The sequence below is a fragment of the Lucilia sericata genome, unplaced genomic scaffold (genome assembly GCF_015586225.1).
Source record: "Lucilia sericata isolate MDLA Ls3-8-SP2 unplaced genomic scaffold, ASM1558622v1 Contig001410F_arrow, whole genome shotgun sequence".
In the NCBI taxonomy this organism is placed as follows: domain Eukaryota; kingdom Metazoa; phylum Arthropoda; class Insecta; order Diptera; family Calliphoridae; genus Lucilia; species Lucilia sericata.
The window spans coordinates 1-123,577 of record NW_023995344.1 but is presented as its reverse complement, the minus strand read 5'-3'; the positions used below and the strand labels follow the sequence as shown (position 1 = coordinate 123,577).

Below are 123,577 nucleotides of genomic sequence, written 5' to 3'. Positions count from 1 at the left end.
TAGTCCACAGACTAGTCCATAGCCTAGTCCACATAGTCCATATACTAGTACACATAGTCCATATACTAGTCCACAGAATAGTCCATAGACCATAGACTAGTCCACAGACCTGTTCACAGACTAGTACATAGACTAGTCCTTAGACTAGTCCATAGATTAGTCCTTAGACTAGTCCATAGACTAGTCCTTAGACTAGTCCATAGACTAGTCCTTAGACTAGTCCATAGACTAGTCCTTAGACTAGTCCATAGACTAGTCCATAGACTAGTCCTTAGACTAGTCCATAGACTAGTCCTTAGACTAGTCCATAGACTAGTCCTTAGACTAGTCCACAGACTAGTCCTTAGACTAGTCTATAGACTAGTCCTTAGACTAGTCCATAGACTAGTCCTTAGACTAGTCCATAGACTAGTCCTTAGACTAGTCCACAGACTAGTCCTTAGACTAGTCCATAGACTAGTCCTTAGACTAGTCCACAGACTAGTCCTTAGACTAGTCCATAGACTAGTCCTTAGACTAGTCCATAGACTAGTCCTTAGACTAGTCCTTAGACTAGTCCACAGACTAGTCCTTAGACTAGTCCATAGACTAGTCCTTAGACTAGTCCATAGACTAGTCCATAGGCTAGTCCTTAGTTTAGCCCATAGACTAGTCAAATTGCTTGTATGTATATAGACTCTAATTTAAGTCTAAATTTCGTCTAGGGTTTTTTTCTGTTGCAATTGTTCTTTTTCAATTCATTATAATTACATTACAATGACGTAAATTCGAACTATAACATTTTCAATTTATTTTTTCTTTATTTCATTGGTCTAATGAAATAATTTCTAGTTTTTGTTGTTGTTGTTTCTTTTTTTAATGTATTTAATTTTTTTCGTGTTTCAATTATAATAGTTTTATTTTTGAAGCGTTTAAATATAGGTACTACTATTTTTTTACGATTTAAATTTTTTTTGTATTGCACGTGCGGTTAATTAATGAAAGTGTTGCTATTTTTAAGGAAATCTATGAATTAACAAGTCGTATTTTATAAAAAATATAACAACAATTATATGAGAAAAAAAAGTGGCAATAAATTGCATGAATTTTTTTTTTTGTGTGGCACGAATAGGTAGTTTACGTCGGCAGAAAGCTAAATACATACATATAAAGCAGAGGTCTCCCTCTTAGTCTGTAGCCATAGTTTAGGTAAATATTTTGTTGGGGTATTATTTTAGGAAAACAAGAGGAATGAAAATTAGTGATACCAAAATAATCACTAAGTTAAATCGTTCCTTCATAAGGCTTTTAGTAGCGATAGAAGTCACCTGTCAGAGTGGTAGGGGACATTTACTCTCATTCTTAGTAAAAGTTTTGTGAACCTATATCATAAGAATTTCTTAAGGCTTTTTGTCGTTTCGTTTAACGATCAATTTGGCAAATCTTGGTTGAAGAAATGTCTATTCTATTGAGATTGTGTTCCTTTATCGAAAGAACTAGATTAGGTTTGGTATGGTTTCGCTCTCGGATGAAGGAAGGTATCTTTTTTAGGGCGTACAATAGCAAGAAGGTTAACAATTGTCCCAACAGGAGGTTTAAAATATCTAAAGCTTCAATGGGGAGGGATTTGAGGATAATGATATCACCTAGACAGCCTTAAACAATATTTTATCTGATATTCTTTGGCTAGCAAATACATAGACAGTTTTGTAAGCTCTTGGCGAAATGCTGCCTCACTGCCGGGAGCGTTAGCAATGTCTGAAAGTTCGAATAAAGTTTAGATTTATCTAACATCTAAAGAAGCTGGCTAACAGCAGCATTATTTTCAAAACAGTCAGCTATGTCCATTGTGGTACAATATTATTTCCCGAACTTTTCAGATACAGATAAGAGCAATAGGTTATCTGATATCTTGACAGACTTTACCTAGCAAGGGCTTGAACATCTTAACGTATACTTGGTACATCACTGTTAGAAACACTGCCATTGCCTGAAAGTTTGATGGAGAGATGTAGTTCAAGATGTTTACGGAATAGCCAAGTGGGAAATCAGTAGATCATGAAGTTCATAAAAAACTTATGCCTCCATTGCAGAAAAAACGTCTCCAGAGGTTGCCATGACCCTAACCGCGCTAGAAACATGTTTTCTTTTCAGGTGTAACATACTGGTCTGTTTCCTCCAGTAATCTTTAGACAACCAAGGCTTCAGGCTTTTGCTTACTTTTAGATAACTAAGGCTTGGGCATTTTTGGAGTCACTAAACGCAGATGAACCTTACTACCTGAAAGCTTAGAGTGAAGATTTGGTGGTGAACCTTGATTTAAAGAAGTTATTAATCTAGATGCTTGCAGTTAAGCGAGCTTAAATAATGTAACAATTAGTAGGATATGGTATAAAATCATATTGTCTTCCATTCGGACAAGCAGCTCCAAGGGAATAGGAACTTTAGCGCTATAGACTCTATAGTATAGAGTCATATTTAAGGACTTTTATAGTTAAAATAATCCTTGAAACTGCTTAATCCTGATTTCAGCAACATGCTGCTTCATTTCCGATAGCCTATCAATCTTTCAAACTTTTCCGCTTATAGCGGTAATCATACTATCAGCCGTCTGGGCGAGCAGGCCGCCTTGGAACTGCGAGCAGAGATACAAGCCGAGACGGCTCACAACGGCGGCGGCTGGCAGCCGGCAATATTTTGCAAGCCGCGCCGCCGCCGACTTCTTTCGGCTCAAAAGCTAAGCCGAAAGATTGAAATCGCACATGTACTTCAGAAAATAATTTCACCAATTTGAACGGAGTTGCCACTTTTTTATTCTTCTTATGGCTAATTGAAAAGAGTTGCCACACAATATTGTGCTAATATTAATATAGTGATAACTACTATAATAATGTCAATTTTTTGCAGAAAAACTTATATAGAGTTAGGTTTCTATATAACAGATTAGTATGCAGAGATTTTTCAATATAATAAACGCTTAAAAGATCAATTTCTGAAGAAAAAGTTAAATTGAGCCGACAATTTAGCCGCCGCCGATATTTTCTTTATAAGCCGCTTCCCTAAAATGGTTGCTCCGCCGCCGCCAATCATTTTGCATCGGCCTTTATCTCTGACCGCGAGAACGATGCTATATGAATGATCTAGAAATGATCCATTAGATAGAAATGGAAACCTTTAATAATATTTCAATAATTGGATTTTCAGCTTTTAAGCTTAATATCTTTAATATACTTTTATTTAAGTTTTTATACACATTCTAATTATACGCCTCAAAAGACGCCTTAGTAAGCAATCGTCCATGAAGCATGACATGTCAATTGGACATGCTTTTGCAAAAGTATGAAACAAATAAGTATTTCTTCATATATACATATTAAAAATCCATCTGATATTAATAATTTATTTATTATAATTGGCTCATTGAATGGTATTTCCCTCAAAGAAATAATTCACTAAATCAGCCAGTTAATGTTGCGCCAAGTTTTCAACAGACATGTGTTAAATACTTATAAGCTAAAGTACAAACAATTTTAAAGTGTTTCGCAAAGAAGTAAAAAAAAAATAAACTCGTCGTGTGTTAAGTTTCAATAACCCTAAAGTTAAATAGCATTTGTTAAACAACATTTATAACATTTCATTCATATCTCTATAGACAACAACAAACATTTATTATATTGCAAGTATTCAGGCCTCTACTAAAGGAACATAAATTATCTATTGCCAGCTCTTTTCCCCAATTATTATCTACTCACTCTAAACGCCAGAGCATAATCGTTGACGTTGTCTCCTGGCTTAATCTGTATCAATTAAATGATGTCCAAGAAATCTAATGACTCATAGTTTAAATATTCAAAATTCCAAGGAACTTTTAACGATCAAGAAATAAAATTTCACAAGTTAAAGTTAGCGGCGGCAGTAGTGATATTATTGTGGTGAACATAAAAACGACAATTTTTTAAACAAAATACTTCTATAACATAACAAAAAAAAAAAAAAAAAAAAAACAAATCTTATATTTTCTATATGTGTTTTGTGTAAATGACGCGGTGCGAAAAGTTCAATAATAAAATATATGTAAAAAAAAAAAAACAAACCAAACACATTTATTATCCAGTCGAGGTGGTGTACTTCAACTCTCATACCCGTTCCATATGCATCTCAAACTAAAAATACCAAATAAAGCACACACTCGGTCTTTCGTTTGCTCATTCAGTCAGTCAGTCCGTCACTCACTCTCTATACACACTTCAGACACATTCAGTCGGAATGGCATGAAGCATGATACAACAATAACAACAGCAATAACATCAAGAAATAATAAATGAACTTAGTTATGTACGAAACACATTGGCTACACGGCTAGAAAGCAATGTTGGGGAAGTTTGAAACAGATAATTATGAATAGGCAAAGAGGAATTGATAGCAGATCTCATCATTTTGGTTGAATCTTAATCTTCAAACGATAAATCTAATGGACCTTGAGCAAGGAAAAATTACCTTGGCTTCAATCTAAAGAATGAAATGCTTTCATTTACCAAAAGTTTAAAAAGTTTTACTTGAAGATTCCCGAGAATTTTGATCACCCATTTCGATTGGATGGTGGGATCCTGTAATTTTTAAGGACATCCATTTTGGAGGAAGTTTAGGTACAAAACGTTTGTGAAACACAATCCTGGTAGTCGAATAAGTAAGAAACTAAACCTTTACATTGTATTCTGGATGTAGAAAAAGTTCATTAGACCTTTTCTGACCTATGTCTTGGTATTGCTGATTCCATGAGATCCATACATAAGGCATATGTGGAAATAAAGTTAATCATGCCAAGCTCTTCACCTTAATCGCCTTTTTTCAAATGAATCTACCTTGGGGAAGGTAGACTTGCCAACATTGGGGCATTTGATGGAATAGGCAATATCTATACCGAACTACGATAAAACTTTCCAGATCAGAATTTCCATAAGTTATAACTGGTCTGAAAACATTCGTCATTCGAGCAATGTGATCTAGGTTGGGATCATGGAATCATGAATTTTTACCCAAATAGATTTGGTCACTTGATCTGCAGGACAAATCTCGATGAGAATATGAGAGTTTATCTTGAGATATCGATCTTTACTATTAACATTTAAACTGACTTCTGAAATGAATTCACTCTCTCTCTCTCACTCTCTCTCTCTCTTAACAAAAACAAAGCATCGTGGGATATGGATTTCAAAACATAAAACTATATCGGGGAATGAACATTAAAGCGAGATGAAACCGTTAATTACCGATAGTTACTTTGGAATCTGTTAAAACACTCAATTCCAATCTTATAAGATCGAAACTTTAAAGCATTTTGAAAATGAAATTGTGAGCGAATATGTGAAATATGTGAAATGATCTTGTGAAAGTGATCTGGCTAATTCAAAGCTGGAAAAAGAAGTCGCCTGGTAAACTTCTGAAATCAGTTAGTTTAAAGGATTACGTAACTTTTATACGCCTCAAATTCCGACCATAAATCTCGAGCAGTGGAGAAGAGTCACTATTCTTAACTCCAAACAAATAAGATCGAAAAGTCTTCGCAATTACATTCAACTCTCGATTACAATGTAAAACTTTCGAAATAACTTCTCGATAACATCCTGCGTTAGATCGAATTACCAATTTCGGAATTTATATTGCTTCCAAAACATGAGGCTACCTGCAGAAATGAAATGGAACTATCCATCTAGCAGTGTTCTTTGATTCCTTTAGGGTCTACTAGATACTCCTGAAGGCTTTCTATATGCCTACTTACCAGACATTGGCAGAAAGTGACAAATGAGCTTTTTGACTAGTTTGGTTTGGCTTTTTATACATTTATGAACTTACGAAACCTCAGAGAACTTAATCTTTGCCTATTTCTGCCTCAATACTAAGTGAAAGTCTCGGAAAAACACTCTTAAAGTATTACACTATATACACCGATGCCATAACTCTCCAACGTGTGAGTGATTCTAACCTTATTGTGTAACTTCCCGACTAGATGTTAAAGATTCGTATGGAAGGAAGCCAAAGGTTCGTATCCAGTAGTCTCGATTAATAATATATAGTTTGCGAGTTTGCTTTAGACAAATGTCTACGTTTCTTTTGATAAGATTAGAAAACTTAGAACTCGTTCGAGTCTTTCAAATGGAATAAAGCATTGAGAGTGTTTCATTTCTTACGGTGTATCTACTTAATTTGAACGAAATGTCTACGATAACTTTGAACTGTGTCTGCTGTTTTATTATTGTTGTTGCAATTGCTGCTGCCGCTGCTGGCTTCATTGTTGGCAGGGTATGCCGAATGAAAACACATACTAATCAGGAATGGAACTGCAGTATTCTTTTCAATTTAACGATGTAACGATGCCAACGGTTTATTAATAGTTAGTATTGTAGTCTGTTATACCGGAGGTCGTGGTTTCGATTCCCATCAGAGGCACTGGTAAAGGAGCAAACAACAGGATCGTTAGAGGACTAGTCATCTTTAAGGCACGAGGATTATTTAAGGCACAAGGATTCTGGTTGATCTGTATTGCAAAAAAGAAAAATATTCAACGAAAAAGGTCTAGAGAGTTGAAGATCATTTGCATGAGAGGATAAAGGACCCAAATACCGTGACGGACCTGCCTTCAGTATAACCTTTGAAGCACCAGCTTTCCAAAAAAACTTTCACTTTGAAGTAGATGACCTCAATTGACTATAGCAAAGCTGCTCTCTCTTGTTCTCATGAAAAGTGATCGTTAAGATATTGACATTTCGAAATCTGATGTTTTAACAATATCTCAGAAGTTGTGACTTTGTCTTGACCATCACTAATCCAACTTATAGCATCTTACAAAGATCGGGCAGTGAATGTCACCGACACTTCACTTCAAACAAAATAATTTTCCAACCCTGAGCCATACCGACAAGAGAACACCGATATATACAGAGAGCAAACACTAACAAAAAATATTCAATAAAAACCTGTTTACAAAATCTAAAAACGTACCTCAACCACACATCACAATCACCTCACCAGCCAACACATAGCTCATACAAAATACACAAAACAAATCGAGTACAATACAACAACAACAACAAAAATATATATAATCAAAAATTATAATGCCCGTAATAATTACGTACGTACCAAAGAGCAACTAAAAAAAAAATCGGGAAAACAAATAAAACTTATAGAGCATTTAATGCCAAAAACAAATACAAGAACAACAACGTAATAATAAAATAAAAATAAATAACTTATATGACAACTATTAAATACTAAAAGTAAATAGTTTGATCATTGTAGATCAATTTCTTTTTATTGTTTCTTTAACGTTATTAAATGTGAAGAACAATTTTAAGAATTTCTTAAAATGACCATAAAGATTGTATAAAGAAAAAGTTGAATGACACCTGAACTTTTAATTTGGTAGTTTAAATTGTGGGAGGAATTTCTCTATTAATTGATCTGGAGTTTGATACATACACGTGAGAATGTGTTATCTTGAAAGTTACCCTAATTGGTGTTTAGAATTCTAGTTATTTATTATTGGTATTTTTAGTGTAACTTTCTTAGACTAGATGATATTTAAAGACTAGTTAGTTTATTAGTTTAAGTGTTAGTTTTACTATGTTGACAAAGTGGTGTCACCATAGACATAGACAGTCTATAGTCTTGACTATAGAACAGTCTATAGTATTGACTATAGAACAGTCTATAGTATTGACTATAGAACAGTCTATAGTCTTGACTATAGAACAGTCTATAGTCTTGACTATAGAACAGCCTATAGTCTTGACAATAGCACAGTCTATAGTCTTGACTATAGAACAGTCTATAGTCTTGACTATAGAAAAGTCTATAGTCTTGACTATAGAACAGTCTATAGTCTTGACTATAGAAAAGTCTATAGTCTTGACTATAGAACTGTCTATAGTCTTGACTATAGAACAGTCGATAGACTTGACTATAGAACAATCTATAGTCTTGACTATAGAACAGTCTATAGTCTTGACTATAGAACAGTCTATAGTCTTGACTATAGAACAGTCTATATTCTTGACTATAGAACAGTCTATATTCTTGACTATAGAACAGTCTATAGTCTTTACTATAGAACAGACTATAGTCTTGACTATAGAACAGTCTATAGTCTTGACTATAGAACAGTCTATAGTCTTGACTATAGAACAGTCTATAATCTTGACTATAAAACAGTCTATTGACTATAGAACTGTCTATAGTATTGACTATAGAACAGTCTATAGTCTTGACTATAGAACAGTCTATAATCTTGACTATAGAACAGTCTATAATCTTGACTATACAACAGTATATTGACTATAGAACAGTCTATATATAGTCTTGACTATAGAACAGTCTATAGTCTTGACTATAGAATAGTCTATTGTCTTGACTATAGAACAGTCTATAGTCTAGACTATAGAACAGTCTCTAGTCTTGACTATAGAACAGTCTATAGTCTGGAATATGAAACAGTCCATAGTCTTGACTATAGAACAGTCTATAGTCATGACTACAGAACAGTCTATAGTATAGACTATAGAAGAGTCCACAGTCTTGACTATAGAAGAGACTATAGTCTTGACTATAGAACTGTCTCTAGTCTTGACTATAGAACAGTCTATAGTCTGGAATATGAAACAGTCTTTAGTCTTGACTATAGAACAGTCTACAGTCTTGACTATAAAACAGTCTATAGTCATGACTATAGAACAGTCTATAGTATAGACTACCGAAGAGTCCATAGTCTTGACTATAGAACAGTCTATAGTCTTGACTATAGAACAGACTAAAGTCTTGACTATAGAAGAGTCTATAGTCTTTACTACAGAACAGTCTATAGGCTTGACTATAGAACCGTCTACAGTCTTGACTATAGAACAGTCTATAGTCTTGACTTTAAATCAGATTATAGTCTTGACTATAGATCTTCATTATAGATAAGTCTATAATCTTGACTATAGAACAGTCTATAGTCATGACTATAGAATAGTCTGTAGTCTTGACTATAGAACAGTCTATAGTTTGAACTATGGAACAGTCTATAGTCTTGACTATAGAACAGTCTATTGACTATAGAACAGTCTATAGTCTTGGCTATAGAACAGTCTTTAGTCTTGACTATAGAGTAGCCTATACACCAGTCTATAGTCTTGACTATAGACCACTCCATAGTCTTGACTATAGATCAGCCTATAGAAAGAATGCTCTAACGGCTAAAGGCTTTTTTCCATCTTACAACATATTTTTCAAATACCATCTCTATCAAATGCATTTCTACAGATTTCTTATTTTCTTCATTTGCATTCGAAAACGTTCTTAATGACACAAAGTATTTCCGGTCATTGAAATGCCTCAAGCAAGAACAACAATAATATATTACTCTTTTATATATATATAGTCTCTCTTCAAAATGATTAATAATTTAAGTATACATTAACCTGATCGATAATTATGTGGATGAACAGTTGAGCATGAACAACACTCTATCCATACAACAGGCATATAACATAACATTCCTTTAAAAGATCTATCTACACGGGTTAAATGTGCGAGTATTGTACACTACTTTTTACAGAATACCCAGATACAAGTATCACTAACTACAACAGCCACCACCATTAACCAATGTATGTATGATTTTGTTCAACAACAACAACAACAACAAAAAGTGGTTAAACTTCTTTTTTAGTTGTTGTTATATTTCAGTATTGTATGTATTTCAAATACAATTACTCACTGTTATTTCTTAACCATGACATGAATACTTCTTTCTACTATACTCTACTCTATACCATCTACATACCGAAATTTATTTTTATACAATTTTTACGTTTAACGTTTATACGTTAACAGCAGCCAACAACAACAAAGGCTATACACATACTCATGACAGTTGAACCAAAAACTACCTAAAAGAAGACAAAAATTTCTTGAACCAAAAACGTTAAAAATAAATAAAAATTTGTAAGAAAAAAAGTACACCAACAAATAATGTAAGACAAACAGTAAAACAAGAATTAAACAGAGATACAGAATAGATTTACTTATTTCAAGAAATGTCAACAAACTAATTTTTAAAAAATAAAACTAGGAATGAATAATAAAAGACTACAGCAGCAGCAGCAAAAGTAAACTAGTTAACTACAATAATAACAAAGAAATTCTTGAAATTTTTAAAGGTTTTATTGACAGCTAAAGGAAGTTGAGAGAAAAAGTGTAAGGAATGACTTAGGATCAAATAAAAACAAATACTAGGAAGAGAGTCTTAGAGAGGGAAGCAAAGGAGAGAAAATTGAAATATTGTTGTCAAAACAAGTGTAAACAAAACTGCACTTTGAACTTGAAAGTGAAGTAACATATCATACAAATTAACCTCAAATTACAAACTTACAGCCCTGGTTCTATGAAATGTGTATGTGGAACTAAAACTGTTATCCCATAAAGTCATAAAATGAAGGACTAAAGAAGAGATATACGTTTAATTCCTAAAAGGAGAGTAAGCTTCTCAAAGTCTATGTTAAAGCTGGAATTTCGCTAGTTCATATTGCATTCCAGGAAGTTACGTTTAAGGTTGGACGGTCAACGTTGACAATGTTGCTCTGGGATCTTTTGAAGAAAAGGATTTAACCAAAATGCTGATATTGAAACAATAGATGCTCGATCAATTTCTCTAAGATTGGGACCTAGGTTAGGTTCGTTATGCAGCTATAATGTACAGAGTGTCACAGCTACACTTAATCCCAGAGGATCCCCAAAAGAAAAAGGGGGAAGAAGTAATAAGGAATATATGAAGAAGTGATCCAACCAATTAGATGTATTTGATAATGCAATTAGACGCTACTATTGAACATTTGATAGATCAGAATAACAAGTTCCGCCCAACGTCCGTTTACGATCCCTTTGCAGAGCTAGATAATACGTCTCCTACTAACGTCCAAAGATGTTAGGTTTGGTTGATTGATCCTCGTTCTTATGAAAAAGAATTGTCCTTGAGATTGCCTGAAAAGTAACGAAGAAACGAATAATGAAACGGTAGAACTACAAAGATCCTATGGGGTGACCCTGATGAGAGCAATAAGAGAAATCTTCTCAAAATGAACAAGTCCGAGTTTAGTATGATGGTACGTATTCCGACTGGACATACAGGATTACGAGCACAGCTGTGCAAAATTGGACGTGTGGATTCAGACTAATGTAGAGCATGTGGAGAGGTTGGAGCATTCGTCGAAGTTAGATCAAAGTATCTTGGAAGTGATGTTATTCCGGAAATAACATTCCTGACTAACACTGACTGGAAGATTTCTCCTATCAACCTAACCTAGCCTAAAGCATAATTATATTATCATGACCTGTGTTCGTTCTCAATCCGTTCGAAGAGCTAGACAATTACATAGATGATGTGCTAAGGTCTCATTGTAACATCCAAAGAATTTCTTTAAGAATAGTAATTGTTCAAATGTCGGCAAAGGGTCGACATAAGTTAACCAAAGTTGTGGGCCACAAGTTCATTTGAGCTTGTCTATAATAGAATGGCAGAAGTATCGTAAACTAAAGAGGAAAGGATAGAGAAGTGAGACAACAGAAGTATTGAGGTAGAAGAGGACAGCTTGCGGAGAAAGGTACTATGTCCATGTTAAGTACTCAGTAATGTATTAGACGCTCCAATAAATATTTTAATATCTAACAGTGTCCATTTACGATACGTTCGCAGAGCAGGACAATTATATAGAAGATGTGCTAACGTCTTCTCCTATCATCCAAACAATTTCTATTTAGTGGGACGTATGGTCCTCGTTGATAGTGAAGAAGGTATTTGCCGAATTGCTGACATTCTTTAAAGTTGAGACCCAATCGTTTGGCTGAACAGAAATCGGGGCCATTGGCTATATACATAATTAAGTGAATGCTTCAACGTTCAACATCTGAGCTATAGATCAATTCTATGCAGATGTTTTTGACACGTCGAAATGTCCTCCACGTTATGGATTAGATTGGTATGAAGTTTAAGCAGTGCATTGCGGACGAGGCTGATTTGAATTTGTCACCCAAGTGGTGCAGTCTTTACCAGACCATTTCTTCATGATTTCCCTTAAGTCTATGTAAATAATTCAATTTATCGGAATGAATATAGCTGAAACATTGAAATGAAACCTCCTGAATGCTCTCAAAGCCGCGACTTTGGTATTGAGTCGGATCAATGCGGCAATGTGCGATAATTGTCTAGAAATCCGCTACGATATTGACAAGGAAGAATGCAGTTTCAGCAACGCATTACAGACGAGGCTAATGTGAATTTCTCACTAGGTTTGTCTTCGCTAGACTTTCTCTTAATGAGTTTCCTTGAGTTGCAAGTCTTTGATAATAATTTCCAGTCCCAGTGGACTTCTCTGTGAAAAAAAATGACTAAATAGATAATTAAAATAAACGTAAACATCTAAACTAATGTTCACAATCATTGAAATCTTGGATCCAAGAGAGCGTAAATTCTTAACTGCTTCAACTCTTATCGATATAACAGGTGGTTTCTCACTCTCTCTTTCCTTAAACAGGAGTCAACTGAAAATGAGAGGACTTAGAGAGAAATTGAGATTAAAAAAACAAATGTCATTAATTTAACCCTCTCTTTTACACATACACACTTATATAAAATACAACTGTAAATATCATCCTAATTAATTAAAAAAAAACACTAACGACAGACACGCCACACAAACTAAAAACAATAAGAAATTGAATTTGAAACGAAAAAAAAAAAAACAAAGCAAAACTCAAATAATATTTCACTACCCAAAGTGACGCACAATTTGGGTCATTTACCTGAACTGATGTCGCACATGTTGTTGTCGTTAAAACAATATAATAGTAGTTGTTTCCTATACATATGCATATAAAACAATACAAAAAAAGATTGAGGAAAATACAACAAAATTATTAAATTCACTTGACCGACGATTTACTCACTTACAGCACACTCTCCAAGTAGTTAGTTTTAAGTACTTGTGCCTTAATTTCAATTAACAAAAACAAATAGTTTAATTTGTAAATTTTGTAAAGAAAATTGTAATAATCTTAAGAAAGTTAATAAATTAAGCAATGTCTTATAATACTTTTAAGAATATTTAAGAAAACTTGTTAAATTTAAGTATCCAAACGGTTCTTTTTGTATACGTGTTGTTTGAAAGCGATTAACTTCCGGTGAGTTTTATGAACCAGCTATAAAACAGAGCAAAATGTTCAAGGTGTTAAAGATTTTACTATAATGAGATTTGTGAAACTATGTTTCCCTCTTGTTTGAAACCTCTAATGGGATTAAGGCTTTCCCCTGTTTCTAAGCAGGGAAAGTTTAAAGCAAACGATTATCTTAGTTTTGGGAAATCTTTATTGGAAATCACATCATACGATGTTGGAATAGATTGTGTGACAAGTAACTCTGATGAGTTGAAACATCGATCATTAATGACTGATCTGATTGAAGATAAATCAGTTGTATATCATAAGAAATGCAGAGCTTAACATTCACAGAGAAAAAATCCGTTTCTTCTTTCCTTGTTTCAGCAACAGTTGAAGTTCAAGAACAACTCCTTTACATGACATTTTGTTCAAGAAGTTAGATATTCACAGAGTTTCAAGATAAAATGGATAGATGTCACTTTTTTGGATATAACTCCGTGATTTGTTATATATCTCTTTTCGTCCTAGCGACACAACTATCATCGATAAAATCCATAAACGATTCTATATTTTAGAAACTGAAGGTACTTATAGTGACTGAGACTCTGACTGAGGTACCTCAACTGAGTGGGTTAAAGGCTTTATGCTTGAATGTTCTGAGATTAATGTGCTTCCACTCATGGATCCTGGGATGATCACAAAACAAAAACTTCGCATTGTTTCACAATCGTTGTACAACATGTTAGACAGCCTTGTTGACTTTTGAGATTTCTCTTATAATGTTGGTTTAATTTAGGATCGAAGAAGTCACAACGACCACTGTTGATATTTGGTTGATCTATTCAAGCAATCAACAAGTATCACAAAACTAAATCAGTCAATGTGATCGATAAAAATAGATCAAGACAAGGTAAAGAAATTCGCTATAATGAGCGTCTGCTCATGGTGGTCTTTTACAGCCATAGTGTGAGCCAGAGAGGACTCAAAACCTACTCTTTGCGACGTGCAAGTGGCACTCAGGTGGCAAGTTTGGTACATGACTGACTGCGGTCAATGTACAAGCAGTTTGCTCAAGCTATCTAATCTCTAAACATTGCAGTCCTGTTGTTTAGAGATGCTTCAAATGCATATTTGAAGCATTTCTCGACAAAAGAACCCAACCAATCTGCTGGGATGGCCACTGTTGTTTCGTTAACAGCATCTAGAGACGTAATTTGTATGACAATGTACGATCTCCATCGCAATGGTTGTACAACATGTTAGACAGCCTTGTTGACTTTTGAGATTTCTCTTATAATTTTGGTTTAATTTATGATCGAAGAAGTCACAACGACCACTCTTGATATTTGGTTGATCTACTCAAGCAATCAACAAGTATCACAGAACTAAATCAGTCAATGTGATCGATAAAAAAAGAAATTCGCGATAATGAGCGTCTGCTCATGGTGGGCTTTTACAGCCATAGTGTGAGCCAGAGAGGACTCAACACCTACGTGCAAGTGACACTCAGGTGGCAAGTTTGGTACATGACTGACTGCGGTCAATGTAGAAGCAGTTTGCTCAAGCTATCTAATCTCTAAACATTGCAGTCCTGTTGTGCAATGTCCGACCATATTTGGATCATATTTGAAGCATTCCTCGACAAAAAGAACTCAACCAATCTGCTGGGATGGCCTCTGTTGTTTCGTTAACAGCATCTAGAGACGTAATTTGTATGACAATGTACGATCAAAAATCAAGACTTGCTTGCTCCACACAAGTGATACAATTCAGCACAATGTAACTCTTTCATTCGACACAATGCGAGAACTTATTCAAAACGACTTTGTTGGGTATATCAGTGCTAATGTCAAGGACCTTGGAACATAAATTTAAAATAATCTTAATTATTCATAACCAAACAGATAAGAAAAAGTTGAAGTTTTACAATAAGTTAAACACCAACGATCCTCAAATGTTTGTAAAAAACCATCATCAGCTTGACTTAGCAGAGTTCACTTTTTCCTAATGCATATAAATTTTCCACTTATAACTCTCATATGACACGTGGTAAATCGTCCAAATATCTTTAAACAAAAATACTTTAATAGCTTCCCCTAATAACGAGATAAATGCCTTTAACACTTCTTAAATTTTATTATATTTTCTCTAAAAGAGAAAGAAATAACACCAGACATTATTGTCATTTGTAAATGTAAACAAACTAATGAAATCCCCTGAAAATGTCAAATCAACAATGGAAAAATTATAATTATCAAAGGAAAAGAAAAAAAGAAATGAAAAAAAAAGAGAAAAACAAAACACTAGCAACAACTATAAATAGAAAAAAATCAAACAATATATGGAATATTCCACATAAATCCACATGCATTTTCATATAGTACTAGCTACCACTTTAGCTTGAGAATTCAACATCATTTAGAAAAAAACAAACACTAACTGACGCCAATGATGCCAAATATACATTGAAATGTAATGACAATAGTATCCCTGCAAACATTTGAAAGACAAACAATTGTGGTTCGTATGCAGATACCTCCTAATTAACACTTCTGGCTGATAGTTATAAGAGACTGCATATTTTATAAAAGAAACCAAAAAAAAATACATTTCAATCTTCTAGATGTTTGCTTTTAAGTCACTTCTATGTGATAGTTGGAAGATAGTACACATTATATCGTATTATTGTTGTGTTCGATTCAGTCATTTCTGAAGGATGACATTTGAAAGATTGTACACATTTAAAAAACTTCTGGTTGTATCCTAGAAGTCACTTCCAGATGGAAATGTATTGGTAATTGGATCGCTTAATCGCGGGAAATTAACTTCCGTCGGCTTTCACTTTAGAAAAAGAAACACGAGATAATTTTGAACTTTCAGATGTATTCTCGTTGTTAACGTTTCAGTCATTTCTGGATGATAGTTGGAAGATTTAAATAAGTTCTTGATGTATTCTAGAAGTCACTTCCCCATGGAAATCTTCGTGCAATTTGATCGCCAATTCGCAAGAAAGATACTTCTGAGATATTTCTTCAATTGAAATGTTTGCAAACGAAATCATGTTAATACTCGAGATGCATTCGTTTAAGTCACTTCTAGAGAAAATTGTGTATACATTTTATAACACTTCTGGGACTCTACTAGATAGTAGCATTATCGCTTTATGGACGGGTGCATTTCTATGGCATTATCCTTGAGTTATGGCGCAATCCGAGTCATTTTGATTTGATGACAACCGCGTTGAAAGATTTGTCAAACGCTTGTTATAGCTTTAGACGCTCAGTTACGGGCCGTTCGGGCAGACCTTATAACTCCTCCTCAGAACGTTAGCGACCTTTAATGCAAGGAAATATCATAGTTTTGTGGACAGTTTATATGGATTTGGTCCAGTTTTTGGGTGATAGATCATCCGAAGATTGTGAATGCGTTGCTTTTCTTTGCCTAATCGGTCAATAAACTGTGATGAGCGGATCAAATTGAAGGTTTAGCTGGGGAACCGGAAATTTTGTTCCCGCGTCCTTCGCTGGCGCGTAGAGGTGAATTTGGATGCTCGAAATCTTACAACTCCCTTGCTTACAATATGGCAAACCAGAATTCGCTGTTGAAGCTCCTGGGTTCTAATCGTTTTGTTGTCAATACAAGTCTGATCAGCTTTTTAGGACCATGCTTGTGGATTTGGCCTTAGCAGAGTATTGAACGCCATTCGATCGCCAGTCTTACGTGAATTTGCAGTAGCGACTTCAAATCGTCTCACTTCTGACAATTCTAACAAAAATCGGTGTTTGCATTTTATAAATGATGACAAGTTTTGGTAATTGTCGGCCCTAGGCCTAGGAAGTTCCTCTCTTACCTAAGAGAAGGAGAACTTCCTTACAGCAACAACTAGTAGCCGCCCAATAGGAAAAAACTGACGCTACCTGATTACGGAGAATAAGTTCTTAGTTCGTCATAAGAGTCTGCGGTATAGGTGTCCCTATACCCTCCAAAAGGAAGTTGCATAGACGATAACTTGAAGTTTAGCATTTCACATACAAACTGATTCGCTTTATCGCATGTACGACACTTCTAGGAGAATTCTGTGATAAACAAATGTTTGTAGGGATGTAATACTGAATTAGGGAGATGCAAACACTTACAAAAACTAATGAGTTGTCCCTATACCCTCCAAAAGGAAGATGCGCAGACGATAACCTGAAGTTTAGCATTTCACATACAAACTGATTTGCTTTATCGCATGTACGACACTTCTAGGAGAATTCTGCGATAAAAATGTTTGTGGGGATGCAATACTGGATTAGGGAGATGCACAAACACTTACAAAAACTAAGGAGTGAAAAACAGGGAGAACAAAGAGTAATTCAAGATTATGAGAGTAAAGAGCGTAGCTAAAGATGAGGATAAAATTGAAGTTAATCATTTCATACTATGATTATAACTGTTTTGGGATAAGAAAACAACAGCAACAAAACAACAACGACAAACAGACAAAATGATTGTCTTCATGTACATGCAGCTGTTTGCAACATATGTTGCATGCAACTTGCAGTGTAAACAAATATATTAATGCCACATCTCCACAACACTACTTCAACCAGCCAGCAACGTCTTCTTTATTTTTCACATATTAAAACAAAGTCCCTATTTTGTATCTTCAACGGGATAACTAACGTTGCAGTTTTGTTTCTACATGCAGCATGTTGCATAAACAACTTCTGCAGACTATTCCTGTCCCATTCCAGGTGTTTTATGCCTCATGATTATTAGGCGTTCAGCATTTATAGCAAGTGGAAAAAATTGCAATGTTGCAACAGCATTTATAATGATGATGCTGCTTGGGCTCCTCTCTAGCCAAAGTGGTTGCTTGCTAGTGAGTGGAGTAGTACATGTGTTTATTTTTGTTGTTGTTGTTTTGTATCAGAAATTGTTGTCTTTTTGTTGATTTTTCTTTTTTCCTTACATTCGCTGAATCTTCGGTTGTCTGCATTATTACTGCTCCTTTATTTTTGTTGTTTTGTTTTGCTACTTTTCTTTTTATTGCTTTTTGCTACCAACGTTGTAGTAGAGTTGTTGTTTTCTTTAGTCTTGGATTTTTATTTAGTCTTCTTTTTCCTCCTGCACTATTCCCGAGTGCAGTTTCTTGTCTGCCTCTGGTTATACAAGTGAGTGAGTGCGTGTGTTTAGCTATTTCTGTTTAGTGTTTGTGGTTTTTGATATTGTTGTTGTAGTTGTGCTGCGTCTGTTCAGTTGCATCCATGTCTGACGCCGGTTTATATGACGCTACATATATTTTTCTAGTCAAATTTATTTTCTTTTCCTTGAACTCTTTTCATTTGATTTTTCAGTATTTAAAAGGATTTTGCTCAAAGGGTAACAAAGTACCCCCTCTTTTTCTCCCGTATAGACTAGATTATAGACTAGACTGTATACTAGACTATAAACTAAACTATAGACTAGACTATAGACTAGGCTGTAGACTAGACTATAGACTAGACTATAGACTAGACTATAGACTAGACTATAGACTAGACTATAGACTAGACTATAGACTAGACTATAGACTAGACTATAGACTAGACTATAGACTAGACTATAGACTAGACTATAGACTAGACTATAGACTAGACTATAGACTAGACTATAGACTAGACTATAGACTAGACTATAGACTAGACTATAGACTAGACTATAGACTAGACTATAGACTAGACTATAGACTAGACTATAGACTAGACTATAGACTAGACTATAGACTAACTAGACTAGACTATAGACTAGACTATAGACTAGACTATAGACTAGACTATAGACTAGACTATAGACTAGACTATAGACTAGACTATAGACTAGACTATAGACTAGACTATAGACTAGACTATAGACTAGACTATAGACTAGACTATAGACTAGACTATAGACTAGACTATAGACTAGACTATAGACTAGACTCTAGACTATAGACTAGACTATAGACTAGACTATAGACTAGACTATAGACTAGACTATAGACTAGACTATAGACTAGACTATAGACTAGACTATAGACTAGACTATAGACTAGACTATAGACTAGACTATAGACTAGACTATAGACTAGACTATAGACTAGACTATAGACTAGACTAGACTAGACTATAGACTAGACTATAGACTAGACTATAGACTAGACTATAGACTAGACTATAGACTAGACTATAGACTAGACTATAGACTAGACTATAGACTAGACTATAGACTAGACTATAGACTAGACTATAGACTAGACTATAGACTAGACTATAGACTAGACTATAGACTAGACTATAGACTAGACTATAGACTAGACTATAGACTAGACTATAGACTAGACTATAGACTAGACTATAGACTAGACTATAGACTACTATAGACTAGACTACAGACTAGACTATAGACTAGACTATAGACTAGACTATAGACTAGACTATAGACTAGACTATAGACTAGACTATAGACTAGACTATAGACTAGACTATAGACTAGACTAGACTAGACTAGACTATAGACTAGACTAGACTAGACTATAGACTAGACTATAGACTAGACTATAGACTAGACTATAGACTAGACTATAGACTAGACTATAGACTAGACTATAGACTAGACTATAGACTAGACTATAGACTAGACTATAGACTAGACTATAGACTAGACTATAGACTAGACTATAGACTAGACTATAGACTAGACTATAGACTAGACTATAGACTAGACTATAGACTAGACTATAGACTAGACTATAGACTAGACTATAGACTAGACTATAGACTAGACTATAGACTAGACTATAGACTAGACTATAGACTAGACTATAGACTAGACTATAGACTAGACTATAGACTAGACTATAGACTAGACTATAGACTAGACTATAGACTAGACTATAGACTAGACTATAGACTAGACTATAGACTAGACTATAGACTAGACTATAGACTAGACTAGACTAGACTATAGACTAGACTAGACTATAGACTAGACTATAGACTAGACTATAGACTAGACTATAGACTAGACTATAGACTAGACTATAGACTAGACTATAGACTAGACTATAGACTAGACTATAGACTAGACTATAGACTAGACTATAGACTAGACTATAGACTAGACTATAGACTAGGCTATAGACTAGGCTATAGACTAGACTATAGACTAGACTATAGACTAGACTATAGACTAGACTATAGACTAGACTATAGACTAGACTATAGACTAGACTATAGACTAGACTATAGACGACTATAGACTAGACTATAGACTAGACTATAGACTAGACTATAGACTAGACTATAGACTAGACTATAGACTAGACTATAGACTAGACTATAGACTAGACTATAGACTAGACTATAGACTAGACTATAGACTAGACTATAGACTAGACTATAGACTAGACTATAGACTAGACTATAGACTAGACTATAGACTAGACTATAGACTATAGACTAGACTATAGACTAGACTATAGACTAGACTATAGACTAGACTATAGACTACTATAGACTAGACTATAGACTAGACTATAGACTAGACTATAGACTAGACTATAGACTAGACTATAGACTAGACTATAGACTAGACTATAGACTAGACTAGACTATAGACTGGACTATAGATTGGACTATAGACTAGACTATAGACTAGACTATAGACTAGACCATAGACTAGACTATAGACTAGACTATAGACTAGACTATAGACTAGACTATAGACTAGACTATAGACTAGACTATAGACTAGACTATAGACTAGACTATAGACTAGACTATAGACTAGACTATAGACTAGACTATAGACTAGACTATAGACTAGACTATAGGCTAGACTATAGACTAGACTATAGACTAGACTATAGACTAGACTATAGACTAGACTATAGACTAGACTATAGACTATAGACTAGACTATAGACTAGACTATAGACTAGACTATAGACTAGACTATAGACTAGACTATAGACTAGACTATAGACTAGACTATAGACTAGACTATAGACTAGACTATAGACTAGACTATAGACTAGACTATAGACTAGACTATAGACTAGACTAGACTATAGACTAGACTATACTATAGACTAGATTATAGACTAGACTATAGACTAGACTATAGAGTAGACTATAGACTAGACTATAGACTAGACTATAGACTAGACTATAGACTAGACTATAGACTAGACTATAGACTAGACTATAGACTAGACTATAGACTAGACTATAGACTAGACTATAGACTAGACTATAGACTAGACTATAGACTAGACTAAAGACTAGACTAAAGACTAGACTATAGACTAGACTATAGACTAGACTAAAGACTAGACTATAGACTAGACTAAAGACTAGACTATAGACTGGACTATAGACTAGACTATAGACTAGACTATAGACTAGACTATAGACTAGACTATAGACTAGACTATAGACTAGACTATAGACTAGACTATAGACTAGACTACAGACTAGACTATAGACTAGACTATAGACTAGACTATAGACTAGACTATAGACTAGACTTTAGACTAGACTATAGACTAGACTATAGACTAGACTATAGACTAGACTATAGACTAGACTATAGACTAGACTATAGACTAGACTATAGACTAGACTATAGACTAGACTATAGACTAGACTATAGACTAGACTATAGACTAGACTATAGACTAGACTATAGACTAGACAATAGACTAGACAATAGACTAGACAATAGACTAGATTATAGACTAGACTATAAACTAGACTATGGACTAGACTATAAACTAGACTATAGACTAGACTATATCTAGACTATAGACTAGACTATAGACCAGACAACAGTTTCGAAACTGTGTGTATTTAATTAGGGTTTCGACCACTACCGTGTTACTGTTCTTCCAACGAATCTAATTATCGTATTCCAAACAAACCAATTTACAATTCTACAAACGGACCATAAATTAGCTAAGAAAAACATATTAAATAACTTCCTTCCGGGAATTATACACAAATTCGCATGCCATTATCTAACCCCTTTCTAAAACTCTAACAATATTTACATTGATATTATTTAGTACTTTTTTTTATTCGCCAGTCTCTCACAAAATAAATCACCAGCTCATTAGGTTCAACAATAACTATCAATATAATTTCTATAATAAAAACTCGTTTCTAATAACAACATCTATTGGCAAGATGTGGACCAATATCAAACACCTGGTAGTAGTAGAGTTCTCCTCTACTAACTGTCGACTCTTGTTATTATTATTATTCATATATATTTTTCTTGATACTATTGCTATCTGTCACATAAAAACCCTTTTGTTTTAAAGCTTAACAAATTGGATGAAAACAAACGTCACTATATTTTTATGTATATTTTTTTGGTTCTTTAATATTTATTGCTGAACAATAACCACAACACAATCTTGAAACTAGTTTGATTATAAATCACAGAAACGATAACAGAGGCAGAGTGAGACTGTCAGCCAACCAATCCAATATTTTTTAATCTAATTCCATTCAAAACCAAAAAAAAATATTTGCAAGAGTCTAAGACTACTTTACACACAATTTGTGTGCTTCACTATGAACATTATAAAGCAAAAATTCATAATACTGCTACAACTGCTGCTGTCTAGCAGTGGTGGGCAAATAAATATAGGGACACTAAAGCAAAAATGTTAAGATATTGCCAAAAAGCTTTTACAGCAACAGAAGAACAAACGTTGTCGTAAGTCCTTTAAAGCAGCTTGACTTATTTACATTTACACTTATAATTAGTTTTTTTTATGGTATGGCCGCAACTGCTTTGGCTATATACCTATTATTTCACAAAACATGCTAATTAATATTGTGTGCGGTTACGAGTATGTTTGTTAAAATGTGTTTAAAGTTTTTCTTATAATATTATAATAGTTTTCTTCATTAATGATGTTTAAGCTCCGTAAGAGATGTGATAAACTAATTAGGGATATTAAGAGGCAGTTTAATAGGGAATAACTGGCGGCATTTGGGTAAAATTGGAATGGATGCAGTCTGGTAGCACTGCTGCTAAGTAATGCAACTGAAGGAGAACTAGAATAGAACTAGAACAGAACTAGAACAGAACTAGAACAGAACTAGAACCGAACTAGAACAGAACTAGAACAGAACAGAACTAGAACAGAACTAGAACAGAACTAGAACAGAACTAGAACAGAACTAGAACAGAACTAAAACAGAACTAAAACAGAACTAGAACAGAACTAGAACAGAACTAGAACAGAACTAGAACAGAACTAGAACAGAACTAGAACTAGAACAGAAACTAGAACTAGAACAGAAGTAGAACAGAAGTAGAACAGAAGTAGAACAGAACTAGAACAGAACTAGAACAGAACTAGAACAGAACTAGAACAGAACTAGAACAGAAGTAGAACAGAACTAGAACAGAACTAGAACTAGAACAGAACAAGAACAGAACTAGAACAGAACTAGAACAGAACTAGAACAGAAATAGAACAGAACTAGAACAGAACTAGAACAGAACTAGAACAGAACTAGAACAGAACTAGAACAGAACTAGAACAGAACTAGAACAGAACTAGAATAGAAATAGAATAGAACTAGAACAGAACTAGAACAGAACTAGAACAGAACTAGAACAGAACTAGAACAGAACTAGAACAGAACTAGAACAGAACTAGAACAGAACTAGAACAGAACTAGAACAGAACTAGAACAGAACTAGGACAGAACTAGACCGAACTAGAACAGAACTAGAACAGAACTAGAACAGAACTAGAACAGAGCTAGAATAGAACTAGAACAGAACTAAAAAGAACTAAAAAAGAACTAGAACAGAACTAGAACAGAACTAGAACTAGGACTAGAACAGAACTAGAACAGGACTAGAACTAGAACTAGAACTAGGACTAGAACAGAACTAGAACTAGAACAGAACTAGAACAGAACTAGAACTAGAACAGAACTAGAACAGAACTAGAACAAAACTAGAACAAAACTAGAACAGAACTAGAACAGAACTAGAACAGAACTAGAACAGAACTAGACCAGAACTAGAACAGAACTAGAACAGAACTAGAACAGAACTAGAACAGAACTAGAACAGAACTAGAACAGAACTAGAACAGAACTAGAACTAGAACAGAACTAGAACAGAACTAGAACAGAACTAGAATAGAACTAGAACAGAACTAGAACAGAACTAGAACAGAACTAGAACAGAACTAGAACAGAACTAGAACAGAACTAGAACAGAGCTAGAACAGAACTAGAACAGAACTAGAACAGAACTAGAACAGAACTAGAACAGAACTATAACAGAACTAGAACAGAACTAGAACAGAACTAGAACAGAACTAGAACAGAACTAGAACAGAACTAGAACAGAACTAGAACAGAATTAGAACAGAACTAGAACAGAACTAGAACAGAACTAGAACAGAACTAGAACAGAACTAGACAGAACTAGAACAGAACATAGAACAGAACTAGAACAGAACTAGAACAGAAACTAGAACAGAACTAGAACAGAACTAGAACAGAACTAGAACAGAACTAGAATAACTAGAACAGAACTAGAATCAAACTAGAACAGAACTAGACAGAACTAGAACAGAACTAGACAGAACTAGAACAGAACTAGAACAGAACTAGAACAGAACTAGAACAGAACTAGAAACAGAACTAGAACAGAACTAGAACAGAACTAGAACAGAACTAGAACAGAACTAGAACAGAACTAGAACAGAACTAGAACAGAACTAGAACAGAACTAGAACAGAACTAGAACAGAACTAGAACAGAACTAGAACAGAACTAGAACAGAACTAGAAGCAACTAGAACTAGAACAGAACTAGAACAGAACTAGAAACTAGAACAGAACTAGAACAGAACTAGAACAGAACTAGAACAGAACTAGAACAGAACTAGAACAGAACTAGAACAGAACTAGATACTAGAACAGAACTAGAAACAGAACTAAAACAGAACTAAAACAGAACTAGAAACAGAACTAGAACAGAACTAAAACAGAACTAGAAATCTAACTAGAACAGAACTAGAACAGAACTAGAACAGAACTAGAACAGAACTAGAACAGAACTAGAACTAGAACAGAACTAGAACTAGGACTAGAACAGAACTAGAACAGAACTAGAACAGAACTAGAACAGAACTAGAACAGAACTAGAACAGAACTAGAACAGAACTAGAAACAGAACTAGAACAGAACTAGAACAGAACTAGAACAGATTTAAAACAGAACTAGAATCTAACTAGAACAGAACTAGAACAGAACTAGAACAGAACTAGAACTAGAACAGAACTAGAACTAGGACTAGAACAGAACTAGAACTAGAACAGAACTAGAACAGAACTCGAACAGAACTAGAACTAGAACAGAACTAGAACAGAACTAGAACAAAACTAGAACAGAACTAGAACAGAACTAGAACAGAACTAGAACAGAACTAGAACAGAACTAGAACAGAACTAGAACAGAACTAGGACAGAACTAGAACAGAACTAGAATAGAACTAGAACAGAACTAGAACAGAACTAGAACAGAACTAGAACAGAACTAGAACAGAACTAGAACAGAACTAGAACAGAACTAGAACAGAACTAGAACAGAACTAGAACAGAACTAGAACAGAACTAGAACAGAACTAGAACAGAACTAGAACAGAACTAGAACAGAACTAGAACAGAACTAGAACAGAACTAGAACAGAACTAGAACAGAACTAGAACAGAACTAGAACAGAACATAACTAGAACATAACTAGAACAGAACTAGAACAGAAATAGAACTAGAACAGAACTAGAACAGCTAGAACTTTGCTGAAAATACTTTTAATTAAATCTTTGAGGTAGTACTTATTCCAAGCAAATACTGAACTTAATGTTAATACAAACACCCAAACCTTAAGCTTATAGTATTTCTCTGTAGTAAAACGTCGTCTATTGCATTTTTAATTTTAAAATAGTAGCGCGTGGGAAAATATCTATATTTTTATATGTATTTTTTTTTCATACTTTTTTTTTGCTAATAACTAAAACACAAAGAAAAATAATTGCCAACTTTTATATACATAATTTTTTTTTTTGTGCAGTTAGATTTCATTAGAGGGTTTTGTGATATATTTCTTTTCACAATTATTTTTTTTTTTTGCATTTTGCTAAATAGACACCTTTTGTTTGCTTTAATCAATGAACGAACGAATTATTTTTTTTGAATTAGTTTCAGAAGAAGTACAAATGAAAACGGGTTTGGAATTTGAAATAAATTTTAAACATGCAAAAGATGATGAAGCACAATTTATATTGATAGATTCTTTTAAACTGAAGAAGTTAGGATATAGACAAACGAATTTGTTTAACTCTACACAACTTCATGTAGAACAAGTAGAGTTGTTAATACTAAACCAGTGTAGCCAACTACAAATGAAAAGTAGATGGCTACACTTTTAAAATTATAATTTCAACTTTAGCCCAGTCGGTCTGTCCTGTCCTATTACCTATTATAGGGTACCAACAATCTTCTCGTCTTTCAAACTTTAGCATGTGTTTTTTCTACTATTTTGTTGGAATTTATAATTTATGAATGAAATGAGTGTTAAAATCGCAAGTTTTATATATTTTTCATAATTGTTATACTTTCACTTTTTGTCTATTTTGTTTGTTAGTGTTTTCGTGATTTGTTTTATTTATTTTTTTTTTTTTAATTAATTATGTGTATAAATTTATTATTTTATAAGATTATTTGTAATATTTTTTTAAAGGGGCTGAAAAGAGATAGTATGAAATAGTAAATAACTGAACAGATAACACAATCTAATTAATGTGGTAAAACTGTCACTTAATATATTTAGATTATAAGAGAAAAATAATTAAATAATAATTTTGAGATTGCAATCGTAACAGTAAACGATCAACGGATAAACATTCTAATTTTTTTAATGAAAAATAATATACTAGAGATAATAGATCATAATAGCTTTTAAACAGAACGAATTCGAACAGAACTAGAAAAGAACTAGAACAGAACTAGAACAGAACTAGAACAGAACTGGAACAGAACTAGAACAGAATTAGAACAGAACTAGAACAGAACTAGAATAGAACTAGAACAGAATAGAATAGAATTGGAACAGAACTAGAACAGAACTAGAATAGAACTAGAACAGAATAGAATTAGAACTAGAAAAGAACTAGAACAGAACTAGAACAGAACTAGAACAGAACTAGAACAGAACTAGAACGGAACTAGAACAAAACTAGAACTGAACTAGAACAGAACTAGAACAGAACTAGAACAGAACTAGAACAGAACTAGAACGGAACTAGAACAGAACTAGAACAAAACTAGAACTGAACTAGAACAGAACTAGAACAGAACTAGAACAGAACTAGAACAGAACTAGAACAGAACTAGAACAGAACTAGAACAGAACTAGAACAGAACAGAACTAGAACAGAACTAGAACAGAACTAGAACAGAACTAGAACAGAACTAGAACAGAACTGGAACAGAACTAGAACAGAACTAGAACAGAACTAGAACAGAACTAGAACAGAACTAGAACAGAACTAGAACAGAACTAGAACAGAAACTAGAACAGAACTAGAACAGAACTAGAACAGAACTAGAACAGAACTAGAACAGAACTAGAACAGAACTAGAACAGAACTAGAACAGAACTAGAACAGAACTAGAACAGAACTAGAACAGAACTAGAACAGAACTAGAACAGAACTAGAACAGAACTAGAACAGAACTAGAACAGAACTAGAACAGAACTAGAACAGAAAACTAGAACAGAACTAGAACAGAACTAGAAACAGAACTAGAACAGAACTAGAACAGAACTAGAACAGAACTAGAACAGAACTAGAACAGAACTAGAACAGAACTAGAACAGAACTAGAACAGAACTAGAACAGAACTAGAACAGAACTAGAACAGAACTAGAACAGAACTAGAACAGAACTAGACAGAACTAGAACAGAACTAGAACAGAACTAGAACAGAACTAGAACAGAACTAGAACTAGAACAGAACTAGAACAGAACTAGAACAGAACTAGAACAGAACTAGAACATGAACTAGAACAGAACTAGAACAGAACTAGAACAGAACTAGAACAGAACTAGAACAGAACTAGAAAGAACTAGAACAGAACTAGAAAACTGAACTAGAACTGAACTAGAACTGAACTAGAACTGAACTAGAACAGAACTAGAACAGAACTCGAACAGAACTAGAACAGAACTAGAACAGAACTAGAACAGAACTAGAACATAACTTGAACATAACTTGAACAGAACTAGAACAGAACTAGAACAGAACTAGAGCAGAACTAGAACAGAACTGGAACAGAACTAGAACAGGACTAGAACAGGACTAGAACAGAACTAGAACAGAACTAGAACAGAACTAGAACTGAACTAGAACTGAAATAGAACTGAACTAGAACTGAACTAGAACAGAACTAGAACAGAACTAGAACAGAACTAGAACTGAACTAGAACTGAACTAGAACTGAACTAGAACTGAACTAGAACTGAACTAGAACTGAACTTGAACTGAAGTAGAACTGAACTAGAACTGAACTAGAACTGAACTTGAACTGAATTAGAACTGAACTAGAACTGGTCAATTGAGAGCATTTCATTCTACAAAGTCGTTTACTTAGGACGTCTTTAAGAAAAAAACTTTAAATCTTAATAAACATTTGCCTTTTAATGTTTAAATGTTTTCTACAACATTTTTCTATATCGTTTTCTATAAATTAAATTTATTTATTTTATTTTTCTGATGAATCACTGAGTTTATTCTCGTTTATTCTACCCAAAACTTAACCATAGATGTACAAATAACATAAACTCTCGTACAAACATCACAATTGTCTCTATATGAACAACTGTATCTATGTGAGAGCTGCTGGCAAAGTATTATTACGAAGGAAAAAAATTTATAAAAAAATCATGTCTCTAAAATGTTGAATTTACTGGATGTGGATCGATGGACGATGGTACGTTTGGATGGCTGGTTGGTTGGTTGGTTTTAGTATGGTTTGCTTTGGTTCGCTAGGTTTTACTGTTTTGGCTGCTGACTGTGTGTCAACATTGTTTAATCAATCATTCTTTGGTCACATGTACAAACGTAACTCGAATGCGTTCTTTACCACCACCACCAGCGGATGGATTATATGTATGTTCCCTCTATAGTCGAAAGTTAAAGAATATTGCTGCTGCTGATGCATGTACACCTTGGCAACATTAATCATTTTGCAATGTTGTTTTCTGGGGTCTCTATGCTTCCTCTCTCTTTCTCTCTCTCTCTATAGACTAGACTATAGACTAGACTATAGACTAGACTATAGACTAGACTATAGACTAGACTATAGACTAGACTATAGACTAGACTATAGACTAGACTATAGACTAGACTATAGACTAGACTATAGACTAGACTATAGACTAGACTATAGACTAGACTATAGACTAGACTATAGACTAGACTATAGACTAGACTATAGACTAGACTATAGACTAGACTATAGACTAGACTATAGACTAGACTATAGACTAGACTATAGACTAGACTATAGACTAGACTATAGACTAGACTATAGACTAGACTATAGACTAGACTATAGACTAGACTATAGACTAGACTATAGACTAGACTATAGACTAGACTATAGACTAGACTATAGACTAGACTATAGACTAGACTATAGACTAGACTATAGACTAGACTATAGACTAGACTATAGACTAGACTATAGACTAGACTATAGACTAGACTATAGACTAGACTATAGACTAGACTATAGACTAGACTATAGACTAGACTATAGACTAGACTATAGACTAGACTATAGACTAGACTATAGACTAGACTATAGACTAGACTATAGACTAGACTATAGACTAGACTATAGACTAGACTATAGACTAGACTATAGACTAGACTATAGACTAGACTATAGACTAGACTATAGACTAGACTATAGACTAGACTATAGACTAGACTATAGACTAGACTATAGACTAGACTATAGACTAGACTATAGACTAGACTATAGACTAGACTATAGACTAGACTATAGACTAGACTATAGACTAGACTATAGACTAGACTATAGACTAGACTATAGACTAGACTATAGACTAGACTATAGACTAGACTATAGACTAGACTATAGACTAGACTATAGACTAGACTATAGACTAGACTATAGACTAGACTATAGACTAGACTATAGACTAGACTATAGACTAGACTATAGACTAGACTATAGACTAGACTATAGACTAGACTATAGACTAGACTATAGACTAGACTATAGACTAGTCTATAGACTAGACTATAGGCTAATTGATTAAATTTTAAAATATGTCTATAGACTAGACTATAGACTAGATTATAGTCTAGACTATAGACTAGACTATAGACTAGACTATAGACTAGACTATAGACTAGACTATAGACTAGACTATAGACTAGTCTATAGACTAGACTATAGGCTATTTGATTAAATTTTAAAATATGTCTATAGACTAGACTATAGACTAGATTATAGTCTAGACTATAGACTAGACTATAGACTAGACTATAGACTAGACTATAGACTAGTCTATAGACTAGACTATAGGCCTATAGACTAGACTATAGGCCTATAGACTAGACTATAGGCCTATAGACTAGACTATAGGCTAATTGATTAAATTTTAAATCATGTCGAATTCAGGAATTTTTGTTATTAATTTCCTGAGAACCAAATATGTTTTTAATTTACTTTTTTTCTCATGTGTAGACAGACAGTCCATTCAAGTGTCTGTCAAGTCAAATCTTTTTCTTACACATTTGACGTTTGTAACTGAAAATTTATTAAATTTAAATCAATTAAGATACATTTTCTTTGAAATTAAATTATTTAATGCAATTTGTTATTGTGATTCAATATTTCTCATTTTTTTGCACACATTTTTTAAAATATTTTCACTCAAATAGAACTAAAAGAGTAAAATCTTTTTAAAAAAAAAACTTAATGTAAATATTTACAAGTCATTCAAAAGCAAAAATGTAGAATCAGTTTGAGAACTGTGCAAAAAAGTTGAAAAATGATCCTTCGAACTCAAGTAATTTGCTAGATTGACACACAATAAAAACTATTTAAAATGTCTCCATGAATTAATTCCTTTAAACAACTGTTGCAATTTTAGTTAGTTTATCATCTGTTTATATTTAATTTTTTATGCTCAACTTTATATCGCAAACATTGTTGGTTTTTTTTTTCTTTTAACGAAAATATTTTAAACACAAAAGGAACCTTGTAAAATTGATAATTTCAATGCCAAGACACAAATACTAACAAAACTAAACAAATTTATATAAAAAATTTGTTTATATGTTTAACTTATATAAGAAATAATTAAAAAAAAAAAAAAAAACAAAATACATACTTAACAATTAATTAGCTTATCAGAAATATATACAAATAATTATTTAATTCTTTTTTAAAATTTTTAAGGTTTATATGTGCAAAATAATAAAACCATAATGTTTTGGTAAAAGCAGAATCAGACCTATAGGTAGTAGGGTCCAGTCAAATGACTATGGGCTAGACTACTGGCTGGACGATGGACTAGGCTATGAACTAGGCAATATACTAAACTATAGACCAACGTGTAGACTAGACTAAAGACTTGACTGTAGACTAAACTATAGACTAGAATATAGAATAGACTACATACTAGACTATAGACTACACTATATACTCGACTATAGACTGAACTATAGACTAGACTATAGAATAGACTAGACTATAGACTAGACTATAGACTAAACTATAGACTAAACTATAGACTAAACTATAGACTAAACTATAGACTAGACAATAGACTAGACTATAGACTAGACTATAGACTAGACTATAGACTAGACTATAGACTAGACTATAGACTAGACTATAGACTAGACTATAGACTAGACTATAGACTAGACTATAGACTAGACTATAGACTAGACTATAGACTAGACTATAGACTAGACTATAGACTAGACTATAGACTAGACTATAGACTAGACTATAGACTAGACTATAGACTAGACTATAGACTAGACTAGACTATAGACTAGACTATAGACTAGACTATAGACTAGACTATAGACTAGACTATAGACTAGACTATAGACTAAACTATAGACTAGACTATAGACTAAACTATAGACTAGACTATAGACTAAACTATAGACTAGACTATAGACTAAACTATAGACTAGACTATAGACTAAACTATAGACTAGACTATAGACTATACTATAGACTAGACTATAGACTAGACTATAGACTAGACTATAGACTAGACTATAGACTAGACTATAGACTAGACTATAGACTAGACTATAGACTAGACTATAGACTAGACTATAGACTAGACTATAGACTAGACTATAGACTAGACTATAGACTAGACTATAGACTAGACTATAGACTAGACTATAGACTAGACTATAGACTAGACTATAGACTAGACTATAGACTAGACTATAGACTAGACTATAGACTAGACTATAGACTAGACTATAGACTAGACTATAGACTAGACTATAGACTAGACCATAGACTAGACTATAGACTAGACTATAGACTAGACTATAGACTAGACTATAGACTAGTGTTTACCGAAAATAGAAGTCCAACTGTTGGTAACTCTAAAATGTCTCAGAGATGGAAATGTTACATCTTTATAATGATACATGAATAAATTTAATCTATATTTTCATAATTTTGTAGTAAAACTAATGTTTATTTCTCTCTTTCCTTTCAGATTTTGTGCTCTTATCAAAAAGAAAAGTAAGTTATTAAATACGAATTCCAAAAAACTTTTGTAGAAATATAGAATATGGTCAAATCCTTTAAACGATTTCTGCGTTTTCCTTAGATAGTTTAAATGCAAGTTTTTATTACTCAAGTGCCATTGTCTAAAAATTAAATCACTTTTACTTTAAACTTTTTTTTATCAATTTATTTATAAAATTAACAAATTCTTTTGTTAATTTCTATTTCTCTAGAGGTGGAATTTGTACCCTTAGCTTTTTTTCATTATGTATTTATTTTAAGTGTTTTATAATTTCTTCTATTAGCTGAGCATTTAATTTATAATAGAAACGATGTTCAAACAATCTTATTCATATTATTATTTTATTTTTACTTTAATTATCACTACATATTATAAACGAAAAAAAAAAATATATATATAATTTTTATTTTAAAATTTAAACGCAATAAATCATAAATTGCGTGTTTTTTCAAACAATTCTTAGGGCTTATCTTTAGTAAATAATTTTATATATTTTACATACAATAACCTATTTAAATAATCATCTAATTAGCAATAAATGTTAAGTCATTTAAAGTTCTCTTGATCGGGGTTTTTTCCCTAAATCTAAGCTATTCACGTGAACTTATTTAATGATAGCAAAAAATCATTTGACGTGTGTTCAAATTTTACCAAAAAATTATGGCTTAAAAATAGTGGCTAGAGATAACCGTTCTAAAAGAAACGTGTGGATTTAATATTGACAAATTATACCAGAAGTTTTTTTTTTTAACTGATAAGGGGCGTCAATAAACGTACAACTTTTGGGAAATCATAAAAGTATAAAGTATAAAGACAGTGACTACAAAAGATTCTAAATACTATAGTTCAACTACAATAGAGACTATAGAAAAGTCAACAAAACAGTTTACAGTCGAGACTATAGAACAGTCTATAGTCGAGACCATAGAACAGTCTATAGTCGAGACTATAGAACAGTCTATAGTCGAGACTATAGAACAGTCTATAGTCGAGATTATGGAACAGTCTATAGTCGAGACTATAGAACAGTCTATAGTCGAGACTATAGAACAGTCTATAGTCCAGACTATAGAACAGTCTATAGTCTTGACTATAGAACAGTCTATAGTCTTGACTATAGAACAGTCTATGGTCGAGACTATAGAACAGTCTATAGTCTCAACATTCTATAGTCCAGAGTTTATATCAGCCTATAGCTGAGGCTACAGAACAGTCTATAGTCCAGACTTAAGAACAGTTTATAGTCCAGAACTTTAGAACAGTCTATAGTTTCGACTATAGAACAGTCTATAGTCGAAACAATATAACAGTCTATAGTCGAGACTATAGAACAGTCTATAGTCGAGACTATAGAACAGTCTGTAGCCGAGACTATAGAACAGTCTGTAGCCGAGACTATAGAACAGTCTATAGTCAAGACTATAGAACAGTCTATAGTCAAGACTATAGAACAGTCTATAGTTATGACTATAGAACAGTCTATAGTTAAGACTACAGAATAGTCTATAGTTAAGACTATAGAACAGTCTATAGTTAAGACTATAGAACAGTCTATAGTCAAGACTATAGAACTGTCTATAGTCAAGACTATAGAACTGTCTATAGTCAAGACTATAGAACAGTCTATAGTCAAGACTAAAGAACAGTCTATAGTCAAGAATATAGAACAGTCTATAGTCAAGACTATAGTCGAGACTATAGAGACTATAGTCTTGACTAAAGAACAGTCTATAGTCAAGACTATAGAACAGTCTATAGTCAAGACTATAGAACAGTCTATAGTCAAGACTATAGAACAATCTATAGTCAAGATTATAGAACAGTCTATAGTCAAGACTATAGAACAGTCTATAGTCAAGACTATAGAACAGTCTATAGTCAAGACTATAGAACAGTCTATAGTCAAGACTATAGAACAGTCTATAGTCAAGACTATAGAACAGTCTATAGTCAAGACTATAGAACAGTCTATAGTCAAGACTATAGATCAGTCTATAGTCAAGACTATAGAACAGTCTATAGTCAAGACTATAGAACAGTCTATAGTCAAGACTATAGAACAGTCTATAGTCAAGACTATAGAACAGTCTATAGTCAAGACTATAGAACAGTCTATAGTCAAGACTATAGAACAGTCTATAGTCAAGACTATAGAACAGTCTATAGTCAAGACTATAGAACAGTCTATAGTCAAGACTATAGAACAGTCTATAGTCAAGACTATAGAACAGTCTATAGTCAAGACTATAGACAGTCTATAGTCAAGACTATAGAACAGTCTATAGTCAAGACTATAGAACAGTCTATAGTCAAGACTATAGAACAGTCTATAGTCAAGACTATAGAACAGTCTATAGTCAAGACTATAGAACAGTCTATAGTCAAGACTATAGAACAGTCTATAGTCAAGACTATAGAACAGTCTATAGTCAAGACTATAGAACAGTCTATAGTCAAGACTATAGAACAGTCTATAGTCAAGACTATAGAACAGTCTATAGTCAAGACTATAGAACAGTCTATAGTCAAGACTATAGAACAGTCTATAGTCAAGACTATAGAACAGTCTATAGTCAAGACTATAGAACAGGCTATAGTCAAGACTATAGAACAGTCTATAGTCAAGACTATAGAACAGTCTATAGTCAAGACTATAGAACAGTCTATAGTCAAGACTATAGAACAGTCTATAGTCAAGACTATAGAACAGTCTATAGTCAAGACTATAGAACAGTCTATAGTCAAGACTATAGAACAGTCTATAGTCAAGACTATAGAACAGTCTATAGTCAAGACTATAGAACAGCTTATAGTCGACACTATAGAACAGTCTATAGTCGAGCCTACAAAACAGTCTATAGTCGAGACTATAAAACAGTCTATAGTCGAGACTATAGAACAGTCTATAGTCAAGACTATAGAACAGTCTATAGTCAAGACTATAGAACAGTCTATAGTCGAGCCTACAAAACAGTCTATAGTCGAGACTATAAAACAGTCTATAGTCAAGACTATAGAACAGTCTATAGTCAAGACTATAGAACAGTCTATAGTCAAGACTATAGAACAGTCTACAGTCAAGACTATAGAACAGTCTATAGTCAAGACTATAGAACAGTCTATAGTCAAGACTATAGAACAGTCTATAGTCAAGACTATAGAACAGTCTATAGTCAAGACTATAGAACAGTCTATAGTCAAGACTATAGAACAGTCTATAGTCAAGACTATAGAACAGTCTATAGTCAAGACTATAGAACAGTCTATAGTCAAGACTATAGAACAGTCTATAGTCAAGACTATAGAACAGTCTATAGTCAAGACTATAGAACAGTCTATAGTCAAGACTATAGAACAGTCTATAGTCAAGACTATAGAACAGTCTATAGTCAAGACTATAGAACAGTCTATAGTCAAGACTATAGAACAGTCTATAGTCAAGACTATAGAGCAGTCTATAGTCAAGACTATAGAACAGTCTATAGTCAAGACTATAGAACAGTCTATAGTCAAGACTATAGAACAGTCTATAGTCAAGACTATAGAACAGTCTATAGTCAAGACTATAGAACAGTCTATAGTCAAGACTATAGAACAGTCTATAGTCAAGACTATAGAACAGTCTATAGTCAAGACTATAGAACAGTCTATAGTCAAGACTATAGAACAGTCTATAGTCAAGACTATAGAACAGTCTATAGTCAAGACTATAGAACAGTCTATAGTCAAGACTATAGAACAGTCTATAATCGATACTATAACACAGTCTATAGTCGATATCATAACACAGTCTATAGTCGATATCATAACACAGTCTATAGTCGAGACTAGAACAGTATGTAGGTGAGACTATAGAACAGTCTGTAGGTGAGAGTATAGAAAATTCTATAGTCCAGAGTTTATATCAGCCTATAGTCGAGTCTACAAAACAGTCTATAGTCCAGACTTAAGAACAGTTTATAGTCGAAACTATAGAACACTCTGTAGGCCAGACTTTAGAACAGTTCATAGGCGAGGCTATAGAACAGTCTGTAGTTGAGACTTTAGTACAGGCTATAGACTATTGATAGAAATGGTCCTTCCGCATTCGTTTGCCAATTCTTATAAAAACCACAAATTGACATCACTGTTTCAAATTTCAACACCCACTGCTGTCAATAGTAGTGCTAATAAGAAATCATAAAATGAAAAAAAAAAATCTTACAAAATCAACCAACAAACAACCAAATAAAGTCATTGATTGGCTGTTACTTAGATTATAATTGGGTTAATTTTCGATAAGATATAATAAGTAAATAAATACAATTATTTGATTTTTTTTCCAACACAAACACAAAACAATCTAATAGAAAAAAAAAAAAATTACCCACCCTTAAAGATGTCTAAACATTTTCATTATTTGTTTATATTTAAAAATAAATTCTAAAAATAGAAAAGAAAATACAAACAAGTTTCTAATTTGTTTTTGATTTTTTTTATTTGGTTACAATTTATAGGCCAATTTTTGTTGATAACATGTTAAGAGAGTGAAAAAAAATAAACTCAGTTTTATTAAGAGTAATGTTAAATCTCTTACTTGTTGTAAAACAACTAAACCGGTTTCCAGGAAGTTTTCCTTGGCTGCCGTTTTTCTATTATTGTTGTTTTGTTTACTTTTACTTTCGCCTGTGTTTTCTTCCTTTTTATAGCAATAACAACAATTACAACAATCTGCTTCTGTTGTTGTTTGAGCAGGTGTTTGTTGATTTCTCATTTTCTTGTAGTTTTTGTATTCATTATAATTTTCTGCTAATTGTTTTTATTTTTATTGTAATTTTTATTCTGTTTACAAGGGATTACTGTACTTTATATAGTAAGCAGATTTAGGGTTCAAATTGCGTTTCAAATTTTTCACTAGTTCTCTATAAAGGGTCGACTACAGTTTCATAGTCTCGACTATGGACTCTTCTATGCTCTCGACTATAGACTATTCCATAGTTTCGACTATATACTGTTTTATAGTTTCGACTATATACTGTTTTATAGTCTCGACTATAGACTGTTCTATAGTCTCGACTATAGACTTTTCTATAGTCTCGACTATAGACTTTTCTATAGTCTCGACTATAGACTTTTCTATAGTCTAGACTATAGACTGTTCTATAGTCTCGACTATAGACTGTTCTATAGTCTCGACTATAGACTGTTCTATAGTCTCGACTATAGACTGTTCTATAGTTCTATAGTCTAGACTATAGACTGTTCTATAGTCTAGACTATAGACTGTTCTATAGTCTCGACTATAGACTGTTCTATAGTCTTGACTATAGACTTTTCTATGGTCTCGACTATAGACTGTTCTATTGTCGCAACTATGGACTGTTCTATAGTCGCAACTATAGACTGTTCTATAGTCGCAACTATAGACTGTTCTATAGTCGCAACTATAGACTGTCCTATAGGCGCAACTATAGACTGTCCTATAGTCGCAACTATAGACTGTCCTATAGTCGCAACTATAGACTGTTCTATAGTCGCAACTATAGACTGTTCTATAGTCGCAACTATGGACTGTTCTATAGTCTCGACTATAGACTGTTCTATAGTCTCGACTATAGACTGTTCTATAGTCTCGTCTATAGTCTCGACGATAGTCTCCTCTACAGTCTCAACTATAGACTCTTCTATAGTCTCGACTGTAGACTGTTCTATAGTCTCGACTGTAGACTGTTCTATAGTCTCGACTGTAGACTGTTCTATAGTCTCGACTATAGACTGTTCTATAGTCTCGACTATAGACTGTTCTATAGTCTCGACTATAGACTCTTCCATAGTCTCGACTATGGACTGTTCTATAGTCTCGACTATAGACTCCTCTATATATAGTCTATATATAGTCTCGACTATGGACTGTTCTATATTCTCGACTATAGACACTTCTATAGTCGAGACTATAGACTCTGCTATAGTCTCGACTATAGACTGTTCTATAGTCTCGGATATAGGCTGTTCTATAGTCTCGACAATAGACTGTTCTATGGTCTCGACTATAGACTGTGCTATGGTCTCGACTATAGACTGTGCTATAGTCTCGACTATAGACTGTGCTATAGTCTCGACTATAGACTGTTCTATAGTCTCGACCATAGACTGTTCTATAGTCTCGACTATAGACTGTTCGATAGTCTCGACTATAAACTGTTCAATAGTCTCGACTATAGACTGTTCTATTGTCTCGACTATAGACTCTTCTATAGTCTCGACTATAAACTGTTCAATAGTCTCGACTATAAACTGTGCTATAGTCTCGACTATAGACTGTTCTATAGTCTCGACTATAGACTGTTCTATAGTCTCGACTATAGACTGTTCGATAGTCTCGACTATAGACTGTTCTATTGTCTCGACTATAGACTCTTCTATAGTCTCGACTATAAACTGTTCAATAGTCTCGACTATAAACTGTTCAATAGTCTCGACTATAGACTGTTCTATAGTCTCGATCCTAGACTCTTCTATAGTCTCGACTATAGACTCTTCTATAGTCTCGACTATAGACTCGACTATAGACTCTTCTATAGTCTTGACTATAGACTCTTCTATAGTCTCGACTATAGAAGAGTCTGTAGTCGAGACTATAGAAGAGTCTATAGTCGAGACTATAGAAGAGTCTATGGTCGAGACTATAGAACAGTCTATAGTCGAGACTATAGCACAGTCTATAGTCGAGACTATAGCACAGTCTATAGTCGAGACCATAGCACAGTCTATAGTCGAGACCATAGAACAGTCTATTGTCGAGACTATAGAACAGCCTATATCCGAGACTCTTCTATAGTCTCGACTATAGACTCTTCTATAGTCTCGACTATAGACTCTTCTATAGTCTCGACTATAGACTCTTCTATAGTCTCGACTATAGACTCTTCTATAGTCTCGACTATAGACTCTTCTATAGTCTCGACTATAGACTCTTCTATAGTCTCGACTATGGACTCTTTTATAGTCTCGACTATAGACTGTTCTATAATCTGGACTATAGACCATTCTTTAGTCTCGACTTTTGACGATTCTATAGTCTCTACTATTGACTATTCTATAGTCTCGACTATAGACTATTCTAGTCTCGACTACAGACTTCAATCTAATCCTGCTGGGTGGCAAGCTTAAGAAATCATAAAAATCCACTTGGACACTTAAAACTTTTCCGGCGTTTTTTCGTTCCCTTTGTGTTGCCTTCATTAAAAATTATGATTTATAAATCAAACAATGAATTTTAATTAATTGAAATGCTTTTTTATTGTTGTTGTTATATGTATATTATCATTGTAGTTGTTGTTTTTGCTGAATTTATATACATTTCCCTTTAAGTAGTGAGACATATAATTTTTCACACAGTAGAAAGTACTTACGTGTTAAGTGCTTAAATACAATAGCGGCTACAACCACAAACGACAAAGAGTTTTCAAATATTTATAAAATCTGATATCATTTGAACAGCTGATTGATTGCCGATCTTAAGGCGTTTTCAAACTCCCAAAAGATATTATGACTTCTGCCTTAATTCGGAACTAACTCCAACCTATATAGAGTGTCCTTGAATAATGTAAAAAGTGGCTTCAGTTGTCTGTATCTTTATCGTCTGTGGTTGCGATTGTAATCAGTGTGCGTGTGTACTTTAGCAAATGAACCCTAATTCACATTTTTGAAACCCTATCACATGATTATTTATAGCTAACGGTTTCTGTTGGACTTTATTGTTGTATCAGTGTATGCAAAATAAACAGGAGACTACTATCATGCACTCCACTCATTTAAGAGTTTTAAAAGCATATCCTTTGACTCTTACACATACATATACGCAAATTTAAGTACACACATAGCAGTACTTAACTTCAGACAGGGGATGAAAAGTATGATTTTTTTTTATAAACTTTCAAGAAATACTGAGTCGAGCCTATAGAATAGTACGGACTATAAAACAGTCTATAGTCCAGACTATAGAACAGTCTACAGTCGAGAATATAGAACTGTCTGTTGTCGAGATTATATAACTGTCTATATTCAAGACTATAGAACTTCCATAGTCGAGACTACAGAACTGTCTATAGTCGAGACTACAGAACTGTCTATAGTCGAGACTACAGAACTGTCTATAGTCGAGACTACAGAACTGTCTATAGTCGAGACTATAGAACTGTCTATAGTCGAGACTATAATACTGTCTATAGTCGAGAGTATAGAACAGTCTATAGTTGGGACTATAGAACAGTCTATAGTCGAGACTATAGAACTGTCTATAGTCGAGATTATAGAACTGTCTATAGTCGAGACTATAGAACTGTCTGTAGTCGAGACTATAGAACTGTCTGTAGTCGTGACTATAGAACTGTCTATAGTCGAGACAATAGAACTGTCTATAGTCGAGACTATAGAACAGTCTATAGTCGAGACTATAGAACTGTCTATAGACGAGACTATAGAACTGTCTATAGACGAGACTATAGAACTGTCTATAGACGAGACTATAGAACTGTCTATAGACGATACTATAGAACTGTCTATAGTCGAGACTATAAAACTGTCTATAGTCGAGACTATAGAACAGATTGTAGCGAGACTATAGAACAGATTGTAGTCGAGACTATAGTGGAAACTATTACCATTACATTCCTTCAAATTACATCCTAAAGGACGCTTACAAACGGATTTTTTGTTAGTTCATTACGAAAATGGTGTCATAAACTAACGAATGATATTTGAATGGACATTAAAATTTAAAGCCATACATGTGTTTGCTTAATGGGGTTCTCATGTGTCCCTGAGTATGTATACTACGCACTTACACCTCAACCATACAATAATTTATCCTGGTCATATATTATGCGAGTACTTTTTTTTATTTTATTCCCATAAACAGGACTCATTTGTTACCAGATACCACGACAATGTATATAATTTTGTAATTAATGTTATTTGGTGAAATGTTAGGTTGTTAGTGGGAAAGAGAGAAAAATAACTAATATTAATTATTGTATTAACTTGAGAACACGGCAAACTAGTGGAAATCAAATTTATTGAAAATTTTGAAAATATTTTGAACATGTTAAACCGATTACCAAATTGCCACGGATTTATATCATTCCTTCATTTAATGTTTACCAAAATTTTGTAGTTTCCCTTCTTATAATATTACTTATTTTTTCTTTTTTTTTTTTAAAAATATCTAATTAAAAACCCCTACACCTTCTCTTAAACCACAATTTGTTCATTAATTTCTTATCTATGATTTATTATAAACTGTTCATAATGGTTTCCATTTTGTGTATAATAAAGACTGATTACGACTACTGGCCACTCTCACTGTTCGAGCTAATTGTGCAATAATTTTATATTAATTTTATAAATTAAAAATAAATAAAAAAATTAAATTGTTATCTAGCGATGAAGTAAGAGTTGAGAAAACTGCTATGATTTGCAGTTTTAGGATTTAAAAAAAGTGAAATTTTTAAGATACGAAAGTTCAGTTCTAGTTCATTTCTAAATCAAGTTCAGTTCTAGTTCAGTTCTAGTTCAGTTCTAGTTCTAGTTCAGTTCTAGTTCTAGTTCTAGTTCAGTTCTAGTTCAGTTCTAGTTCAGTTCTAGTTCAGTTCTAGTTCAGTTCTAGTTCAGTTCTAGTTCAGTCTAGTTCAGTTCTAGTTCAGTTCTAGTTCAGTTCTAGTTCAGTTCTAGTTCAGTTCTAGTTCAGTTCTAGTTCAGTTCTAGTTCAGTTCTAGTTCAGTTCTAGTTCAGTTCTAGTTCAGTTCTAGTTCAGTTCTAGTTCAGTTCTAGTTCAGTTCTAGTTCAGTTCTAGTTCAGTTCTAGTTCAGTTCTAGTTCAGTTCTAGTTCAGTTCTAGTTCAGTTCTAGTTCAGTTCTAGTTCAGTTCTAGTTCAGTTCTAGTTCAGTTCTAGTTCAGTTCTAGTTCAGTTCTAGTTCAGTTCTAGTTCAGTTCTAGTTCAGTTCTAGTTCAGTTCTAGTTCAGTTCAGTTCTAGTTCAGTTCTAGTTCTAGTTCAGTTCTAGTTCAGTTCTAGTTCAGTTCTAGTTCAGTTCTAGTTCAGTTCTAGTTCAGTTCTAGTTCAGTTCTAGTTCAGTTCTAGTTCAGTTCTAGTTCAGTTCTAGTTCAGTTCTAGTTCAGTTCTAGTTCAGTTCTAGTTCAGTTCTAGTTCAGTTCTAGTTCAGTTCTAGTTCAGTTCTAGTTCAGTTCTAGTTCAGTTCTAGTTCAGTTCTAGTTCAGTTCTAGTTCAGTTCTAGTTCAGTTCTAGTTCAGTTCTAGTTCAGTTCTAGTTCAGTTCTAGTTCAGTTCTAGTTCAGTTCTAGTTCAGTTCTAGTTCAGTTCTAGTTCAGTTCTAGTTCAGTTCTAGTTCAGTTCTAGTTCAGTTCTAGTTCATTCTAGTTCAGTTCTAGTTCAGTTCTAGTTCAGTTCTAGTTCAGTTCTAGTTCAGTTCTAGTTCTAGTTCAGTTCTAGTTCAGTTCTAGTTCAGTTCTAGTTCAGTTTCTAGTTCAGTTCTAGTTCAGTTCTAGTTCAGTTCTAGTTCAGTTCTAGTTCAGTTCTAGTTCAGTTCTAGTTCAGTTCTAGTTCAGTTCCAGTTCAGTTCTAGTTCAGTTCTAGTTCAGTTCTAGTTCAGTTCTATTTCAGTTCTATTTCAGTTCTAGTTCAGTTCTAGTTCAGTTCTAGTTCAGTTCTAGTTCAGTTCTAGTTCAGTTCTAGTTCAGTTCTAGTTCAGTTCTAGTTCTAGTTCAGTTCTAGTTCAGTTCTAGTTCAGTTCTAGTTCAGTTCTAGTTCAGTTCTAGTTCAGTTCTAGTTCAGTTCTAGTTCAGTTCTAGTTCAGTTCTAGTTCAGTTTTCTAGTTCAGTTTTAGTTCAGTTCTAGTTCAGTTCTAGTTCAGTTCTAGTTCAGTTCTAGTTCAGTTCTAGTTCAGTTCTAGTTCAGTTCTAGTTCAGTTCTAGTTCAGTTCTAGTTCAGTTCTAGTTCAGTTCTAGTTCAGTTCTAGTTCAGTTCTAGTTCAGTTCTAGTTCAGTTCTAGTTCAGTTCTAGTTCTGGTCTATTCTAGTTCAGTTTCTTGTTGTTTCGATTAATATTTTTATTAAATTAAAACAAATTAAAAATTTGATTAAAATTTCAAAAATTATTAAAAAAAATAATTCAAAATAAAAAAATTTGCTGTTGCCTCCTGTGAGGATTGAACTCACGACCCCTGGTTTACAAGACCAGTGCTCTGCCACTGAGCTAAAGAGGCTTATATCATTCAATGCTTTACAGTCAAACACAAACTACACTGTTGATAATATTTCTAAAGAATATTCTACTGTTAGTAACAGTTCAATAAACTCTCTAACAGAACATTTATAACAGTACTAGTGAAAAAAGAGTTTTATAAGTTTTAGGAGAGAGCAAAAGAGAGAAAAATCTTAAAAGAGTGTTGTTAAAAGAGTAAAATAGTTTTGCAAGTTTTGTAATTTTAAAGAGCATTTAGTAATTACTCTCTTTGTTATTACTTTTTGCATATTTTATTTCTAAATTTAGAATTTTTGCTTAACAACAACAAAAATCTTAACAGCTTTTAATTTACTTAATTTTTTTTCTTGTTTTGTTGTTATTCTGCTTTACTCAGCGTTTTTTGAACTTTTGTTTATTTACATTAATTTTGTTTTTTTATTGTTGTTGGTTGAGGTTTAAACTTAAGATTTAGAAGAAACAAATCGTAATACATATTGTGTAAAATATTAATTCATACAGTGGGGCAGATGTGGAATTTTGTAGAAATAATATTGAAATTTCTTAAGGTTTATCATTTGTCAAAGGTTAATAAAACAAATATTATTGTCTTATAAACCTTTGATAAATTTGAATGAGTTATTTTTAAAACATTTTTGTGAAAAACTTGTTATGATAGGCCGTTCAATGCTTTAAATTTTCTTTACCCACTGTTCGATTTTGTCTTTATTGTTGTTGTCATATTGCCAATTTGTTGTTGTTTGAAAACCAAATCCATTTTGTGGTGTAAAATGTATTGGTTCAGTTGTTTATTGTTTTATTCTTAATTTTTGTTTTCCACACAGATGTTTATGATGTTTTTATTACATTAGTACAGTGTTTCCCAAACATTTTATACTTTGGGTCACTTTTTCGAAACAACATTTTCTGGTACATATTTTCAAAGTGTGTCAGGCCTTCAGAGATTCTGTTTTGATATTAGAAATGTTTTAAATTGTTTATAGCATAATCGAGGGGCTTTACTTTGGGTTCTTCTGAAATCGTTTTTTGTAGGTCGGTCTGAACTTATTAAATTCTAAACTTAAACTCTTCAACATCGTTTCTCTTGTTGTGCAGAGTTTAATGAAAAAATAATGAACTTCCTTAAAATTTGCGATGATCATTCTTATCACTCACGATCGTGTAGTAGCGATCCTCTCCATTTTCATATATCAGTCGAGATGCCAATCATGTACTGTGTACTGCTATCTCATATGGAATCTTCACTTTTAAGGGGGACTAATTCGGTAATTTTTCCTTTATCATTTGATTCCATTTCTTTTTGGATTGGCGGTTAAAGTCTCCTGGTAGAATAGATATTTGTTACAGAAGCTATACCAATATTTCCTCTTTAAGATCTTCCCTCATCTACAGATCTGAGACTGGTTGTAAGCACTCAGTTTAGGATTCTGATAAGAATACTGATCTCAAGCTGTGATGATACAGCAGTGGACCACGCTATTAGACATTATGTTAGATTTTCTTCTTCATTTCTTTCAACTCCTTCCATATTCTCTAGTTCGACTGATCCTCCGGAGTTTGACCATGAGACGTTAAAAATGTTTCCCACTCGAGCTAAAGGGTAAAGACCTGCCCATTGGCGTACGATCATTCCAAGTTCCAAAGAGAAATCATGGGTAGCTTATTCTAATTCTGGATCTAAGGAACGTTTACCAACTTCCAGAAGAGTCAGAGTACTGCCCACTTAAGGTTAATCAGAGGAACTTCGGTAAAGAAGCTATGATTCCATTTCCAAAAGAGATGAGGATGTAATTACAGAATTGTTTGAGTTTCAAAGAGAAGGTTATATGATGAACAGTTTTACCAGACGAAAGCTGTAAAAAGTGGACGGATGTTCCATGGTATGGTTTAAACACTATTATGCGTCAAAAACTGTTTAAAAGTGGTTGGACATTCCACATCGTGTCCAGTAGGGAACGATTTACATCGGTTATCTTGTTTCACACATCAATAAAGTTTGCTTGATGAATTTTACGAGTCGAGGAACTTCAAAAAAGAGTACGGAATAGAGCATCTGAAATTCGTTCATAGGAGCAGGAGCTTAATCTCTGTATATTATTCTTAAGTTTATGCCGATCCTAATGGAATGTTGGTGACATGAAATAGATTTAAGTTGTCCACTCTTAGGGATTTAAAGCCTCTCATTCGGTAAATACCGACTTGACACAGTCGGCTAAGTAGTTGTTTAAAGTAGTTCCATGCGAATTCGATGTTGTGAACTTCCACGATTTGGAACATTGGGTTTTCCAAAGCCCAATGAGAAACACATTACTCACTTGATATAGTCGGCTAAGTAGTTGTTTAGAGTAATTCCATGCGAATTCGATGTTGTTAACTTCCACGATTTGGAACATTGGGTTTTCCAAAGCCCAATGAGAAACACATTACTCATGTACTATACATCAGGTCATAATCACTCTATTTATAGGTCTGCTGTCAACAAGGGTCTCGTGAGGGTAGAGATGCATTAACCATCTCCATATTAAGTGTTTCGAATCAAATCTTTCAATATGAATCGGGGAATGGTTTCTTTAGATCATTTGATATTTTGAACTTCTACGATTGAGACCATTTGCTTTCACGAAGCCCAACAAGGGATATATTTCTTAGTAGAGAGATTTCTCGGGAGCATGAAGTTGACTTGCGTGTTTGATTTCTCCATTCTTAGGATTCTAACGCCTCACTTTAGAAAGCTACCACGCCTCTTCAGTTATTCATAAGGGACTCTTGGGGATAGAGATGTTTTGAATCAAATTTTTCAATCTGAATCGAAGAATATCACTTCCAAATGTTCATTATTTTTGTCTCAATTTCCAAGATGTTTCTTTTAAAGAATGTCTGCTGGCCTTAACAACAACATCGTTAAGTATTGTTTTCTGTTTTTTGCGGCACCTGTTTAATTTCTGAAATTTTTTCTTCGCTACGCTGTATGTTTTCTTGTAACAACGAATCAAATGCGAGTGCAGTTTTTCTTAAATTAATGACATTATCAATTTATTAAAATTCCTAAATAAAAATTCAATAAAAATACTTCATTTCTGCTGATACCATGCAACAGACCTCGAGCGAGGCAAATGAACGTTGTCAGTTTTTACGAAAACTTAAATGAAGGAAAGAAAGACACACAAAAAACTGAATTTGCAATGATGATGAAGAAGATGAGTATGAGCAGGATGAAGATGATGTTGGTGGTGATGGTGATGATGTTGTCTGTAATGGTGGTGTTGAAAGCCTGAAATATATGCACTGTATGCCTTAATACAATTTGTAGAAGTTGAATACACTTTTGGATAAGGTGGCACAAACAGCTGCAGCTGTGGCACAAGCATACAAACACATTTAAATGATATGTGTTTATAGAGTCGAACAGATACAGTACTCTTGCACAACCTCCTCGTTACGGGTAGGACAAGAGTTGAAGGAAACAGAAAAAAACAACGGCAAACCAACAGATGTGTATTGTGTTGAACAGACTACACAGATGCATGCCACATTTAAAAAGACTGAGCGAGCTAGTGAGTGACTGCGGAAAACATGCCTCAACCAACCTTAACTTACCACCAGCAAAGGTGGCAACAACATTTTCTAAGTTGCAAAAACAACAAAAATATTCTCTCATTCTTTTCTCTAGTATAGTGGCAATGATGCATGCAACATTTTATTATCACATTCCCATAGCACAGACCAACACGAAAAAAGTAAAAGCAACATTTACTATTTCCCTTAACTAGAGGAACAGCAATTTCAGCAGGTATTTCTAATGACAAACAACAAACTTTCTAACAATTTTGCAGGGCGCAGCACACTGCTGGAATTACAACCAACAAACCAACTAACTGTCTAATGTTTGCTGCTGCTATATGACACAGCAACCAGCTATATGCAGACAATTTCTTGTGGCAGATAGCCATAGCCTTAAAGGAGTATGAAAGTGGTACTTAAGCAATGTTGCAAAGGGCGGAACTGTTGTTGTTTTGTGCCACCAACTACCAGGCTTTCAGCAATAACAATAATAAAACTTAACACAAATTTATTGTCATCATCAGTGGCAACTTCCAGTATATCCTTAAGAACACAATAAAAGTTTTTCTTTTAATACAAACTTCTCCCTTCATGCAGCCATCCAGGCCATACAACAGCCTGTAATTGTGCGTCAGCAACGTACATGGTGGAGTAAATTCTTTGTATTTTTACGACTGGTTTCTCTTTCTCTCTCTCTCTCTCTCTCTATCTCCCTCTCTTTTTCACTAAATGTCTAGTTGTCCATAGCTAAAGGAATCTTTACTATACTTACTACCAACACAAAATACTAAAGTAGTCTGACCAAGTACTTTTGAGCTGGCTACTTGTGTCTTGACTGTCCGCCTGTCTATTTTCGAAGGGTATAAGGAGTATGACAAGATGGAACAGTAATGCAAAGACAATCCAGTAAAACCGGTTAGTTGTTTAGTGAAGTTGAATGCGACCACCAGTAACAAACAACAACTGACAAGACAATTGTCTTTCTTATGGTAAAAGTAGAGCAAAATTAATACATACTATAATGCAGGAAGATGTGGAATGGGCAACCTTTGGGATATTAAAGGGCCGTATGATGAGAAGAAGTTATCAAGGAATGAAAGAGGGATCGCTCTAATAAGTATTGTAGTTTGATCTATAAACTGATCTATATTCTTGCTTATAAATAGATCTATATTTTTGAATATAACCCGATCTACAAACTTTGGACTATAGACTGAACTGAACTAAAGTCTGAGCTATAGTCTCTTGTCTATGGGTTGATCTATAGTCACTCCAGTCTCGACTATAGACTGTTCTATAGTCTCGACTATAGACTGTTCTATAGCCTCGACTATAGACTGTTTTATAGTCTCGACTATATACTGTTCTATAGTCTCGACTATAGACTATTCTATAGTCTCGACTATAGACTATTCTATAGTCTCGACTATAGACTATTCTATAGTCTCGACTATAGACTATTCTATAGTCTCGACTATAGACTGTTCTATAGCCTCGACTATAGACTGTTCTATAGCCTCGACTATAGACTGTTCTATAGCCTCGACTATAGACTGTTCTATAGTCTCGACTATAGAATGTTCTATAGTCTTGACTATAGCCTGTTCTATAGTCTCGACTATAGACTGTTCTATAGTCTCGACTATAGACTGTTCTATAGTCTCGACTATAGACTGTTCTATAGTCTCGAGTATAGATTGTTCTATAGTCTCGACTATAGAATGTTCTATAGTCTTGACTATAGACTGTTCTATAGTCTTGACTATAGACTGTTCTATAGTCTCGACTATGGACTGTTCTATAGTCTTGACTGTAGACTGTTCTATAGTCTCGACTATAGACTGTTCTATAGTCTCGACTATAGACTGTTCTATAGCCTCGACTATAGACAGTTCTATAGTCTCGACTATAGACTGTTCTATAGTCTCGACTATATACTGTTCTATAGTCTCGACTATATACTGTTCTATAGTCTCGACTATAGACTGTTCTATAGTCTCGACTATAGACTGTTCTATAGTCTCGACTATAGACTGTTCTATAGTCTCGACTATAGACTGTTCTATAGTCTCGACTATAGACTGTTCTATAGTCTCGACTATAGACTGTTCTATAGTCTCGACTATAGACTGTTCTATAGTCTCGACTATAGACTGTTCTATAGTCTCGACTATAGACTGTTCTATAGTCTCGACTATAGACTGTTCTATAGTCTCGACTATAGACTGTTCTATAGTCTCGACTATAAACTGTTCTATAGTCTCGACTATAAACTGTTATATAGTCTCGACAATAGACTGTTCTATAGTCTCGACTATAGACTGTTCTATAGTCTCGACTATAGACTGTTCTATAGTCTCGACTATAGACTATTCTATAGTCCCGACTACAGACTGTTCTATAGTCCCGACTATAGGCTGTTCTATAGTCCCGACTATAGGCTGTTCTATAGTCCCGATTATAGTCTATAGTCCCGATTATAGTCTATAGTCCCGACTATAGACCGTTCTATAGTCCCGACTATAGACCGTTCTATAGTCCCGACTATAGAACGTTCTATAGTCCTGACTATAGACCGTTCTATAGTACCGACTATAGACCGTTCTATAGTCCCGACTATAGACTGTTCTATAGTCCCGATTATAGACTGTTCTAAGTACCGACTATAGACTGTTCTATAGTCCAGACTATGGACGGTTTTATATTCCCGACTATAGACTGTTCTATAGTCCCGGCTATAGACTGTTCTATAGGCCCGACTATAGACTGTTCTGTAGTCCCGACTATAGACTGTTCTATATTCCAGACTGTAGACAATAGAACATTCTATAGTCTAGACTATAGAACTGTCTATAGGCTGGACTAGAGAACTGTCTATAGTCTGGACTATAGAACTGTCTATAGTCGGGACTATAGAACTGTCTATAGTCGGGACTTAATGACTTTCCTATAGTCTGGACTATAGAACTGTCCTATAGTTTGGACTATAGACTGTTATAAACTGTCCTATAGACTGTTATATAGTCTCTACTATTGTCTATTCTAAAGTCTGATCTTATCAGTACTTAAGTTGTACTTCTCAGTATCTCTGTCCGAGTTAAACCAATATGTTATAGAAAATATTACTAATAAAACATCAGAAATATGCATCAAGAAATTCCTTTTAGGTTTTCATTATTCCCACCAAATAAAAATGTATAACTGGAATAAAAATCTAATACGCTAACGGTATTAACACTTAAAAATCTTTCAACTTTTCTAACAGCAAAACTTTTTTTCATTATAATGAATACCCGACTCTTAGACATGCTCTCAATTTGTTCACTTAATTCCCTTTATATTTCCCTTTTTCTCTTTCCTTACGTTCCCGCTTCAATTTTGTATCAAACTGCCTGTAGTTTTACATAAACCAAATGTCATGGATGCCCTTTAAAAATCCTGAACTCCTGTTAAAAAATGTTGCTCAATTCTGTTGCTTTTCTTGTCATAACACTCTCCATTGGAGCAGCATTGTACTTTTTTACTGTCTCTTTGGCAATTGCTAAAGCAACTTTCAACAAAATATTTACTGTTTGCTGCTGTTGGCTGTTGTCAAGTAGTTGAAGTTGTGTATCATCATCATTAAAATGATGATAGTCGTGGTGCGCGTTGGTCGTAAGTAAGTAACAACGCAGCAACAGAAATTGCAGCAAAAGTCCATGGTTGTTGTTAGTCTGTTGTAACAGCAAAATAGTGTATTGTCAACCACAATTCTATCCTAAGATTTTGAAAAATTTTCTGTCGTCTTTCTTTGTTGTACAGAAATAAACTTAAATGTTGTTGTCCTCGTTAAGTTTTTGTTGTCCTCCTATTGCTTAGAATTGGCTCTCATTTTTTTTATTTTAGCTACTCTCTTATTCCTTTTAGAAAGTCTCTTTGAAGGCTTGTTATTGTTTTGGAATAGTGCTTTTTTTTAAATTGCCGGTTTGAACTTTTATCGGTGGTTTTAGGGTGGATTTTTTAAAGGAGTTTAAAAGTTTTTGGTTTCCCTTTTTTTGGTTTTATTTTGCAAGGGGTTCCTCAGAAATGTTTATTGTTTATTGCACTTTATTGCAACCAGGAATTGGTATTATAAATTTGTGATACTTTCGGTTTTATAAGTCAAAGAGTTAGAGTACTGATATCTAATTTTGTAAGTTTCTAGTTTAGTTCAGTTCTAGTTCAATTCTAGTTCAGTTCAAGTTCAGTTCTAGTTCAGTTCTATCTCAGTTCTAGTTCAGTTCTAGTTCAGTTCTAGTTCAGTTCTAGTTCACTTCTAGTTCAATTCTAGTTCAGTTCTAGTTCAGTTCTAGTTCTAGTTCAGTTCTAGTTCAGTTCTAGTTCAGTTCTAGTTCAGTTCTAGTTCAGTTCTAGTTCAGTTCTAGTTCAGTTCTAGTTCAGTTCTAGTTCAGTTCTAGTTCAGTTCTAGTTCAGTTCTAGTTCAGTTCTAGTTCAGTTCTAGTTCAGTTCTAGTTCAGTTCTAGTTCAGTTCTAGTTCAGTTCTAGTTCAGTTCTAGTTCAGTTCTAGTTCAGTTCTAGTTCAGTTCTAGTTCAGTTCTAGTTCAGTTCTAGTTTAGTTCTAGTTTAGTTCTAGTTTAGTTCTAGTTTAGTTCTAGTTTAGTTCTAGTTTAGTTCTAGTTTAGTTCTAGTTTAGTTCTAGTTTAGTTCTAGTTTAGTTCTAGTTTAGTTCTAGTTTAGTTCTAGTTTAGTTCTAGTTTAGTTCTAGTTTAGTTCTAGTTTAGTTCTAGTTTAGTTCTAGTTTAGTTCTAGTTTAGTTCTAGTTTAGTTCTAGTTTAGTTCTAGTTTAGTTCTAGTTTAGTTCTAGTTTAGTTCTAGTTTAGTTCTAGTTTAGTTCTAGTTTAGTTCTAGTTTAGTTCTAGTTTAGTTCTAGTTTAGTTCTAGTTTAGTACCAGTTTAGTTCTAGTTTAGTTCAAGTTTAGTTCTGGTTTAGTTCTAGTTCTGTTCTAGTTTAGTTCCAGTTTAGTTCTAGTTTAGTTCAAGTTTAGTTCTGGTTTAGTTCTAGTTCTGTTCTAGTTCAGTTCTAGTTGTGTTCTAGTTGTGTTCTATTTCTGTTCTAGATCTGTTCTAGTTCTGTTCTAGTTCTGTTCTAGTTCTGTTCTAGTTCTGTTCTAGTTCTGTTCTAGTTCTGTTCTAGTTCTGTTCTAGTTCTGTTCTAGTTCTGTTCTAGTTCTGTTCTAGTTCTGTTCTAGTTCTGTTCTAGTTCTGTTCTAGTTCTGTTCTAGTTCTGTTCTAGTTCTGTTTCTAGTTCTGTTCTAGTTCTGTTCTAGTTCTGTTCTAGTTCTGTTCTAGTTCTGTTCTAGTTCTGTTCTAGTTCTGTTCTAGTCTGTTCTAGTTCTGTTCTAGTTCTGTTCTAGTTCTGTTCTAGTTCTGTTCTAGTTCTGTTCTAGTTCTGTTCTAGTTCTGTTCTAGTTCTGTTCTAGTTCTGTTCTAGTTCTGTTCTAGTTCTGTTCTAGTTCTGTTCTAGTTCTGTTCTAGTTCTGTCTAGTTCTGTTCTAGTTCTGTTCTATTGTTCTAGTTCTGTTCTAGTCTGTTCTAGTTCTGTTCTAGTTCTGTTCTAGTTCTGTTCTAGTTCTGTTCTGGTCTGTTCTAGTTCTGTTCTAGTTCTGTTCTAGTTCTGTTTCTAGTTCTGTTCTAGTTCTGTTCTAGTTCTGTTCTAGTTCTGTTCTAGTTCTGTCTAGTTCTGTTCTGTTCTGTTCTAGTTCTGTTCTAGTTCTGTTCTAGTTCTGTTCTAGTTCTGTTCTAGTTCTGTTCTAGTTATGTTCTAGTTCTGTTCTAGTTCTGTTCTAGTTCTGTTCTAGATCAGTTCTAGTTCTGTTCTAGTTCTGTTCTAGTTCTGTTCTAGTTCTGTTCTAGTTCTGTTCTAGTTCTGTTCTAGTTCTGTTCTAGTTCTGTTCTAGTTCTGTTCTAGTTCTGTTCTAGTTATGTTCTAGTTCTGTTCTAGTTCTGTTCTAGTTCTGTTCTAGATCAGTTCTAGTTCTGTTCTAGTTCTGTTCTAGTTCAGTTCTAGTTCAGTTCTAGTTCAGTTCTAGTTCAGTTCTAGTTCAGTTCTAGTTCAGTTCTAGTTCATTTCTAGTTCAGTTCTAGTTCAGTTCTAGTTCAGTTCTAGTTCAGTTCAAGTTCAGTTCTAGTTCAGTTCTAGTTCAGTTTTAGTTCAGTTTTAGTTCAGTTGTAGTTTAGTTCTAGTTCAGTTCTAGTTTAGTTCTAGTTCAGTTCTAGTTGAGTTCTAGTTTATTTCTAGTTCAGTTCTAGTTCTAGTTCAGTTCTAGTTCAGTTCTAGTTCAGTTCTAGTTCAGTTCTAGTTCAGTTCTAGTTCTGTTCTAGTTCTGTTCTAGTTCTGTTCTAGTTCTGTTCTAGTTCTAGTTCTGTTCTAGTTCTAGTTCTGTTCTAGTTCTGTTCTAGTTCTGTTCTAGTTCTGTTCTAGTTCTGTTCTAGTTCTGTTCTAGTTCTGTTCTAGTTCTGTTCTAGTTCTGTTCTAGTTCTGTTCTAGTTCTGTTCTAGTTCTGTTCTAGTTCTGTTCTAGTTCTGTTCTAGTTCTGTTCTAGTTCTGTTCTAGTTCTGTTCTAGTTCTGTTCTAGTTCTGTTCTAGTTCTGTTCTAGTTCTGTTCTAGTTCTGTTCTAGTTCTGTTCTAGTTCTGTTCTAGTTCTGTTCTAGTTCTGTTCTAGTTCTGTTCTAGTTCTGTTCTAGTTCTGTTCTAGTTCTGTTCTAGTTCTGTTCTAGTTCTGTTCTAGTTCTGTTCTAGTTCTGTTCTAGTTCTGTTCTAGTTATGTTCTAGTTCTGTTCTAGTTCTGTTCTAGTTCTGTTCTAGATCAGTTCTAGTTCTGTTCTAGTTCTGTTCTAGTTCTGTTCTAGTTCTGTTCTAGTTCTGTTCTAGTTCTGTTCTAGTTCTGTTCTAGTTCTGTTCTAGTTCTGTTCTAGTTATGTTCTAGTTCTGTTCTAGTTCTGTTCTAGTTCTGTTCTAGATCAGTTCTAGTTCTGTTCTAGTTCTGTTCTAGTTCAGTTCTAGTTCAGTTCTAGTTCAGTTCTAGTTCAGTTCTAGTTCAGTTCTAGTTCAGTTCTAGTTCATTTCTAGTTCAGTTCTAGTTCAGTTCTAGTTCAGTTCTAGTTCAGTTCAAGTTCAGTTCTAGTTCAGTTCTAGTTCAGTTTTAGTTCAGTTTTAGTTCAGTTGTAGTTTAGTTCTAGTTCAGTTCTAGTTTAGTTCTAGTTCAGTTCTAGTTGAGTTCTAGTTCAGTTCTAGTTTAGTTCTAGTTTATTTCTAGTTCAGTTCTAGTTCTAGTTCAGTTCTAGTTCAGTTCTAGTTCAGTTCTAGTTCAGTTCTAGTTCAGTTCTAGTTCAGTTCTAGTTCAGTTCTAGTTCAGTTCTAGTTCAGTTCTAGTTCAGTTCTAGTTCAGTTCTAGTTCAGTTCTAGTTCAGTTCTAGTTCAGTTCTAGTTCAGTTCTAGTTCAGTTCTAGTTCAGTTCTAGTTCATTTCTAGTTCAGTTCTAGTTCAGTTCTAGTTCAGTTTTAGTTCTGTTCTAGTTCAGTTCTAGTTCAGTTCTTGTTATGGTCTTGTTATGTTCTTGTTATGTTCTAGTTCAGTTCTAGAGTGTTAACTCCCAGTCCTTTTGATTTCCATCTGTTGCGACTTCATGATAGGCATGAATTGGAGGTATTTTTGAACCCTAAAGTCTGCTTCTGTTATTTAACTTTGTTTCAAATTCCATTAATTTAAGAAATGTCTCAAAAAAGTTCTTTTTATTACTTTTCTGGTGTTAATTTCATGACTTGCCATTTATTTTAATACTCATTAAAAATAATTTCAGGGGATATTTCTTCCCATACATTGTGAAAAACAAAAAAAAAAAAAGAACATAACTCAACATAAGGCGAAAATGGGAGGAAGAAAACTGGCTTCAAAAAGGAAAGGTGTTTGAAATTATAGCAAACAAACATTTGAACAGAAAAGTAATTTATTTATAAATTCTTTTTAAGCTTAATTTTTAATATATTTAAAAGGGTTGTTATTTTCTTCTATTAGCAGCAAAATCTTTAAGTTTTCTTACAAGGGGAAAATATTTACAATATGTATTTTTTGAGTTATTAAACAACACCACCAACCAGGTTATAGGTCAAAATCCTTAAAATGTAAGTGAAATATCTTGTAGTTTTTTAAAATGTTTCGTTCAACATTTGTGTTGTCTCCATTTCATGTTGCTATTTTCTAAGTTTATTTCTATTTTTTTTCGTCTTCTCTTAGATATTTTTCTATTAATGTAGTTTTCTTTTGTTGTCTTCAGCAACTATGACGAAAAAAAGGCGCTTTTAATGTGTAGTTTTGCATCCCATTAAATTGTATTCTGTGCACCTAATAATTCACCAACTAAAACAAAATGGCACTTTCAAATGAATGAATAGAAAAAATATACATACAGCAACAACAACAAAAACAATGAGGAAAAAAAAAGCAGCAAAAACAAAACGTTAGCAGCAATAGCAACAAATTTTTATGGCGTTTTTTTTTATTTATTTACCACAAAATCTTTAAGAGAGTGGGAGAGTAAAATAAAACCCACAATAATAAAAAGAAAGATGTCTACAATTCATATTCGCCCCATAAGAGTCTTCGCGCTGATAGTGTTGAAAATGCTCGTTCGTGGACGATTATTCCTACTGTATTTTAATTTTTCTAATTGTCAGGGAAGTATGGGGGAAGTCATGTTGTTGGGGGCCTAAGATACTTGTAGTGGTAGGTAATTGTTAAAAGAAACACCTGCAAGTAGTATCCCCTAGAAATTCTTCTTAAAGTAGTAGCTGGAATGTAATGGAATCAAGTCAGTTCTAGAAATTCAGATCTTATTTTTTCAGAACAAATATGGATCATCCATTCCCTTGGATTCTCTTCAGTTCTATTCGTTCTATTTTCTAACTTTAATTCATGTTTGGGACTTTAGTAAGCCTTTAACTTAGGAGATATTTCCAAATAACATTGTCATAACAGATGCGACCATATTCCTCGATTTAACCTTATACGATTTCATTGTAATACAGATCACAGATCTATATTACCAAACCATAAACTCTGCAAGCGTATCCGAAATTTTTGGTGGAACCGTAGAAAATTTGGTTTTCACTGGAATGATAAGTAATGAAATAAATCTCAAATAGTCGTCCTTAAGTTCTAGTTCAGTTTTAGTTCAGTTCTAGTTCAGTTCTAGTTCAGTTCTAGTTCAGTTCTAGTTCAGTTCTAGTTCAGTTCTAGTTCAGTTCTAGTTCAGTTCTAGTTCAGTTCTAGTTCAGTTCTAGTTCAGTTCTAGTTCAGTTCTAGTTCAGTTCTAGTTCAGTTCTAGTTCAGTTCTAGTTCAGTTCTAGTTCAGTTCTAGTTCAGTTCTAGTTCAGTTCTAGTTCAGTTCTAGTTCAGTTCAGTTTTAGTTCATTTCTAGTTCAGTTCTAGTTCAGTTCTAATTCAGTTCAGTTTTAGTTCATTTCTAGTTCAGTTCTAGTTCTAAGTCAGTTCTAGTTCAGTTCTAGTTCAGTTCTAGTTCAGTTCTAGTTCAGTTCTAGTTCAGTTCTAGTTCAGTTCTAGTTCAGTTCTAGTTCAGTTCTAGTTCAGTTCTAGTTCAGTTCTAGTTCAGTTCTAGTTCAGTTCTAGTTCAGTTCTAGTTCAGTTCTAGTTCAGTTCTAGTTCAGTTCTAGTTCAGTTCTAGTTCAGTTCTAGTTCAGTTCTAGTTCAGTTCTAGTTCAGTTCTAGTTCAGTTCTAGTTCAGTTCTAGTTCAGTTCTAGTTCAGTTCTAGTTCAGTTCTAGTTCAGTTCTAGTTCTGCTCTAGTTCAGTTCTAGTTCAGTTCTAGTTCAGTTCTAGTTCAGTTCTAGTTCAGTTCTAGTTCTGTTCTAGTTCAGTTCTAGTTCTGTTCTAGTTCTGTTCTAGTTCAGTTCTAGTTCTGTTCTAATGCTACTCTAGTTCAGTTCTAGTTCTGTTCTAGTTCAGTTCTAGTTCAGTTCTAGTTCAGTTCTAGTTCAGTTCTAGTTCAGTTCTAGTTCAGTTCTAGTTCAGTTCTAGTTCAGTTCTTTTCAGAACAAAGATGGATCAACCATTTCCTTGGATTCTCTTCTGTTCTATCCGCTTCCAATGCCGATCTCTAAGTTTAATTCATGTTTGGGACTTTAGTAAGCCTTTAATAGGAGATATTTGCAAATAACATTGTCATAAAGGATGCGACCATATCGGTTGATTTAACCTTATACGATTTCATTGTAATGTTTTGAACAGATCTCAGATCTATATTACCAAACCATAAACTCTGCAAGCGAATCCGAAATTTTTGGTGGAACCGTAGACAATTTGGTTTTCTCTGGAATGATAAATAATGAAATAAATCTCAAATAGTCGTCCTTAGGTTCTAGTTCAGTTCTAGTTCAGTTCTAGTTCAGTTCTAGTTCAGTTCTAGTTCAGTTCTAGTTCAGTTCTAGTTCAGTTCTAGTTCAGTTCTAGTTCAGTTCTAGTTCAGTTCTAGTTCAGTTCTAGTTCAGTTCTAGTTCAGTTCTAGTACAGTTCTAGTTCAGTACTAGTTCAGTTCTAGTTCAGTTTTAGTTCAGTTCTAGTTCAGTTCTAGTTCTGTTCTAGTTCAGTTCTAGTTCAGTTCTAGTTCTGTTCTAGTTCAGTTCTGGTTCAGTTCTGGTTCAGTTCTGGTTCAGTTCTGGTTCAGCTCTAGTTCAGTTCTAGTTCTAGTTATAGTTCAGTTCTAGTTCAGTTCTAGTTCAGTTCTAGTTCAGTTCTAGTTCAGTTCTAGTTCAGTTCTAGTTCAGTTCTAGTTCAGTTCTAGTTCAGTTCTAGTTCAGTTCTAGTTCAGTTCTAGTTCAGTTCTAGTTCAGTTCTAGTTCAGTTCTAGTTCAGTTCTAGTTCAGTTCTAGTTCAGTTCTAGTTCAGTTCTAGTTCAGTTCTAGTTCAGTTCTAGTTCAGTTCTAGTTCAGTTCTAGTTCAGTTCTAGTTCAGTTCTAGTTCAGTTCTAGTTCAGTTCTAGTTCAGTTCTAGTTCAGTTCTAGTTCAGTTCTAGTTCAGTTCTAGTTCAGTTCTAGTTCAGTTCTAGTTCAGTTCTAGTTCAGTTCTAGTTCAGTTCTAGTTCAGTTCTAGTTCAGTTCTAGTTCAGTTCTAGTTCTGCTCTAGTTCAGTTCTAGTTCAGTTCTAGTTCAGTTCTAGTTCAGTTCTAGTTCAGTTCTAGTTCAGTTCTAGTTCTGTTCTAGTTCAGTTCTAGTTCTGTTCTAGTTCAGTTCTAGTTCTGTTCTAATGCTACTCTAGTTCAGTTCTAGTTCTGTTCTAGTTCAGTTCTAGTTCAGTTCTAGTTCAGTTCTAGTTCAGTTCTAGTTCAGTTCTAGTTCAGTTCTAGTTCAGTTCTAGTTCAGTTCTAGTTCAGTTCTAGTTCAGTTCTAGTTCAGTTCTAGTTCAGTTCTAGTTCAGTTCTAGTTCAGTTCTAGTTCAGTTCTAGTTCAGTTCTAGTTCAGTTCTAGTCAGTTCTAGTTCAGTTCTAGTTCAGTTCTAGTTCAGTTCTAGTTCAGTTCTAGTTCAGTTCTCGTTCAGTTCTAGTTCAGTTCTAGTTCAGTTCTAGTTCAGTTCTAGTTCAGTTCTAGTTCAGTTCTAGTTCAGTTCTAGTTCAGTTCTAGTTCAGTTCTAGTTCAGTTCTAGTTCAGTTCTAGTTCAGTTCTAGTTCAGTTCTAGTTCAGTTCTAGTTCAGTTCTAGTTCAGTTCTAGTTCAGTTCTAGTTCTAGTTCAGTTCTAGTTCAGTTCTAGTTCAGTTCTAGTTTAGTTCTAGTTCAGTTCTAGTTCAGTTCTAGTTCAGTTCTAGTTCTAGTTCAGGTCTAGTTCAGGTCTAGTTCAGTTCTAGTTCAGCTCTAGTTCAGTTCTAAATCAGTTCTAGTTCAGTTCTAGTTCAGTTCTAGTTCAGTTCTAGTTCAGTTCTAGTTCAGTTCTAGTTGAAAATATTTCCTTTTAAGGCCCCTCTTTTTAAGCACCTATTTGAAAACTCCCCTTCACTGCTTGTCATACATATTTGTTAGATTATCTACTGTAAAAAACACAATTCTCTTTGCATGAGTTTAACTAGAAGAAAAAAAAATCATAGATAAAATGTCCTAAATACATAAATTGAAACAATAACAACAACAAAAATTATGCCATTTATACAATGTTTTTATAATAAATTGAAAAAATGTAAAAAAATACAAACAAATACGGAAGTTTTCAGTCAGAAATTATAAAAATGAAAAGAAATCAAACTTGTTTTTTTTTTATTCATCATTAAAATGAACAGGAATTGAGAAAAATGAACACACGGTATTTATTTTATTTGTTTATTATTTATATTTCATTATTATTGTTCATCACATTCTTTTTTCTACTTTATTATTCTACAAAATTATAAAAAAAGTGTTAAATAAACTTTATATGGAAACACAAATATGCAATAGCAGAAAAAAAAACAAATAAAATTTCAGTAAAAAACTCAGGGTGGTTCTATAGTGAGTCGTTGGGTTCTCAAATGAAAAACACTTTCGTTTGAATATGATTTCCGATTAGATGACAAGAAAAATATCAATACTAATGGTGTTTTTTTGTTCCTTTGCAATTTACTCTTTCATCTGCTATATGGGGTTTAAAATGAGAGACAAAAGAAAAAAGAACCATAGAGGGTTTGCTTTCGAAAAGATTCTCCTGTCAGTTTTGCCGTTTGCTGTTGTCATAGAAGGTAACAATTAATCAATATTTTATCATGAGTTATTGTTATTGTATGAGGATGTAAGATGTACTAAAGATTAGAGAGGCCCTTAAAATAGTAGTATACTTTTAAGGGCAACTATAGGTTCCTAAGTATTTCAATTCCTGGAAAAATTTGAATTTAAAGAATTTTTTAAGCATTTTCCGACACGACTTTATATTTTAGTTTCAGATATTGAAAACTAGTATTAGATCCATTTCAAACAGATTTATTTATAAGGGCCGGTCTACTATATCCATATTTGAACATGAGGGAGTATTTTTAATATAGAATTTAATACGTCATTGGTATCCAAATACAGTGGGCATACAAAATTATTAGTTAAATGTTAATTTCAAATTTTATTTTAAGAATTTCGTAAAAATCTAATCAAAATTATTTATTTTTCTTTTCAGGTAAGTTTTGCCGCTTAAATTGTTATGAATATGTGTAAGTAAATGTGTGTATTTGTAGAGGGCCTGTAATGCTAATCGGACCAACGAACACAGCAAACTGTTAGAACAGAACCAATTAGGTTAGATATAGAAAAGTTCTTCACCAAAAAAGGTGAAACTGTTCTGAAAAATCGCTGTGATCTTTACAAAAAGAGAGACAGAAGAAATAAAGAAACAGAAAGTAAAAGGAAAAATGGTCTGGAACAAGACTGAGGTCTAAGAGACCCTGCTTAGTTCCTAAATTAATAGATTAAGATATCATAACAGTGGAAATATGAGAGGAGATCTGAACGATAAAAGACAAAAACGAAATGAAAATACAGAAAGAAGAAAGAGATTGCTAGAGAAGTATGGAACAAGACTGAGTCCTAATATGAGAGGAGTTCTGAACCACGATATATAGTTAAAAACGATAAAAGGAAGATAGATTAAGTAAAACGGGAGAAAGAAGAAAGAGATAGAGAGGTGTAGAACAAGACTAAGGGACCCAACTTAGTTCCTACTTTAGTAATATTTCCTTTATTTCGAGATCTGAAACGACGAAAAAAGAAAGTCAGATTAAAGAAAAGGTTAGAAATAAGTAAACGAGAGATATGGAACTAGACTAAAGTCATATATAAGAGAAGATCTATATTCAGATCTTCTCTTATGTTTACAAATATCGTCCGAAACGAAAAGAATAGACAAATCAAATAAAAAAAATATATGAAAGAGAATGAAGTCGTAAGTGAATCGGACTAGTTTCAGAATTAGTAGATATAGATCTCTAAATAATGGACATTTGGGATGATACATCTATATTCGCTTTAGTCCGACTTATTCACCTGATCAAATCAGAAAACATAGAAAACATCCAGTATTACACACCAGTTCGTTAGAGTCGTAAGACTACACTCGCCCAGTCATGGCTCTAAGGCTCTAGATACTTTGCAATCGATTTTTCGATTTCATGAGTGCCTGATGACCTCACGGAATCTATCAGAGACCATTCTATAATAGTAAGAAATAGGTAGTTTTACCTTGCCCCTGTTCCGTCTAATTAGGTCTAGATTCCAAAACTGTCTTGTGAGTTCACACGCTACCTCTTTAACCTGTAGATTGCAGTATCCTGGTGGCCAACACAGTCCTATTGTGAACAGAGTCACAAGTTCTCTAAGACTAGACATGAATGTTTTCTAGAACTTTAAGATCTCTGAAACACAATGCATTCATTTGGGAGTCTGAAAAACATTTAATGTTCATGTCAGCTATGTAATCACCGACATCTATTGTGTCCATTTTGGACCCTTCAGTAAATACTGTACAGCCCCTCGAAAAGTTTATTGCATCCAATCCATTCGTTCCGATATAGAAACTTTGTTGTATGTGTCACCCCGAAATCTTAAGTTGTTAAAATTGTTATCCTGATCTAATGAATGCTCTTAGAGTCTTAGTATGTCTGTCCAAAAACTCGGTAGAAGTATAATCCCTATGCTTTAAACAGTGATTAATACAACTTACCAACTAATGTAACGCCCTCTCAGCCGATTTACCCTTAAGGTAAGGCATGTTAAGAATCAAATATATGAGTCTCTTAAGTGTCTTCAATAGAATGAAGCTAATAGTTGCGAAATCTTTTGGCTTCGAGTGGCTCGTTTCTTCACCATTTGGGCAGATAGATCTCTATTTCATTTATCCCAAACTAGTTTATCTATTGTGACGATTTCCTCGATAAGGATGCGACTAGATGTCACGAACTCGAATAACCCTTTAATCACCAACCGTTTTCCATACACCAAGGAAAATTAGTTTTCAAAAGTTAGCTTAGGGACTCAGTGCTAGACTCAGCCCATGATCATTGATTGGCGATGGGAATGATTATATTTTTCTTTAATCAAAGACAACGGCGAAGGCTACCGGGTCATGATATCGTTGTAGTCACTTGGATCATTCGTGGTTTCAACAAGACGGATCAATTCGGGTTATCTAACGCAGTAACGGCCTTCTTTCGTAAGATTAAGCCTTTTAGACGGGCATACTAGTGGCAAGAGTGCTGTGTCTTACTTTTACTCTTGGAAGACCCTTGAAAAAATGAAAGATATTCAAAAATTTCTTCATAATTTGGATATTTGTAGGGCTTTCTTTCCTAAATATCTTGCCGGCCAAGCTTCTTTCTCCATTGATCGTCGGAGTTAATTATGTGGAACTTAGAAATGCATTTGCGTTCAGAGATCTCTCCGACTTTCGAACTCTAAAAGCTTCTTTAATGGTTCATAAATAGGACTAACTCCCAATAAATAGGACTAATTCCTTACTTCGAGTAGTCTATGACATCCAAATTATTCAGAATTAGATTTATTCATATTTTCGCCGGTCCCACATCCATCAAAATTTGGGAAATTTAGCTTTTTTCATGGTTATCAGACGATCAATTGCTTGTTCTATATAAGTTATCTTCAGTAAGAGAGGAATGCTGAACTGTCTGAATGCTCGGCAGTTAGAAAGGAAGTGAGTCCGCAAGCAAATGAGCTCCCTAACGATATCTGTTCTATTTCTAAAATGGTTTGCGATACCTTTTAGAGTTAGAGTTTCAAACATGAGGAGATCAGGAATTAGTTAATGTAGAGATGGTATAGCTTTATCTTTATTCAAAAACGATAAGATTTTAATGATACAATTAGATCCAGGACATCTAAACGCAGTCCAAATATCTTTGGGCTAATGTACTAAATCCCTTCAAATCTCTGCAATAGGTTCCTTCGTCCTATAATGAGCGAATAATCTCTATAATTTAACATTCTGTAAGCAGTTTTCGTCTAATATTGCATAAATACCTAATATTGAATCCTGGGAACTTTGGCCTAGTCACCGAAGTTGTAAAGTCCTAAAGAAAACAGTATCTCTTTCAAGTATTGGACTTATATCCCGAAGCTTTAGAAAAGCAATCAATTTGCTTTCGGTATTTCGATTAGTTTTGAATTGATTCGGACCAATCTGATACATATAAGATGTAAACTACAGTTTCTCATAATCGGAGATTTAGTTTATATGTGTAAATACTTTTCTCAGCCACTGTATTTACTCTTCATACATATTTGTAATTGTTGTTAGTGTACTAGCAATCAGTATGCATGTTTATTCATTATTGCTTTTACTATTTTGTTTTTGTATGAATTTATGTAAGTGTGCAAGTACATACATCAATACATACATATATGTGTGTATATGTAAGTGTGTATATACTTTTTTTTATAACTCACACAAAATGTAAACATAAAATAACGACGTTGGAGAATGACTGCAGAAAAAGCTCAACAGCAAAAAAAAAAAATAATACAAAATAAATAAAAATTGTACACAGAAACCAACACCAACAATAATACAAATAACAAAATGACAAACAGTAAAATAAATTGGATAAAATACTATATGCCAGCCATTGCTGAGAGCCTGTTCGAAATTTTAAGAAAGATCCGTTTTTATCTTAAATTTTTTCTACAACAACTAAATCGGAAATAAAAGAAATTTTCTCTGTTTGGCTGTTTGTTTGTTTAACTGAGAAATAAAAAAAAGCTTTTTGGATAAAAATTAAATTTAACATAAATAATATACATATTTAGTAAAAGATAAAGTTAAAGGAAAGAAACCTTTAAATTCACTTCAAAACTAAGTTTTATATTTGAATTTTGTAAAATAAAAATACATGCATTATGGGAAAGTAATTTTCAAAAATTTTCGTTTATTATTTAAAATTTTCTATTAACAATAATAATTGTTCGGTTTTTTGGGTGTTTTTTTTAATATGGTGGGCGGGGGGTGGACATGTGTTGATTTTGCTTAAAGTCTTTTTTTATAATTTGTTTTATTGCATTAATTCAAATCCCTTCAATTAGCTTAATTGTGTATACATATTTATTTCGTTAAAATTTATGGCAATATTTGTATTCAATTTAATAGTATACCATGAGTGGGTATAATAAACTATATAATATCTTTATCTCTTTTTAATAATAGGGTGGTAAACAATCTCAAAAACATTTTAACTACAAAATTATAAAAAGTAAACTTAAACTGCAGCAACTTTGAAAGAACTTCTGAACCAGAACTGAAATGAACTAGAACTAAACTAGAACTAAACTAGAACTAAACTAGAACTAAACTAGAACTGAACTAGAACTGAACTAGAACTGAACTAGAACTGAACTAGAACTGAACTAGAACTGAACTAGAACTGAACTAGAACTGAACTAGAACTGAACTAGAACTGAACTAGAACTGAACTAGAACTGAACTAGAACTGAACTAGAACTGAACTAGAACTGAACTAGAACTGAACTAGAACTGAACTAGAACTGAACTAGAACTGAACTAGAACTGAACTAGAACTGAACTAGAACTGAACTAGAACTGAACTAGAACTGAACTAGAACTGAACTAGAACTGAACTAGAACTGAACTAGAACTGAACTAGAACTGAACTAGAACTGAACTAGAACTGAACTAGAACTGAACTAGAACTGAACTAGAACTAGAACTGAACTAGAACTGAACTAGAACTGAACTAGAACTGAACTAGAACTAGAACTGAACTAGAACTGAACTAGAACTGAACTAGAACTGAACTAGAACTGAACTAGAACTGAACTGGAACTGAAGTATTACTGAACTATAACTGACCTTGAACTGAACTAGAACTGATTTTAGGAAAATGCGGTGCTCCCTATTAAGTTTTTGCATTTTCCAAACACAATTTTTTGGTCATTATTTCAAACAACGCTACTGAATGTATTATCCGGCCAACTTTATAGTTTTGTAGATCTGTATATGTATTTCCGTAGAATCTTGTAATGGTCTAATATTAATTTGGTCCTCCAATTTCTACGTCATTCCAAGAGAATATAATGGATTAAATTTCAGAATGAATTAGTGCAAATAGATGCGCTTCACCAAAGTCGCCTGAAGAGAGTCGCACGAATAGAGTAAATTTCAACTCTTGGGTTTTTCAAATTTGTGAAATACCTATTCTGAACTTTTGGATCTTTTTATGTAGAATTAACTTCCAGAGTAGAGGTCGTGTAAGTTCGTACATGTATAAAATAATAGTAGTATGAGATCCTAATCCATTCGTTAAAAGTCTGTTATGCATGTTTGGGTATCAATTTCAATCTTTGCAGTACCGCTCATTTTAGTCGTTTTATATCTGCCAATGTTTTCTTCCTATTTTCCCCAATTCAGTCCTTTTTTATATAGACCCCATCATAGCAAAAACAACAATAACAGCATGAAAAACCCCATAAAAATTTGCAATCATGCGCATTTCATATTAACATTTTTGCCACATTCCTATTTTTTTACAATTTCCCAGTAATTTTTCGTTGTTGTTGGCAATTTTTGCAGGAATACAATTTTGTTAATTGAAATTAAAAGGAAATGTTTAACAAACACAATAATGATCATAATTTACAATGTTTGTCAAATTACTCATTAAGTTGTATTGTCTGTTTTTTTTTTTTTTTTGGCCAACAAACAATTTATGGTTAATTGAGTACATATTTTTATGAGCTGATGATGAGTGGTTACTTTAAAATTTAAATCTGAATATTTTGAAATGTTTGTTTCGGTTTTCGAGAGGGCAGGGGGAGTTGCAATGCTTTAAATTTTCATAAAGTGGTTATATGATTACAATAAGCTTTTTTGAAGTGTTTTATAGTTGAAGTTCCGTTCTAGTGTAGTTCAAGTTTTTTTCTAGTTCATTTCTAGTTCACTTCTAGTTTAGTCATTGTTCAGTTCTAGTTCAGTTCCAGTTCAGTACTAATTCAGTTCTAGTTCAGTTCTAGTTTAGTTCTAGTTTAGTTTTAGTTTAGTTCTAGTTTAGTTTTAGTTCAGTTCTAGTTCAGTTCTAGTTCAGTTCTAGTTCAGTTCTAGTTCAGTTCTAGTTCAGTTCTAGTTCAGTTCTAGTTCTAGTTCAGTTCTAGTTCAGTTCTAGTTCTAGTTCAGTTCTAGTTCAGTTCTAGTTCAGTTCTAGTTCAGTTCTAGTTCAGTTCTAGTTCAGTTCCAGTTCAGTGCTAGTTCAGTTCTAGTTCTGTTCTAGTTCTGTTCTAGTTCAGTTCAGTTCAGTTCTAGTTCAGTTCTAGTTCAGTTCTAGTTCAGTTCTAGTTCAGTTCTAGTTCAGTTCTAGTGCAGTTCTAGTTCAGTTCTAGTTCAGTTCTAGTTCAGTTCTAGTTCAGTTCTAGTTCAGTTCTAGTTCAGTTCTAGTTCAGTTCTAGTTCAGTTCTAGTTCAGTTCTAGTTCAGTTCTACTTCAGTTCTAGTTCAGTTCTAGTTCAGTTCTAGTTCAGTTCTAGTTCAGTTCTAGTTCAGTTCTAGTTCAGTTCTAGTTCAGTTCTAGTTCAGTTCTAGTTCAGTTCTAGTTCAGTTCTAGTTCAGTTCTAGTTCAGTTCTAGTTCAGTTCTAGTTCAGTTCCAGTTCAGTTCTAGTTCAGTTCTAGTTCAGTTCTAGTTCAGTTCTAGTTCAGCTCTAGTTCAGCTCTAGTTCAGTTCTAGTTCATTTCTAGTTCAGTTTTAGTTCAGTTTTAGTTCATTTCTAGTTCATTTCAGTTCTAGTTCTAGTTCAGTTCTAGTTCAGTTCTAGTTCAGTTCTAGTTCAGTTCTAGTTCAGTCCTAGTTCAGTTCTAGTTCAGTTTTAGTTCAGTTCTAGTTCAAATCTATTTCAGTCTAGTCCAGATCTAGTTCAGTTCTAGTTCAGCTCTAGTTCAGTTCTAGTTCAGCTCTAGTTTAGTTCTAGTTCAGTTCTCGTTCAGTTCTAGTTCAGTTCTAGTTCAGCTCTAGTTCAGTTCTAGTTCTAGTTCAGTTCTAGTTTAGTTCTAGTTCAGTTCTAGTTCAGTTCCAGTTCAGTTATAGTTCAGTTCTAGTTTAGTTCAGGTCTAGTTTAGTTCAGTTCTAGTTCAGCTCTAGTTCAGTTTTAGTTCAGTTCTAGTTCAGTTCTGGTTCAGTTCTGGTTCAGTTCTAGTTCAGTTCTAGTTCAGTTCTAGTTCAGTTCTAGGTCAGTTCTAGTTCAGTTCTAGTTCAGTTTTAGTTCAGTTCTAGTTCAGTTCTGGTTCAGTTCTGGTTCAGTTCTAGTTCAGTTCTAGTTCAGTTCTAGTTCAGTTCTAGGTCAGTTCTAGTTCAGTTCTAGTTCAGTTCTAGTTCAGTTCTAGTTCAGTTCTAGTTCAGTTCTAGTTCAGTTCTAGTTCAGTTCTAGTTCAGTTCTAGTTCAGTTCTAGTTCAGTTCTAGTTCAGTTCTACTTCAGTTCTAGTTCAATTCTATTTCAGTTCTAGTTCAGTTCTAGTTCAGTTCTAGTTCAGTTCTAGTTCAATTCTAGTTCAGTTCTAGTTCAGTTCTAGTTCAGTTCTAGTTCAGTTCTAGTTTAGTTCTAGTTCAGTTCTAGTTCAGTTCTAGTTCAGTTCTAGTTCAGTTCTAGTTCAGTTCTAGTTCAGTTCTAGTTCAGTTCTAGTTCAGTTCTAGTTCAGTTCTAGTTCAGTTCTAGTTCAGTTCTAGTTCAGTTCTAGTTCAGTTCTACTTCAGTTCTAGTTCAATTCTATTTCAGTTCTAGTTCAGTTCTAGTTCAGTTCTAGTTCAATTCTAGTTCAGTTCTAGTTCAGTTCTAGTTCAGTTCTAGTTCAGTTCTAGTTCAGTTCTAGTTTAGTTCTAGTTCAGTTCTAGTTCAGTTCTAGTTCAGTTCTAGTTCAGTTCTAGTTCAGTTCTAGTTCAGTTCTAGTTCAGTTCTAGTTCAGTTCTAGTTCAGTTCTAGTTCAGTTTTAGTTCAGTTCTAGTTTAGTTCAGGTCTAGTTTAGTTCAGTTCTAGTTCAGCTCTAGTTCAGTTTTAGTTCAGTTCTAGTTCAGTTCTGGTTCAGTTCTGGTTCAGTTCTAGTTCAGTTCTAGTTCAGTTCTAGTTCAGTTCTAGGTCAGTTCTAGTTCAGTTCTAGTTCAGTTTTAGTTCAGTTCTAGTTCAGTTCTGGTTCAGTTCTGGTTCAGTTCTAGTTCAGTTCTAGTTCAGTTCTAGTTCAGTTCTAGGTCAGTTCTAGTCAGTGATGCCAGGAGATTTTTTTCAGAAATCCCTACGCTTATGAGAAAAAATCCCTTTTTTCCCTACACCCACTTTTTATTTTCCCTACATTTTTCCCTACACTACATTTTTCCAAGTTTATCTTAAAAAAATACAAAAATAACATAAAAAACTTAAATATTAGCTCCGTTTTATAATATACATATAAATATATGTATTTTTTTTTTAATTTTTAGGAATGAAATTTTTAGAATTTAAATTTTTTTTCTTTTAATTTTACATAATACAAATCTTCCAAGCCTGACTCTTCAGTTAAGATTAAAAAAACAAGACAATTGATAGATTTATGGCAGTATCACGATTCGATGTTAAAAATTTATTTTATGTTTTTTAAGGTTTACTTTCGCGTTTACTTTTGCGTTTTCTTTTTGCGGTTTACTTTTATAAATTTTCAGAACATTAAATCTATATGAAATATTTTAGTATGTCGCATGTTTTGTAGACCTCAGTTCAAGAAACCCGAATTTTGGATTATGCCAGTCTTGTAGCGATATGTAGGTACATATATTGTAGAAATTACAAGCGGAATTTTTACTAACGATACACTTAAAACTGATTTCATTTTTAATTTTAAAGTTTAATACATGAAAGGGTATATTTTTAGTTGTTAAAAACTATGAAATTGAAAAATCCCTACAATTTGACAATAGTAAGAAATCTTTCCCTTTTTCCCTACACGTGAAATTTTTGAAAAAAATCCCTACAAAAAGGGAAAAATCCCTACACTTGGCATCACTGGTTCTAGTTCAGTTCTAGTTCAGTTCTAGTTCAGTTCTAGTTCAGTTCTAGTTCAGTTCTAGTTCAGTTCTAGTTCAGTTCTAGTTCAGTTCTAGTTCAGTTCTAGTTCAGTTCTAGTTCAGTTCTAGTTCAGTTCTAGTTCAGTTCTAGTTCAGTTCTAGTTCAGTTCTAGTTCAGTCCTTGTTTAGTTCTACTTCACTTCAGGTTCACTTCTAGTTCAGTTCTAGTTTAGTTTTAGTTTAACTCTAGTTAAGTTAGTTATACAGGTCTACATTATTTATCTGCCTTTAAAATATCTACCCCAAATTATTACGCTTTCAAGTGTTTTCTGGAAAATTGAATATATTGCTTAAATTTTACACTAAATTAAAGCGCAACATTCATATATGAACTCAAAACCATAGAGCTGATGAGTAAACTAAAATAAATAAAAACCTTTAGAAATCGTTGATATATAAACAACCAAACGACAAACCTTCCGCCCCTTACACCGAAGAAGAGTATGAGACCAATGAGCTACAATGGAAAAGCAGAAACCTCAAATGAACTGACTAAACTCAATACACATTCAAACTTTAACAGAAATTAACAACAATTCTTTACGGGATTTCAATAAAAGTCCCATTAACCCCATCTTCCGCTACGAATTGCTCTCTGCCAACATATAATCTCTCTTATTTCTTTACGAAATAAAAGTTGTTGAGCGAAGATGAGTGCTTTTCAATATTTTTTTTTTCTGAGTAAAATAAAAAACCATTTGTTGTTGGTCTGTTTTCTTTTGTACTTCTTCACCAGCTATTGAAGAACTATATACGTAAAAACGTCGTCGCTGGTTACTAAAATTACTGTGCGCCTGGTAAATTTTGCGATAGACGCGCAACGCTTTCGACATTACGTCTTTTGTTGTGAACGAACAACAACAGCGACGACAGTTGAACTTTTTTTGTAGCCCAAGAAGTAGCAAAACGAGCTGCTGTTGTTGTTGTTACTAAACCACAAACAATCTTCGTTCCTAGCTGAACAACCAACCATTATTATTTGTGTAGTCACAACGCAACGGTTTCCCAAAGCTTACTGAAGTGCATAGACAAATAATATAAAACAAGCATTTTATTTTGCAAAGCGTTCAAAACGGCGTTGCTGCTTTGTATTTGTAGCCGTTTTCTATAACGGCGTTGTCGTCGTAGTGTTAGTGCCGCTGTACCCGAACGCTAGCTATTTTCATTAAATTGTTATGCCGGTTGCTAATGGCCGGTTAGACGCCGGTTGTCTTGCTTTTTATTCACTCTTTTTTTTTTTGCGAGTCTAAATATTTTCATAAAATATATTTTTTTGTTTAAAAAAGCGCATGACGCCTTTTTAAAAAATAGAGAGAAAACTGTTAAAAATTTAGCCAACACTCTCAGCATGTTGCCGTACATAATTTTTAGTTGTTTTTGTTGATTCTTGCTCGTTTTTTTAGAGAGTTTTTTTATTAAAATTTTTGTGTTATTTTTTGCGAAAAAACGAAGTGTGTAAAACACGAGTTTATGGCACTTTACTTTTAAAGAGTAGGGTTGCCATATTGTTTTGGTTGGAGTGTATTTCATTACACATATTTGAGAGAAAATTTCTTAGTTTGCGACCCCTCTGTGAATCCAAAATCTCTTATATCAATTCCATTCCTCCAATTCCGGTCAAATACCGACTTACAAAAGTGAAAGTTGTAAAGTGATTACAACTCCGCTTTCTCAGTTACAATACAGTGATAACTACTTCTCCCTAGATCACCAGTAATGTATAAAATAAGCAATTACCTGCTAATTTTGAAAAAAATATTAAGTATTTTGAAACTTTGGCAGCCCTATCCGAACTAATACATTGATCTACTCACTATTTATTTGATTAAAACTGATATACTCGAGCAGTGCGCTCTTTACTCTCCCACTCCTAAACTAAAGTTCTCCAATTTAATAAAACCTATAGAATACCAATAACAATTTTTCGTTTCTTTATTTATAAACATAAAAATGCAAGCACAATCAAAACAGAGCACGAAATTATAAAGAAATATTTTATAAAGTAAATAAAACAGAACACACTGAGAGAAATACACGAAGAAGAGGTAGAGAGGGAAACAAATTGAAGGTTTTCAATCGCTGATGAGTAGTTAGAGGTACAAGTGAGTCCACAATTTAACACGTAAAGCGCATAATCCAGCAGAAATATCGTCATAATAATAAAAACAAGACCCCAGCGACCAACCAACCAACCAAGCATTCAACCAAAAGCATTAAGCAGCCTAACACGCTCGTTGGTCTCTACTATAGTAAAGCTACATTAAGAGCAACACCAGCCAAGCAGCTAGTCAGTGAGCCAGCCATCCATCCATTCATCCACACTAAGAAGAGTGTGACTGACTGGTGGTTGGTTTGCTGCTGCTGCTGAACGAATGGCTTGTATGACATATCGACTCTTAACTATTTGTCATGCTGCTGCTGCTGTTGCTTGCTGGTGTAAGTAAGTAACCACCATGTAAGAAGCCAGTCAGCAACACCGTTTAACAACGAGCAATTTACGTGCGACCATCATTAAACATCACGTTTAAATTCGCGTCTGAACACGAGCAAGCATTTTACCAGGCATACAGAAATTTTCACCAGCACGGACTTTAGTTTAAAAATCATATTTTTTACTGTGTTTTATATAAAAAACAAGTTGTTATTGCTGCTTCTTTTTTCATATATTACTCTCTGAGAGCTTTTATGTGGAGCACAATTTTAATGGTCTTCTTCACCGAATTCTCCATTTGTGGGGGGTTTGATTTTTTGTTTTTTTTTTTGTTTCTGCTATCTTTTATTTATACTGCTTATTTTGCTCTGTTTAATGTCTAGTCAATTTAATAACTTGTATCGGCACAGTGGGGTGGTTTTGGGAAAAAAATTTTAGAGAAGATCACCAATTTCCATTAATATTGTATACATTTTCTAATTTTAAAGACAGTCGCGATTACCGATTTTAAGCTCCTCCGATATAACAATTAATCTTTGGCTTTAAAAAGCGAAATGTATTCTGTCTGCCTCTCTGAACTCAAAGGGATGATGTTGTTGCATTACAACGATATCCGTCTATAGATTTAAAAGAGAGAAATATGATCTTAAAAAATATGAAGAGTGTTCAGGACCGTATTGTCTATGTGGGATCAGATGTGCGGACGTACCAAACCAAAACTTGATGCTCCGTTTAACCTAGTGTTCACTGCAAGCGAACTGTCAAGTAGAGTAGAATAGACTCCGTTTTGACCAGATTGGGACAAAATTGGAGTGAGATTGGCTAAAGAATCAAGATAGTTAGTTAGTTAGTTAGTTAGTTAGTGTTAGTTAGTTAGTTGTTAGTTAGTTAGTTAGTTAGTTAGTTAGTTAGTTAGTTAGTTAGTTAGTTAGTTAGTTAGTTAGTTAGTTAGTTAGTTAGTTCGTTGTTCGTTAGTTTAGTTAGTTAGTTAGTTAGTTAGTTAGTTAGTTAGTTCGTTAGTTCGTTCGTTAGTTGTTCGTTAGTTAGTTAGTTAGTTCGTTAGTCGTTAGTTTTCGTTAGTTAGTTAGTTCGTTTTCGTTTAGTTAGTTCGTTAGTTCGTTCGTTCGTTCGTTCGTTCTTTCGTTTCGTTCGTTCGTTTTCGTTCGTTCGTTCGTCGTTCGTTCGTTCGTTCGTTCGTTCGTTTCTTCGTTCGTTCGTTCGTTCGTTCGTTCGTTCGTTTCGTTTCGTTCGTTCGTTCGTTTCGTTCGTTCGTTCGTTTTCGTTCGTTCGTTCGTTCGTAGTTCGTTCGTTCGTTCGTTCGTTTAGTTCGTTAGTTCGTTCGTTCGTTCGTTTCGTTCGTTCGTTCGTTCGTTCGTTCGTTCGTTGTTCGTTTCGTTCGTTTTGTTCGTTTCGTTCGTTCGTTCGTTCGTTCGTTCGTTCGTTCGTTCGTTCGTTCGTTCTTCGTTCGTTCGTTTCGTTCGTTCGTTGTTCGTTCGTTCGTTTTCGTTCGTTCGTTCGTTCGTTCGTTCGTTCGTTCGTTAGTTCGTTCTTTGTTCGTTCGTTTCGTTAGTTCGTTCGTTCGTTCGTTGTTCGTTTCGTTCGTTCGTTGTCTTTCGTTCGTTCGTTCGTTCGTTCGTTCGTTCGTTCGTTCGTTCGTTCGTTCGTTCGTTCGTTCGTTCGTTCGTTCGTTCTTTCGTTCGTTTTCGTTCGTTCGTTAGTTCTTCGTTCGTTCGTTCGTTCGTTCGTTCGTTCGTTTCGTTCGTTTCGTTCGTTTTGTTCGTTCGTTCGTTCGTTCGTTCGTTCGTTCGTTCGTTCGTTCGTTCGTTCGTTTTCGTTCGTTCGTTCGTTCGTTCGTTCGTTCGTTCGTTCGTTCGTCGTTCGTTCGTTCGTTCGTTCGTTCGTTCGTTCGTTCGTTCGTTTCGTTCGTTCGTTCGTTCGTTCGTTCGTTCGTTCGTTCGTTCGTTCGTTCGTTTCTTTCGTTCGTTCGTTCGTTCGTTCGTTCGTTCGTTCGTTCGTTCGTTCGTTCGTTCGTTCGTTCGTTCGTTTCGTTCGTTCGTTCGTTCGTTCGTTCGTTCGTTCGTTCGTTCGTTCGTTCGTTCGTTCGTTCGTTCGTTCGTTCGTTCGTTCGTTCGTTCGTTCGTTCGTTCGTTCGTTCGTTCGTTTTCGTTCTTGCCCGTTGGCCTTGCCCGCGCCCTTTCCCCTTCCCTTCCCCTTTTTCCCTCCTCGCTCTTTTTTTCCCCTCCCCTGTGCTCCTCTCCCTATAGCGGGTGTTCTGTTGTTGTCATTTAGTTTTTGTTGCTATACGGCATATATTGATGACGTTTGTTCGTATAAATGTTTGTTGGTGTTAGCAACAGTGTTGGCAGCACTCATAGTTTGCAGTTATTGCTGTTGTTGTTGCTGTATTATTGTATTGATTGTTATATTTTATTACATCGTAATTGCGTTTGCAAGTGTTGTAAATTGATTTCACTTCTACTTCTTTTTCCTGCCACTTTTTACACCACACTTGTCTACGTATTGTTTTGAGTAAATTTTTAGTTGTTGCTTTTTTCTTTACCATCATCTTCATCATCATGTTGTCCTGTTTTTCTAAAAACACAAAATTAACTATTGTGCTGATGACATTTAGGGTGGTGATTCCATGGGAAATTGTTACAATTACAAAAAAAAAAAAAAAATGGTGTTAACAGTTTGTGTGAATGAACAGAATGAGTGAATGGTGAGTTTAGGAGAGGGGGTAGTTGCGTTTAATTATCTCAACATATGTGCGGACAATGGCATGAAAGCAATGATTTGGTTGTTGTTGTTGTTGCTTAAAAGCGTGTTATAATTAATTGGATTAATTTTAAGTGATTTAATGTTAATACACATTTATTAGATTAAAAACTGAAGTTTTTAACATTTATTTTATAGAAAAATTAAGAAAATATAGAAATTTTCTATAGAAAGTTTTGGCGTATAACACTTTTTCCATAGAAAATTTTGTGTATAACAATATTTTCTATAGAAAATCTTGTGTATAACACTATTTTCTATAGAAAATTTTGTCTATATCACTATATCCTGTAGAAAATTTAATGTATAACACAATTCTCTATAGAATATTTTCTGTATAACACTATTTTCTATACAAAAATTTGTGTATAACTATATTTTTATAGAAAAATTTGTGTATAACACAATTTTCTATAGAATATATTGTGTATAACACTACTTTCTATAGACAATTTTGTGTATAACACTACTTTCTATAGACAATTTTGTGTATAACACTATTTCCTATAGAAAATTTTGTATATAACACTATTTTCTATAGAAAATTTTGTGTATAACACTATTTTCTATACAAACATTTGTGTAAAACAATATTTTCTATAAAGAAGAAAATTTTATGTATAACACTTTTTTCTATGAAAAATTTTATGTATAACGCTTTTTTTCCATTGAAAATTATGTGTAAAACAATATTTTCTATAGAAAATTTTGTGTATAACACTATTTTCTATAGAAAATTTTGTGTATAACAATATTTTCTATAGAATATTTTGTGTATAACAATATTTTCTATAGAAAATTTTGTGTATAACACTATTTTGTACAGAAAATTTTGTGTTTAACACTTCTTTCCATTGAAAGTTTTGTGCATAACAATGTTTTCTATAGAAAATTTTGTGTATAACACATATTTTCTATAGAAAATTTTTAGTATAACACATATTTTCTATAAAAAAGTTTATGTATAACACTATTTTCTATAGAAAATTTTGGGTGTAACACTATTTTCTTCAAAATGTATACAAAAACTATGTATTTTCTATAAAGAAGTTTATGTATAAGACTATTTTCTATAGAAAATTATACCTTTTTTACATTCTTTACATTATTGACATTATGTAAACAATTGTAAATTTTAATTATTTTTGTATTTTTATCTTAATTTTAGCATTTGAAGTACTTTTTTTTTAATTTTTTACATTCTTTACATTGTTGGCATGATGTAAACAATTGTAATTTATCGCAATTTTCCCATTTTAAACATAGTTTTATGCTATAAAGTACTTTTTATGAAATTTTTACATTGTTTACATATTTGACATGAAGTAAACAATTGTAATTTTTCGAAATTTTTGCATTTTTAACATAGTTTTCTATTTTAAATTACTTTTTATGAAGTTTTTACATTTGTGACATGATGTAAACAATTGTAAATTTTACCGATTTTTGTAACTTTTACTTATTTTTATGTTTTAAAGTACTTTTTACAATTTTTTTACAAATTTTTTACACTTTTTACATTTTTGACATAATGTAAACAACTGTAATTTTTCGCAATTTTAGCATTTTTAACATATTTTTATGTTTTAAAGTACTTTTTACAAAGTTTTTACATTGTTTACATATTTGACATGATGTAAAAAATTGTAATTTTATGCGATTTTCGCATTTTTAACATAGTTTTATGTTTTAAAGTACTTTTTACAAAGTTTTTACATTGTTTACATATTTGACATGATGTAAAAAATTTTAATTTTATGCGATTTTCGCATTTTTAACATAGTTTTATGTTTTTAAGTACTTTTTGTGAAGTAATTACATTGTTTACTTTTTTGACATGATGTAAAAAATTGTAATTTTGCGCAATTTTTGATTTTTTAACATAGTTTTGTGTTTTAAAGTACTTTTTATGAAGTTTTACATTGTTTACATGTTTGACATTGTGTAAAAAATTTAATTTTGTAGGTTTTTAAAGAAATTTATTTAAAAATTTGTAAAAAAGTAGTTTTTTAAACAAATTTGTCCATTTTCTTCAAGAAACTTAAGGTTCCTTTGTGAAGTTTTTTATATAATAGAAAAAAAGGGAAATTTTAATGTATTTTTGCAAACTAATCATTCAACTGAATTCGTTACTTCTAAAATATTTTAATTGCCGAGATTCCCCTTCGTTCAATTTAAATAATTAAATTTTTACGTTATTTTTAGCACTTGAAATGAAAATAAACGTGAAAAAAGAAACTTATTGTGACAATTACTTTTTTTTGCTGTTGTTGTTTTGATTTGTATTGTATTTATTGTTGTTTCTTCTTCATCAGCAGCAGCAGCATTGAGTTACCATGTCAGGCCACCAGGTATACTTTTTCTTGAAACGCAACTTGTTTTTATTTTTTTGTTATTATTTTCTCTATATTTAGTTTTTGTTGTTGTTTTTTTATTTTTTTTTATTTTACCTACAAATAGCAATGGTAACAGCAGCCATATATATTGGACTGCAAACACCAACTGCAAAATATTGTCTCCCAGTAAAAATAAAACAAAATCAAATTCAAAACAACAACATACTCTATCTACACAACACACTCTATTATTTCTAATACACATTCGCCTTTTGTGTTGAGGATTTTTATTTTGTTTTGTTTTATAAATTTTTGTTGTTATTTTTTGTTTTTCTAGTATTTCTAATTTTTCTAAACATATAAAACGTGAAGAAAAAAAATTTTATATAAACAGCAACAACAATGACAGCTAAATATTAATGACACAAACAAAACACAACAAATAGCAAGTAAACAACAAAAATGGAGGAGCGCATAAAACTGCAAAAGAAAAAGTATTCGCAGATACTTTTAAAAAGAAGTGAAACATAATGAGAAAACAAGAAACAAAACAAAAATAAACAAATTTATTCATTTTTGCTGAAACGAAGCGCTTCTTCGTGCACCTTTTTCTGCTATTCGTAGAAATGTTATTGTTTTATTTTTCAGTTATTTTACGAAGTAGTGGTTGTTGTTTTTTATGTTTTTTTTTGTTTCGTTTGCATGGCTCGCTCTCTAACCCACATTGCACAAATAGTTGAGCAATTGGTTTTACTGTCTATTAACTGCTGAACTCCTGGTTTAATACGTTGTTTAGGTTTGTTCGTACGTGTTACGACAAGCACAGCAGCTAGCAGCAGCTACGTATGTATGTCCCCAAAATGAAGTGAACGAACCTCATGAATAGAACGGTACGGTACGTACGAGAACATTCATACGTCAAACATACCCCAAGTTACGAGTTTTTTATTTCTGTTCCTTTTCAGAAAACCTTGAGTAAGTAACACTTCAAAAAATTGCTTTGCTTGAAAAAGATTATAAACTAGACTATAGACTAGAATATAGACTATACTACACACAGAAAAAGGATCAATTGGAAATCGGTTCTTATTACAAATATTTAGAGATTTGAACTAAAATTCCATCGTTGTTATTAAAAAAACATAAAACCAAGCGATTTTCTATATTCAGAACTGTAAAACCATTATTGTAATCAAATTACGGTTTTAATAATTTTCAAATTAGTTAATTTAACCGACTTGTGTCTTTTATAAATTGTTTTCATTAATTCAGTAGATACACCCGAATTTAATTTATCATTTGAATGCAACAACTTCAAATATTAGTAGTTGTAATTGAAAAATATATTAGGGCTAACAAATTGGAGTCAGATTGTTAGCTTTCAATCACTACAACCAATTATATATTAGAAATACTTAAAAGCTGAAAAAACAATACGATTTTCCCAACCGAAAATTTGGTACATTTATTTTTTGTTGACGTTTCAAGAATAATTATTAAAGAAAATATAAAAAATATTGTAAATGTTTTAAAAAGATAAATATAATAGATGTTATTGTGCATAAATATGTAAGTGATGCGGCTTAATATTAAGATGAATAAAAATATAAAAAGGTAATGTTCATCATTTTTCAATTTTGTATATGATTTGACGAGTTTTTAACACTTTTGCAGCAATGGAAGTAAGAAATGCTGTCTACAAGCCATCCATCTAATGCGGAATATTTTGACGAGCTGTGATCAAAATCTTATGTAACACCAAACCAAAAATAGGATATGTAAGGTACTCTGAAGCAGTTTCGAGATGTATATATTTTATTTATAAACATTTACATGCATACATATATTTCTTTTATAAAATTTTATTGTGCATAAATACAATCCACAAATATGTGGGTAATAAATAATATTTCAATTAGTATTGCTGTTAGTTTTAATTCTTACAACCGAATTGTATATTTAAACGGTTCCGTGTTCTATATATTCAATAGGGATGCCAAACGGGACTGGCTTTTACAAATCCCGGGATTCGGGATTTTGAAAATTGCATTTTGGGATTTTTCGGGATCCCGGGATTTTTCGGGATTTCGGGATTTTACGGGATTTCGGGATTACATGAATTTATTTATTTTATATATGAAAATCTTTAAATCATCATATTTGTAAAGAAAATTGTTTAATTTTGTGGAAATTTAGAAGACAGAAGATATATTTAAATTAAAACAATCCAATTAATTCCAATTTTTAAATAAAAACTTTCAGAATTGCATAATTTCTGAAACTTTTTAAATACATACTTACTTCCTAAATAAATATCAAGTTCCGAAATTAGACATAAGCACTTTTTAAAACCTCATACTGTTCCATGTGAACTAATAATTATAACAGATACCAATTCAATTATCCGTACATCAATTTAGAACCTATTCTTTGAAAAATATTTGGAACTTTACACAAAATACATGTTAGTTTTGGAACATGTTATTATATTCGTAGTATTAATTTAAAATTTTATGTGCATTCAGAACAAGGTAATTTACCTTTACCGGTATCACTCAGATTTGTAGAAAGTTAGAAATGTAAAATCCTCTAGTATTGAAAAATAAAGTTTGTATTCGACTGTGCCGAAATTAAATACCCACCATCAAAATATTGTAATGTATTGATATTAATATCAGCATCAATGTGATTTTCAGAGGAGGTCCAATTAGGTTTTCTTGTGTCAATTTTGGTCCAAATTTGCATCACAAATGGAATGAGTCTTCTAACTCGTGTTTTTAGCTTACAGACACAGAATGTGTATACTTTTTGGGTCGGTCTACGACCAACATTTCGATGTGTTAACAAGTAAGAAGTTATAGTTGGGCGAAGCCTACCATATAATACCCTACACCAGTTATAAAATAAAATGTGATTTATTGTTCATAATAAAGCATCTAAGTTGAATTGTACCTTGCCTCAGATATACATACGTTAGCTATTTTTTGTTGAATAAAATTGTGTACATTTAAGTCATATTTCGAAGGGGGCTTTGTATAGGAGCTAGGGTCAAATGAGGCCGTATCATCAAAAAATACATCAGGGTCATGAAGGCTAGTATAGAACTTGGCTTTGCAGCTTTTTGTCGAGATACGAGTATATTAAACATAATTATGAACTTAAAAGCCCTATTCGGCGGGTTCAGTTGTATGGGGGCTAGGTCAAGTATTGGACCGATGTTACACATTTTCAATAGGATCCGTCTCTAGTACAATAGAAGATCATGCAAAATTTTATAGAATTATCTTCAAAATTGCTGTAGTTTGATTACAAGGTTTACACGGACGGACGGACAGACGGACGGACATAGCTTAATCGACTCAGAAAATGATTCTGAGCCGATTGGTATACTTTAAGGTGGGTATAGGGCCAATATTATTGTGCATAACAAAAATCAGCACAAACCCAATATACCCTCCCCACTAAAATGGTGTAGGGTATAAAAACGAAGTGAATAAATAAATTTATATGTGCTATGTGTATGGAATCATACCACTTTAAAAAATAAAAGGTTTAAATATGTATAAAATTAGCTCTGCGGAATTTAGTTTTGCATGAGTCGAAAATAAAATAAGATCGTAATTTTCAAGTTAATAAAAATTATGGCTCAAAAAAAGAAAATAAAAACAGTTTTTGAAACAAATCCCGGGATTTATTTTGAAAAATCCCGGGTTTCGGGATATTCTAATCCCGAAAAAATCCCGGGATTTATTTTCCAAATCCCGGGATTCGGGATTTGCCAATCCCGAAAAATCCCGGGATTTTCGGGATCGGGATTTCGGGATTGGCATCCCTAATATTCAATAATGCCAATCGAATTTTTCGGTCATCAGAATTGAATTAAGTGATAGTTGTTAGAACCGACTAAATTCGATTGAAAACAAATTCGGTTATCACAACGAATCTGTTTTCTCTGTGTATAGACTAGACTATAGACTAGACTATGGACTAGACTATAGACTAGACTATAGACTAGACTATGGACTAGACTATAGACTAGACTAGACTAGACTATAGACTAGACTATAGACTAGACTATAGACTAGACTATAGACTAGACTATAGACTAGACTATAGACTAGACTATAGACTAGACTATAGACTAGACTATAGACTAGACTATAGACTAGACTATAGACTAGACTATAGACTAGACTATAGACTAGACTATAGACTAGACTATAGACTAGACTATAGACTAGACTATAGACTAGACTATAGACTAGACTATAGACTAGACTATAGACTAGACTATAGACTAGACTATAGACTAGACTAGACTATAGACTAGACTAGACTATAGACTAGACTAGACTAGACTATAGACTAGACTATAGACTAGACTATAGACTAGACTATAGACTAGACTATAGACTAGACTATAGACTAGACTATAGACTAGACTATAGACTAGACTATAGACTAGACTATAGACTAGACTATAGACTAGACTATAGACTAGACTATAGACTAGACTATAGACTAGACTATAGACTAGACTATAGACTAGACTATAGACTAGACTATAGACTAGACTATAGACTAGACTATAGACTAGACTATAGACTAGACTATGAGACTATAGACTAGACTATAGACTAGACTATAGACTAGACTATAGACTAGACTATAGACTAGACTATAGACTAGACTATAGACTAGACTATAGACTAGACTATAGACTAGACTATAGACTAGACTATAGACTAGACTATAGACTAGACTATGACTAGACTATAGACTAGACTATAGACTAGACTATAGACTAGACTATAGACTAGACTATAGACTAGACTATAGACTAGACTATAGACTAGACTATAGACTAGACTATAGACTAGACTATAGACTAGACTATAGACTAGACTATAGACTAGACTAGACTAGACTAGACTAATAGACTAGACTATAGACTAGACTAGACTAGACTATAGACTAGACTATAGACTAGACTATAGACTAGACTATAGACTAGACTATAGACTAGACTATAGACTAGACTAGACTAGACTATAGACTAGACTATAGACTAGACTAGACTAGACTATAGACTAGACTATAGACTAGACTATAGACTAGACTATAGACTAGACTATAGACTAGACTATAGACTAGACTATAGAACTAGACTATAGACTAGACTATAGACTAGACTATAGACAGCTAGACTATGACTATAGACTAGACTAATAGACTAGGACTATAGACTAGGACTATTAGACTAGGGACTATAGACTAGACTATAGACTAGACTATAGACTAGGACTATAGACTAGACTATAGACTAGACCTATAGACTAGACTATAGACTAGACTATAGGACTAGACTATAGACTAGACTATAGACTAGTACTATAGACTAGGACTAGATAGACTAGACTATAGACTAGACTATAGACTAGACAGACTATAGACTAGACTAGACTAGACTCGACTAGACTAGACTAGACTATAGACTAGGACTAGACTAGACTATAGACTAGGATAGACTAGATATGACTAGACTAGAATAGACTAGACTATAGACTAGGACTATAGACTAGACTATAGACTAGACTATCGACTAGGACTAGACTAGACTAGACTATAGACCTAGGACTGATAGAGCTAGACCTATAGACTAGACGATTATTTGACTAGACTATATACTAGACTATAGACTAGACTATAGACTAGACTATAGACTAGACTATAGACTAGACTATAGACTAGACTATAGACTAGACTATAGACTAGACTATAGACTGACTATAGACTATAGACTAGACTATGGACTAGACTATAGACTAGACTATAGACTAGACTATAGACTAGACTATAGACTAGACTATAGACTAGACTATAGACTAGACTATAGACTAGACTATAGACTAGACTATAGACTAGACTATAGACTAGACTATAGACTAGACTATAGACTAGACTATAGACTAGACTATAGACTAGACTATAGACTAGACTATAGACTAGACTATAGACTAGACTATAGACTAGACTATAGACTAGACTATAGATTAGACTATAGACTAGACTATAGACTAGACTATAGACTAGACTATAGACTAGACTATAGACTAGACTATAGACTAGACTATAGACTAGACTATAGACTAGACTATAGACTAGACTATAGACTAGACTATAGACTAGACTATAGACTAGACTATAGACTAGACTATAGACTAGACTATAGACTAGACTATAGACTAGACTATAGACTAGACTATAGACTAGACTATAGACTAGACTATAGACTAGACTATAGACTAGACTATAGACTAGACTATAGTTTAGACTAGACTACTAGACTAGACTGTAGACTAGACTATAGACTAGACTATAGACTAGACTATAGACTAGACTATAGACTAGACTATAGACTAGACTATAGACTAGACTATAGACTAGACTATAGACTAGACTATAGACTAGATTATAGACTAGACTATAGACTGGACTATAGACTAGACTATAGACTGGACTATAGACTAGACTATAGACTAGACTATAGACTAGACTATAGACTAGACTATAGACTAGACCATAGACTAGACTATAGACTAGACTATAGACTAGACTATAGACTAGACTATAGACTAGACTATAGACTAGACTATAGACTAGACTAGACTAGACTATAGTCTGGACTATTCATATTCACTATTTTCTGTGCATATATTACTTCTATATAATCCACATACAAATTATTGGTCTCTTATAGTTTGGCTTACGGAAACAGGTTGTTAGACTACTTCTTAGTGCAACATTTTACTACATTATGCCCCCTTTTACTTTCAAATTGAAACCTTCATGTTACAATTTATTATTTATTCTTTTAGTTTACAACAATTACTGGCCACAATTGCAACTGTTCTTGCAACAATGTTGCACGTTTTTGTACTGTTATGATTGAAGCCTTATGTGAAAAACAAAATGGTTTGTATTTAAATAAACTTGTGTGTAATCGTGTTGCTCCGTGGTACAAGGTACATCTATTTCTCTTTTCGTTATTCTAATCAAGGGGCTATATACTATACTAGTCCTAAGGTGCACCAACGAACAGAAAAAGAGATGTCATCGAGGTTTTTTAGTATCTAAAACTTTGAAAGAGTTGGAACTCAGTGTCTATTGCGATACTGAGAGTTGGCGTTTATTTCTACCCATTAAACATGAAAGTCCGATTTTCCGAATTTCTTGCAGGAAATTCCAGATTGCTGAACTTAGCTTATCAAAAGGCTGGATAATCCCGATATTGTTTTCTCTAGTTACTGCAAGTTAGTTGAACTATTTCAACTAATTGTTTGCGATGACTTGACTATATCACTGATATTTTCCTTCCTTCGTAAATTGTCGTAGTTTACAGTTAAATCGAAATATTTGTAGTGTTATGGAGTTTTGAAGTCGTTAAATTTTCACTTATGTTGTATACGTTCGTTCGTGTGTTTAAATTTTTGTTTTTGTTGCACATGATGTTATTGTTGTTGTTAGAATAATGGTGTAAGTGTGTGTGGAATAACCAAGCGAACATTTAGATTGGTGGTAAAAAAGAGTAACAATTAAATTACGTAAAATATAGTATATTATAATTCTTTTGAGTGTGTGTGTTGGGTTATTAGGAGGTATGATAGAAAATTGGTTTCTTAACAGTGTTGTCAATCTTTACAATTTATCTTATATTTGACGTTTTTTCAGATCTGTCAATCTTTACAATTTATCTTATATTTGACGTTTTTTCAGACGCTAGAACATTTTTATTAAACAGTCATTAATCTAGTCTATATTCTAGTCTAGTATATAGTCTATGGTATAACCTATAGTATATACTATAGTCTAGCCTATCTATAGTGTAGTCTATTGTCTAGTCTATAGTCTAGTCTATAGTCTAGTCTATAGTCTAGTCTATAATCTAGTCTATAGTCTTGTCTATAGTCTAGTCTATTGTCTAGTCTATAGTCCAGTCTATAGTCCAGTCTATAGTCCAGTCTATAGTCTTGTCTATAGTCTTGTCTATAGTTTTGACTATAGTCTAGTCTAGAGTCTAGTCTAGAGTCTAGTCTAGAGTCTAGTCTAGAGTCTAGTCTAGAGTCTAGTCTAGAGTCTAGTCTAGGGTCTAGTCTAGTCTAGAGTCTAGTCTAGAGTCTAGTCTAGGGTCTAGTCTAGTCTAGAGTCTAGTCTAGTCTAGTCTAGAGTCTAGTCTAGAGTCTAGTCTATAGTCTAGTCTAGAGTCTAGTCTAGAGTCTAGTCTATAGTCTAGTCTAGAGTCTAGTCTAGAGTCTAGTCTAGAGTCTAGTCTATAGTCTAGTCTAGAGTCTAGTCTATAGTCTAGTCTAGAGTCTAGTCTATAGTCTAGTCTAGAGTCTAGTCTAGAGTCTAGTCTATAGTATAGTATATAATATAGTCTATAGTATAGTCTATAGTATAGTTTATAGTATAGTCTATAGTCTAGTATATAGTCTAGTCTATAGTATAGTCTATAGTCTAGTCTATAGTCTAGTCTATAGTCTAGTCTATAGTCTAGTTTATAGTATAGTCTATAGTCTAGTCTAGAGGCTAGTCTAGAGTCTGTTCTATAGTCTAGTTTATAATCTAGTCTATAATCTAGTTAGTCTAGTCTATAGTCTAGTCTATGGTCTAGTCTATAGTCTAGTCTATAGTCTAGTCTATAATCTAGTCTATAGCCTAGTCTATAGTAGTCTATAGCTAGTATAGCCTAGTCTATAGCCTAGTCTAGTCTAGTCTATAGTCTAGTCTATAGTCTAGTCTATAGTCTAGTCTATAGTCTAGTCTATAGTCTAGTCTATAGTCTAGTCTATAGTCTAGTCTATAGTCTAGTCTATAGTCTAGTCTATAGTCTAGTCTATAGTCTAGTCTATAGTCTAGTCTATAGTCTAGTCTATAGTCTAGTCTATAGTCTAGTCTATAGTCTAGTCTATAGTCTAGTCTATAGTCTAGTCTATAGTCTAGTCTATAGTCTAGTCTATAGTCTAGTCTATAGTCTAGTCTATAGTCTAGTCTATAGTCTAGTCTATAGTCTAGTCTATAGTCTAGTCTATAGTCTAGTCTATAGTCTAGTCTATAGTCTAGTCTATAGTCTAGTCTATAGTCTAGTCTATAGTCTAGTCTATAGTCTAGTCTATAGTCTAGTCTATAGTCTAGTCTATAGTCTAGTCTATAGTCTAGTCTATAGCCTAGTCTACAGTCTAGTCTATAGCCTAGTCTAAAGTCTAGTGTATAGCCTAGTCTATAGTCTAGTCTATAGTCTAGTCTACAGTCTAGTCTATAGCCTAGTCTAAAGTCTAGTGTATAGCCTAGTCTATAGTCTAGTCTATAGTCCAGTCTATAGTCTAGTCTATAGTCTAGTCTATAGTCTAGTCTATAGTTTAGTCTATTTTCTAAAAACAGTCAGTTTGGCATCACTGCTGCATGATGTTGCTCTTGTTGTTGTTATTGCCCCTTCCTTATACTCATGCACTCTTTTGCTACTAGGGAGTTTTTTTGTTGTAGGTATGTTGTTGTATATTTGCAGTTGTTGTTGTTTGTGTACAAAGTCAGAGTGGTATTAGAGTTGTATAATGAACTAAAAAGCAACCATATGAAACACAAGCGCGCCACTATACAGCCTGGTGGCATCATAGTCATACTACAAACAGACAAGAAGTCAGTCAGTCAAGCAGACAGACAACAAAAAAAAGAAACAAAACAAAAAATAAAAACAAAAACAACAGCCATAACCATTCATCCATGCCGTCCAGTCAGACAGTCATACACTGTCATTAAAGCGAACTAATCCAGTTTTATACGATTCTACAGTTTTTGTCAGTCACTCAGTCAGTTTGTTACTTATTTTTAATTTTTGAAAAAATTTTCAATGTTTTTATCTCGATGTTTTTTTCTACGACAACAACAATAACAAAAACATTAAGATTTTGTTGTCGTCTTGAAAAAACAAACCTTAGTGCAATTGTTTTTACTTTTTAATTATTTGTTGTTGTGTACATTTTCAAATAATATATTTTGTTGTTGTTATTGGTGTTTACAATTGTTGGTACAATATTTTTTTGATGGCCGTTTTTGTTGCTTTTTTAAAAAAAGATCTTGAAATTATGGTGTTTGTTTTGTTAAATAATTTTTGTTAAAGGTTTATTTTGTTAATTTTTATTTCAAAATTATAAATGTACATATGTATGAGTATTTTTAATTTTTATTTTCTATTATTATTATTTTTTTGTTTATGTTAAAATCAGTGTTGTTATTTTTATTTTATTATTGTTTATTATTTTAAATTTAACTTACTCGTGTTACATGTCACGTATTTTGCAAAATAAGTCGATAAGTAACCATCCCTCCTTTACGTTACTTACGCTGTGGTGTATGTTGCACGAGTACGTTACATCCGTTATTTTTTATACTTTTTTATAATTAAGTTGCAGTTTTGACTGCAAAATTATTCGCTATTTTTATATAAGTAGCCTTAGTATTAGTATTATTGACTAGACTATATACTACACTATAGACTAGACTATAGACTAGACTATAGACTAGACTATAGACTAGACTATAGACTAGACTATAGACTAGACTATAAACTAAACTATAGACTAGACTAGACTATAGACTAGACTATAGACTAGACTAGACTAGACTATAGACTAGACTATAGACTAGACTAGACTAGACTATAGACTAGACTATAGACTAGACTATAGACTAGACTATAGACTAGACTATAGACTAGACTATAGACTAGACTATAGACTAGACTATAGACTAGACTATAGACTAGACTATAGACTAGACTATAGACTAGACTACTATAGACTAGACTATAGACTAGACTATAGACTAGACTATAGACTAGACTATAGACTAGACTATAGACTAGACTATAGACTAGACTATAGACTAGACTATAGACTAGACTATAGACTAGACTATAGACTAGACTATAGACTAGACTATAGACTAGACTATAGACTAGACTATAGACTAGACTATAGACTAGACTATAGACTAGACTATAGACTAGACTATAGACTAGACTATAGACTAGACTATAGACTAGACTATAGACTAGACTATAGACTAGACTATAGACTAGACTATAGACTAGACTATAGACTAGACTATAGACTAGACTATAGACTAGACTATAGACTAGACTATAGACTAGACTATAGACTAGACTATAGACTAGACTATAGACTAGACTAAGACTAGACTATAGACTAGACTATAGACTAGACTAGACTAGACTAGACTATAGACTAGACTATAGACTAGACTATAGACTAGACTATAGACTAGACTATAGACTAGACTATAGACTAGACTATAGACTAGACTATAGACTAGACTAGACATAGACTAGACTAGACTATAGACTAGACTATAGACTAGACTAGACTATAGACTAGACTATACTAGACTAGACTATAGACTAGACTATAGACTAGACTATAGACTAGACTATAGACTAGACTATAGACTAGACTATAGACTAGACTATAGACTAGACTGTAGACTAGACTATAGACTAGACTATAGACTAGACTATAGACTAGACTATAGACTAGACTATAGACTAGACTATAGACTAGACTATAGACTAGACTATAGACTAGACTATAGACTAGACTATAGACTAGACTATAGACTAGACTATAGACTAGACTATAGACTAGACTATAGACTAGACTATAGACTAGACTATAGACTAGACTATAGACTAGACTATAGACTAGACTATAGACTAGACTATAGACTAGACTATAGACTAGACTATAGACTAGACTATAGACTAGACTATAGACTAGACTATAGACTAGACTATAGACTAGACTATAGACTAGACTAGACTACTAGATCAGACTATAGACTAGACTATAGACTAGACTATAGACTAGACTATAGACTAGACTATAGACTAGACTATAGACTAGACTATAGACTAGACTATAGACTAGACTGTAGACTAGACTATAGACTAGACTGTAGACTAGACTATAGACTAGACTATAGACTAGACTATAGATTAGACTATAGACTATAGACTAGACTATAGACTAGACTATAGACTAGACTATAGACTAGACTATAGATTAGACTATAGACTATAGACTAGACTATAGACTAGACTATAGACTATAGACTAGACTATAGACTAGACTATAGACTAGACAATAGACTAGACTATAGACTAGACTATAGACTAGACTATAGACTAGACTATAGACTAGACTATAGACTAGACTATAGACTAGACTATAGACTAGACTATAGACTAGACTATAGACTAGACTATAGACTAGACTATAGACTAGACTATAGACTAGACTATATACTAGAAGACTAGACTAGACTATAGACTAGACTATAGACTAGACTATAGACTAGACTATAGACTAGACTATAGACTAGACTATAGACTGGACTATAGACTAGATTATAGACTAGACTATAGACTAGACTGTAGACTAGACTATAGACTAGACTAAAGACTAGACTATAGACTAGAATATAGACTAGACTATAGACTAGACTATAGACTAGGACTATAGACCAGACTATATACTAGATTATAGACTAGACTATAGACTAGACTATAGACTAGACTGTAGACTAGACTGTAGACTAGACTATAGACTAGACTGTAGACCAGACTATAGACTAGACTATAGACTAAACTATAGACTAGACTATAGACTATGGACTATAGCCTATAGACTGTAGACTAGACTATAGACTGTATACTATAGAGTATAGACTATTGACTATAGACTATAGACTAGACTATACTATATTATAGACTAGACTATAGACTGGACTATAGACAATATTTTTAATGATTTACATCTCCTACAAATATTCTATACTATTAAAATCAGTTTAGACCCTAAATGTATGCTTTAATATATAATTGAAACAATTTCGACTAATAAAATCTCTGTTTTCAAACTATTTTCAGATTATCCAACATGGCGTCTACAATTTACTTAAAATTTAAGAACTCTAATAAATTACAAAAGCAACAACATACACAGCAGCAATCGTAACAACAACAACAGTAACAATAAGATGAAGTATTAAAAATCCAAAGACGCCCTCTTAAAAAGAAGAGCACAGTTGATGAATTAAAAAGCTAGGAAGCTTAAAGGAAAAAGTCAGCAAAAAGAAAGAAGAAGGCAACGAAAAAGCAACAGACAAAGTCTATAAAAATAAATGACGGCCTAGAAACGAAAACTACAAAAAATATACAAAAGTTATATTTAAGCAAAACTAAAGAAACTCCAAGGAAATCTAAGAGACAGACATTTAAATAGCTAAACAAGTGGCTTAAAGCAAAATATTTATTTAAAAATACATCTTATTTGCAAAAGAAAATAATATTAGAAAGTTGTTTAAAGAAAAACCTTTTTCACTTGTTCCTTAATTTGTAACAAAATTACAAAAAAAATCGTTTTTTAGTTTAAGCCTCATTAAAATTCCCAGCAAAAGTTAATTTTAAACTTAAGTTGAGCGAAAAAGAAAACACATCACATCACTGTTTGTGTGCCACAACAAACGTACGAGGAAAATTTGTATTTATGGATGCAGGAGGTCTTCCAGTGTACCAGAGCGCCAATCAGGCAGCCGCCCAGCAACAACAACAGCAGCAGCATCAACAACAACAACAACGTCAACATCAATTGAATATACAATTGCAACAACAACAGCACTTACAACATCATCAACAACAATTGCAACAACAGCAGAATCTAAATTTACACTTGCAACAGCAACAACAGTTACAAGCATCACAACAACAACACGTACATAATGTGCAACAGCAACAACAGATACAAGTGCAACAGCAGCACCAACAACAACAACAGCAACAACCACAAAGATCACCCTTCAACACAAATGCTGGTGCAGGAAACCCAAACGCGGGAGGCGGAATTAGCGGCGGCCTGGGCCCTGGCGGCAACGGAAATGGCAGCTCTGGCCAAACAAATCCAAACAACACGGGCCTATCACAAGCAGCCGCTGCAGCCCAACAACAGCAAGGCGGCCTCAATGCTGTACCCTCTCCCAATGGCGGTATTGGTTCGGGAGGCCTGCTCGGCAACGATATGGTGCCACCCAAACGTCAACAAATGTTTGAACGTCTGCGACGACGCATGGAAAACTATCGACGTCGACAAACCGATTGTGTGCCACGCTATGAACAAACTTTCAGCACTGTGTGCGAGCAGCAGAATCACGAGACCAGCGCTTTGCAAAAACGTTTTCTGGAGAGCAAAAATAAACGCACAGCCAAGAAGACGGAAAAGAAACCCACAGAAACGTCAACGACAATGTTGTCCTCGAACTTACAGAGCAGTGTACATGTGGTAAGCGCGATTTTTGATTTCAAATTACGAATAATTTCCAAAGTTCTAATACAGTTATGATTAAGTACTAGTTCTAGTTCAGTTCTAGATCAGTTCTAGTTCAGTTCTAGATCAGTTCTAGTTCAGTTCTAGTTCAGTTCTAGTTCAGTTCTAGTTCAGTTCTAGATCAGTTCTAGTTCAGTTCTAGTTCAGTTCTAGTTCAGTTCTAGTTCAGTTCTAGTTCAGTTCTAGATCAGTTCTAGATCAGTTCTAGTTCAGTTCTAGTTCAGTTCTAGTTCAGTTCTAGTTCAGTTCTAGTTCAGTTCTAGTTCAGTTCTAGTTCAGTTCTAGTTCAGTTCTAGTTCAGTTCTAGTTCAGTTCTAGTTCAGTTCTAGTTCAGTTCTAGTTCAGTTCTAGTTCAGTTCTAGTTCAGTTCTAGTTCAGTTCTAGTTCAGTTCTAGTTCAGTTCTAGTTCAGTTCTAGTTCAGTTCTAGTTCTAGTTCTAGTTCAGTTCTAGTTCAGTTCTAGTTCTAGTTCTAGTTCTAGTTCTAGTTCAGTTCTAGTTCAGTTCTAGTTCAGTTCTAGTTCAGTTCTAGTTCAGTTCTAGTTCAGTTCTAGTTCAGTTCTAGTTCAGTTCTAGTTCAGTTCTAGTTCAGTTCTAGTTCAGTTCTAGTTCAGTTCTAGTTCAGTTCTAGTTCAGTTCTAGTTCAGTTCTAGTTCAGTTCTAGTTCAGTTCTAGTTCAGTTCTAGTTCAGTTCTAGTTCAGTTCTAGTTCAGTTCTAGTTCAGTTCTAGTTCAGTTCTAGTTCAGTTCTAGTTCAGTTCTAGTTCAGTTCTAGTTCAGTTCTAGTTCAGTTCTAGTTCAGTTCTAGTTCAGTTCTAGTTCAGTTCTAGTTCAGTTCTAGTTCAGTTCTAGTTCAGTTCTAGTTCAGTTCTAGTTCAGTTCTAGTTCAGTTCTAGTTCAGTTCTAGTTCAGTTCTAGTTCAGTTCTAGTTTAGTTCTAGTTCAGTTCTAGTTCAGTTCTAGTTCAGTTCTAGTTCAGTTCTAGTTCAGTTCTAGTTCTGTTTTAGTTCAGTTCTAGTTCAGTTCTAGTTCAGTTCTAGTTCAGTTCTAGTTCAGTTCTAGTTCATTTCTAGTTCAGTTCTAGTTCAGTTCTAGTTCAGTTCTAGTTCTGTTCTAGTTCAGTTCTAGTTCTGTTCTAGTTCAGTTCTAGTTCAGTTCTAGTTCAGTTCTAGTTCAGTTCTAGTTCAGTTCTAGTTCAGTTCTAGTTAAGTTCTAGTTCAGTTCTAGTTCAGTTCTAGTTCAGTTCTAGTTCAGTTCTAGTTCAGTTCTAGTTCTGTTCTAGTTCTAGTACAAATATTTTAGACTGTAGTCAAGACTATAAATGAGGCTATTGAGCTCTCTACATTAATTATTTTTTTAAGTTTTAGTAGTTAATCTACAGTCAAGGCTGTAATGCAAAACTCTATTTAAATAATTTTTGTTGTTGTTATGTTTCATCATTACTGACGGAACTAAAAGATCTTAAAAATCACGTTTAGTTTTCTACATAAAAATAAATTAAACCTTGTTAAAAAAAAAACAACAAAAAACTTAAACAAATTAAAAAAATAAAAATTGAAAAAATAGATTTAAAAAATCTTTTTAAATCTAAGCTAAACTTAAGTCAACAATGGATGCAACCCAGAACACACATAGAATACTACAATCAAACAACTCTAGTAGTAAAGCGAAGCCAAAAGCATTCAGAAACTGAACAAATAAATTTGTCAGATACAAAATTTTTTTTCGCTTCGTATCTTCTCAACTTAAATAGGGAGGGGGAATATGAACAAAATCTACATTAAAAATCTATATTATATGTATTTATACGGTATAAATAATTTAAAAAAAAGGTGGTGTTAAAGATTACGTGCAAATTTAAAAATATAAAAATGTTTTAGTATCTTCAGATACATATGGATGTATGATGCAATTATATAACAGAACAAAATCATCGTAAAGTAGCAACAGCAACAGAATTGGTGGCAGCAGCAACAACTACAGCTATTTGTACTACATACAAGTGTACATGCTGTTGCAATTTTCAGTTTTCTGTAAAGAAAATGGAAAATTTATGTAGTTTAAATTTAAATTGTATTTTATGGCAAAATGCTTTAGGAGTTGCAAATTGAAATTTTAAATAGTTGGGGTTTTTTTCAATTAATATCAAAAATAAGTAGATTTATCAAGAAAATGTTTATGTATTTATTAAACCTGTAGAAAAGGCTATAATTATGACTTTAATCAGGATTATTGTGAATAAAGAACTAGAACAGAACTAGAACAGAACTAAAACAGAACTAGAACAGAACTAGAACAGAACTAGAACAGAACTAGAACAGAACTAGAACAGAACTAGAACAGAACTAGAACAGAACTAGAACAGAACTAGAACAGAACTAGAACAGAACTAGAACAGTACTAGAACAGAACTAGAACAGAACTAGAACAGAACTAGAACAGAACTAGAACAGAACTAGGAACAGAACTAGAACAGAACTAGAACAGAACTAGAACAGAACTAGAACAGAACTAGAACAGAACTAGAACAGAACTAGAACAGAACTAGAACAGAACTAGAACAGAACTAGAACAGAACTAGAACAGAACTAGAACAGAACTAGAACAGAACTAGAACAGAACTAGAACAGAACTAGAACAGAACTAGAACAGAACTAGAACAGAACTAGAACAGAACTAGAACAGAACTAGAACAGAACTAGAACAGAACTAGAACAGAACTAGAACAGAACTAGAACAGAACTAGAACAGAACTAGAACAGAACTAGAACAGAACTAGAACAGAACTAGAACAGAACTAGAATAGAACTAGAACAGAACTAGAACAGAACTAGAACAGAACTAGGAACAGAACTAGAACAGAACTAGAACAGAACTAGAACAGAACTAGAACAGAACTAGAACAGAACTAGAACAGAACTAGAACTAGAACAGAACTAGAACAGAACTAGAATAGAACTAGAACAGAACTAGAACAGAACTAGAACAGAACTAGAACAGAACTAGAACAGAACTAGAACAGAACTAGAACAGAACTAGAACAGAACTAGAACAGAACTAGAACAGAACTAGAACAGAACTAGAACAGAACTAGAACAGAACTAGAACAGAACTAGAACAGAACTAGAACAGAACTAGAACAGAACTAGAACAGAACTAGAATAGAACTAGGTGGTCTGCACTATAGTCTCAACTATAATCTTCCCCATAGTTTTGTCTATAGTTTCGCAGAAAAGACAATTTGTAAAATATTAGTTAACAATTTTATTTCCTACTCCATTTCGAAAGCACGAGTACTTTTTAGAAAATACGAAATTATAGATACGAGTATATATACTCCTCGTATGAATATCGTTTTAGCTCGTATTTTATATGTACAAGTAAATGTTTATGTCAGTGATGGAACATTAACTATTAGTTTGGTATCAAAAGAGTATTAAAAAAGTACTGTGTTTGTTAATTTTTTTAATTCACTAAAATATCAAATGTCATAAAAGTTCAGGTAAATTCCTTCAGAAATCAGGGAAGACAAAACTTCCTCTTTACCCCACATAAATACCCAAGTACTAAACACAAAATAATACTAAAAAGGTATGAATGCCTTAAACTTTCCAACCCTGTTTTATGTATAATTAAAATAAGACCAACGAGAGTAACAAAGTAATACAATGATGGAATAAAAATAAAATGTAGGAAAATAAAACAAAAATATATGTGACTCAATTGCAAAAAAATATATAAAAAATAAGATTGTTTTCAACACTCAGTTGGTATTTAAATGTCTTCTTTTTTTAAGGTATTTTTTAACATTATTATTTTTGTGATTGTTGTTGTATTTGTTATTGTTATTGGAATGTTAAGATTTATTATTTACTTGAATAATGACATATTTGTATGTAAGTGCAATAACTTTTGACAAAAAAATGATGAAATAATGTAAAAAAAAAATAAGGGGGTTTTAAGAGATATAATAATAATAAAATTAATAAGTGAAAGTTAAATAACAAATAACAAATTTGGGTATACAAATTGACACAAAACCTAAATACAGTTTTGGTTAGCAGTCAAAAGAGTTCAAAATTACAAAAGAACAGCTTCTTCGATCTTTCCCTGAACACCAAAATCGAAATAGCTGGTCGACGCAAATTCAGTTAGGAGTTAAGTTCTGTTCTAGTTCAGTTCTAGTTCAGTTCAGTTCAGATCAGTTCTCGTTCAGTTCTAGTTCAGTTCTAGTTCAGTTCTAGTTCAGTTCTAGTTCTAGTTCAGTTCTAGTTCAGTTCTAGTTCAGTTCTAGTTCAGTTCTAGTTCAGTTCTAGTTCAGTTCTAGTTCAGTTCTAGTTCAGTTCTAGTTCAGTCTAGTTCTAGTTCAGTTCTAGTTCAGTTCTAGTTCAGTTCTAGTTCAGTTCTAGTTCAGTTCTAGTTCAGTTCTAGTTCAGTTCTAGTTCAGTTCTAGTTCAGTTCTAGTTCAGTTCTAGTTCAGTTCTAGTTCAGTTCTAGTTCAGTTCTAGTTCAGTTCTAGTTCAGTTCTAGTTCAGTTCTAGTTCAGTTCTAGTTCAGTTCTAGTTCAGTTCTAGTTCAGTTCTAGTTCAGTTCTAGTTCAGTTCTAGTTCAGTTCTAGTTCAGTTCTAGTTCAGTTCTAGTTCAGTTCTAGTCAGTTCTAGTTCAGTTCTAGTTCAGTTCTAGTTCAGTTCTAGTTCAGTTCTAGTTCAGTTCTAGTTCAGTTCTAGTTCAGTTCTAGTTCAGTTCTAGTTCAGTTCTAGTTCAGTTCTAGTTCAGTTCTAGTTCAGTTCTAGTTCTGTTCTAGTTCTGTTCTAGTTCTGTTCTAGTTCTGTTCTAGTTCTGTTCTAGTCTTCTAGTTCTAGTTCAGTTCTAGTTCAGTTCTAGTTCAGTTCTAGTTCAGTTCTAGTTTAGTTCTAGTTCAGTTCTAGTTCAGTTCTAGTTCAGTTCTAGTTCAGTTCTAGTTCAGTTCTAGGTCAGTTCTAGTTCAGTTCTAGTTCAGTTCTAGTTCAGTTCTAGTTCAGTTCTAGTTCAGTTCTAGTTCAGTTCTAGTTCAGTTCTAGTTCAGTTCTAGTTCAGTTCTAGTTCAGTTCAAGTTCAGTTCTAGTTCAGTTCTAGTTCAGTTCTAGTTCAGTTCTAGTTCAGTTCTAGTTCAGTTCTAGTTCAGTTCTAGTTCTGTTTTAGTTCTGTTTTAGTTCTGTTCTAGTTCTGTTTTAGTCCTGTTCTAGTTCTGTTCTAGTTCTAGTTATGTTCTAGTTCTGTTCTAGTTCGGTTCTAGTTCGGTTCTAGTTCTGTTCTAGTTCTTTTCTAGTTTTGTTCTAGTCCTGTTCTAGTTCTTTTCTAGTTTTGTTCTAGTTCTGTCCTAGTTCTGTTCTAGTTCTGTTCTAGTTCTGTTCTAGTTCTGTTCTAGTTCTGTTCTAGTTCTGTTCTAGTTCTGTTCTAGTTCTGTTCTAGTTCTGTTCTAGTTCTGTTCTAGTTCTGTTCTAGTTCTGTTCTAGTTCTGTTCTAGTTCTGTTCTAGTTCTGTTCTAGTTCTGTTCTAGTTCTGTTCTAGTTCTGTTCTAGTTCTGTTCTAGTTCGGTTCTAGTTCTGTTTAAGTTTTGTTCTAATTCTGTCCTAGTTCTGTTTAAGTTTTGTTCTAGTTCTGTTCTAGTTATTTTGTATTTCTTGTCTAATGTTGTTGTCCAATTTCTAATTTCTTGTCTACACTGTAATGCAGACAATCGCCCATCCCATAACCCACCATTAACTCCCTACGTCTCTGCCTACAGTATAACTCCAATCTGACAAGTACGCCACAATATTTCCCTTATTATTTTTTATTTTTCTGTAAATATTTTTATTCCTATTTCAATATGAAATAGAGTCTCGTAAGTACTATATGTGTATTGTTGTGCATAATTGTTAGTAGGTGAGGCTCCAAGTTGCCCGCGTTATTTCAATATATATTTTTGTACATTTTTATTTTATTTTTGGTCTCTGTACTTCTCTACTCATTTTCCATTTAGTCTTTGGATTTTATTTTTCATACAGCTTGCGTTTTGTTATCTTGACTTTAGCTGCTTGGATGTGTATTCATAGATATTTTTGTAGAAAGAAGCTTGTATATAAATACGAGTATTTATGGAGAAAAATATTTATAAAAAAATAAAATTAAATAAAAATTCTCGTACGTTTGATTTAATATTATTTTCATTTTTATTTATTTCGCATTCAAGCGAGTAAATGCGCAATTTGTAACACTGTTTTTTAAAAGGTTTTATTTTTTTTATTTTTAAAGGCGTAAAGAAATTGATTTGAATATTTTTTATTTTAATTTTTTGTTTTTGTCTTGTTCGAGAAAATGTTGTGAAATATATGTAAATTTTGTATTTATTATGCATTAACAAAAATATTATTGAAAATATATTTTTGTAAATCAATAATTGGTTTCTTCCCCGATCGGTAAATATCGATAGAGGAGAAGTTAAGCTTTCAAAGTCAACGAACTTTTTTTTATGAAGTTTTAGGAATATGTATTTGAAACTTCGAAGGTTCAGAAGTTAAGGTTTCAAAACAACTTTTTAGTTTAGATCTAATTCAGTTCCAGTTCAGTTCTAGTTCAGTTCAAGTTCAGTTCTAGTTCAGTTCTAGTTCAGTTCTAGTTCAGTTCTAGTTCAGTTCTAGTTCAGTTCTAGTTCAGTTCTAGTTCAGTTCTAGTTCAGTTCTAGTTCAGTTCTAGTTCAGTTCTAGTTCAGTTCTAGTTCAGTTCTAGTTCAGTTCTAGTTCAGTTCTAGTTCAGTTCTAGTTCATTCTAGTTCAGTTCTAGTTCAGTTCTAGTTCAGTTCTAGTTCAGTTCTAGTCAGTTCTAGTTCAGTTCTAGTTCAGTTCTAGTTCAGTTCTAGTTCAGTTAGTCAGTTCTAGTTCAGTTCTAGTTCAGTTCTAGTTCAGTTCTAGTTCAGTTCTAGTTCAGTTCTAGTTCAGTTCTAGTTCAGTTCTAGTTCAGTTCTAGTTCAGTTCTAGTTCAGTTCTAGTTCAGTTCTAGTTCAGTTCTAGTTCAGTTCTAGTTCAGTTCTAGTTCAGTTCTAGTTCAGTTCTAGTTCAGTTCTAGTTCAGTTCTAGTTCAGTTCTAGTTCAGTTCTAGTTCAGTTCAAGTTCAGTTCTAGTTCAGTTCAGTTCTAGTTCAGTTCTAGTTCAGTTCTAGTTCAGTTCTAGTTCAGTTCTAGTTCAGTTCTAGTTCAGTTCTAGTTCAGTTCTAGTTCAGTTCTAGTTCAGTTCTAGTTCAGTTCTAGTTCAGTTCTAGTTCAGTTCTAGTTCAGTTCTAGTTCAGTTCTAGTCAGTTCTAGTTCAGTTCTAGTTCAGTTCTAGTTCAGTAGTCAGTTCTAGTTCAGTTCTAGTTCAGTTCTAGTTCAGTTCTAGTTCAGTTCCAGTTCAGTTCTAGTTCAGTTCTAGTTCAGTTATAGTTCAGCTCTAGTTCAGTTCTAGTTCAGTTCTAGTTCAGTTCTAGTTCAGTTCTAGTTCAGTTCTCAGTTCAGTTCTAGTTCAGTTCTAGTTCAGTTCTAGTTCAGTTCTAGTTCAGTTTCTAGTTCAGTTCTAGTTCAGTTCTAGTTCAGTTCTAGTTCAGTTCTAGTTCCGTTCTAGTTCAGTTCTAGTTCAGTTCTAGTTCAGTTCTAGTTCAGTTCTAGTTCTGTTCTAGTTCAGTTCTAGTTCAGTTCTAGTTCAGTTCTAGTTCAGGTCTAGTTCAGTTCTAGTTCAGTTCTAGTTCAGTTCTAGTTCAGTTCTAGTTCAGTTTCTAGTTCAGTTCTAGTTCAGTTCTAGTTCAATTCTAGTTCAGTTCTAGTTCAGTTCTATTGCTACTTCTAGTTCAGATCAAAATCGCTTTAGTAATCCAGTTAAGAAACAACTTTTGCTAATTAGCCGGATGTTAGTTTGACACCATTTATTTACCGTTGTTTCTGTTAAATTTCCCCCAATTAGTTCCGGTTTTAATTGATAATTTCTCAATTGTTTTCGTTTTTTATTTTCCTTGCTTATTTTTGAAACTTGAACGTCTAATAAACCCGGATTTTCTACATTAAACATTAATCATGTGAGTTTGAGTGATGAAAATGTTTTGTGATTGATTTGACATTAAAGCTAAAGAAAACTAAATTCTTTCAGCATTGTTAAAATGTTTAAAAAACAAGTGAATGCGAATAAGAGGAACAATTTTGTTAAAACATGAAAAAAACATTAAGGGTATTCACAGATTAAAAAAAAGTTTTCAGAATTAAAAATTTTATTGACCAAATTACCGATATTTGTTGATAAAAAGTAGCTAAAAGGTCCCTTGACCTGCGCGGTCAACTTAGGTGGTTTTAACAAAAATTTTGATAAGCTGCTAATGAAATGGAGCAGAATTTGAACTTTTTAACTTAAAAAATAGTTTGTTTTACAAGTGATTACATTTCCATGCTCAACAAAAAAGAATCACTTCTCGCTCTCTCTCTGTATCATAAGCCAGAGCCACATTTTAATACATGCAAACTCTGACAGAAGAACATTATTTCAAAAGCTCAACAGCAAATGCATCAACTGCCGTTTGCAGCAGCAACAAACAACATTTACCACAGCAATTGGCCAGTTGCAACATTAACTTCAAAATGATTCAATGTCAGCATTTTTTTTCCTTTGTGAACATCTCACCTACCCTCCCCTTCCATCAAGTCTTCCTAAGTCTTCTTTGGTATCTTTCTCTAGCTGCAAAATTTTTTTAATATAGTTTTTTATGATGAATTTGTGTGTTTCTTTATTTTTTTTTATTTTAGTTTTGTGTTGTTTTTCCATTATTTTCATTCATTAAAAGTGAAAAAAGCGAAATGGGAAAACAAATTTCCATTATAATAAATAAAATGGCAAAACAAAAAAATAAAATGAAAATAAAAATTGTATGGTGGTTTGCCATACACGCGTTGCTCATTTAAAACATGCTCGTCCTAAAAATTTGCACATAAACATACCGACATGTAAGTTGGTGGAGGGGAAAAGTCTTTTTCCAGAAGGCGAATTACTATATCAGCAACTTTAAGTTCCAGGTTCAGTTCTAGTTCTGTTCTAGTTCTGTTCTAGTTCTGTTCTAGTTCTGTTCTAGTTCTGTTCTAGTTCTGTTCTAGTTCTGTTCTAGTTCTGTTCTAGTTCTGTTCTAGTTCTGTTCTTGTTATGTTCTAGTTCTGTTCTAGTTCTGTTCTAGTTCTGTTCTAGTTCTGCTCTAGTTCTGTTCTAGTTCTGTTCTAGTTCTGTTCTAGTTCTGTTCTAGTTCTGTTCTAGTTCTGTTCTAGTTCTGTTCTAGTTCTGTTCTAGTTCTGTTGTAGTTCTGTTGTAGTTCTGTTGTAGTTCTGTTGTAGTTCTGTTCTAGTTCTGTTCTAGTCTAGTTCTGTTCTAGTTCTGTTCTAGTTCTGTTCTAGTTCTGTTCTAGTTCTGTTCTAGTTCTGTTCTAGTTCTGTTCTAGTTCTGTTCTAGTTCTGTTCTAGTTCTGTCTATTCTGTTCTAGTTCTGTTCTAGTTGTTCTAGTTCTGTTCTAGTTCTGTTCTAGTTATGTTCTAGTTCTGTTCTAGTTCTGTTCTAGTTCTGTTCTAGTTCTGTTCTAGTTCTGTTCTAGATTCTGTTCTAGTTCTGTTCTAGTTCTGTACTAGTTCTGTTCTAGTTCTGTTCTAGTTCTGTTCTAGGTCTGTTCTAGTTCTGTCTAGTTCTGTTCTAGTTCTGTTCTAGTTCTGTTTCTAGTTCTGTTCTAGTTCTGTTCTAGTTCTGTTCTAGTTCTTTCTAGTTCTGTTCTAGTTCTGTTCTGTTTCTGTTCTAGTTCTGTTTCTAGTTCTGTTCTAGTTCTGTTCTAGTTCGTTCGAGTTCTGTTCTAGTTCTGTTCTAGTTCTGTTCTAGTTCTGTTCTAGTTTCTGTTCTAGTTCTGTTCTAGTTCTGTTCTAGTTCTGTTCTAGTTCTGTTCTAGTTCTGTTCTAGTTCTGTTCTAGTTCTGTTCTAGTTCTGCTCTAGTTCTGTTCTAGTTCTGTTCTAGTTCTGTTCTAGTTCTGTTCTAGTTCTGTTCTAGTTCTGTTCTAGTTCAGTTCTAGTTCTGTTCTAGTTCAGTTCTGGTTCAGTTCAAGTTCAGTTCTAGTTCAGTTCTAGTTCAGTTCTACTTCAGTTTTAGTTCAGTTCTTGTTCAGTTCTAGTTCAGTTCTAGTTCAGTTCTAATTCAGTTCTAGTTCAGTTCTAGTTCAGTTCTAGTTCAGTTCTAGTTCAGTTCTAGTTCAGTTCTAGTTCAGTTCTAGTTCAGTTCTAGTTCAGTTCTAGTTCAGTTCAAGTTCAGTTCTAGTTCAGTTCTAGTTCAGTTCTAGTTCAGTTCTAGTTCAGTTCTAGTTCAGTTCTAGTTCAGTTCCAGTTCAGTTCTAGTTCAGTTCTAGTTCAGTTCTAGTTCAGTTCTAGTTCTAGTTCAGTTCTAGTTCAGTTCTAGTTCAGTTCTAGTTCTGTTCTAGTTCTGTTCTAGTTCTGTTCTAGTTCTGTTCTAGTTCTGTTCTAGTTCTGTTCTAGTTCAGTTCTAGTTCAGTTCTAGTTCTGTTCTGGTTCAGTTCAAGTTCAGTTCTAGTTCAGTTCTAGTTCAGTTCTAGTTCAGTTCTTGTTCAGTTCTAGTTCAGTTCTAGTTCAGTTCTAATTCAGTTCTAGTTCAGTTCTAGTTCAGTTCTAGTTCAGTTCTAGTTCAGTTCTAGTTCAGTTCTAGTTCAGTTCTAGTTCAGTTCTAGTTCAGTTCTAGTTCAGTTCTAGTTCAGTTCTAGTTCAGTTCTAGTTCAGTTCTAGTTCAGTTCTAGTTCAGTTCTAGTTCAGTTCTAGTTCAGTTCTAGTTCAGTTCTAGTTCAGTTCTAGTTCAGTTCTAGTTCAGTTCTAGTTCAGTTCTAGTTCAGTTCTAGTTCAGTTCTAGTTCAGTTCTAGTTCAGTTCTAGTTCAGTTCTAGTTCAGTTCTAGTTCAGTTCTAGTTCAGTTCTAGTTCAGTTCTAGTTCAGTTCTAGTTCAGTTCTAGTTCAGTTCTAGTTCAGTTCTAGTTCAGTTCTAGTTCAGTTCTAGTTCAGTTCTAGTTCAGTTCTAGTTCAGTTCTAGTTCAGTTCTAGTTCAGTTCTAGTTCAGTTCTAGTTCAGTTCTAGTTCAGTTCTAGTTCAGTTCTAGTTCAGTTCTAGTTCAGTTCTAGTTCAGTTCTAGTTCAGTTCTAGTTCAGTTCTAGTTCAGTTCTAGTTCAGTTCTAGTTCAGTTCTAGTTCAGTTCTAGTTCAGTTCTAGTTCAGTTCTAGTTCAGTTCTAGTTCAGTTCTAGTTCAGTTCTAGTTCAGTTCTAGTTCAGTTCTAGTTCAGTTCTAGTTCAGTTCTAGTTCAGTTCTTGTTCAGTTCTAGTTCAGTTCTAGTTGAGGTCTAGTGCAGTTCTAGTTCAGTTTTAGTTGAGGTCTAGTTCAGTTCTAGTTCAGTTCTAGTTCAGTTCTAGTTCAGTTCTAGTTCTGTTTTAGTTCAGTTCTAGTTCAGTTCTAGTTCAGTTCTAGTTCAGTTCTAGTTCAGTTCTAGTTCAGTTCTTGTTCAGTTCTAGTTCAGTTCTAAGTTCAGTTCTACGTTCAGTTCTAGTTCCGTTACAGTTCAGTTCTAGCTCTGCTCTAGTTTCATTTTAAACTGTAAAGATATTTCTTCTGAAAATATTTTGAATCATCGAATTAACTTTCTTCCCCCCACCAATTTGCTTATTTTCATTGTTATTTCTTTCTATATTTAATTTCACTTTAATTTCACTAATGATACTCACAAGTCATTGTTATACGGTACGTAGTACGGTTTACATTACTACTATCTGGTCGGGTTGGAGAAAGATGGATGTATAAATGTTTAGGCAGATGATAAAACCAAGGACGGACATACTAAGAGAGTAACCAACTGATTGTGTGGCAAAGTGAGCTTTGTTTTAGTATGTTGCATGTATAGATAGTTGAGCTAATACGTTTTGGCCATTTTGCTGCAGAGCTCATACTTACGGCTTGAAACATTGATCAATACATAGCTATAAGAGAAATGAACTCAAACCTCAAATCTTTCAAGTAAAATTTAAATTAAAATAATTGTAATTATTTTTTATTAAATGCGTGTGCTTTGGCATGTTGCTTGAAAAATGCTCATGTGCCAGCAAATACTAAAAGGAAATGGTAGATAAGAAAAAGGGTTAAGACCTGGTGTTTGATTATTTATGTAGTTAAACTATTCGGTTTCATTATTTATTTAATATTTCTCCATTTTTTAATAATTATTTAAACTAAATATAACATTTTAGTTAAAAGTTCATTCTTTCAAATGTCAAATTTTGCCATTCTTAGTTTGACAGCCTCCCTCATCTTAGTGATTTTGTCATAAAATTAAAATTGAGATTTTGTAATATATTTTACATTCTAATTCATTTATTGTTTATGTAGATATGAATTTCTGCATAAATTTTGTTTTAAATACAAATAAACTTAAAATTTGTATATTTTTTTACATATTTTGTAAATGACAACTGTCAAATGCATTAACTTAACTATGACATTTTATTTAGAAAAAAATAAAACTGAAACTTTAAATAAAATGAAATAGACCAATAGATTTTTAAATGCAGATAGAAAATTCATAAAAATTTAAATATTTAGATAAAAACAAGTAAGAAATTATAGTCGGGCGAGGCCGACCATATAATACCCTACATCTGTTACAAAAATAAAATGTGATTTAGTTTTCATAATAAAGCATTTATGTTGAATTGTACCTTGCCTTGAATTACACTTAAGCCATTTATTGTTGAACAAAATTGTTGACATTTAAGTCCAATTTTGAAGGGGGACTTGTATAGGGGCTATGGTCAAATGAGACCCTATAATTATAAAATTCATGAGAGTCATCAAGGCTAGTATAGAACTTGGTTTTGCAGCTTTTTGTCGAGATACGAGTATATTAAACATAATTATGAACTTAAAATCCCTATTCGTCGGGTTCAGTTGTATGGGGGCTAGGTGAAATAATGGGCCGATATTGACCATTTTCAATAGGCTTCGTCTCCGGTACCATAGAAAATCATCTGCCAAATTTCATTGAATTATCTTCAAAATTGCGACCTGTAGTTTGATAACAAAGTTTACAAGTCCTATTCTGTGGTACAGTTGTATGGGGGCTAGGTGAAATAATCGACCGATGTTAACCATTTTCAATAGGCTTTGTCTCCGATACCATAGAAGATCATGTGCCAAATTTCATTGAATTATCTTCAAAATTGCGACCTGTAGTTTGATTAAAATGTTTACAAGCCCTATTCAGGAGTTCATTTGTATGGGGGCTAGGTGAAATAATGGACCGATCTTAACCATTTTAATAGGTTTCGTCCCTGGGACAATAGAAGATCATGTGCCAAATTTCATTGAATTATCTTCAAAACTGAGACCTGTAGTTTGATTACAAGGTTTACATGGACGGACGGACAGATGGACGGACATAGCTAAATCGACTCAGAAAATGATTCTATAGGTGGGTATAGGACCAATATTATTGTGCGTTACAAACATCAGCACAAACCCAATATACCCTCCCCACTAAAGTGGTGTAGGGTATAATTAGGAAAACAAAAAGTAACTCTAACACATGTACAGTGGGACGGATTGTACAAAAAGTCAATTATTAAACGCATTTGGCCCGATTAGTCTTCAAATATTTCTGGACTATAGACTAAACTATCTATATACTATATAGTTTATAGTTAAGTCTATAGTCCAGACTATAGTTTAGTCTATAGTCCAGACTGTAGTTTAGTTTATAGTCCAGACTACAGTTTAGTCTATAGTCCAGACTGTACTTTAGTCAATAGTCCAGACTAAATTTTAGTCTATAGTCTAGATTATAGTTTATTCTATAGTCCATACTATAGTTTAGTCTATAGTCCAGACTATAGTTTATTATATAGTCCAGACAATAGTTACGTCTATAGTCCAGACTATCGTTTAGTCTATAGCCCAGACTATTGTTTAGTCTGGACAATATACTATAGACTAAACTATAGTCCAGACTAAACATGATTCTGTAGTCCAGACTTTTTTTTAGTCTATAGTCTATACTATAGATTAGTTTATAGTCAGACTATAGTTTAGTCTATAGTACATTCCATAGTATAGCCAACAGTCCAGACTATAGTTTAGTCTATAGTCTAGACTATAGTTTAGCCTGTAGTGCAGACTTTATTTTAGTCTATAGTCCAGACTAGAGTTTAGTATATAGTCCTGACTATAGTTTAGTCTATAGTCCTGACTATAGTTTAGTGTATAGTCCAGACAATAGTTTAGTCTATAGTCCAGACTATAGTTTAGTCTATTGTCCAGACTATAGTTTAGTCTATAGTCCAGACTATAGTTTAGTCTATAGTCCAGACTATAGTTTAGTCTATAGGCCAAACTATAGTTTAGTCTATAGTCCAGAATATAGTTTAGTCTATAATCCAGACTATAGTTTAGTCTATAGTCCAGACAATAGTTTAGTCTATAGTCCAGACTATAGTTTAGTCTATAGTCCAGACTATAGTTAGTCTATAGTCCAGACTATAGTTTAGTCTATAGTCCAGACTATAGTTTTGTCTATAGACCAGACTAGAGTTTAGTCTACAGTCCAGACTATAGTTTAGTGTATAGTCCAGACTAGAGTTTAGTCTACAGTCCAGACTATAGTTTAGTATATATCTCTTTCAACATCTGTGCTCCTCAATTTATGATGTATTGAAAATTTTTTTTTATTAAAAACTCTACTTTATTGACTTGGGAATTACATGTGATGCATTATTTTATATGCATCATTATATTGATTTTATATTTGAGTATTATTTTATGAAAACGACAAAAAAAAAAACTCAAATAAAACTTCAATTCAATTGACATTTAAAACTAACGAACATAAGCTTGTCATATGTGATAAGTTTAAAAATAAAATATACAGACAAGTTTAAATAAAAATTAACAAAATTATTTACTTAAATTAAAATTTAAACAACTATACTCTATAGAGAAAAACAAAGGTGGGTCAACAACAGCAACAACAAAAAAGAGTAAAAAAGGTTTTTAACTATTCTTAAACAAACATTTAACTAATAAAATACCAAATATAACAGCAAATTGCACGATGTGTCAACTGTCAGTCATTTTAAATAATGCATATAATGCCATAGCAATTTTTTTTAAAACAAATATGGTATAATTTTGAAAATATAAACTAACATTTGCACAAAAAAAAAAAAAAAAAACAGGGCAAGAAAATATTCCTCTAGGCATTAAATTAGTTCATAAAATAAAAACAATATTATAGTAATGATATTAAAGAAGGAAATATAGAGAAAACCAACAACAACTATTTACATTTAAACTAAATCGAAATGACTAAGGGAATGAGAGACTGACTGACATATGTCAGAGTGTTTATACCTCTTTACTTCAACACTTTTAAAAAACGCCAACAAAAAAAAAAAATCATACATAAAATAACAACTATGGACATTAAACAAAAAACTAGATTACAATTACAGCCGCTAGCGAAAAGCGTCAACAAAATTTGTAAACTTTAACCTCATGCGAAAAACACGTTACATTCAGAAAAATGGTAGAGATTTCCCATAGAAAGTACGAATCTTTAAACAAAATTTTTGCAAACTTATAGTAATCTGTGGTTGTGGTTGTAATTGTAATTATATCTTAACGAGTGCTAATGCCTTAAAAAATCACCTATGAATTACTAATATATATTGTAATTATATCTTAACGAGTGCTAATGCCTTAAAAAATCACCTATGAATTACTAATATATATGTATACAACAACAATAACTACAATAATTGTAGTTAACAGCAACTACAATTTGTTGATGTAGTAGGGGGAGCTGGAATACGAGTGCTAAACTATAAGTGTGACACGACAATGAAGTGAAAATTGGTAAAAAAAGCAAATATCTTCTTTACACTCTTCTCGGTGAATGATGATGACGTCCACAACGACAACAGCAACTACCTCAAGCAGGATCGACCGATTCAACGCAATTGCTAAACAAATACTTAATCATATTTTTTATACAGTCGATGAAAAAATATGATTAATTAATAGTCTAATAATGCAGACTAAAGTAGTCTACACTCCAGACTATTATATAGTCTATAGGTCAGACTACAATATAGTCTATAGGTCAAACTATGGTTTAGTCTACAGTCCAGACTATAGTTTAGTCTATAGTTCAGACTATAGGTTAGTCTATAGTCCTGACTATAGTTTAGTCTATAGTCCTGAATATAGTTTAGTCTATAGTCCTGATTATAGTTTAGTCTATAGGGCAGACTATAGTTTAGTGTATAGTCCAGACTATAGTTTAGTCTATAGTCCAGACTATAGTTTAATCTATAGTTCAGAGTATAGTTTAGTCTACAGTTCAGAGTATAGTTTAGTCTACAGTCCAGACTATAGTTTCGTCTATAATCCAGACTACAGTTTAGTCTATAGTATAGACTAAAGTTTAGTCCATAGTCCAGACTATTGTTTATTCTATAGTCCAGACTATTATATAGTCTTTAGGTCAGACTATTATATAGTCTATAGGTCAGACTATGGTTTAGTCTAAAGTCCAGACTACAGTTTAGTCTATAGTTCAGACTATAGTTTAGTCTATAGTGCAGACTATAGTTTAGTGTATAGTCCAGACTATAGTTTAGTCTATAGTCCTGACTATAGTTTAGTCTATAGTCCTGACTATAGTTTAGTCTATAGTCATGACTACAGTTGTGTCTATAGTCCAGACTATAGTTTAGTCTATAGTCCAGACTATAGTTTAGCCTATAGTATAGACTATAGTTTAGCCTATAGTCCAGACTATCGTTTAGTCTATAGTCCAGGCTATAGATTAGTCTATAGTCCAGACAATAGTTTAGTCTATAGTCTGGACTATAGTTTAGTCTATAGTCCAAACTATAGTTTAGTCTATAGTCCAAACTATAGTTTAGTCTATAGTCCAAACTATAGTCCAGGCTATAGTTAAGTCTTCAGTCCAGACTATAGTGCAGTCTTTAGTTCAGACTATAGTTTAGTCTATAGTTCAGACTATAGTTTAGTCTATAGTTCAGACTATAGTTTAGTCTACAGTCCAGACTATAGTTTAGTCTAGAGTCCAGATTATAATTTATTCTATAGTCTAGACTATAGTTTAGTCCATAGTCCAGACTATTGTTTATTCTATAGTCCAGACTATAGTTTAGTCTATAGTCCAGCTTATAGTTCAGTTTATAGTCCAGACTATAGTATAGTCTCTAGTCCAGACTATAGATTAGGCTATAGTCCAGATTGTAATATATTCTATAGGGCAGACTCTAGTTTAGTCTATAGTCCAGACTATAGTTTAGTGTGTAGTCCAGACTATAGTTTAGTCTATAGTTCAGACTATTGTTTAGTTTATAGTCAAGAATATTGTTTAGTCTATACTCCAGACTATAGTTTAGTCTACAGTCCAGACTATAGTTTAGTCTATACTCTAGACTATAGCTCAGTCTATAGTCCAGACTATAGTTTTGTCTATAGTCCAGACTATAGTTTAGTCTATTGTTCAGACTATTGTTTAGTTTATAGTCAAGAATATTGTTTAGTCTATACTCCAGACTATAGTTTAGTCTATAGTTGAGACTATAGTTTAGTTTATAATCCATGGTCTATGGTGAAGATTATAGTTTTGTCTATAGTCCAGACTATAGTTTAGTCTATAGTTCATACTATAGTTTAATCTATAGTTCAGGCTATAGATTATTCTAAAAACAGTTTATAGTAGTCCAGACTATAGTTTCATCTACAGTCCAGACTATAGTTTATTCTATAGTGCAGACTATAGTTTAGTCTTTAGTTCAGACTATAGTCCAAACTATAGTTTAGTTTAGTCTATAGTCCACACTTTAATCTATAATATATAGTACAGTTTAGTTTAAAGTCGTGACTATAGTTTCGTCTATAGTCCAGGCTATGACCTAGTCGAAAGTCCTATCTGTAGTGTAGCCTATAGTTCAGACTAAAGTTTAGTCTATTGTCCAGACTATACTTTAGTTCATAGTGCAGATTATATATAAGTATATAGTCCAGCCTATAGTTTGAACTATACTTAGTACAGCATATGGTTTGGTCTGTCATCCAACCTATAATGCAGCCTATAATCCAGCCTATATTCTTACCGAGCCTATAGACCAGCATATAGATCAGCCTGTAGTCTAGCCTATTGTTAAGCCTATATAGTGTCCAGCCTATATTCTAGCTTTTAGTCCAGCCTATAGTCATTATTATAATGCAATCTATATTCCAAAATCGTGGGACTTTTTCCATAACTCATTGTATATTCAAATACATACACATTTTTTAAATAAATAATAAAATGTTTATTTTGCTAATTTTTTTCTTCGTTTTAAATATAGGGGAATAACTGAATTGTTAAAAGAAAAACAATTACCAACAACAATAATAACAAACAACTATGTATATAGTTATTGTTGCTTATTAACCGGGAGGGGAACCGAAATAATTTTGATTGTTTGTTTTTTATATACACGCGATTTTCATAACGCATAATTTTTTTCCATTTTTTTCTTATATTCCGCTGTTTTCTTAATAATAAAGACATTTTTCGTAACGGAAAATTTGGTTATGTTTGACTCAAGGAGTATAGGATATATTCACAACAAAGATCAAAATTTTCTTATTGAAAAGCTTGTTTGGCATTAACTTGTTTTCGTGATTGTGGAAGGCTTAAGTGTGGAGGAACCTGGGTCCATTTTTAGCAACTACTACCGAGCACTGTTTTCCTCGCAGAAGAAAGGTGTCTAATTTTAGATTTACCAACTATAGTTGTCCAAGTAGTGACAATTTTCAAAGTGTACTATGCTACAGAAAGCTTGATATTATTGTTACAATTACAAATTTAAAAAATTGTTAGTTTTTACTCTTATTATTATTTGAATATTTTCTTTTAAATTGAAATAATTACAGTTAATAGTTACATAAATACTAATGGGGTGTAAAATCTATTTGAAAACATTTCCACTTCGTAATATTTTCTTTTACAGGGGAAACTATAGTAATATGCAAAAATCAATACTTGTTTTAATTAAATTTTCGTTAAAACTAATTGCTATATACCTTGGGGATACATTTCACAATATGTTTTATACTTAATTTGTGCAATTAAACGTAAATTATTAATAATCAAATTACGTTCAAATAAAATTTGTCCAGAAATGTGATTTTTAAAATTAAAACAAATTTAAACTAATTTGTTAAAATAAATTTTATTACAATTTCTAGCTTGATTATTTAAAAATTAAATTATTTTGCCTGTAGACAAATTAAAAAAGGCATTCGAAATTTCTAACCTCAAAATTAAACAAAAATCCCCCTTTAGGGCAATCAGGCATTAGTGTCATCATCAATAAACTAAATTAAATAGAAAATAATGATGGTATTATAATAAAATCAAGCAAATTTATGGCATTTAATTTAATATAAACGTTTTTAATGTTTTAAATAAACACAAATTTGTTTGTTTTTCCTCTCTATCTCTCACTGTCGGTCTGTCTGTCTGTCTGTCTGTCTTTCTGTAGTTTGGCTTTATCGAAAATAGTTTAATAAACTATTAAAGTTTATGTTGTTCAAATGAAATGAAACGAAAATTTGTGTTTTTATTAAAGCTTTAAGCTGTTTAATAAACCAACAACATTTAACCACAATGACACCAGCAGCGACTGCTAAACATGCTACAGAGTTGCAAGTTAAGGTGGCACAGAAGAGTTAAGTTATTAAAAACATCTTGAAACCTGACTTTAGACTAGACTATAGACTAGACTATAGACTAGACTATAGACTAGACTATAGACTAGACTATAGACTAGACTATAGACTAGACTATAGACTAGACTATAGACTAGACTATAGACTTAGACTATTGACTAGAGATAGACTAGACTATAGACTAGACTATAGACTAGACTATAGACTAGACTATAGACTAGACTATAGACTAGACTATAGACTAGACTATAGACTAGACTATAGACTAGACTATAGACTAGACTATAGACTAGACTATAGACTAGACTATAGACTAGACTATAGACTAGACTATAGACTAGACTATAGACTAGACTATAGACTAGACTATAGACTAGACTATAGACTAGACTATAGACTAGACTATAGACTAGACTATAGACTAGACTATAGACTAGACTATAGACTAGACTATAGACTAGACTATAGACTAGACTATAGACAAGACTATAGACTAGACTAGACTAGACTATAGACTAGACTATAGACTAGACTATAGACTAGACTATAGACTAGACTATAGACTAGACTATAGACTAGACTATAGACTAGACTATAGACTAGACTATAGACTAGACTATAGACTAGACTATAGACTAGACTATAGACTAGACTATAGACTAGACTATAGACTAGACTATAGACTAGACTATAGACTAGACTATAGACTAGACTATAGACTAGACTATATACTAGACTAGACTATAGACTAGACTATAGACTAGACTATAGACTAGACTATAGACTAGACTATAGACTAGACTATAGACTAGACTATATACTAGACTAGACTATAGACTAGACTATAGACTAGACTATAGACTAGACTATAGACTAGACTATAGACTAGACTATAGACTAGACTATAGACTAGACTATAGACTAGACTATAGACTAGACTATAGACTAGACTATAGACTAGACTATAGACTAGCTATAGACTAGACTATAGACTAGACTATAGACTAGACTATAGACTAGACTATAGACTAGACTATAGACTAGACTATAGACTAGACTATAGACTAGACTATAGACTAGACTATAGACTAGACTATAGACTAGACTATAGACTAGATATGTAGACTAGACTATAGACTAGACTATAGACTAGACTATAGACTAGACTATAGACTAGACTATAGACTAGACTATGGACTAGACTATAGACTAGACTATAGACTAGACTATAGACTAGACTATAGACTAGACTATAGACTAGACTATAGACTAGACTATAGACTAGACTGTAGACTAGACTATAGACTATACTATAGACTAGACTATAAACTAGACTATAGACTAGACTATAGACTAGACTATAGACTAGACTATAGACTAGACTATAGACTAGACTATAGACTAGACTATAAACTAGACTAAAGACTAGACTATAGACTAGACTAAAGACTAGACTAAGACTAGACTAAAGACTAGACTATAGACTAGACTATAGACTAGACTATAGACTAGACTATAGACTAGACTATAGATTATAGACTAGACTATAGACTAGACTAAAGACTAGACTAAAGACTAGACTATAGACTAGACTATAGACTAGACTAAAGACTAGACTATATACTAGACTATAGACTAGACTATAGACTAGACTATAGACTAGACTATAGACTAGGACCTATAGACTAGACATAGACTAGACTATAGACTAGACTATAGACTAGACTATAGACCTAGACTATAGACCTAGACTATAGACTAGAATATAGACCCTAGACTATAGGACTATGACCTATAGACTAGGACTATAGACTAGACTATAGACTAGACTATAGAAGACTATCGACTAGACTAAGACTAGACTATAGACTAGGACTATAGTAGACTAGACTAGACTATAGACTAGACTATAGACTAGACTATAGACTAGATAGACTAGACTATGACTAGACTATAGACTAGACTATAGACTAGACTATAGACTAGACTATAGACTAGACTATAGGACTAGACTAGACGGACTATAGGACTAGACTATAGACTAGACTATAGGACTAGACTATAGACGAGACTATAGACTAGACTATAGACTAGACTGTAGACTAGACTATAGACTATACTAGACTAGACTATAAACTAGACTATAGACTAGACTATAGACTAGACTATAGACTAGACTATAGACTAGACTATAGACTAGACTATAGACTAGACTATAGACTAGACTATAGACTAGACTATAGACTAGACTATAGACTAGACTAGACTATAGACTAGACTATAGACTAGACTAGACTAGACTATAGACTAGACTATAGACTAGACTATATACTAGACTATAGACTAGACTATAGACTAGACTATAGACTAGACTATAGACTAGACTATAGACTAGACTATAGACTAGACTATAGACTAGACTATAGACTAGACTATAGACTAGACTATAGACTAGACTATAGACTAGACTATAGACTAGACTATAGACTAGACTATAGACTAGACTATAGACTAGACTATAGACTAGACTAGACTAGACTATAGACTAGACTATAGACTAGACTATAGACTAGACTATAGACTAGACTATAGACTAGACTATAGACTAGACTATAGACTAGACTATAGACTAGACTATAGACTAGACTATAGACTAGACTATAGACTAGAACTATAGACTAGACTAGACTAGACTATAGACTAGACTATAGACTAGACTATAGACTAGACTATAGACTAGACTATAGACTAGACTATAGACTAGACTATAGACTAGACTATAGACTAGACTATAGACTAGACTATAGACTAGACTATAGACTAGACTATAGACTAGACTATAGACTAGACTATAGACTAGACTATAGACTAGACTATAGACTAGACTATAGACTAGACTATAGACTAGACTATAGACTAGACTATAGACTAGACTAGCTATAGACTAGACTATAGACTAGACTATAGACTAGACTATAGACTAGACTATAGACTAGACTATAGACTAGACTATAGACTAGACTATAGACTAGACTATAGACTAGACTATAGACTAGACTATAGACTAGACTATAGACTAGACTATAGACTAGACTATAGACTAGACTATAGACTAGACTATAGACTAGACTATAGACTAGACTATAGACTAGACTATAGACTAGACTATAGACTAGACTATAGACTAGACTATAGACTAGACTATAGACTAGACTATAGACTAGACTATAGACTAGACTATAGACTAGACTATAGACTAGACTATAGACTAGACTATAGACTAGACTATAGACTAGACTATAGACTAGAATAGAATAGACTATAGACTAGACTACTAGACCTAGACTACAGACTAGACTTCTAGACTAGACTAGACTAGACTAGACTATAGACTAGACTTATAGACTAGACTATAGACTAGACTATAGACTAGACCCTATAGACTAGATATAGACTAGACTATAGACTAGACTATAGACTAGACTATAGACTAGACTATAGACTAGACTATAGACTAGACTATAGACTAGACTATAGACTAGACTATAGACTAGACTATAGACTAGACTATCGACTAGCTATAGACTAGACTATAGACTAGACTATAGACTAGACTATAGACTAGACTATAGACTAGACTATAGACTATAGACTAGACTAGAAGACTATAGACTAGACTATAGACTAGACTATAGACTAGACTATAGACTAGACTATAGACTAGACTATAGACTAGACTATAGACTAGACTATAGACTAGACTAGACTAGACTGTAGACTAGACTGTAGACTAGACTGTAGACTAGACTGTAGACTAGACTATACTAGACTATAGACTAGACTGTAGACTAGACTGTAGACTAGACTGTAGACTAGACTATAGACTAGACTATAGACTAGACTATAGACTAGACTATAGACTAGACTATAGACTAGACATAGACTAGACTAGACTAGACTATAAACTAGACTATAAACTAGACTATAGACTAGACTATAGACTAGACTATAGACTAGACTATAGACTAGACTATAGACTAGACTATAGACTAGACTATAGACTAGACTATAGACTAGACTATAGACTAGACTATAGACTAGACTATAGACTAGACTATAGACTAGACTATAGACTAGACTATAGACTAGAATAGACTAGACTACTATACACTAGACTATAGACTAGACTATAGACTAGACTATAGACTAGACTATAGACTAGACTATAGACTAGACTATAGACTAGACTATAGACTAGACTATAGACTAGACTATAGACTAGACTATAGACTAGACTATAGACTAGACTATAGACTAGACTATAGACTAGACTATAGACTAGACTATACTAGACTATAGACTAGACTATAGACTAGACTATAGACTAGACTATAGACTAGACTATAGACTAGACTATGGACTAGATTTTAGACTAGACTATAGACTAGACTATAGACTAGACTATAGACTAGACTATAGACTAGACTATAGACTAGACTATAGACTAGACTATAGACTAGACTATAGACTAGACTATAGACTAGACTATAGACTAGACTATAGACTAGACTATAGACTAGACTATAGACTAGGCTATAGACTAGACTATAGTCTAGACTATAGACTAGACTATAGACTAGACTATAGACTAGACTATAGACTAGACTATAGACTAGACTATAGACTAGACTATAGACTAGACTATAGACTAGACTATAGACTAGACTATAGACTAGACTATAGACTAGACTATAGACTAGACTATAGACTAACTATAGACTAGACTATAGACTAGACTATAGACAGACTATAGACTAGACTATAGACTAGACTATAGACTAGACTATAGACTAGACTATAGACTAGACTATAGACTAGACTATAGACTAGACTATAGACTAGACTATAGACTAGACTATAGACAGACTATAGACTAGACTATAGACTAGACTATAGACTAGACTATAGACTAGACTATAGACTAGACTATAGACTAGACTATAGCTGACTATAGACTAGCCTACATTCTGAACTGTAGATTACACTAAAGTCTGAACCGTGAACTAGTCTGGATGAGAACTATAGTTTGGACTATAGACTAGACTTACCCCTCCTACTGTACATCATCAATGCCCACTTTTATAACTCCTTATTGTAATCACCATTATCAACGTCAACAATTCATGTTCAATAAACCCACCCAAATCCAAATAAGAAGAATAAAAAAACATCGAATCTATATGATTTTGCCACAAATTTTCCTTCTTTAGTTGCTTGTTACCACTTACAAATGGCTCGAAGCAATAATATTTTTTCGTTTTTTTTTTCGGGGTAACAATATTTCTAAAATTAATAATTTTGTAAAATGAAAGAAATGAAAAAATAAATGAAAAACGTGCCAACGAAAAATAGTTTGTAATAATCATAAAGTTTGCAAAATTATCAACTCTTCTTGGGCACAAAAAAAAAAATAGAGAAAAACTAAAAGAAATTTGAAAAGATGAAGAAAGTTGCATATCAGTTTTTTTTTAATTAGAAATAAATTTCCAAAAAGGAATGTTCATTAGTGCAAAATATTAAGTAAAGCCTGGGAAATTTGTTGTAGGGAGTTTAAAGCTGAATTATTTGATAGAAAATTTATTAAAAATTCTAACGTGAAATTAATTTCCAACAGATTTCTTGTTTTTATTGTCTTACAGCTTAAATTTTAAGTAAATAAATCCACCTGTAAACAATTTAATATAAAATTCATTAAACACGCTGTTAAAAATAAAGAAAAACAAACTATACAATCTAAAATTGCTCTCAAACACTTCTTCATCACAGTAAACCAAAAAAAAGAAAACCTTTGGAGCTGCAACACAGAAAAGATATAGACAAAATGACACCTCTTACTAAAGGCGGGGGGGTAAGAACACAAAATGTAAACACACTGTACCCAGCAAGAGAGATTAAAGCACAAGAAAAGTGTTGGGTAAAGATGGGAAGATTAGGGGTACAAATATGCAGGAATGGTAATCTGAAAACTAATGATCAGTGGGTGAGTTTGGTCACCTTGTTATTATAGTCTAGACTATAGAGTATAGTCTGGACTATAGAGTATAGTCTGGACTATAGAGTATAGTCTGGACTATAGAGTATAATCTGGACTATAGAATATAGTCTGGACTATAGAGTATAGTCTGGACTATAGAGTACAGTCTGGACTATAGAGTATAGTCTGGACTATAGAGTATAGTCTGGACTATAGAGTATAGTCTGGACTATAGAGTGTAGTCTGTACTATAGAGTATAGTCTGGACTATAGACTATAGTCTGGACTATAGAGTATAGTCTGGACTATAGAGTATATATATAGAGTGATCAGTGGGTGAGTTTGGTCACCTCGCTATTATAGTCTACACTATAGAGTATAGTCTGGACTATAGTGTATAATCTGAACTATATAGTATAGTCTGGACTATAGAGTATAGTCTGGACTATAGAGTATAGTCTGGACTATAGAGTGTAGTCTGGACTATAGACTATAGTCTGGACTATAGACTATAGTCTGGACTATAGACTATAGTCTGGACTATAGACTATAGTCTGGTCTATAGACTATAGTCTGGACTATCGACTATAGTCTGGACTATCGACTATAGTCTGGACTATAGATTATAGTATGGACTATATATTATAGTCTGGACTATAGATTATAGTCTGGACTATAGATTATAGTCTGGACTATAGATTATAGTCCGGACTATAGACTATAGTGTGAACTATAGACTATTATCTGGACTATAGACTATAGTCTGGACTATAGACTATAGTCTGGACTATAGACTATAGTCTGGACTATAGACTATAGTCTGGACTATAGACTATAGTCTGGACTATAGACTATAGTCTGGACTATAGTCTGGACTATAGACTATAGTCTGGACTATAGACTATAGTCTGGACTATAGACTATAGTCTGGACTATAGACTATAGTCTGGACTATAGACTATAGTCTGGACTATAGACTATAGTCTGGACTATGGACTATAGTCTGACTATGGACTATAGTCTGGACTATGGACTATAGTCTGGACTATAGACTATAGTCTGGACTATGGACTATAGTCTGGACTATAGACTATAGTCTGGACTATGGACTATAGTCTGGGCTATAGGCTATAGTTTGGACTATAGACTATAGTCTGGACTATAGACTATAGTCTGGACTATAGACTATAGTCTGGACTATAGACTATAGTCTGGACTATAGACTATAGTCTGGACTATAGACTATAGTCTGGACTATAGACTATTGTCTGGACTATAGACTATAGTCTGGACTATAGACTATTGTCTGGACTATAGACTATAGTCTGGACTATAGACTATTGTCTGGACTATAGACTATAGTCTGGACTATAGACTATAGTCTGGACTATAGACTATAGTCTGGACTATAGACTATAGTCTGGACTATAGACTATAGTCTGGACTTTAGACTATTGTCTGGACTATAGACTATAGTCTGGACTATAGACTATAGTCTGGACTATAGACTATAGTCTGGACTATAGACTATAGTCTGGACTATAGACTATAGTCTGGACTATAGACTATAGTCTGGACTATAGACTATAGTCTGGACTATAGACTATAGTCTGGACTATAGACTATAGTCTGGACTATAGACTATAGTCTGGACTATAGACTATAGTCTGGACTGTAGACTATAGTCTGAACTGTAGACTATAGTCTGGACTACAGACTATAGTCTGGACTATATACTAAGGTCTGTACTATAGAGTATAGTCTGGACTATAGACTATAGGCTGAACTTATAGACTAAACTGGACTATATACTATTATCTGGACTATAGACTTTATTCTGGCTTATAGTGTAAATTTTAAAGTATCATTTGCTGGCTTTGTTTTCCATCCCTGCTAAAAAAAATACCATAACAAGCTCAATATGTTCCCTAAACTAAACTCAAATACATTTAATAAATTGTGCTTGCTTGTTTCTTGTAGTCGTTGTTGTTGTTGTAGAAGAAGTCTAGAGGTACATAAAGTTACAGTGAAAGCTTTAATATAAAAAATATTAAATAATCTAAAAAATTCTAATTCCGAAGATATTTGGACATATTTAAAGAAACAAATCCGCATGTGGACCTAGCTAATTGTGTCGTTCGTTGGTGTCCTTTAACCAGAGCTTTTACTGTATGTATTTATAGCATTTATTGCAGCAGTATTAGTTGTCGTAGTAGTAGCACGGTAGTGGTTGTAGTAGTGATGGAAATAGAGTACAAGTATCTCAGGTTGTAAAACATCGAAATGAGTTTTATCGATTTTAAGCTTTTGCTGGTTTGGTTGTTTGTTTGTTCGTTTGTCTCTTTGACAGGATAGCGTAGAGGAGTAATAAGAGTTGGTGTGTCTGTGTGTGTGCGCGTTTGTCTGGTTATGTATTTTTCGTTTAGTAGGTCCACATATATGTATGTATGTTCTATGTATTTTTATATATATATATATATGGATATGTAAGTATGTTTATACATTAGTAATTGTATGTACCCTTAACCGTAACGTCAAAAATACGAGTGCAAAAGACAGGGGCTGTTACGTTTCTTGTTGTTGAGCTGTTGAAAAGAGGAGTTTTTTGTTGTTGTTGTTGATTTTTTCATTCATATTTGATTTTCTATTTCTTATTTTCAGATCAAAGTCAGAAAAAAAATTGTTTTATTTCGGTTTTTTTTTGGGTAAAGTTTATAACAAAATCAAGCTAATAGCTTCAGAAATATATTAAAATAAGATTTTTATATACAAACATATATAGAGTTACTATATACTAGCATTAAGGCGGTAGTTATTTGTTTTGAAAGTTGATTAATTAAAAAAAAATTTCATAATTTTCTTAAATTTATTTTCAGGACTAAATTATATTTAAGTTATATCTCAACAGTTTTTGTAATTTCTTTGTTGTTGATAAATTAGGTTTCAGCCTAATAGATGTACGTTCCCAAACCTAGTTACTCTTAATATATTTACATATATACTACTCTCAATATTTGTATGTCTGTATTTGTCTGTATATTATTCCAAATAGAAACACCCGCCAGTTCGTGGTGACTGTAAATATCTAGGATTACGGTACGGTTATCGACTTATCTATGTTGAAATCATTCGACTAGCATAAGGACTTATCGATTGTTTAGTCTATTGACTAGTATACTGACAATTATATTGCCAAATCTATTGATTAGTTTAGGTCGTATACGCACTAGGACTAGTATACGCACTGCCCTCTAGACTAGACTATGAACTATTCTATAGACTAGACTATGGACTATTCTACAGACTAGTTTATGGACTATTCTACAGACTAGTCTATGGACTATTCTATAGACTAGTCTATGGACTAATCAATAGACTAGTCTATGGACTATTCTATAGACTAGTCTATGGAATATACTATGGACTACTGTATGGACTAGTCATTCTATAGACTAGTCTATGGACTATTCTATAGACTAGTCTATGGACTATTCTATAGACTAGTCTATGGTCTATTCTATAGACTAGCCTATTGACTATTCTATAGACTAGCCTATTGACTATTCTATAGACTAGCCTATTGACTATTCTATAGACTAGTCTATGGACTATTCTATAGTCTAGTCTATGGACTATTCTATAGACTAGTCTATGGACTATTCTATAGACTATGCTATGGACTATTCTATAGACTAGTCTATGGAATATTCTATAGACTAGTCTATGGACTATTCTATAGACTAGTCTATGGACTATTCTATAGACTAGTCTATGGAATATACTATGGACTACTGTATGGACTAGTCATTCTATAGACTAGTCTATGGACTATTCTATAGACTAGTCTATGGTCTATTCTATAGACTAGCCTATGACTATTCTATAGACTAGCCATTGACTATTCTATAGACTAGCCTATTGACTATTCTATAGACTAGTCTATGGACTATTCTATAGTCTAGTCTATGGACTATTCTATAGACTAGTCTATGGACTATTCTATAGACTATGCTATGGACTATTCTATAGACTAGTCTATGACTAGTCTATGGACTATTACATAGTCTATGACTATTCTATAGACTAGTCTAGGCTATTCTATAGACTAGTCTATGGACTATTCTATAGGACTAGTCTATGGACTATTCTATAGACTAGTCTATGGACTATTCTATAGACTAGTCTATGGACTATTCTATAGACTAGTCTATGGACTATTCTATAGACTAGTCTATGGACTATTCTATAGACTAGTCTATGGACTATTCTATAGACTAGTCTATGGACTATTCTATAGACTAGTCTATGGACTATTCTATAGACTAGTCTATGGACTATTCTATAGACTAGTCTATGGACTATTCTATAGACTAGTCTATGGACTATTCTATATACTAGTCTATGGACTATTCTATAGACTAGTCTATGGACTATTCTATAGACTAGTCTATGGACTATTCTATAGACTAGTCTATGGACTATTCTATAGACTAGTCTATGGACTATTCTATAGACTAGTCTATGGACTATTCTATAGACTAGTCTATGGACTATTCTATAGACTAGTCTATGGACTATTCTATAGACTAGTCTATGGACTATTCTATAGACTAGTCTATGGACTATTCTATAGACTAGTCTATGGACTATTTTATAGACTAGTCTATGGACTATTCTATAGACTAGTCTATGGACTATTCTATAGACTAGTCTATGGACTATTCTAGAGACTAGTCTATGGACTATTCTATAGACTAGTCTATGGACTATTTTATAGACTAGTCTATGGACTATTCTATAGACTAGTCTATGGACTATTCTATAGACTAGTCTATGGACTATTCTATAGACTAGTCTATGGACTATTCTATAGACTAGTCTATGGACTATTCTATAGACTAGTCTATGGACTATTCTATAGACTATTCTATGGACTATTCTATAGACTAGTCTATGGACTATTCTATAGACTAGTCTATGGACTATTCTATAGACTAGTCCATGGACTATTCTATAGACTAGTCTATGGACTATTCTATAGACTAGTCTATGGACTATTCTATAGACTAGTCTATGGACTACTCTATAGACTAGTCTATGGACTACTCTATAGACTAGTCTATGGACTACTCTATAGACTAGTCTATGGACTATTCTATAGACTAGTCTATGGACTATTCTATAGACTAGTCTATGGACTATTCTATAGACTAGTCTATGGACTATTCTATAGACTAGTCATAGACTATTCTAAAGACTAGTCTATGGACTATTCTATAGACTAGTCTATGGACTATTCTATAAACTAGTCTATGAGCTATTCTATAGACTAGTCTATGGATTATTCTATAGACTAATCTATAGACTAGTCTATGGACTAAACTATAGACTAGTCTATGGACTAATCTATAGACTAGTCTATGGATTATTCTATAGACTAGTCTATGGACTATTCTATAGACTAGTCTATGGACTATTCTATAGACTAGTCTATGGACTATTCTATAGATTAGTCTATGGACTATTCTATAGACTAGTATATGGACTATTCTATAGACTATTCTATAGACTAGTCTATGGACTATTCTATAGACTAGTCTATGGACTATTCTATAGACTATTCTATGGACTATTCTATAGACTAGTCTATGAACTATTCTATAGACTAGTCTATGGACAATTCTATAGACTAGTCTATGGACTATTCTATAGACTAGTCTGTGGACTATTCTATAGACTAGTCTATGGACTATTCTGTAG

At 33.2% G+C, this 123,577-nt stretch overlaps 1 protein-coding gene and 1 non-coding gene across 2 annotated transcripts; one reads left to right on the top strand and one right to left on the bottom strand.

Annotated features, from left to right (window-relative positions):
- Positions 1-33,017: 33,017 nt before the first annotated feature.
- LOC119611285 (neurogenic protein mastermind-like) lies at positions 33,018-91,919 on the top strand (the record flags this gene model as incomplete). The annotated part of the gene is made up of 2 exons (XM_037966820.1): positions 33,018-33,043; positions 90,512-91,919. A coding segment is annotated over exon 2 (789 nt), but the record flags the coding sequence as incomplete, so codon positions are not given.
- On the bottom strand, positions 44,237-44,308 carry Trnat-ugu. The gene has a single exon. It is a non-coding gene; the product is annotated as a tRNA-Thr (tRNA).
- Positions 91,920-123,577: the final 31,658 nt, after the last annotated feature.